This window comes from Lepidochelys kempii, chromosome 20 (genome assembly GCF_965140265.1).
Source record: "Lepidochelys kempii isolate rLepKem1 chromosome 20, rLepKem1.hap2, whole genome shotgun sequence".
NCBI classification, from domain to species: Eukaryota; Metazoa; Chordata; order Testudines; family Cheloniidae; genus Lepidochelys; species Lepidochelys kempii.
The window spans coordinates 1,692,279-1,814,335 of NC_133275.1; the positions used below are offsets into that span (position 1 = coordinate 1,692,279).

The 122,057-nt window shown below is 64.1% G+C and overlaps 5 protein-coding genes across 13 annotated transcripts; 1 reads left to right on the plus strand and 4 right to left on the minus strand.

Annotated features, from left to right (window-relative positions):
* The first annotated feature begins 2,293 nt into the window (after nucleotides 1–2,293).
* On the plus strand, nucleotides 2,294–8,849 carry WNT1 (Wnt family member 1). The gene is made up of 4 exons (XM_073318318.1): nucleotides 2,294–2,505; nucleotides 4,393–4,646; nucleotides 6,459–6,724; nucleotides 8,250–8,849. The coding sequence occupies exons 1-4, from the start codon at nucleotides 2,405–2,407 to the stop codon at nucleotides 8,736–8,738; spliced, it is 1,110 nt and encodes a 369-aa protein (XP_073174419.1). The 5' UTR covers nucleotides 2,294–2,404; the 3' UTR covers nucleotides 8,739–8,849.
* Nucleotides 8,850–24,752: 15,903 nt separating this feature from the next.
* DDN (dendrin) lies at nucleotides 24,753–29,657 on the minus strand. Of its 2 annotated transcripts, XM_073318314.1 has the most exons (3): nucleotides 28,888–29,657; nucleotides 28,132–28,218; nucleotides 24,753–27,546 (listed from the first exon to the last, which is right to left on the minus strand). In XM_073318314.1, exons 2-3 carry the CDS (start codon nucleotides 28,203–28,205, stop codon nucleotides 25,644–25,646), a joined length of 1,977 nt encoding a protein of 658 aa, XP_073174415.1. In that variant the 5' UTR covers nucleotides 28,206–28,218; nucleotides 28,888–29,657; the 3' UTR covers nucleotides 24,753–25,643. The 2 variants fall into 2 exon arrangements, with proteins under 2 accessions (XP_073174415.1, XP_073174414.1); XM_073318313.1 differs by lacking the exon at nucleotides 28,888–29,657 and having other exon boundaries at nucleotides 28,132–28,541.
* Nucleotides 29,658–38,985: 9,328 nt separating this feature from the next.
* On the minus strand, nucleotides 38,986–48,216 carry PRKAG1 (protein kinase AMP-activated non-catalytic subunit gamma 1). Of its 2 annotated transcripts, XM_073318316.1 has the most exons (12): nucleotides 48,103–48,216; nucleotides 45,307–45,355; nucleotides 43,891–43,997; nucleotides 43,457–43,538; nucleotides 43,288–43,346; nucleotides 42,935–42,980; nucleotides 42,538–42,592; nucleotides 42,087–42,213; nucleotides 41,593–41,760; nucleotides 40,820–40,855; nucleotides 40,361–40,507; nucleotides 38,986–39,959 (listed from the first exon to the last, which is right to left on the minus strand). In XM_073318316.1, exons 1-12 carry the CDS (start codon nucleotides 48,109–48,111, stop codon nucleotides 39,855–39,857), a joined length of 990 nt encoding a protein of 329 aa, XP_073174417.1. In that variant the 5' UTR covers nucleotides 48,112–48,216; the 3' UTR covers nucleotides 38,986–39,854. The 2 variants fall into 2 exon arrangements, with proteins under 2 accessions (XP_073174417.1, XP_073174418.1); XM_073318317.1 differs by lacking the exon at nucleotides 45,307–45,355.
* A 1,110-nt stretch (nucleotides 48,217–49,326) lies between these two features.
* Nucleotides 49,327–99,384, minus strand: KMT2D (lysine methyltransferase 2D). Of its 6 annotated transcripts, none has more exons than XR_012155750.1 (56): nucleotides 98,555–99,384; nucleotides 93,029–93,107; nucleotides 92,033–92,150; nucleotides 91,457–91,674; nucleotides 89,603–89,712; nucleotides 88,732–88,894; nucleotides 87,947–88,112; nucleotides 87,572–87,686; nucleotides 86,964–87,118; nucleotides 86,536–86,672; nucleotides 85,887–86,006; nucleotides 84,682–85,652; nucleotides 84,079–84,192; nucleotides 83,356–83,466; nucleotides 83,103–83,207; nucleotides 82,560–82,741; nucleotides 81,065–81,229; nucleotides 79,476–79,585; nucleotides 79,314–79,361; nucleotides 78,502–78,717; nucleotides 77,714–77,857; nucleotides 77,364–77,480; nucleotides 76,974–77,098; nucleotides 76,592–76,781; nucleotides 76,280–76,360; nucleotides 75,184–75,288; nucleotides 74,342–74,506; nucleotides 73,733–73,817; nucleotides 73,282–73,526; nucleotides 72,783–72,856; nucleotides 72,609–72,659; nucleotides 70,564–72,321; nucleotides 69,843–70,016; nucleotides 69,189–69,337; nucleotides 66,538–68,582; nucleotides 65,880–66,003; nucleotides 65,694–65,781; nucleotides 65,335–65,401; nucleotides 64,817–65,049; nucleotides 60,977–64,534; nucleotides 60,686–60,829; nucleotides 59,891–60,055; nucleotides 59,515–59,671; nucleotides 59,105–59,186; nucleotides 58,673–58,848; nucleotides 57,648–57,793; nucleotides 57,335–57,470; nucleotides 57,090–57,229; nucleotides 55,669–56,818; nucleotides 55,191–55,327; nucleotides 54,720–54,850; nucleotides 54,189–54,474; nucleotides 53,956–54,029; nucleotides 53,166–53,274; nucleotides 52,414–52,665; nucleotides 49,327–50,812 (listed from the first exon to the last, which is right to left on the minus strand). XR_012155750.1 is itself a non-coding variant. In XM_073318945.1 (56 exons), the coding sequence occupies exons 2-56, from the start codon at nucleotides 93,075–93,077 to the stop codon at nucleotides 52,573–52,575; spliced, it is 16,029 nt and encodes a 5,342-aa protein (XP_073175046.1). In that variant the 5' UTR covers nucleotides 93,078–93,107; nucleotides 98,555–99,384; the 3' UTR covers nucleotides 49,327–52,572. The 6 variants fall into 6 exon arrangements, 5 of the variants coding, with proteins under 5 accessions (XP_073175046.1, XP_073175044.1, XP_073175043.1 ...); XM_073318945.1 differs by having other exon boundaries at nucleotides 49,327–52,665; nucleotides 60,977–63,409; nucleotides 63,458–64,534; XM_073318943.1 differs by having other exon boundaries at nucleotides 49,327–52,665; nucleotides 54,189–54,456.
* Nucleotides 99,385–108,937: 9,553 nt separating this feature from the next.
* RHEBL1 (RHEB like 1) lies at nucleotides 108,938–115,157 on the minus strand. 2 transcript variants are annotated; one of them, XM_073318630.1, is made up of 8 exons: nucleotides 114,712–115,157; nucleotides 113,508–113,579; nucleotides 112,069–112,136; nucleotides 111,496–111,578; nucleotides 110,863–110,919; nucleotides 110,474–110,521; nucleotides 110,196–110,280; nucleotides 108,938–109,742 (listed from the first exon to the last, which is right to left on the minus strand). In XM_073318630.1, the coding sequence occupies exons 1-8, from the start codon at nucleotides 114,761–114,763 to the stop codon at nucleotides 109,653–109,655; spliced, it is 555 nt and encodes a 184-aa protein (XP_073174731.1). In that variant the 5' UTR covers nucleotides 114,764–115,157; the 3' UTR covers nucleotides 108,938–109,652. The 2 variants fall into 2 exon arrangements, with proteins under 2 accessions (XP_073174731.1, XP_073174733.1); XM_073318632.1 differs by lacking the exon at nucleotides 110,863–110,919.
* Between the last annotated feature and the right edge of the window lie 6,900 nt (nucleotides 115,158–122,057).

Consider the following 122,057-nt stretch of genomic DNA (forward strand, 5'->3'; position numbering starts at 1 on the left):
GCCCACACTGGATTAGCTGAGACCCACAAACCTGGGCAGAGGAGCCAGGGGTTGCGAGCTGGAGCCCGACCACAGGACAAGGCTAATGGCACCCAGGCTCACCCTGTTTTCTCTCCTCTCCTCAGCGCCTGCCCCTCCCGCTCACCACACCCCTTAGCCCTCTGGGGGAACCCACTGGGGTGGAGGTGTCCTGCCCTGCAGGGGTGAGGCTCATGACGTACAAACCCTATTGCTGACGGGACTCCGGCTGCTTGCACACGTCCCGCTTGCTCTGGGTTCGGGGCAGGGGGGCAGTGCTATAGGGTGCCCATCTGTGTGTGTGCTCATCGTAGCCCTGCTCCCAGCCGGCCCCTCCGGGGTGTCTAAGGGGTGGGGGTTCTGCTCTCCCCTCCTCTTCACCCCCCTGGGGCCAGCTTCATTTGAGACCAAACACATCCCTGGTTCAACACCGCGGACGACAAGAGAGTCACTTGGGAGGAGCGTGGCCCCGGCTGGGCGTCAGTCCCAGGGTGAGCGCGCGTCCACACACGGCACAGGTATCACCTACAACTTACACAGGGGAGACCATGGCCCTTCAGGCGGAGACCCGCGTCTACGGGCACCGCCAGACATGGAGGAGGGTCCAGACTATTCCAGCCGGGGTCTGATCCTCGGCGGGTGACGTGGAGCCACAGGGCGAGAGCGAGCGTTCGGGTGGTGCACAGTGCCAGCCAGAGAGAGACGGCTCTCCAGGAGAGGGGTGCAGGCCAAGAACAAAACCTTTGGCTGCACCTGGCTTTATCTGGCCCTTCCAGGCCCCGCTCTCCATTAGCTACCAGCGGTGGGCACCGTTCCCATGTGCCCTCTGGCCTCCTGTTTGAGGCAGGGCCACGCCCGGCCACAGGGATTGTCCCCAATGCCAAAGTTTGATTTATTTCTTTTCCCCTTAGGCAAACCCCCCAATGCTTCTCTCTCCAGCCCGGAACTCCCGTTCGGGGAGGTCTCGGAAGATGGGATGGAAAACCCCAGCTCCAGCCCATTAGCTGCTGTGTCGTTAATTTGCTACATCTGGTTGCCGGGGATGGGACTTGCTCAGTTTTTATCTCCCCGAGCTTCTGCCTCGACCGCCAGCCCCATGTGGTGAAAGGACACAGTAAATGCTGCCAAGCCAAGCACACACGCAGGATGACGTCTGGCAAAGAGCAGCCAAGAGGGGAGCGAAATCAGAGTGGGAACGAAGCTGCCGCAGAAGCCTCAGGAGCATTCGGAAGCCAAATGTGGCCACTGGAGCCCCAAGCGTTGCTCTGAGCGCAGCAGTCCCGGAGAGACGGGCAGCATGAAGCAGCAGGAGCCCATCAGCAGGCCATGGCACGGCTGATCCCCAGCCAGTCTCAGCAGGGGGACCTGGACCCAGCTTGGAGACCCCTTCTCCTGCTGGGGGATCTTAGCTCTGGCCCCCCTCCCTGGCACCCCTCACCTCTGGACTTGGATTTCCCTTGGGATAGTGTCAACCCCTTACTCCAAACTCTCCTGCTTCTAAGGTCATGGTCGCTTTGGGGGCCTCTGGGGAAAACGAGTTGGAAGAAACCTCCCGGACTCAGCCAGGAGCTGGCTAGGAGAGGGGCAGGGGGGTGGGGTGGGGTGAGGGGGGGGCGTGTGAGTGACAGACACAAACACTCGTCCCCCTGATCTGGATTTGCTCCCATGCAGAGAAGGGTTTTGGAGGAACCGATGGATTTACAGAGCCCGGACACTTGACAGAATTAATCTCAACCCGAGTGATGGACAGTCAGATGGCCAGATAGCCCCAGCGCGGGCTGCCCCGTAAGAAGTGATGCGTCTCTTCCACTTCCCATTGTTAGCGTGAGAACACAGCCTGGATCCTACACAGATGTACCGTTCCACAGAGACCCACCTCACTGCCTCTATAAGAAGGAAGGGGCTCTCCGAGGCATTGGAGATGGCTGGAGGATGCTAAGCACTCAACAGCAGCCGTAGACCATCAAACTTTTTCCCCTAGTGGTCTAATTCCTCTCTGGGGGAATCATCTCTAAGAGGCTGCCAGAAACCAGAAGATTGGAGCCTTTCCTCCAGCATTTTCATATTTCTGAGGATGCCAACACTGCTGCAAACTCAACTGTGACATGACTTTTTATTTAGATTCTATTTTTAGGGTTTGAGTTTCTATACATAGATTTCTAGATTTCTAGATTTATAGATTTCTATACAGCCATATCCACAGACACCCCGTCTTTCTTGCGCGCCGTGTGGATGTGGATATAGCTATCGAGAGAGAAACGATTAAGCCAAAGAATTTGTTGTAGGATTCTCCTTGCAACAAGACTTTCTAGAGCTATAATTTTTTGTGTCCAGACAAACTACTCTCGGGAAGTTTTATACGAGCCACTGCCCTGCTGCCAAAACAATGAGACCTGTGGCATTAATTTTAGGGTTTAAGACATTGTGGGTTTTGGCATTTTCGTCTCTTTCCAACACTCTGGCGGTGAATAACAGTGGGAGATGGTGGTAAGTCTCTGCTTTTGCCTTTATATCCATTTCAGGAATCCTAGCTCTGGTCATTCTCCTTTTGTGAATGGAACAACCGTGGAGGGAGAGAGAAATCCAGCAGACAAGTGCAGAGAGGGGGCTGCTCTCAGGGCAGGAGGGAACGCAGCTGCTCTCCACAGCATCTGGAGATGGCTGGGGAGAAATTTCAAGAACTCAGGTGTTTGCTTCTAAGGATGAAAGAATAATGATACTCTGTGTTGATGAGAAAAGGCACCATCCAAGGGGCTTGGACCCAGGGTGTTTCATCCAACCCCAGCACACCTGGCCCTCCTGTCTTTTTTCTTTTTCCTGTAGACAGATTTTTATATTTACAACCCAATTTGTTTGCCCTTCGCTGTGCTCCTCTGTCCATCGTGGGGTGGGGTGGGGTGGGGGGCAGTTGCTGATGGAACTTGCTGTAGCTTCCCCACAAACACCCCGCTAAGCTAGCCAGCGACCCGTTCGTCCCCACACACGGCTGTGGACGGTGCTGCACACAGACAGGCTCTGGCTGGTGTACACAGCGTCTTGGGCTAATTCTACAGAGCCAGTTTGGAGCAGGGACTGCCTTTACGTTGCGTGTGTACCGTGCCGGTGCGACAGACCCTGAGCCCGTGCTAGACACTCTCACAGGAATCGTCTGGCTACACACGCTCGCCGTATGGACACCTACACACCTCCCCACGCTCTCCAGCACAAACCGCACCTCGGCGTGCAGTCTCGCTCTGCCTCCCCCCTGCGAGCGTGGACGCCCACATTCACCGGCGATATTAACCCGTCCAGTGCAGCGTGAGCCTCACAGCTGCAAGCCCTGCACTGACATTTCACACGACGGGTACACGCCCACGCACGCACATCCGCCGGCGTCTATTGCTATGCAATAGCTTATGTATACACACAAAGAGACACATACCCACGTTTATGCCATATAACATGGGCCACAGGTGTGGGTTTGTCTGTCGTGGCTCGGTGCTTACGGTGCCATGCCAGCATGGGCTGGGATCGGCAGCTGCAGCGCGGGACGGGTGGGGACGGGTGGGGGGAGCGCATTCGGTTCTGTTCTACCCCCTGCACACACCGGCGGACGCACACTCGTGCTGGAGAGCAGTCCCCACAGGGTACTCCCAACCCTGCCGTTGCTGGGGGGCCGGGGGGGGCAGCTCCTTCCCCTCCCCAGCTGGCTCTGGGGGTGGCTTCTCTCTGCTCCTGTTTGAATTACTGCCTAGTCCAGGCCTGTCGGGCTGATTTAGGGCTGGAGCGGGCGGGTGCTGCAGCCCTTGACCATGAAACAGGCCTCTCCAGAGCGCAGCCGATCAGGACTTAGAGCCACCTGGAGCCGGCACTCTGCGCCCTGGCATCCCGGAGCTGGGAACCCAGGGCTCTGCCCATACCTGGAGCCTGCCTCTGGTGCCATGTCTGAGCTTTTCCCTCACCCATGCACTGGCTGAATGTCCTGGTTAGGGCAGGTGTTCTACCCCTTGGATCTGGGAGGGGAGTGAGGTTAAGTGGTCAGAGCAGCGGGCTGGGAGCCAGGACTCCGGGGTTCCATCCCCCGCGCTGGGAGGGGAGTGAGGTTAAGTGGTCAGAGCAGCGGGCTGGGAGCCAGGACTCCGGGGTTCCATCCCCCGCACTGGGAGGGGAGTGAGGTTAAGTGGTCAGAGCAGGGGGCTGGGAGCCAGGACTCCGGGGTTCCATCCCCCGCGCTGGGAGGGGAGTGAGGTTAAGTGGTCAGAGCAGCGGGCTGGGAGCCAGGACCCCAAGTGTCCCACTGACCTGAGTGTTGCTCTGGCCAGGGGCTGCGCTGCTCACTGCCGCTCGGTTGGGCTTGCGACGTGGCGCCTTATCCTCTGCCCCCACTGTCCACAGGGGCATCATCAACGTGGCCTCGTCCACCAACCTGCTGACGGACTCCAAGAACGTGCAGCTGGTGCTGGACCCCAGCCTGCAGCTGCTGAGCCGCAAGCAGCGCAAGCTGATCCGCCAGAACCCCGGGATCCTGCACAGCATCAGCAGCGGCCTGCAGAGCGCCATCAAGGAATGCAAGTGGCAATTCCGCAACCGCCGCTGGAATTGCCCCACCACCCAGGGGCCCCACATCTTCGGCAAGATCGTCAACCGGGGTGAGGCTGCAGGGGGCTCCCAGCGGGAGCAGGGGTCAGAGCGGGGGCTCCCAGCAGTGACCTTGGCCAAGATGAGGGGGAAACTGAGGCAGAGCAGGTGCTAGGCCCAGGCACACCCAGGAAGGGGCTCCGTGTACCACACAGCCCTCTCCCACCAGGTGCTGAGGGCCCCTCCCACTGCGTGCCAGGCCTCGTGGGTCACATGCCCCCCCATGCATTGTGTCCCCCCTCCCATCCCCCTGTGTCACACAATTGGCCAGATGAGTGATGTGTTTGTCACCTCTCCTTCCCTGATCCGGGGAGCTCCCCTGCCTAGACCTGCCCAGGGGATTCCCCACCCCATGGAGCTGGCTCTGGAATTCCATGGGAATTTCCCCGGCTGCCAGCCCCCGCAGGGCCTCAGGCCCTCACGCCCAGAGCAGCCCCTGGCCATCCAGCGGGGTGACTCCTCTGCTCGGGGGCTGCCAGCCTCAGCCCCGGTTACGCTTCGTTCAGCGCTTTTAAAAACGCCTTTCCAAACTACGGCCCCGTGGCCCAGTGGATGCGCCTGAACTGGGCCCCCGGGCTCCTGGGCTCCATCCCGGCTCTGCCACCTTCCCCTCCCGCCCCTCGCCTAGACTCGCCTGAGGAAGGCCAGTGTCTGTGCAGCGCCTGGCACGACGGGCCCAAGCCCACGATAACACTGTTGCCCCTCTGTGGTGTGTGGGGGAACTCGGTCGCACCCCCCACAAAGGGCAGAGCTCGTGTCACCTCTGCCAGGGTGAAAGAGCCACTGACCCCGGGGGGAAGAGGGGCTGTGGGGCTCCTTTCTAAGGCAGAAATCCCGCCCTGCAAGCCGGCTCCCCTGGCCCCTGCCTTTCCGGGTCGTTTTCTCTCCCTGTCACAAACACATGGGTCCCCGGGGACCTGGGACCCAGCCAGCTTCAGCAGGAGGAAAACAAACAAGCAAAGGCCGAGCTTGGCCTGGGGAAGCCGGGGTGACCCCGGAGTGCCTGAGGGGCCAGGCACAGCCCTCTGCCATCCCCAGCCCATCAGGTGCTCCCTGAACGCTGGATCTCCCCCGCAAGCCCAGCATGCTCCCCTGCCATTGCCTGCATGCCCCCTCCATCCTGCCTCTCCCCCACCCGCGCCTCCCCACCCAGCTCCCTGCTGCAATCCCCCATGATGGCTGCAGCCCCTCCCCCAAAGCCAAGCTCGTCATCACCCCCTCCTCACCTGCACAGGGACCCCTGCCCCGGCCCCCCTTCCTGTGGATCCACAGCAAAAGCTGCAACTTCCTGCCACCTGCCCCTTCCACCTGGCGGCCAGGAGGATCCCCCTCAGTTCCCCCTCACCACCACTAGGGGGAGCCAGGGAACTCGGTATGCGAACGAACCTGGCCGCAGGTGCCAACGCACCTTTCATTTCCCCCTTCACCTCTGGAGGGAGCTTCCCCAAGCTGGTACCAGGTGTGTTACCTGGGCTGCCCGGACACCGGGCGAGCCAGCCCCACGGTACTGTGGGGAGACAAAGTGACCCAGGCCTGGCCTGGCCCAGCCCCCACACTCCCCGCCCGCCTCTGGAGTGAGCCCCTGTCCTCTCTGCCCCCCCCACCGCCCCCGCAGCCGGGCTGCCTTTTGCAAAGTGCCTGCCGCTGCCTGGGTGGCCAGTGTCTTGGGTGCCCTGCCAGAGGCATCTGGGGCCCCTGCAGCTGCTTTCCAGCGCCCTGCTGGCTGCAGCCCCAGGGGGCCGGGACTGTGCCCCGGGGCGGTCCGCGTCAGCCCGCACGCCGTGCTGTGCGGTGCCCTGAATGCTTTGGTTCCCTGCCCCCAGGCTGTCGGGAGACAGCGTTCATCTTCGCCATCACCAGCGCCGGCGTCACCCACTCCGTGGCCCGGTCCTGCTCCGAGGGCTCCATCGAGTCCTGCACGTGTGACTATCGGCGCCGCGGCCCGGGGGGCCCCGACTGGCACTGGGGGGGCTGCAGCGACAACGTCGACTTCGGCCGGGTCTTTGGGCGCGAGTTCGTGGATTCCAACGAGAAGGGGCGGGACCTGCGCTTCCTGATGAACCTGCACAACAACGAGGCGGGACGGATGGTGAGGCGTGTGTGAGTGTGCACGTGGGGGTGCGCGGGCACGGGGGGGGAGACAGTGTGTGCAGGTCTGTGCACGTGCGTGTCCGTGCATGTCCATGTGTGTGCGTGCGTGCCCGCGTGCGTGTGCGCTTGTCCGTGCATGTGTGTGCGTGTGCATGTCTCTGTGTGTGCGTGCATGTGCGTGTGTGTGTGTCCATGTCCATGCGTGTGCGTACGTGTGCGTGTCCATGCGTGTATGTGCGTGTGCGTGTGTCCGTGCATGCGTGTGCGCGTACGCATCCATGAGTGTCCGTGCGTGCGTATGTGTCCGTGCACGTCTGCACTGTGGGAGGAGCGTCGTTTCTGGGGCTCTTGCGTGTGCGTGTGTGTGTGCATGTCTCTGCGTGTGCATGCATGTGCGTATGTGTGCGTGCGTGTCCATGTCCATGCATGTGCGTACGTGTGCGTGCGTGTGCATGTCCATGCATGTGCGTACGTGTGCATGTGTCCGTGTGTGTGTGCATGTCTCTGCGTGTGCATGCATGTCTATGTGTGTGTGTGTGCGTGCCCGCGTGCATATGTGTCCGTGCATGTCTGTGCATGCGTGTGCGTGTGCGCATGTCCGTGCGTGTCCGTGCGTGCGTATGTGTCCGTGCATGTCTGCGCTGTGGGAGGAGCGTCGTTTCTGGGGCTCTTTCCCAGCCCCTGTGGTCTCTGCTTTGGAGACAGGGAGCTGATGGGCTCCAGCATTCAGAGGGCGGCTACAGGAGTCTCTGGGCAGGGCAGGTTCCTGACCTGCAGCTTCTCTTCCTGGGGGCATCAGCAGAGGGACCACGGTTGCCGCAGCCTCTGAGCAGAGGGGCGGAGGGCAGGGGGTGTGCAGAGGACAGATGCGCCCTGCCCAGCATCCAAAGGGGACAGAGAGACCTGGAGGGACCCGTCCCGCCCTCCTTGCCCCCTGCGAACTCCCAGCTCGGGGGGGGGGGGATGCGGGACCGATCAGAGGGGAGGAGGGGGAGCGGGAGCCCGGTGAAGGGAGGGTGGAGACGCGATGGGTGGAGCAGGGTGGGGGCAGAGCCGGGACACGCCAGCTCTGCTGGGTGAAGCCAGGGCTCCTCGTCCAGGCGTCCTGCTGTGCGTGGCCCTGCCAGCATCCAGCACATGTGGGAGGAAATGATGCCAGGTCCTCTAATTGCAGTAAAACCCCACTGGAAAGGAGTCCTGGGAGCCTCCGCGGGCTGCCTCGGCATTCCAGCGCGGGGGCGGGCGGGGCGCGGCAGGGGCCGGTGCCTGCAGAGTGATCCCGGCAGAACGGCTCTGCTCAGAGCAAACCGCCGGAGCTGGCTGGCCTCCCGCGGCCGGCTAGACGCTGGCTATCGAGTGTTAGCGGGGAGGGCGCAGGCGTAACGGAGGCCCAGGTGGGCACCGCCGTGGGGATGCTCACGGCGCCGGGGTCCCACCTGGGCACTGCTCCAGGGCAGCGCCCGGCGCCGGGGCACTGCTCTGGGGCTGCTCGCAGCACTGACCATGCCCTGCCTGTCTTGCAGACGGTCTTCTCGGAGATGCGGCAGGAGTGCAAGTGCCACGGCATGTCGGGCTCCTGCACCGTCAAGACCTGCTGGATGCGGCTCCCCACCTTCCGCACGGTGGGCGACTTCCTCAAGGACCGGTTTGACGGCGCCTCCCGCGTCATCTACGGCAACAAGGGCAGCAACCGGGCCTCGCGGGTGGAGGGGCCCCACCTGGAGCCGGAGAACCCGGCCCACAAGCCTCCCTCCCCGCACGACCTCGTCTACTTCGAGAAGTCGCCCAACTTCTGCACCTACAGCGGCAAGACGGGCCCGGCGGGCACGGCCGGGCGCTTGTGCAACGGCTCCTCCCCAGCCCTGGGCGGCTGCGAGCTCCTGTGCTGCGGACGGGGCTACCGTACGCGGAGCCAGCGGGTCACCGAGCGCTGCAACTGCACCTTCCACTGGTGCTGCCACGTCAGCTGCTTGAACTGCACTAACACACAAGTCTTGCACGAGTGCTTGTGAGCCGGGGCCGGGCGGGAGGAGGGGCACAGAGGCAAAGACCTTCCCTGGGGAGGGATCAAAATCAGGGCCCTGCCCCCATCCCGCTGAGCAAGGGCACCGCACCCGAGCAGCTGCTGCCAGCCGGATTCTGCCCGCCGGAGCCGCCCTCTCGGTAGCAGACCCGGCCCCAGAGAATGGCGAGGGCCTGGCGGGGGTGGGGGGCATCCTCTCCAGACCCCTCCAAACTCTTCCAGGCCAGGACCACCTGCAGAGATCACCACCCGCCCAGTGGTGAACCGAGTGCCCTCCCTGCCACCCCTCAGGGTCTTGTCCCTGGGCGCATGTGGGCGAAAAGGGCTGGATCAGCAGCCTGGATCCCTCCCCGCTCCGCGTCCTCTGCCAACGCCCCTTGCGGGAGGTTGGGGTGGGTCTCCCCAGCCCAGCGCTGGCCTCTGTACTGAGCCCCAGCCTGGGACACCCAACCCCACCTTCACGCTGCTCAGTCACTCCCAGCCCCAGGCAGGATTCAGGTTAGCAGCCCAGAGACGGTGCCATCTGGTGTCCCAGCCTCCCCCCGGCTGCAGGGCTGGCCAGGTCAAAGGCAGCTCGGAAAGCGCCCGGCGCCCGCGATTACCCCTCGGACGTGTGTTTACAACGCTCACCAAATGCCGCTCATTTGCTTCTTGGACTCGGAGCATTGTGCCGGGAACAGGGTAGAAAACGCTGGTCAGTCACCGTTGGCTGGTCTGGCTCGCGCGGTCAGAGCAAGGCTGAGAATTTGGTACGTAACGTGCACTGAAGAAGTGGTCGGAATCGCCAGTTTTGTTTTGTAAATAAAATATTTATTGTGAATGGTTTCATATCCCTTAGCACCCGCCTGGCCTTGCCTTGCCAACCGGTGGGTCTCCTAGACGATCCCTCTCCTCTGCCTTCGACAAAGATTTTCTTCCCCTGGCCTTTTGGTTTCTAATTAAAATAAGAAGAACAATGCTTTGTTATGGATGTCATTAATAGCGGGCTAGAGGCAAATAAAGGATATATTTTTATCAATCCAACGGCGTTTAATTTTTGGGGGTGGGGGTGGGGGTGGGGGGGGTGCATGCCATGTCGCCATGAACCCCAGTGCAAAGGGCGCGGGAGACGCTGCCATGCTGCGCTGGTAGCACTTTCCACGGCCGTTGCACTAGTGTGAGTGACACCAGGTGCAGGGCATGAGGGACTCCAAGATCTTAGGGCTGGAGGGAACGGTTAGGATCCTGCCGTCCGGGCGTGTGTGTAACCCAGCCAAGGACCCTCCCCCAGCGCCACCTGCGTCCAGTCCCGAAGCTCCTGCCAGGAGACTCCACCCCAAGCCCAGGACAGCGGGTTCAAATGGTCAGTTCCCCTTGCTGGGTCTTATTTGCAGTTTGAGCTGATCTCGTTGTGCAAGGAGCCTGCTGCCCACATGGATCCTCAGACATCTTGTTGGAACGTACGTATTAACTGTACGTCAGTAGCTAACTACAGGAGCTTTGCTGAGCAGCTATGAACCAGCCGCCACACTCCACCCCAGAGATGGCTGCATTTCCCCTGCCCCAGTACTCCTCTCAGCCTCCTGCAGAGGGCGCTCACACTCCACTGCGTCGGGGGGCCAAGCTGGGCTTTATTTCGCTTCTGGGCGGCTCAGGCCAGACCCCTGGCTGGGTGCAAGCTGGGATGACTCTGGACTTGGTCCGGATCCTTGTCTCACGCCAGCGTCAGCCTGCAATCCTTGCCCCAGGCCCGTTGCCAGACCAGCCTGACTGTGAGTGAGCTCCGTCACTCAGAGCTCTGCCCGTCATGTGCCCCGTGGTTTGGTGCAGGACACGGAAGGTGCGGATCCCGGAGACCACAGCTCCTGGGACACGTGGTCCGCCCCATGCTGGGAGCTGGTCTGGGATCTGGCTGCACCACGGTCTGAGAGCGGGAGCAGGCCCGAGGCGGCAATTCCCCTGCTCTCGCCCTGGCACACTTTGCTCCCCACCTGGTTTGGGGTTTCAGGATCTTCAGCGTGTGTGTTGGGAGCCGGGAGCCTCAAACCCACAGCTTGCTTCTGAGGAGGAGAAAGCAAATCCCAAGCCCCTCCCCGCGCCGAGCGGGATCAGCTAGAGAACGAACCTCCCGCCAGAGCTGGTGCTAAGTGGAAGCAGGCGACGAGCTGGGGAACTGCCTGGCTTTCATGTTTGGGCGGGGTCTGGGGTGAGCCGCCGATCGCACCCCTTGCGGTTAAACAGGGAGGCCCAGCTGCTGGCGAAGGCCCCTGCACCGGCTCTCAATGCCCGGCGTGCAATGCCGGCGAAGGCCCCTGCACAGGCCTGTGTCACCTGGCATGCAATGATGGCGAAGGCCCCTGCACAGGCCTGTGTCACCTGGCATGCAATGATGGCGAAGGCCCCTGCACCGGCTCTCAATGCCCGGCGTGCAATGCCGGCGAAGGCCCCTGTACAGGCCTGTGTCACCCGGCGTGCAATGCCGGCGAAGGCCCCTGCACCGGCTCTCAATGCCCGGCGTGCAATGCCGGCGAAGGCCCCTGCACCAGCCTGTGTCACCTGGCGTGCAATGATGGCGAAGGCCCCTGCACCGGCCTGTGTCACCTGGCATGCAATGATGGCGAAGGCCCCTGCACTGGCTCTCAATGCCCGGCGTGCAATGCCGGCGAAGGCCCCTGCACCAGCCTGTGTCACCTGGCACGCGCTGTCAGCTAAGGCCCCTGCACCGGCTCTCAATGCCTGGCGGAGGAGCACTGGGGAAGGAGATGGGGAAGAGGCCAGGACGCTCTAGAGTAACACCCAGTTCCTCCCAACGTGCTACACTCAGGAATTACCATGCCTACCATTGAATGCAGCCACCTCTGGGGTGGAGTCTGGTAGCTGGTTAACAGCCACACAGTAACAATGTACCATAGTTTGGAAATCTAGAATAATGTGTCCAACTGAAAGGTCCAGGGGCTGCTTGTCTAATCTAATCCATCCATCTAATGTGTGGCCATCTCTCAGCTGGTCTCATGTGCCTGTCACCAGGACATCCAAGCTCTGATACAATGGGGCCTCTGGCCTCAGACATTTGCTTGGGACCGGGGGGCTGGTTCCCCTTAGTGCCAAGGAGTCTTTAGTGACCTCTGGCGGCGAATGATGACAAGACAGCGAATGAGCATCGTCCCGCACGGTCCCCTCCCGCTCCACTCGTGGGGAAGCAAAGCGAGGGAGCTGGAGTCTATCGTATGGTGCCCTGTTTGCACTGAGCCCGACCCCCCGAGGCATCCCAGGGCCTCGAGACACAGCGATTCCCCGGCTCCACGGAGCTGGCTAGTGGGGAGATGCTGGGCTGGGCTGGGTCTCAGCTGGGCCCTCAACACGGCACCTTTCCCCAGGGCTGAATTCACCCTTCGCTCTTTTGTCATGGGGCCTCTGTGCAGAAACACGCGGAGAAGGAGCACGGGGCCAGTGGGTGCGTCGCCAGGCTCACTGAACTGCCAAGCACCTGGTCGGCAGGTTCACCCCCAAGCCGTGTCCCAGCATTATCCCCAAAATGTCCTGCTGGCCTAGAGCCCCAGGAACACTGAGGTGCCCAACTCCCTTTGGGTTCAGTACCAGTCAGGATTCGTAGAAAGGCCCAGGACGGTGGGTGCTGAGCTCCTGGCGCTTGATCCAACACCGAGCGCAGCAGGAGGGCTTTCCCAAAGGGGCTGGGCTGGGGCAGAACAAGGCCTCATGGGTGGCAGTTAAACCAGACAGACGCTAGCGGCCTTTTCCCACCCAGGGTGCTGAGCCAGGGCAGCAAGCACCCGAAGGGAAGTGGACTCGCCGTGTCTCGACGGCTCCAGCTGCAGAGCGGAGGGTCTGGATGATGCGTTAGCCAGACACAGGTCACTAGCCTGGCTGCAGCATGCAGGGTGAGACAGGAGGTCCCATGAGCGGCTCTAATGGGGCCTGCTCACCTGCAGATCTCTGTAGTTGCTCAGAGGTTAACCCCCGGCCCCGGTGGGACACGGGCCATGAGCCAGCGACGCGGCACCTCGAGTGGGACAGTATCAAACGCTCAGGAGTGGCACTGGGGGCGTTTCCAGAAATACCTTCTCGTGGCGCTAGCGGAAAAGCTGATGCTTAGAAAGAAAGAAAGAAAGAAAGAAAGAAAGAAAGAAAGAAAGAAAGAAAGAAAGAAGAAGGAAAAAAAAAGATTGTCCCTTTTTCTTGCCAAGGTGAAAAACACTCCCGGGTGCGGTAAAATAAAGAAATGCACAGAAAAAAAAAAAAAGACTGGAAAGAAACACATCCCGAAATAACCCTCCGGCAGCATCACCCTTGTCTGCCGGGAGCTATCGCTCTGCTAAATTCTGCCATGCCCAGGGCATGAAAATAACCCTGTTTGCCTGCGGTGGAGAGTTAAGAATATAGATAATGACATTCTTATAAGTCACCTCTGTTACTCAGGCTTTCCAGAGGGCTTGCTGAGCCGTATCACACCTTCAGCAGACAAAGCCCCCCTGAGATAGAGTCACACACACACAACTGGCCTGCAGGGTGCAAATTATCTGGGCTTTTATAAATACACTGGGTGGCTTTAAATATAGCTCCCCGCCCCCTCCCCCTGCGCTGTTCTGGGCCTGAGCTGGGAAATGCACTCCCTGCCCTCCCCCAGCCCCGTGGAAAGCCCATCACAGCTGGGAAGCTGTGTGACATCTGGCACCTTCGCCACTGGCTGGACTTTCCAGAAGGGTTTTTGGTGGGTGTGTGTGGTGGGGGTGGGGGGGGGTTGGTAGCTGAGTGCTGAAGGAAATGCTCCAGCTTTTCAGTGCATTAAATCATGTGCGTTAGTGTCACACTCACACTCACCGTGTCACGCCTTCCCTGTGACCAGCAACGGGGGCTCCAGCGGTGGGGTCCAAGCACTGGAAAAGATGGGCCAGAAGCGTGGCCCGTGCCTCGCGCTGCCCATCTGCGGGGTGGGCCGGGGGGTGTCTCATCCAGCCTGCAGAGCAAGAGAGCTGGGGGCGGGTTAGCTGGGGAGGGGAGGATGGAGGCTGCAGCCCGGGCAGGGAGCCTTGGGATGCCACTGCTGCGAGCCGCCCCGGGAAAGGCTCAGGGGGAGATGGGTGACGTGCACACGACATCGGGGAGCGGGTGGGTGGCCAGGGTGAGAAGAGGAGACGTCCCCTTAGCTCGCCAGCACCCTGCCTGGCCCAGGGAATGTTCCCCTCAGGCTGATTGGGCACTTGGGGCGGGGGAGGGCCCATACTGGCACCATACTGGGGGGCATTCTGCCACCGCAGGCTCGGCCTGCCACATGGGACCAGCCAAGGTCGCCTGTGGCTTCCCTCACAGCATCCTGGCTAAAGTCCAGTGCAGGCAATTCCCCCTGGTCCCGCCACATCCCCTGTGGGCTCCAGCCTCTCCGTCTCTTCCTGCCCCAGCCAGGCATGGCACCGCTATGTAGTTAACAGCTGCCGCGTTCCATCTCAGAGGTGGCTGCCTCTCAGCAGTGGGGGAAGTGACAAGAGTTGCTGGCACCAGCCCAGCCTCTCTCTCCGGGGGAGGTGAAGGAGGTTTCCACCTCTGCAGCTACATTGGTGCAGACTTCCCCCATCTCCGCAAGCCAGATTGTGCCTGTTACCAAAGGGGCTCAAGCCAGGGAGTCCCCCCTCCTGGACTCCAGTGGGTGCTCGGGAGATGGTCAGGATCGGGACCATTCCTACCACAGCGGGGGAGGGGAGTCCAGATGTGGAGTTTGGTTCATGCGCCCCCAGCCACATCCTGGCGCAGGGGAGGGGGCTGTTGTGGGAACGCGGGAGCCGCTCCCCTGCACCGATTACTCAACGTCAGCTTTAGCTCAGCCCGGTTCATATTAATCCTCGGAAGTAATTTAGCCGTCTCCGCTCGCAGCCCCGTCATTGTGGCCTGACCAGCCCCTTGCCTGCCTTCTAATTAACTCCTTGTGCCTCCGGTTTTGTGTCCCGCGAATATCCCACCTGGTTGGGCCCGCCTCTCCGCTTCCCCCCTCCCCGGGAGCATTCCTGTCCCGTCGGGCTAAGGCACCGCAGCAACCGTGGCAGGGATCGCCCCTAATCCGCGGGCACGCCGGCATCTGCTGGAAAGGCAGCCCGCCACCCCCTGGCTGTTAGGTGACCAAGGCCTGAGAGAAACAATTAGGGACAAAGCTGAGAGCCCCAGGGGTCTAATACAAACCTTCACGGGACGGTTGTGTGGCATTTGGGGAGTTTAATGAATTGTCCATCATGCTTTTCAGGTCTGGACGGCGGGGCTGGATTAATCTGAGAAACCACAGTGGGTAGGAGCCACTAAGCCTGTATTTATTACTCTTCCATTGTAACTAATTGAGGTAATTATCTGTGACTCCAGCCCTGCTTAACAATGCCGCATTCACGCCGCAAGGCTGTGTCCTCCCCCCCCCCGCAGCCCCTCTCGCTGAGCCGAGGGGGCCGCACCGCAGAGCACCATGGGCCTGCCCACAAGGCCCTGCGCCTGCCAAGGACCAAATACACAGCCCCTGGCCCAGAGACGGGCATCTCCCAGCTCGCTGCTCAGCCCCACCAGTGACGGGGGTCTGGCCTGGCAGTACAGGCTGTGCGGGGCGAGGATGGAGGCCCTGGACCCACAGGCCTACTCCTTCTCCATGTGCATTTTGCACTGGCTTGCAGCCGGCCCTCTGGAGTACTGGGGGGCTGGTTTGGCCAGGCTACAGGGCCAGGGGTTCAAGCCAGGACACGGGCCATGCGTTGACTGTGAGGGCCCCAGCTCCAGCCCATCGAGGCGTGGGGAACACCTCGCCAGAGCAGGCATTGCAGCTAAAGGGCAGGTCTGCAGTCGGGCGGGGGGTGGGGTGTCAGAGCCAATCCTGCAGCAATCTGACCCCTGCGGTGCCTGGGGGCTGTTCTCCCCCCCCCGCCACCCCCCACTTCTGTCCCGTGCTCTTCTCTCCTGCAAGCGCCTTGCAAGGGGTGAGAATTCACCCCCACGAGGTTCCCAGGCAGGCCCCCCCCCACCGCACCCCTGCTCCCCCCCTCCGGCCAGGACGGTGGGGGTTGGCCTACTGCACAGCGACATCTTGTGGCCGCCTGTGGGAACCACACCGCAGGACGGCTCCAGCCCTCCCAGTCCGTGCCCAGGGCCCAGTGCAGCTGCCATGCTGGTGGCAGTGGAAATGTGGGGGCAGGGGAGCGTGAGGCCTCGCTCATCTACGTGCACCCTGAGCCCCCCCTTTACTTGCCCTCCCCCCCCAGCCCCTGCTGTCTTCCCCATTCCGGCCAGCAACCCGCCTCCCTCCTAGGCTGGCCCGCGTGGTGCTGAGCCTGTCCCCACTAGACAGCCACCCCCCAATTATCCCCACCCTGAGCTATAGCAATCAGCCCCACCCCCCACCCCCCAAAAAAAAAAAAAAAAAGCTGGGAGCTGCCAGGCTGAGCGCCGCCCCTGTGGGGGCAGGCTGGGGCCCAGAGCAGGGAGGAAGTGGAGGGCCAGGAGGGGCATCATTGCAGGCCAGCCCAGCGCCCGTCTTCCCCCAGCCCCATGAGCAGAGAGTGGCCCTCCCCGGCCTCCCAGCTCTCCCTGCCAGCCCAGTGGGTGGAGAAGGGATGCTGTGGGGCAGGGGCAGGGGCAGGGAAGGATGCTAGGAACAGATGAGCCAAGCACCAGGCCCAGCCTGCCAACCCCACGGCTCACGAGTCACTGCCTTGTTGGGCCCCCCAGCGGTGACAGAGAAGCTTCTGACTTGGGGCAGAGAGCTACAAGCACCCCACCTGCCCCTCCTGCCTCTGGCCCCCCCATCCCCAGGCACCCCAGCTGCCCTGCCCCCAGCCCCGGCTGCCCTGCGGCTGGGTGGGCTCGCTCTCCCAGGCCCAGCACAGCACACGACAGGGAGGTGGGCAGTGGCTGGGCGCTCGGGCCAGGTGCAAAGCGCTCGGCTCTGGGAGGGCCTGGCACATTCTCGTGGGCATGGCCAGGTGTACACTTGCACACTCACCCCCCACACATACACTCGTGCACCCTCACATACACCCGGCTGGAATCCCAACACAGCAGTGCCAGGAGGAAGCTCACAGCCCTGGGGCCTCAAGAGGGCACTGTTGTGAGGAAGTTCACACGGCCAAAACAGAGGCTCTCAGCTCCCCTTCCCCACCCGATGAGGCAGATATCATCGCTGTGGGGGGGGGGGGTTTGTCAGTGCTAGCCCCAGCAGGACACCCCATCCCCTGCCTTGAGGGGGGCAAAGGCAGCTTGGTGGTGGGGCCAGGGTGCTGTAGGGCAGGCTCCAAACAGGTGTCCCTGGGTGCCAGAGATGGGACAGCCCTGGGGTGCCCTCAGCTTTACCCAGCCTGGATTTAAATGGATGGGAAAGGGGCAACCTAGTTGGCTGCTCAGTCTATGGGGCGCGGGAACCACAGGGTCTGTCTGTGCCCAGAGAGCCCCCTTCGCATTCACCGTGGGCTGGGCCCTGGCGCGGCAGCCAGCTCCAGGCACAGCCCTGCTGCACCACAACAAACCCAGACATGCCGGCTGCCCCCCCTCGCTCAGCACCAGAGCTGCCCCCCGTTGCCAGGCCAGGACCAGCTGGGACCCCAAGGAACAGGAGCCGGCTGCTGCAACCGCATCGGATTGTCCTGGAGTCTCCTAGAGCGAACCCTTTCCTGAAGGTTTCAGAGTAGCAGCCGCGTTAGTCTGTATTCGCAAAAAGAACAGGAGACTTGGGACACCTTAGAGACTAACCAATTTATTTGAGCATCCGATGAAGAGAGCTGTAGCTCACGAAAGCTTATGCTCAGATAAATGGGTTAGTCTCTAAGGTGTCCCAAGTCCTCCTTTCCTGAAGGATTGTGTCCTGTGCTGAGACCTGCAGGGTACGAACCCGAACCAGCCCCCGCGTCACCATCGCCCCCAAGGGTTGGTCACCACCAGCCCCGGGGCCTCCCGGCCGGAGCCCTGGGTGTGTGCGGCTGGCAGGGCAGGAGCAGGGCAGGAGGTCCGGGGCCTGATCCTGCTCTCAGCTGCAGCACGTAAATCTGGGACTCCCCCTCCCAGGGAAGCAGCAGCAGAAGCCAGGCCAGCCCCGTCCACAGCAGCCCAGCTGCCTTTAATTTGGGCCCATCCCCGAGGGGAGAGGCCGTGGGTCAGGCCTGCCTGCGGCTCGCCTTGGCTTGCATGCTACCCAGCCCAGCCCCCGCCCGCTCTGCACCCCCTGCCCAGCACCAGCCTGCTCTGTCCCCCCCAGCCAGCCCCCACCCACTCTGTGCCCCCCAGCCAGCCCCCGCCGGCAGCTCTGTGCCCCCCAGCCAGCCCCCGCCGGCAGCTCTGCGCCCCCCAGCTCAGCCCCCACCCATTCTGCACCCCCTGCCCAGCCCCAGCCTGCTCTGCAACCCCCAGCCAGCCCCCGCTGGCAGCTCTATGCCCCCTTGCCCAGCCCCCGCCTGCTCTCCATCCCCCAGCCAGCCCCCGCCCGCTCTGTGCCCCCCCAGCCCAGCCCCCACCGGCAGCTCTGCGCCCCTCAGCCCAGCCCCCACCTGCTCTGTGCCCCCCCTAAATATCAGGCGTATGGAGTCTCCCCCCCCAGCGAGCCCCTCCCAAAGGTTTGTCGGACATTTGCGTTACACAAAGGCTCTGCTCTGCACTGTGCCCACAGCCCTGGCATCTCGGCACCAGCCTGCTGCCTTGGCCCAGCAGAGACAAGCTGGCTCCTCCCCCAGCCCCCTTCCCCCAGGGGCCAGGCCCTGCTGGTGCTGGCCCCCGGCTGGCTCCACGCCGTGTGGCCGAGGCCCCGTGGCTGGCAGGGGTGTGGCCAGGAGCGAGCCCCAGAGCTGCGCTCCGGAGCCAGGCCTGAGCGGGTGGCTGTGGTTGAGCGAGCAGCTGTTCCCGGCTGTGGTGAGTCGGGGCCCCGGGCGTGCCGCTCGCTCGCGGGAGCCCTTCCCCGGCGCTGGGCAGTTCAGCGAGAGGCCAAACCCGGCCCGGCCCTGCCCCCAGCGTGTGTGGCCAGCGGGGAGGGAGGTCGGGGCTCCCCAGAGCCAGGGGGAGCGGGGCGGAGGTCGGCACTGGGGAGCTGTTCCAGCCATGCAGTGTGGAGACACTGCCCAGGCCTGCTCCCCAGCCAGGCCCCGGGGCTACTGCTGGCTGAGACCCCGAGCCCCTGGCACTCACTTCACGCCAGAGACACGGTGCGGGGTCCACGGACACACAAGGGGGTGCAAGGCCTGGGTGTGCGCACGCACACACATGAGCCTGTACAGATGTGAACACACGAGCACACACACATGCATACACGGGTGCGCGCCCGCCCCCTCCTCCTGGGATCTGCTGGGACCCCCTGCTCCCCAGCTGGCGACCGGCACCCAGATTGCGGGCTGGGCCATGCCGGGAAGGAGCCATTCGGGACCGAAAGCTCCTTGCACAGCTCCAGGGTCGGGGAGGGCCAGGGGCTGTGGATGGGAGGGGATGGCGAGGAGGGTGGGGGGTCTCGATCATCTCCAGCCGCCAGAAGGCAGCTGAGACCTGGCCAAATTCATTGCCTTTCCGAGCGTCCTCTGCTCCCGCCCCGCCACCCACCAGGTGAGGGCAGATTTCTCGGGCCGGTCTGTCCTGCAGGGCCACGCCAGGCCAGACAAATTGGGAGCAGATTCCCCGGCCAGCCTTGGGCGTTACAGGAACGGGGTGGGCGGTGGCCGCTTGCCGTGACTCAGGCGCTCCCTCCTCTGCGGGCGGCGGGTTCACATCTGGATCCCCCTCATCGTGCCCCCCCCCAGCGCTGGCTACGGCCGGTCGCTGCGCTGGTTTCTGCAATGCACCGGGGCCCAGAGTCAAACACAGCTGAGCCAGAGAGCAGCAAGCACAATGCGGTGCCAGCAGGGGGCGCTGGGGGTGCAGGGCAGGGCGCTGGCTGGGCAGGGGGGAGCACCTGGCTACTCCAGCCCCAGCCTCTCCCAGTAGGGGGCGCTGTGGGTGCAGGGGGGGCACGATGAGGTGCGGGGGAGGAGAGCTGCCCCGTTCCGCTGCCCCTCCAATCCCATCTAAGGCTCATTTCCCCCTGCCCTGCCAGCCTGCTCCCGAGCAGGTATCCAAGCCCTCGCCCCAAGCCAGACATGCCGGGGACTCCTCCCAGCACCCCCTGGGCATGGGACCTTTCACCGTCGGGGGGCCCAGTACTTAGATCCTGCAGTGGGGCGGGGATACCAGGCTGGAGAGGCCAACGGGACAAAGAGGGTATGGAGGAGCCGGGGGCCCCTTCCTCTACCCAGTGGCAGCAGGTGCATCCTTATTGGGGCCCCCTCTTGCCCTGGCCGGGGTCTCCCAGCCGCCCTCAGGGAAGGGGGAGTTTTCCCAGCTGGAGGGGGGGTTGCAGTGGAAATGCTCCGGTGACGTTGCGCCACCCCGGGCATCCCAGACGAGAGGCCCCCGCTGGGAATTTGGGGCTTGTGGTCAAGCCGGGATCTGTCCTAATTGCAGGTCTGCTGGCGGGATCGGGCAGCTCCTGTGTCACCCGGACCAGTCAGAGGCTGCGTGGCCGGGGCCCTGGGCAGCTCGCCCAGCCCACCTGTGGGCACCGCTGCCCGCTCGCCCCCACCCGCCCTGGCCATGGCTGGGTCAAAGGTCAGGGGGAGTCCGCGGGAGAGAAGAGCAGAGACGGAGTCAGCCCCTCTCACAGCTGGTGTATCGTGCGCCCCTCATGGCTCCACACTCTGCGTGTCACACGTCACATACCCCCCCGGTGCATCACACGCTCACCCGCCAGCGTGTGCACACACGCACTCCAGACACAACACCCGGACACATGCACCTGGACGCCACCGGGTGTGTTCACAGGCCCCCAACCCGCACCCGCATGGCAGCCTGCGCTCAGTGTGAGGACACACGTCCCCGTGCAGGCTCTGAACGTGCACACGCACAGAGGGATGTGTGATAACACACCCACGTGCACACCTCCCCTCCCGGTGCATGGGGCTTGGGGGGACGGTACCGTGGGGAGTGCCCGGGGGAGGAGGATCCAATCCCCACCTTTGGCCAGTACTCAGACCCCCTGGGCCAGGGGCAGGGCCTCAGGGAGAGCTGGGTGAGTGATTTGCAGGGGAGCAGGGTTTGCGGGGGGCTCGGCCCATCCTCCCCGGAGTTCAGCCGGCAAGTGCTGGGTTTGGGGGCAGAGGGCAGCTGAGGTTCTGGCACCGGCCGGAGCTGGATTTAGACGGTCATTTTCTCAGCAGGGAGCTGGGAGGGGTTTGGGCAGCGCTCGGCTCATGGAAACCATCGTCCCGGTCTTCCCCCGCAGTCTGTGGTGCACCCACCGCGTCGGCTTCCACCCCCACGGAGCAGGGCAAGTGCCAGGGCAGGGGGTGCCCTCCCAGGGCCTGGGGGTCTGACAGCCCCGTTGCTCAGAGCGCCCGGGCCCCCTGCCCCCACACACCAGCTGGCTTCACCTAGGCTTTGGGGACGTTTCCATCCTGCAGCTCGGGGGGCGGATCAGAACTGAGCCCCCTGTGCTCCCTGAACCGGCTGAGTCCGGTCTTGCCACAAATCCATGGCTGCCTGGCTCAGCGCGGGTGCCCGAGACTATGGTGAGACGGCAGGAGAGGAGTCCGAACTTCCCAGCCCCCGCCACTCCCACCAGAGGAGAATCTCTGCTAGCCGTCAGCACTACAGGGCTCATGACCCACAGGCGAGAGGGGCTTAATCCAAACAGCAGGGGGCAGGGCTGCACCAATCACCTGGGCTCTGCAGCCCATTTTCAAACCCACCCACCCCCAGCCTGGGGGCAATGGGGGGCAGGGCTGATGGGGAAACACCCAGCGTGGGGCAGGCAGAGACCAGGGAACCACTGCCCCAGGGGGCATTGGTAAAGAGTGGGCTCAGCAGGCCCTGGGGAGCAGGCCAGGCTGGCTTGGGCGGGGTGGTAGGAGCCTCTCACCTGTGAGTGGCTGGGTCCAGTCTAGGCCCCTGTTAGCGGCTCTGGCAGGTTGTTCCCATCAGACAGTGCCGGGAGTTGAGTTTGGTGGGTCACAGGTCACTCCAGGTGTCATGGATGCTACATGCCGGATCCGCACTGTCTCAGCAGACGGGCCAAGGGATGAAGGAGCTGCAGCTTGAGCTTCCCATCTGCCCCTGGGCTCAACACGGCTGGAGCCCTGGGCAGTCCACCAAGGACCTGGGGGCCAAATACTTTCACTCTGCCCCCCTCCCTGCTCCCCTGCCAGCTGGGCTCCCATCAATTGAGGCCAGTTAGACCAAGTGGCCCTGGTTTTCAGGGAGGCTCAGCTCTGCTGAGTGCCAGGGCACCAGGCGGGGTCCATGGCTGTGTGGCACCCCCGGAAATCAGGCCCTAAAAGTACCGCAGCCTGGACCCCAAACGGACCCGCTCACCCCTGAGAGCAGCCAGCACTCAGCAGAGAATGTGTGCACTGCCCCCTGGGCCATGGGCCCCCTTTGTGCCCCTCCCCACCCGCAGACTAGTGTCCTGGACCCCCAGCACCCTGGGCAGTTCTTACCCCAGGGGGTGCAACATACCACCTCTGTGGTTTGCATTTTGCCCTGGGACAAGTGACCCCTGGGGAAAGAGGAGGTGACACAGTGGGGGTGCGATGCAGGAATCAGCCCTGTCTCTATCTACAGCCCCTTCAGCGATGGGGCCCTGGCCCTGCTGGGTACCCCCACAACACCCGGCACGATCCACAATGACCCCACCGTTCCTGCTCCGCGTCCGTCCCGGCTGGGTGCCCAGGGGGGCCAGCCTGAACGGGCAGTCGAGAGGAGATGCTCTGGGACGTGGGTCACATGACCAGCCAGGGGGGCACAGAGCCCTTCCCATGGTAAAGCCAGGTGCTGGGGCCCAGGGAAGGTGGGCCCATATGTGTGGGGCTGGCCCACAGGGGGGCACAGGGGCAGGTCTCGGCCGGTGTGAACATCAAGGGGGGATCTGATAGCACCTGTGGGTCTCCCTAGCTCTCAGCCAAGTAGCACACACAGGTTCTGGCTCAGCCAGCTGTGAGGGGCCAGAGGCCAGGGTGACGGGCTGGGATCCCTGGCCTGGAGAGACTGGGAACTGGCCCTTCTGGCCCGGGGCCCCCCAGCTCTCCCCGGGGCCCGGTGTCCACACGGGATCCCAGCAGTCGAGAGTGAGCAGAACTTGGTGCCTGTGGCCCCTGGCCGAGCCGCCTGGAGGGGAGTGCTCCAGCTGGGGGGCGAGAGTTGGTTTTTTTAACCTGCCGGGGTCTCTTTAAAAGGAAACAAGGCGAGAAAGTCATCGCAGTCCTGAAATAGGGCTCGGGCTGGCACCGCAGGGGGCGGGAGAGCGGCCAGCGCCAGGCCTTTGTGTTGGCGGGCAGAGTCCACCTCGAAAAGTCTCCTTAAAAAAGGAAAGTGTGAGTGGCTGACAGCAGGATCCTGCACTGGGGGTTATATTTACCCGCCTGACTCAGAGCCCGAGCTCACCCCTGCCCGGAATCCGGGACACTGCTCCGGCTGGGGGGGGGGGCAGCCGGAGTCCAGGGCGCCAGGAGAGACGGGGTTAGCTAAAGGACAGCAAAAGATGATTCCCCTGCAGCGAGCCCCGTGGGGAGCTGGAATCTTTGCCCCAAGGGCTGGGGCGGGGAGCCCCTTGGCGTGGGGTCTGAGGGCCAGTTTGGGGCTCCAGCCAACGGAGGGGAGGGGTCCGGGGCCTGGCACTCCCGGGGAAATACAAGGAAAGGGAGGAGCTAGACCAGGTGATGGGGGTGACTGGGATTAGGTCTGGGACATCTGGGTTCTATTTCCAATGACAGGAAGGGAGAGGGGTCTCCATGGGTTAGAGCAGGGGGGTCTGGGAGGCAGGACTCCTGGGTTCTCTCCCTGACTCAGAGTGGGGTCTAGTGGGTTGGAGCAGTGGGGCTGGGAGGCAGGACTCCTGGGTTCTCTCCCTGGCTCGGGGTGAGGAGCACGGTCTAGTGGGTTGGAGTAGGGGGGCCGGGAGGCAGGACTCCTGGGTTCCATTCCAAGCAGTGGGTGGGGAACGTTGCCTACTGGGGCAGAGCGGGAATCACTCAGGACTCCTGGGTCCCACACTCATTCCCCGGCGCATGGCACCTCCTGGCTGCCCTGGGCAGTGAGGTCCCAGCCGGCTGCTCAGACCTGTGTCAGGGAGATAATGACAGGGCCCGCGGGAGGTGGAGGAGCTGGTTTTAAATAAAGTGCAAATTGGACACATTAGTTGTGCGGTTTGTTTTCTTTCCAGCTGGGGGATCCTTCCCCCATGGGCAGCATGAGTAAGAGGTGGTGGCTGTCCCAGCATGGGGGGCGGGGGGGGCTTTTTGCCATCATCCCCCCCCTTCCCCCGGGTGACTCACCTGCTGGAGTCCCAGCAGCTCCCTAGGTGACCCATGAGGTCAGAGCCCTCAGCCACAGCCCAAACCAAAGGTTGGCAAGGGGGGGCCCTTCACTCATTCATTGCCCCCCCCCCTTGCCCACGGGGACCCAGTGAGGCTGCCAAGGGCCACGCCTCCCCCAGCACCGATATACCCCACCCAGGATTCATGCATCTGGAGGGATGGCGGGGGGGCAGGACTCCTGGTTTCTATTATGGGTGGGGAGTGGGGTCTAGTGGGGGTATGAGCGTGGGGGGCTGGGAGCCAGGACTCCTGGGTTCTCTCCCAGCCCCTGGCCTCCACAGACCCATGTTATGCAATGCAGCTTTGCTGCGGGGGCAGGCCGGCGGCTGCGATGGGGGTGGGGAGAAGCTCCCCCAAAGAGCCCCGGGACCGAGCCATGCCCCGGAGCCCCCGCCCCGCGTGCCAGGGGGCTGGGAGCTGCGCCCGCGGGCCGGCTGCGGGGGAAACTTGGGTGCGTCGCGCCCTCTAGTGGCGGTTCCGGGAACGGCCGCCTCCAGGCGCCTCCCAATTGTTTGGGGATGGGCGCGGGGGGGAGGGTCTCTTCTACCCTCCCTGCGTTTGGTTGTGAACCCTGGTGCCGGGGACGGGAATTCTCACCCCGCCCGCCCCCCACCAGGGAGTCAGCAACCCAGTGTTGAGACTCGCCTGTTTCTTGAAGGCCTTTCATCTCGAAGGAGCCCAAAGCCTCTTTCCCCAGCAATGGCTCCGCCCAGCGCGGAAATGCAGCCACCTCTGGGGTGGGGCGCAGCAGCTGTTTGGAGGCACAGGGAATCCCTCACCCAGCAATGGAATGCAGCCACCTCTGGGGCAGAGCCCTGCAGCTGTTTGTCAGCAAAGCTGCACAGGAGTCCAGGCGCGGGCAGCTGCAAGTAGCGAGGGGTTGGTCAGGGTATAAACTCACAGACACGGCAACAAGGCCGGAGCAGAGGGCCCCCCCAGGGGTTTATTTCTCTGTGGAACATTTTACAGCAGGCTTAATTCACACAGAAGAGTCTGGGGTACAGACCCAGAATCCTCCATTAACTGCCCCCCGGCAGGGCTGTATCCAGGGCAGGGTGAGCGGGGCAGCTGCCCAGGGTGCAAAGGCACGGGGGGGGGGGAATGGGGTGTAAAAATGGTGAAAAAACCCGATGGGAGTGTGAGCAAATATGCTTGCTCACTAGAGGTGCTAAAATGCCTTGTTACAGCTCTGCCAGGAACGGTGCCAGGCCGGCACTGACTACACAGATGGCGTGAGAGGGAGCCTGGCCTGGGGGGCCTAGCTGGGTCTGTCCCGGTGCGTCCCTTCCAGTCGGCTCCCTGCACCCCTCTGGGCTCCCAGCCCCACCCCTGGTGATGAGCCCTTCTGGGGGTCAGCCTTGTTCTCCCAAAACTAAGGGGTATTTGAGTTGCCCGGCTCAGCCATACCCCACTAAGCCACACCCTGTCAGGACACGCCCCTCATGGACACGCCCTGCCAGGCCCCGCCCCTCCTAAATATGTGAGAAGGAGAGAGGAGGGCAGGGGCAAGGGGAAAAAAGCGCAGGGTGCATGAGTGGGGCAGGGCCCCTCCATCGCCCTCACCCCCTTCTGGGCCCCGCTGCCCCGGCCCCGCTCAACTCCAACCCCCCTGGCTCCCCAGCCTCAGGGCTGGGTCCCGCCCTGGCCCCCGGGGGCTCCCCCTGGCCGGCCGGGAGGACAGTGGCGTCGGAGACGCTGCTCTCCAGGCTGCTGCTGCTGTAGGCCAGGGCATCGTGGCGTGGGCGCCCCCTCCAAGCCACGGGGCTGCGCGGGGCCGGGCCCTCGGGCTCCTCGTCCGTATCCGAGTCGGGCGCCGTGTGCCGGCGGATGCGGGACACGGCCTCGCGCAGGTCGCGGGTGCAGAGCGCCGGGCGCTTGGCGCAGGGCCGGGCTCGGGGGCGCAGGGCCTGCGGCTCGCGGCGACTGGCACCGTCCCCGGGAGCCTCCCTGCCCCAACCCAGCCCTGGCTGCACTGGTGGATTGGTGCCATCCCCAGGGGTCTCCCTGCTGCACGGGACCCCCGGCGGCTCTTCGGGGGAAGCAGCCGGGCTGGGCAGCCCATGCACTCTGGGGACCTCCACCAGCGGCTCCGGGCTGCCAGGAAGGGCTGCTCCTGCCTGCTGGCCCCAGCGCCCAGGGGTCTCTTGCTGGGCACAGGCCCCTTGCTGCTCCACCAGGCCCAGCTCGGCCGTGGGGAGCCCCAAGATCCGAGCCGCCCTCTCCCCCAGGGAGCCCTCACCGGGGGAAGGGGAAGGGGGTGGGGGCCCTGCCGCCCACTCGGAGGCCCCAAGGTGGGGTCGGCTGGCCAAGAGCAGCCTCTGGCATGGCGAGGCCGGGTCCCGGGGCGGGGGGGACCCCAGGAGCTGCACCTGCTTCCGCCGGGGGGGCGGGATGTACTCGGCACGGATCACCACGCAGGTGGCATCGATCACAAAGACACCCCCATGGCAGCTTCGGCCTTCGGCTGTGGGGGACTGGCCTGGTGCCTTCCCCGCGGGGCGGGGAGAGGGGGGTGCCCTGCGTTCTGGCCGGCCCCTCTGCTCCCAGCCCTCCCGCTGCCCACTCCTGGCGCTGCCCATGGAGCTGGGCGCGTAGCCAAAGCCCCAGCCGGAGGGGAGTCGCTGCCAGCCCGGGACAGAGCTGGGCCCCGCTGCATCCCAGCCCCCGGAGCCATGGGCCCTGCCAGCCTCTCTGGATGCCCGGGGCAGCGTGTGGCTGCCACCGTCTGGGCTGGACAGCGGGCGGAAGAGGGAGTCGGCCGAGCCACCCTGGGCCATGGGTCGCACCGTGCCCTCCAGCCCCAGGCAGAAGAGCCCTGACCCAGCGCGGCGCCCCAGGGAGCCCGACCCCGCATGGTAGCTCCAGCCACCCAGGACCTCCTGGGGGAGCCTGGCCAGCCGCAGCCGGGGGCGGCCTGAACAGGGGGTGGGCTCCGGGCTGCCCCCGGCGGGCCCCTTCCCATGGGGTGCTGCCCGGCCCCGCTTGGCGGCCAGCGGCTTGGGGGCGGCGCGGGGCCGCTTGGTGGGGAGGGTGCGGTGGGGTGCGTCGTAGGCGGGGGGCGAGACATAGGGCGGGGGCCGCGGCTCATTCGGCTTGCGGCTGCCCTGCCCCACCCGGAGCCGCCTCAGCATGTGGGTCTCATAGCTGGGGGGCCCGGCTGGGGGTGGCCCCCCGGCGCTCCCTGCCAGCCGCCTCCTGCCCAGAACGCTGTCCGCTGTCCCCTGCCCCCTCCTCTCTGGGGGGGCTGCCCAGCCCAGGCCCCTCCTGCCCTCCGAGCCGCCCCTTGGCTTCCTCTCGTTGGGGGCGTCCCAGTCCCCTGGCGCCCCCTTCCCCAGCCGGGGGTCGCCGCTGGAGGGCAGGTGCTGCAGAGGAATCGTCTTGCTCCACGTGGGGTCCTGGTGCTCACGGGCCCCCGGGTGCCGGGCCGGCCACAGCTCAGCCGCGAAGCGCTTCTCCAGACACCTGCAAGGCAGAGACCCGCTCAGGGCCCAGCCTGGCGGGAGGGGGCCCGGCTGGCCCACCCACTGCTAGGCCACTTGCGGGGGGTGGGGCTCAGAGACTGTGGGGGTGGGGAGGGTCCCACTAACTGGGGAGGGGTGCACAGCAGGGTGGAACATGGGGCGACCCTGCTCCTAGCACTGCCCCTCCCACCCTGGCAGACACCCCCTGGCTTTCCTGGCCCCGTGGAGAGGGCAGCAGTGCCCTGGGTGCCCACACATGGAGTGGGGGACAGGCAGGGGTTGCAAGGGGTTTGCCGTGTGCAGGAAGCGGGGGTGACTGATGGGAATCGGGGAGCCTTGGCCAGCAGTGCAGGGCGGGGGGGCCCTGTTGGGCTGATGCCAGGGAAAGGGGAGATGCGTCCCAGTGCTGACCCACAGCCCCCTTCTAGCCCAGCCCTGGGCTCCCCGCGTCACACAGCTCTGCCGGTGCCCCTCACGCCTGACCTGCAGCCCCCTGCTCAGGCAAGCGAGCCTAGGGAAAAGCTTTGCAAAGCGATGCCCTCCGCCCCCTGGGAGGAATGATCTAGTGAGACAGGCCCTGACTCACGCGTACTCCCCCGAGATGCTCCGGTAGATCCAGGGGGTGCCGGAGCCCCGTGCGGGCCAGCGCCCTGGGTCCATGGCGCTGCCGTGGCTGCAACAAGAGACCGTGTTAATCTCAACCACCAGCAGGTCCGTCCGCTTGCAGATCCGCAGGTGCCCAGTGCCCGGTGCCCCCCAAGGCCCATGGCCCCCCAGCACTGGGCAGCCCAGCATGGTCCCAGGGGACTTGCTTGTCCGGGCGTGGCGAGCCGGGCGAGCCCACGAGGGAGCGCTACGCGGAGAGGGAGGGATGGGGGCTGCCTGCGCCCACGGGCTGCTTGCGAGCTAGGGAGCTCTGCGCCAGGGCTGTGTCGGCAGCATGCACCGGGAGCAGCTCTTTGTGCGGGCGGGTGAGTACCAGCCTGCCAGCAGCCGGAACAGAGCGTGCACACGGGGACACCCCCCCCCCCCCCCGAGTGCTTGGACCGTGCACGCCCTGGAACACACGCAGCTCTCCAGCCGGGCCTGCAGCCTGGCCCCTGCCAGCATACCTGGCATGGCCCCTCTCCCGGTGCCCTGCAGACACCCCACTCCCCCCAGCCCCCACTGGCGCCTGGCTGGGCCCTGGGCGATGGCAGGACCTGCAGCTGAACCCCATGAATGCTGCCCGCTCCCGGACTGCTCTGCGGGACACCACGTGGTCATGGGGGGCGGGGGGCTTGTTGCTGGGGGACACCCCCTTCCCAAGCGATGCCCCAGACCCTGGGCTGCCCCCACGTACCTGCTGATGGGCACCTCCTGCAAGCCCAGCTGGGCGGAGCTCAGCTCAGCCTGGGGCCCATGTGTGTGGGGGGGTCATTGCTGGGGATCCCTCCACCCAGCAGCACCCTGCCCCCCACGACTGAAAGGGCCTCCCAGCTGCTATCCCCCCCACCAAAGCTCTGCTGGTGTCACAACAGCCCCCCCAGCCCTGCCGGGGGAGGGGGCAGCACCGAGCAAAGCTGCTTAGTGGTTAGAGCCAGGACGCCTGGGTTCTGTCCCCAGCTCTGGGAGGGGCGTGTGGGGCTGGGCGCCGGGATGCCTCGCCCGGCCAGGGCCACGGTGCCTCAGCCCTGAGCCTGCCACACAGGGCATGGAGGAATGAACCCACTGAAGGGGGGGGGGGGTCAGGGCTTAGCTACCCCAGGCTTTACACAGGGACCCCCCCCTTCCCCCCGAGAGATGCTGCAATCACAAAAATTACATGGTTTGGCACAACGTGCTGCAGCCCACGCCGGCTCCGAGCGAAACCTAGCAACCAGGCGCCGGCATGGCAACGGGCCCCGGCACGGCTGGCACCAGCTCTGCCGAGAGGGGCTGGGGGGCTCTGCCGAGGCGATATCGGGGGCCCCAACGAGTCGGGCTGGGGGCTTGTCCCTCTGGGTAGAGCAGCAGGTGGGGGGCTCTGCTCTGCTCTGTCCGGGGTGTTCACTGGGGACAAGGGTCCCTGCTCAGTACTGCTGACGGGAACCCAGGAGATCGGGACGGGGTCATGGCCCCCTTAGACTCAGGGCTCCCTGTCACGGAGTGTGGGGGAGTCCAGGCCCTGCACCCCTCTTCCTGGGATCCACTGAGACTCTCAGCCAGCCAGTAAAACAGAAGGTTTATTGGACAACAGGAACAGTCCCAAACAGAGCTTGTGGGTACAACCAGGACCCCTCAGTCAAGTCCTTCTGGGGGAGCAGGGAGCTTAGACCCCAGCCCTGGGGTTCCCTGTGTTTCTCCACCCAGCCCCAAACTGAAACTAAACCCACCCAGCAGGTTCCCTGCTGCAGCCTCTGTTCACATTCCTGGGCAGAGGTGTTACCTCCCCCTCCCCCTCCTGGCTCAGGTGACAGGCTCTCAGGTCTCCCATCCCCAGGGCACATTCCCAGGTCAACACTCCCCCCTCCCTGCTGAGTCACATCGTCACATCTCTCCCCCCTTCGAGACTGAACTGAGCGGGGTCACGCTGACCAGTGACCTGGGGAAGTTCGGGGCCCCCTCTCCGGGACAGCGCATCCGCTATCAGGTTGGCACTTCCCTTCACGTGGACCACGTCCATGTCGTAATCCTGCAGGAGCAGGCTCCATCTCAGGAGCTTGGCGTTGGCTCCTTTCATCTGGTGCAGCCAGGTCAGGGGAGAGTGGTCGGTGTAGACAGTGAAGTGTCGCCCGAAGAGATAGGGCTCTAGTTTCTTGAGGGCCCACACCATGGCCAGGCACTCCTTCTCGATGGCCGCGTAGTGTTGCTCCCGGGGTAGCAACTTCTTGCTCAGGTACACGATGGGGTGTCTCTCCCCCTTTTCATCCTCCTGCATTAACACCGCCCCCAGTCCCGTGTCTGAGGCGTCGGTGAACACCACAAAGGGCTTGTCAAAGTCTGGGTTTGCCAGAACTGGGCCACTGACCAGAGCCTCCTTCAGCGCCCGGAAAGCCTCCTGGCACTGCTCGGTCCAGACCACCTTGTCTGGCTTCCCCTTCTTGCATAGCTCCGTGATGGGGGTGGCGATGGCGCTAAAGTGGGGCACAAATCTTCGGTAGTATCCTGCCATCCCAATAAAGGCTTGGACCTGCTTTTTGGTGTGGGGAGCGGGCCAGTCTCTGATCACCTCCACCTTGTCTGGTTCCGGCTTTAGGCGGCCGCTCCCCACCCGATGGCCCAGGTAAGATACTTCCGCCATCCCCACCTTGCACTTCTCCGCTTTTACAGTCAGCCCAGCCCCCTGGAGTCGGTCCAGCACTTGTCTAACCTGGGACACGTGGTCCTCCCAGGTCTGGCTAAAGACACAGATGTCATCAATATACGCCACGGCAAAACTCTCCATCCCCCTCAGGAGCTGGTCCACTAGGCGCTGGAAGGTGGCCGGCGCTCCCTTGAGGCCGAAAGGCAGGGTCAGGAACTCATAGAGCCCCAGAGGGGTGATAAAGGCCGATTTCAGTCGGGCATCTGCATCCAGCGGCACTTGCCAGTAGCCCTTTGTAAGGTCCATGGTGGTGAGGTACCGAGCTCCTCCCAGCTTGTCTAGGAGCTCGTCCGGCCTGGGCATGGGGTAGGCATCAGATACAGTGATGGCATTGAGCTTCCGATAGTCCACACAGAACCGGACCGACCCGTCCTTTTTGGGGACCAGCACCACCGGCGAGGCCCAAGGGCTGGCAGATGGCTGGATCACCCCCAAAGCCAGCACGTCCCGGACCTCTCTTTCCAGGTCCTGAGCAGTTTTCCCTGTGACTCGGAAGGGGGAGCATCTTATCGGCGGGTGTGACCCTGTCTGCACCCGGTGGACAGTCAGATTAGTGCGTCCAGGCTGGTTGGAAAACAGCTGTCGGTACGGATGCAGCACCTCCCTGACCTCAGCTTGCTGGGCAGGGGTTAGCTGATCCGAGAGGGGAATTGTTTCCAGGGGGAAACCAGCTCTGGTCCCAGGGAATAGATCTACTAAAGGGTCATCTCCCTGCTCTTCCCACTGTCCACACACGGCCAACACCACATTCCCCCTGGCATAATATGGCTTCATCATATTCACATGGTACACCCGGTGGTGGTGCGCCCGGTTCGACAGCTCCACCACATAGTTTACCTCATTGAGCTGCTTGACGACCTTGAAAGGGCCCTCCCAGGCGGCCTGTAGTTTGTTCTTTCTCACTGGGATGAGAACCATCACCTGATCCCCGGTGGCATAGGCACGGGCCCGTGCCGTGCGGTCATACCAGACCTTCTGCTTCCTCTGGGCTCTGGCCAGATTCTCCCTGGCCAGGCCCATGAGTTCAGCCAGTCTCTCTCGGAAGATCAGGACATACTCCACCACTGACTCTCCATCGGGAGTGGCCTTCCCCTCCCACTCGTCTCTCATCAGGTCCAGGGGGCCCCTCACCCTCCTTCCATATAACAGTTCGAAAGGCGAAAATCCGGTAGACTCCTGGGGCACCTCCCTGTACGCGAACAGCAGGTGAGGTAAGTACTTGTCCCAGTCCTGCGGGTGCTGGTTCATAAAGGTTCTCAGCATCATCTTTAGCGTCCCGTTAAACCTCTCCACCAGCCCATTGGACTGGGGGTGATACGCTGAGGCCCAGTCGTGCCGGACCCCACATTTCTCCCACAAGCACCGGAGCAGGGCCGACATGAAGTTGGAGCCTTGGTCTGTCAAGACTTCCTTGGGGAACCCCACTCGGCTGAAAATGGTCAGGAGCGCATCGGCCACGGTGTCTGCTTCAATGGAAGCTAAGGGCACTGCCTCGGGGTAGCGGGTGGCAAAATCTACCACCACCAGAATGTATTTCTTCCCCGACCGGGTCGTCTTGCTGAGAGGCCCCACGATGTCCATGGCCACCTTCTGGAAAGGCTCCTCTATGATGGGCAAAGGTCTCAAAGCCGCTTTCCCCTTGTCCCGGGCCTTCCCCACCCTCTGACAGGGGTCACAGGATCGGCAATACTGCCGGACCGTGGTAAAGACCCCGGGCCAGTAAAAGTTCTGTAGCAACCTCTGCCGGGTGCGCCGGATTCCCTGGTGCCCTGCGAGGGGGATGTCATGGGCCAGGTACAGGAGCCTGCGGCGATACTTCTGGGGGACCACCAGCTGCCTCCTGATCCCACAGGACTCTACTTCCCTTGTGGGAGCCCATTCTCGGTACAGGAACCCCTTCTCCCACAGGAACCTCTCCTGGCAGCCTCTCCTCATGGTCCGTACCACCCTGAGGTCGGCCAGGTCCCTGAGCTTCCGCAAGGAGGGGTCTTTCCTCAACTCGGCCTGGAACTCAGCAGCTGGGGCAGGGACGGGGCCCGGTTCCCTCTCGCTGGCCAGGTCTGAGGCCTCCGCCTCTCTAAGCCGTGCCCCTCGGCCCTCCCTCCCCACCAGGGTAGGGTCCTGCGCCTCCGGTGTGATACCCTCCCCGAGGTCAGGGCGCAGTGCCCCTCGCCGGCTCTGGCTACGCGTCACAACCAGGGCGGCCTGGGGCTTGCTTGGCCAGTCCTCTAGGTCTCCCCCCATCAAAACTTCAGTGGGCAAATGGTGGTGTACCCCCACATCCTTGGGGCCCTCCTTGGCCCCCCATTTCAGGTGTACCCTTGCCACGGGCACCTTAAATGGGGTCCCGCCCACCCCTGTCAGGGTCAGATAGGTGTTGGGCACCACCCGATCTGGGGCCACCACCTCGGGCCGGGCCAGCGTCACCTCCGCGCCCGTATCCCAGTATCCATTGACCTTCCTCCCATCCACCTCCAGGGGAACAAGGCACTCTCTCCGGAGGGACAGCCCCGCGCCCACCCTGTAAACTGAGCACCCTGAGTCCAGAGCCTCCAGCCCTCTGGTGGAGCTGGCCTGGGGTACTCTTCCCTCCTGAGCAGGTGGTAAACTGGCAGCCCCCCTTTCCTGGGTCGTCTGCCCCTCGTCCAGCTGGGTCCCTACCCAGTTAACCCTGGGTAGGTTGGGTCTGCTCAGTCTGTCCCTGAGCCCGGGGCACTGGGACCGTACGTGGCCTCTCTGGCCACAGTGATAGCAGCTCAGGTCACGTTGGTCCCCTCGAGCAGGTCGGAGGGGCCCGACGCCAGGCGTTCCCCTTGGGAGGGGGTTCTCCCTATTTCCCCGCTGGGAGGCCCCCTGGTGACTCTCTCTCTGCATCGGGGGGGGCCTGTTCTTTTGGGGCTCCTCCCGGCTACCCCCTGACCGACTGTTCACGAACTCGTCGGCCAGCTGCCCTGCGTGCTGGGGGTTCTCGAGCTTTTTGTCCACCAACCACAGCCTCAGGTCGGAAGGGCACTGTTCATACAGCTGCTCCAGTACGATTAGGTCCAGCAGGTCCTCTTTAGCTCGGGCCCCAGCTGTCCACTTGCGGGCATACCCCTGCATCCGGTTGGCCAGTTGTAGGTAGGTGACCTCAGGCGTTTTACGCTGACTCCGGAACCTTCTCCGGTACATCTCGGGGGTCAGCCCAAACTCACGGAGCAGGGCCTGCTTGAACAGTTCATAGTCCCCTGCCTCCGGCCCTGTCATTCGGCTGTACACCTCCACGGCTTTGGGGTCCAGTAAGGGGGTGAGAAACTGGAGCCTGTCTGCAGGGTCAACCCTGTGCAGCTCACAGGCATTCTCAAAGGCCGTCAGGAAGCTATCCATGTCCTCCCCCTCCTTCCGCTGGGCCAGGAAGCACTTATCAAAGTTCCTTGCCGTCTTGGGTCCCCCCACACTCACCGCAGCCGCAGCCGGGGCCCCACTGCTCCTCAGCCTGGCCAGCTCCAGTTCATGCTGTCTTTGTTTCTCCTTCTCCTGACGCTCCCTCTCCTTCTCCTGACGCTCCCTCTCCTTCTCCTGACGCTCCCTCTCCTTCTCCTCCTGCTCATGTTGACGTTGTTTCTCCTTCTCCTGACGCTCATGTTGACGTTGTTTCTCCTTCTCCTCCTGCTCATGTTGACGTTGTTTTTCATGATCCTCCAGCTCCCTCATTTTCATCTCCCTCTCCCATTCCAGCCGCCTCCGCTCCAGGGATGGGGAGCTCCGCCGGGAGGATCCCCTGCTGGGTGCCGGGGTCAGGGTGCCCTCGGTATTCGCTGGGCTTCCCCCAACCCCTCCCCCGGACATAGGTAGGAAGGGTCTCGGGATGTCCTCAGCAGCAGTCTGACCCCTCCCAGCCCGGTCAGGCCCCAGGGCCCACGCTGCGTCCCCCGGGCAGCTTCCCTCAGGGACAGGGATCGGGTCATCCAAGCGATCCCTCTCCTCCAGCTGGGCAATCAGCTGTTTCTTGGTGGACCCCCCCGATGCGCAGCCCCCTCTGCCTGCACAGCTCCACCAGGTCGCTCTTCAGGCGTTTAGCGTACATCTCCCTGCTGGCCCCTCGCAGGCCGGGCAGCTTCCCACGGTTTCCAGGAAAAGCCCCTCGTGTGCCCGTCCTTCTTGAGGTCACCGACTCTTTGCCAGGGTCGAGCTGCAGACTCCTCCGCCCCTGGGACCGCTCGCTGCAATCCCTCGGGGGACCCTGTTACTGCAAAAGTCTTTCTCTCTGGTCACACATTCCCAGGGGTTAACCGCCCCCCGAAACCGTCTCTCTCTGAATCTTCAGCACGCCTGGTCCCCGTCAATTCCCCTTCGTTTTACTGCTCCCCAGTCACTTACTGCAGGAAGCGCCGTTCACGGGGTGCAGTACATCCCACCGCTGCCACCAGTTGTCACGGAGTGTGGGGGAGTCCAGGCCCTGCACCCCTCTTCCTGGGATCCACTGAGACTCTCAGCCAGCCAGTAAAACAGAAGGTTTATTGGACAACAGGAACAGTCCCAAACAGAGCTTGTGGGTACAACCAGGACCCCTCAGTCAAGTCCTTCTGGGGGAGCAGGGAGCTTAGACCCCAGCCCTGGGGTTCCCTGTGTTTCTCCACCCAGCCCCAAACTGAAACTAAACCCACCCAGCAGGTTCCCTGCTGCAGCCTCTGTTCACATTCCTGGGCAGAGGTGTTACCTCCCCCTCCCCCTCCTGGCTCAGGTGACAGGCTCTCAGGTCTCCCATCCCCAGGGCACATTCCCAGGTCAACACTCCCCCCTCCCTGCTGAGTCACATCGTCACACTCCCACCCGGGCCAGAGCAGGATCCGGCCCCCAGGACAGGAAGGTACCAGGCCGCGCCCAGTGCGGGAGACAAGCCTGGGCGGACGCACCCTGTGCCCACCTCTCAGCCCTGCCCCAGCAGCGCCCCCCATGACCTGGCTGCCTGTTTCCGTCGCTCGCTGGGCTCTGGGCTGGGCTGGATCGGCGCCTTCGCCCCCTCCGAGCCGCGGCCTTCGGACACCGACCCCGGCTGGATTGCAGGGCCCTGGAGCCGGGACGGCAGCACTGACTGGAGCAGGCGGCTCCAGGGCCGTGTTATTCCTCAGCCCCCCGGGCCCTCGCAGCCTCCCACCCGGCAGGGAATGTGCCTTGCTCAGCACCGCCCGGGGGGCGCCAGGGCTGGCGAAGCCTCGCCATGCAGGGGAGCTGGGGCACTGAGATGGGCGAGGACTGGGGGGGGGGGGGGAGATGAAAGTCCCCCACCATGTCGCTTGCCTCGAGACCCCCGTTCCCAAGAGGCCCGTTGATGACACTGCTGGGCTTGGAGCTCACTGAAGCCTGTCGACCCCACACCAGCCCCAGCCACTGGTGGGTCACAACCCCCCCCCCCGGCACCTGTCACCCCCTCCCCGCCTTCCCTGCAGCCTGCACCTGGCACCCCCAGGCCTCCCATCCTGCAGCCTGCACCTGACACCCCCCAGCCCCCTCCCACCCTGCACCCCCCAGTTCCCCCGCTGCTGATCCTGATCCTCCCCAAGACAAGTGGCTGCTAGTTAAGTTCATGGGAGCTAGTTTAAGCTCCCAGCCTTGCCCATGTCCCCACTCTCCCCCCCGCCCCAGGTCAGAGGCAGCTGCAGGCCAAGTCTTGGGACCGTGGTGGGGGCTGCTTAGGGGGGTGGGGCAAGGCCCAGGTAGTGACAGGCCAACGCCTTCAGTGAGGTGGAGGGTGTCCATGATGTGACAAAGTGGGACTGTTCTTAATGTTTCCTCTGAATAGTGTGGGGGTGCCTCAGTTTCCCCTAGGCAGTTCTTAAGTCTCTAGGGGGTGGGGTAAGGGGGTATGATCATTGCAGAGCCCTAGAGGGCAGGTGTGGGCAGGGGTCTGGACACACAGAATGGCCGACACCCTGTTTCCTGGCAACTGATGGCCTGGCCCTTCCCCCCCTGCAAGGTGAGAGCTAAAGGGTTGGAGAACAAAGGAATCAGGTGACCTCCTGGCCCGGGACAGCAGCTGGGCTACCCAGCCTGTGCTAGCAAGGCCCTGGGGCCACGCGCAGAGCCAGGCCGGGGTCCCGGGCACTGAGGAGGCTCCTGTGAACAGAGGAACCCAGGAGTCCTGACTCCAAGAGCCATGCACTTACCTCTGGCTCAGGCTCAGAACCCAGGCGTCCTGGTGCCCAGCTCTGACCACTAGCCCATGCTCCCTTCCTCCTTACCCCTCCCCCAGCTGGCCCCTCCCTGCAGACGCCCCCAGACCGGCTGCTGTCCTGGGCTGCCTGGCCACCCCTCCCGGCCCAGCGGCTCCCCGGCCCGTCTCTGAGCCAGGGGAACCAGGGAGCTACCAGAGGCTGGCGCCTGGAGGAGGGGTCCTTCAGCCCCCCCTCGCCCCCGGCTCTTTCCAGCCCTTTTAGAAAACCCACGGGTGGAACAAACAGGGATTTACGGCTGGACAACGACGCAGGCTCAGCGGATTCCCGGCCACCCCGCCCCAGGGATGGTCACACTGTGGGGCGGGCAGGGAAGCAACCCCCTCTGCACGACCCGTTGAACCGAAAGCACCCAGTGACCCACTGGGTCGGGGGGTACGAATCCCCGTGCTGGGGCGGGGGAGGGTAGGAGGGAGACACCCCAGCACCGAACACGCCCCCTATGGCCGCTGTTTCTGGCCCCCGTGAGGCTCTTACAGGGCCCAGCTCAGGAGCTGGCAGAGCCCAGGCCCCAGGGGAGTGTGAGCAGTGCTGCCCCCTGCTGGCAACCCACAGGGCTGGGGTAGCGGGATTGACGGGGTGGGGAGCCCAGGGCTGAGGTAGTAGGGGGAACGGGTCAGGAGTGAGGGGCACTAGCAGGGCTGGGGTGGGGGGGAGCCCTGGCTGGGCTAGCAGGGGCTGCAGGTCAGGGGTGAGGGGCAATGGGAGGGCTGGGAGCCCTGGCTGGGCTAGCAGGGGCTGTGGGTCGGGAGTGAGGGGCACTAGCAGGGCTGGGGTGGGGGGAGCCCTGGCTGGGCTAGCAGGGGCTGCGGGTGAGGGGCAATGGGAGGGCTGGGAGCCCTGGCTGGGCTAGCAGGGGCTGTGGGTTGGGATTCTATTCTGCTCCCTACAGGTTCTCATCCCACTCATGGCATCCTGGTACCGAGGCACCTTTCAGCCGGGCACTGGGCGACTTGGCAAACATCTGGTCTGCGTGGCTGGATCTCGTGCCCTGCCCAGCGGGAGGGGGTGCCTACGTGCACCCCCTGGGGTTGCTTTGTTTATAGGCACAGAGAGTGGGATTGGATGGGCCCTCCCGAGGCATCTAGTCCAGGCCCTTGTGCTGAGGTAGGGCCCAGTACCCCCAGCCCTGACGGGCATGTCCCACCTAGCCTGAAAACCTTCCAGAGTCAGGGATTCCACCCCCCTTGGACCTTGTATCCACCTGGCAGCCCAGTGCTGGTCCTGCCTCTCACTTGATTCCCATCAGACCCAACGGATCTGCAGAGTTCGCAGGGCCCCCGGCTCTCCCTCGCCCCAGACTCCCGGGGCCCAGCGTGAACCGTTCCTCCCAGGCCGGGGGTTCGAACCCTTGACTTGTTCCTGCTGCTCTGCTCTGGCCTGTCTCGCGCTGACCCTCCGCAGCGATGACCCAGCACCGAGCAGCAGGACAACGCCCGCCCGTGCCCGCTGTATGCTGCTCCCCCTAACTCCCCAGAACGATACTCCCCTTTTCCCAGCTCCACCACCTTATTGGCTCATGGGGTTTGTGGTTCACGCTGAGCCCGGCTCCTTTCCGGGCATGGGACCCTGGCGCCAGTTTGCCCGTGTGCAGCTGCACTTTCGATTTTTCCTTCCCCAGGGACGTACTTTGCACTTGTCTTCACTGAATTTCATCGTGTGGAAGGTCATTTTGGATTCAAATCCTGCCCTCCGAAATGCTTGCAACCCTGCCCAGCTTGGGGCCAGCGGCAGATGTTCTAAGCATCCTCTGCCCCATCACCCACGTCATTAATGAAAACACTGACGAGCAGCAGCCCCAGGAGCGAGCCCCGTGGGACCCTGCGAGAGACGCCCTCAAGTTTCACAGCAGCCCCTTGCTAACGACGCAGAGTCTGATCCATCAACCACTTACGCAGCCACCTAAGAGTAGCGTCATCTAGACGCACAGCCGGGTTTTTATTACAGACTTATAATAACCGAGCAGTGATGGGTGCAGATACTGTGGGGGCAGGGTCCCAGGCACAAATCTCTGGGAGTCTCCTCACCCCCACATCCCAACGGCCACCAGCCCAGACTCCGACTAAAGACGAGTTCCCACCCTGGGCCAGCGAGAGGACGAGTGAGCGAGGCCCCTGCCCCAGGCCAGGGCTCCAGCAACAGGATATAAAAACAGTGCTCAGTAAAAACAGAGTTTGGACTTTCTTAAGGGAAGGGGGGAAATCACTGGGGTATGGGGGGAGGGTAGTTTCAGATGCCCGGGGGCAGGGCCGTGCGGCGTTGCAGGGCAGGAGCTGGTTGAGATCTGACCCCCGGGGGGAGAGGGGGATGAAATAAGGAAACTGTTCCAGCCCCCGGGGGGGAGGGGCGCAGAAATGGGAACAGGTCCAGCACCGTGGGGCAGCTGATCACACAGGGCTTCCCTGGCCATTTCAGGAGGGGCTGGCAGCACCAGTGCAGGGTGCCAAGCTAGGATCTCCCCAGCCAAGTGATGCCCAACACATGGTGTTGATGCATGGGTAGGGCCTGGGGGCTCAGCCCTGCTCCACTCCCTGTGGACGGAGCAGCCCAGCCTGCCTGGGAGAACTGGGTGGGTTTATTGCTGGCTTTTGGCTGGCGTGCAGCCCCCCTATCCCGCCTGCTTGGGGGGCTGCGGCTCGGGAGGCGCGATGCTGGTGGAGCAGGGCAGGGCCAGCGGGTGATGGGTGGCCAGGGGGGCCTGGCATCCATGGTCCCTGTCCCTCAGAGCCCCACCGCAGCGACAGTCTCAGAACAGGAAGCGGGGTGCCCCCCTCAGGGCTGTGGCCCGCCTGGGAGCACCAGCGCCTGCAGGATGTCAGAGAGGGAGACGATGCCCTTCACCACTTCGTTCTCATCCACCACCACCAGCCTGTGGACCTGCGGCAGACAGACAGACAGACCACGGTCAGCCAGGGGCCCTGCAGCCCAAGGGAGCTCGGAGCCCCCAGCACGGACACTGGGGTTTGGGCCAGGAAATGGGGGGAGGCGGAGCCGTGGGCAGGGTGGGGTGGGATTGGCTAGGACAGGGGGGCTAATGCCAGTGCCCAGGGGGGCCAGGCTGACTGGGAGGGAAGAGTTGTCCCCACCCCTGGTCTCCCATCCAAGTCCCTGGGTTGGGTTGTGTCCCTCCCCAGGGGTCTACAGGAAGGGTCACGTAGGGCATGGGGGGGACCATGGTAAGCTCCGGAGGGGCACGGGGGCTAGGAGGGGCCCCGCAGGGCATGGGGGGATCCTGGAGTGGGCCCAGGGGTAGGAAGGGCCGCACAGGGGGAGATTACCTCGGCCTCCACCAGGCGGTTGATGATGGTCTCCAGGGTCTCGTGTTTGTAGCACGTGAGCACCCCCTCGAAGTACTGTGAGCGATGCTGCAGGGCCTGCGTCACCGTCACGTCCAGGTTGTTGTACATCTTCTCGGCCGCCAGGTTCTGGGGACGGGGGGCGAACGGGGGAGCTGCACTCGCTGGCCCCAGAGCAAACCCGGCCTGCGGCTCTCACTCTGCCCCACAGCAATCTGCCCCCCCGTGGGGGCTAAACTCGGCCATGCCCGGCAGCGACAGCCACCCACGGGCAACAACTCAGGGGGTGTCTGTGCGTGACACCCATCTGCCAAGTGGGGGGAGCACCAAGTCCCACCAGCCAATACAGGCACCCCCCATCCCACCAGCCCCACGCCCAATCCCACCCGCTGGCGTAGGTACACCCCGCACCCCAAGCTCTGCACTGGGGATGGTACTTACAATGACGTCAAACTTGGAGTAAATGTCCACGACCCGACCGGAGACAGAGGAGGGGAGGGGCTGGTGAGACGGGGACAGGGCTTGGCCCCCTCCCTCCCCGCAGCTGGCTGACGCGGAGGTTCCAGCCCTGCAGGGCCCTCTGGGGCCTGGCCTCGTCGTGGGAGCTCAGAACTGGCGGGATACGGGGCCAGGGGAGGACGGGGGGGCTGGTATTGGTTCCATCCAGGGGGGTGACGGACAATGCAGGGGTCAATACCCGTGTTTTACCTCCCCCATGCTGCCTGGCAGCTTCCGGGACCCGGGGGATTCTCAGGGGTCCCAGACTGCGCTCCATGAACTTGAGGGTCCATCAATTCGCTTCCTGACAGGGCTACGGAGGGGCTGGCAGGAGAGGGAGAGCCGAGCGTGGGAGAGGGATGCAGGGAGCGCGGGAAATAGGCGGCCCCCGGCCCAGCGTGGTGTCTGGGTAAGCTGGGGACATGTATGGAGCTTAGCTGGGAGCCCTGGTTTGCAGCTGCGGCTTGGGATTGGCGTATTTCTATCCAGTGCACTGCCCCGGGGTGGGGGGTCCGGCTCTGCATGGGGGGGGTCTCAGCTTGGCATGGCCCCCCGGGGGAGGGGAGCTCGCAGGCAGTCCAGTCCAGACCAGTGTGCCGAGGAATGAGCCGCCTCCAGAGTGGGGGGCCAGCAGGGGGGAGATACAGAGACCGCGGGCTCAAGGGGGCAGCTGGCCCTGAGCTGGGACATGCCATGTTCTCCCCCCGCCCCTCCTCACCTGACTCGTCCACCACGGGCAGGGCAGAGACACGGCGCTGCACGAAGATGCCCAGGGCCACGTACAGCGGCGTGTTGGCACGCACCAGGGCGATGTTGGCATAGGTGCCGATCTTCAGCTGCTCCAGGGTTTTGCCCATGAATTCCGGCCTTGGGACCTCCGCTATCTACAGGGAATACGGGAGCGGGGGAGTCATGTGCCACCAGCCCGGCCTGTTGGGGGTCGGGGGGAGCCCCTGCAGCCAGAGGAGAGCGGAGCGAACCACCTTCTCAGCCCGACGGCAGGGGCTGGGTGGCGCGACCACGGTCTGAGCAGGGGACACGCAGCTGTTCCTTGGCGCCAGGTGGGGGCATCCGGCTGGCGTCCACGTGGCAGCCTGGGCGAGGCATGTTCCCGCCGGGGGCCAGCTGGACGGGACACCGCCCCCGCCCCGAGTCCCTGCAGGGGGCAGCGGGCAGAGCGTCGGCAAGGGCCTGGGTGGGCAGGACTTACGAAGAGCTTGAGGAACTTGAGGATGCGTTTGTGCGTGAGGATGTAGAGCGTATTCCCGGAGTCCGGGTCGATGACGGGCAGCCGGTGGATCTTGTTCCGGATCAGCGAGGAGACGGCGTCAAAGAGGCTGCGAGGCAGAAGGGGGCAGGGTAGACAGGTGCCCTGAGTATGGGTAGAGCCCCCCGGACTCCTGAGTTCTCCTCCCAGCGAGCACAGGGAAGGCCAGTGGCTAGTGCAGGGCTCCTGGGCTTGCTCAGCCAGCAGTGGATGGCAGCCGGTAGCCCCAGAGCCTGTGACCATCGTATGGGGACCAGCCCTCCATGGGGTCTTAGGCCAGGCCTGGGCTGTCAGGCGCTAGGGCAATGCACATAAATAATCCCCCACCACCCCCTTTCCCAGAGGGCACGGGGAGCCCTCAGCCCCCCAGCGGGGCCAGCAGCCAAGATCTTACCTGGCACTGGGGGAGATGCAGACCAGTGGCTTGAAGGAGTCTTGCAGATAGACCTCTGTGGGGGAGAGGAGACGCGCTCAGCGAGACACTGAGCGGGGGCCGCAGTGCAGGTGGGGTCCCAGCCAAGGGCAGGGGGGCACGTGGGGAGGAGCCATGAGAGGTGGGGCAGGTACGTGGGCCTGAGGCAGCTTTCAGCTCTGGTTGGAAACAGACCAGCTCTGTCCTTGGCACAGGGGGTTCTGCAGCGCCCAGGGGATCCCAGCCCCCTACCCATGGGGCAGTACCCCTCAGCTCCCCCTTCGGTTCTCCCCCCACCCCGGCACCACTGCACCTCCCTACACAGTGCTCCCCTCCTTCTCCTTCATCCTCACCCCCGAAACACCCCGCCCCCCCTTACCTCGCCACGTTTCGATTTTATGCTCCTCCAGCTCGTAGATTTGAACCTAGACACAGGGGGGAGGGGAGTTAGCCTTAGTCATCTCGGCCGTCGGCCCGAGTGCGGCTTGGGGACTGTGTCCGGGGCGGGGGGTGGGAGGCGCAGTCCCCAGCGCTAACAGCCCCGCCCAGGAACGAGGGGCGTGACCCTGTTGCTGGTGGGGCCGTTGCTGGGGGCTTGGTTATAACCCTCAGCCCCACAGGAACAAAGCTGGCAGGGGCAGGGGCCGGGGCCGGGGCCCGTGCCCGCGCAGCCCCACAGAGCTGGGGCGGGTACCCATCCCTGGCACCAGGGCAGGAGGGGCCCATCCTTACCATGGCCGACTTGTAGTAGCGATGGAGGATGTTGATGAAGTCAGTGATGGTCAGCATCCCTGGAGGGAAGAGAGCAAGTGAGTGGGGCAAGAAGCCTCCGGGCAGCCTGGTCCCCAGGGCCCTTCTGGCCCCCAGAGCACCCCCACCCCGAGCTGCAGCCCAGACTTACCCACAAAGCTTTGCTTCTTGCTGTCCCAGAGCGGGGCAGCCCGCACGCCATTGGTGACCAGCGCGAAGAAGGCTTTCTTCACCTGCAGCCCAACACAGACGCACGTCAGACTGGGGGGGATGGGTGGGCAGTGCCTGTCACAGTTCCCGGGAGGTGGGAGAGGGCTGGAGGGGGCTCCTGCGGGGGTCAGAGGCAGGATGGCCTGTCAGAGGTCGTGGGGCAATCTGTTCAGCCAGGGGGCTGGAGCAGCCAGCACTGGGGGCCGAGCCCAGGGAAGCTTGTCTCAGGGCCTCCTGCCCACCGGGGTGAGCCCACCTGTGCCGAGGGGGACCCACCCGGGGTGTGGGCACACACGTAGCCACCGCCAGTCTTCCCACCGTCTAGGGTGCGCACCCAGCGCCCCGCCCTGCCCGCTGCCCCCGCAGAGCACCCACCTGCAGGGAGGTGTCGAAGACGACCAACTTGGAGCTGGTGGGGATCAGGTCATAGCAGCGATGGGACCTCATGAAGCAGGAGTACACCCCGCTGCCAGGCTCCGCGTCTGCGGGAAGAAGGTGCAGTTAGGGGGCTGGGGGAGGGGACCGGCAGTGAGACTGGGCAGGAAGTGGGCATGCTGTGCCCCCTGAGCGGTGCTGACCTGGGAATGTGGCAGGGGGGTTTCACTGGGGATGGGAGACCTGACAGCCTGTCACCTGAGCCAGGGAGGGGGAGGTAACACCTCTGCCCCGGAAACTGGACAAAGGCCAGAGGAGAGAGCCTGTTGGGGGGTGGGTGGGGGGGTTGGTTGGTTTCAGTTTGGTGCTGGAAAGCAGGGAACCCCAAGGCTGGGGTCTAAGCTCCCTGTCCCCCAGAAGGACTTGACTGAGGGGTCCTGGTGTCATGGAGTGTGGGGGAGTCCAGGCCCTGCACCCCTCTTCCTGGGATTCACTGAAACTCTCAGCCAGCCAGTAAAACAGAAGGTTTATTGGACAACAGGAACACAGTCTAAACCAGAGCTTGTGGGTACCACCAGGACCCCTCAGTCAAGTTCTTCTGGGGAGCAGGGAGCTTAGACCCCAGGCTTGGGGTTCCCTGCGTTCCTCCACCCAGCCCCAAACTGAAACTAACCCCCTCCCCCCCCAGCAGGCTCCCTCCTGCAGCCGCTGTCCACATTCCCTGGCAGAGGTGTCACCTTCCCCTCCCGGCTCAGGTTACAGGCTCTCAGGTCTCTCATCCCCAGTGAAACCCCCCTGCCACATTCCCAGGGCAACACTCCCCCCCTCCCCGGGTCACATCTGGTTGTACCCGCAACCTCTCATTTAGACTGTGTTCCTATTGTCCAATAAACCTCCCATTTTACTGGCTGGCAGAGAGTCACGGTGAATCCCAGGAAGAGGGGTGCAGGGCCCGGACTCCCCCACCCGCCGTGACAGAAGAGCTGTCAGTGCAGAGGGGACGGTCTGGGGGGTCAAAGGGGTCCTGCTCCGAGGAGCAGCTCTTGCTCCCAATCTGGGAGCATGCCCCCATCCCCTGCATCCCGTGCCTAGCCCAGGCTCCCCCAGCCTGCCTGAGCGCCCTGTGTGCAGGGGGATGGGCCCAACAGGAGACAGTCCTGCAGAGAGAGACAGACCCGCCCCAGGAGCTGGGAGGACAGGCTGAAAACCCAGGGGAAGAGGAGCCTGGGGGGCTGAGAACGGTTTCAGGGCTGGCAGAGGAGGGTGATAGATCATTCTCCATCCCCAGAGGACGGACAAACCCCTGCCAGGTCTAGCTGGTCTAGCGAACACAGTGCAGGGGACTGGGCCAGACACGCCCGTCTGGTCTGAGCCCCCGTATGGCCAGATGCCCCTTGCCCTGACCCAGCCCCTCACCTTCGGGTGCCAAGGGGCACTTCTCGGCAATGCTCTCAGGAACTGGGCCCTGCAGACAGACAGAAATCAGAGACTCCCCAGCAACCCACAGTGCTGTGCCCCCCACCCTGAGATGAGACCCTCCCCTAGAGCCGGGCAGAGCAGCTGCTGGGAAGAGGAGAAGCAACGGGGGACACTGGAAGTAAGATGGGTCGCACTCCTGTCCCATAACACGGACTCATCGCTTTGGGAAAGGAACATGGCAGCCCTGCTGCTGCAGGCAGCCCGCCCCCCGCCCCCCCCCACACACATAGAGGGCACCCCCCCCCCACGCAGCACTGCTCCTGCAGCACCTTAAAAAACCTCTTTAACAAATCATTTTTAAAGTCCCCCCCGCCCCACACACAGCTGCACTGTGCCCCTCTCTCTGCACTGTGCCCGGGGCTACCCGCCCCGCTCAGGGCACGGCGTGTACGAGGCATGGCAGCGGGTTTCCTTCCCCTACCCATTCCCAAGGGAAATCCCACTCCACCCAGCCAGTGCCCCTTTAACCTCCTGCCGGCCCAAGCAGCGATTCCTGGGCCCAGCTGAGTAGGGAAGTGAGTGAGAAAAGAACCCAGGAGTCCCAGCTCCCAGCCTCTGCTCTAACCTGCTCTTTCCCTTGGGCAAATCCTTTGCTCCCGGAGCTGAGCAGTGCTGGGTTTCAAGGTGGGTGAGCTGGGGGGTGGGTCAGGCTGCAAGGTGCCTGAGCCAGGGAGCTGCCGGGAGGAAGTGAAAGCCAAGACTCACTTTTCACTTTCCTTTTCAGAGAGGGAACCTGGCTCCGGCCCAGGGCTGGCCGGGCTCTCGAGGAAGCGGCCGCTACAAGGGAGCGACCTCTTCTCCTTCATGTCAACTGATCTCAGGGTGCTTTGCAAACTGCACCCAGGAACCGCTTCTCATGCCTCCGACAGGCAGCCACCTCTGCGGCAGAGCCCGGCCGCCGCTTACCGCGTGCAGCAACGTGGCCCCAGGGCTGGGGACAGGGAGGCAGAATCCTGCCCCCAATTCAGAAAGAGAAGGGACGTTGGAGGGGGCAGGAGCCCCCAGGTGGGATGCGCCCAGCACACAAGCCTAGCACCTTGACAGCCCCCGGTGGCCACGCCCTGGCAGCGATGCCCCATCAGATGAACCATCACTGCGGAGGGAGCCCAAGAGCCGGCCGGCCAAGGCCTGGGGCCAGTCCCGGATCCAGCCGCATCTCAGCACGCAGACCACCGAGGCTTTAGGCACATGGACATTTCTCCAGCAGGAACCAGACTGAGTCCCCCAGCTCAACCCACCATGGCCCCTGCCACGCGGAGAGGACTTAGACCAGACTTGGCACCCCAACCACAATCTCGCTAAACCCCCTAGGGACGATTGCCTGGCTGGGGATCAGCCATCAGTTCAGGCCGGCCGCAGACTCCCTGACAGCCCCAATCCAAGGGCTCTGTCCCTTTAAGCCGGGCCCTGCACCAGCCTGCCTGAAACACGGACAGCACTGGCCCGTGGGCACTGCCCCAGCACCCAGATTCAGCAACACGCCCCCGGCCACTCTGCTGCAGGGGCGCGTGGCCTCGGGGCGCATGGGGGAGCCTTGCCTGGCCAGTTACAAGGTGCTCCCCCAGCACGTCCCGGGGCACAGGACTGCCCCATGCAGCCAGGTCCATGCCTGGAGCCAAGCAGCAGGGCTGGGATGTGCACTAAGGAACGGGAAGCAAATCCCACTCGGCCCTCTGGCCTCCAACCTCCTCGGGTTGCCCTGGGCGGGTATTTTAACCCCTAGGGCGCGCACACAGTGGGTGGGCAGGGACCTCAGCCCGGCCGAGCCCTGAACGCTATTTCCAGGCCAGGAGCCCCCCAGAGCCTGGCAGACCCCCTCCCCGGGCTGCAGGCATGCATCAGTGTCTCAGCCGGGGCACCGAGGGAGCTGGCCGGGGACACACCGGAGTACCCAGCCCGGGGCTCAGCACAGCAAAGGCCCAGGAGGAGGAAATGAGGGATCTGGGCGCAGGCGGGGCTGGGCACGGAGCTCACAACCCCGGGGCGCGGGGCACCCTCCGGAAGAGCAGCTCCCGGCCTGCGCACAGCCCCACGGCGCCACTGGCCCGGCCGCCCAGAGGAATCCGTGCCCGGCCGTGGGTCGGGCCCGTAGCCCCAGAGGGGGCCCCCCAGCCCCTTGGCGGGGCCACGCACCGGCGGGGGACGCAGGCAGGCAGGGCTGGAGGCGGGCGAGAGCTCCCAGGACAGACACAAGAAAAGGGCTTTGGGCTCACGGCTCAGGCGCCAGGGAGAGGAGGCGGCAAGGCCAGGCCAGCGGGGCACAGACGAGGCCCTCAGGGGACCGGGCCCCTGGCTCGCCCGGGGGTTGCCGAGGCGGGAAGTGCCGTAGCCCCAGGGCCCCTGCGCCAGGTGGGGGGGCCGGGCGGGGGGGGCTGGGCTCAGGCCAGGCAGGACGCGGGGCCCTTGGGGGCCGGGCAGGGACTCAGAACGGGGGGGGGTCACCGGGGGCCCGGGTCTGCCCCCCCAGGGGCCGCGGGGAGGGCACGTGCTGGGGGGTCGGGGGGGTCTCTGCTCCGGGGCCCCTCCCAGGATAGGGGACCCCGCAGCCCCCCCCCACTGCAGGGGGACTCCAAGGGGGGTGACGCAACCCCGGGGGGGCCATTCTCGGGGGGTCCCGCGGGGGGGTCCGATGCGGGGGGCCCGATCCGGGTGCCGGGACGGGGCCCGATCCGGGGGGCTCCCCCACGCGGACCGACCGGGGCCCCCCCGTCCCGGGGCCGGCCGGGCTCTTACCGCCTCCATGGCCGCGGCTCGTCTCGCTCCCGCCGAGCACCCGGGGGCAGCAGCGGGCGGGGCCGGGGCCGGGGCCGGAGCCGCTTCACTTCCGCCCGGATCTACTTCAGCCGCTTCCGCCAGCAGAGGTCATGTGACCGGAAGGAGACGCGGGAAGAAACCGGCAGATAAAATGACCCCTGAACCCAGTGACCTTTGACCCCCACGGAGCCGGGACCTCCCTGCTCTTAATTATAAGGGGGCGGGGGCCCAGAGTAGGCCCTGGGGGGGGCACAGGGGTGGGGGGGCTCAGACTAGGCCCTGGGGGGGCACAAGCTGGGCACTGGGGGGTTGGGGGGGCACAGACTAGGCCCTGGGGGCACAAGCTGGGCACTGGAGGGCACGGGGTGGGGGGGCTCAGACTAGGCCCTGGGGGGGCACAAGCTGGGCACTGGGGGGTGGGGGGGCACAGACTAGGCCCTGGGGGGCATAGGGGAGGGGGGGCACAGACTAGGCCCTGGGGGCACAAGCTGGGCACTGGAGGGCACGGGGTGGCTCTTCCAGGCAGGAGCCAGCCATGAGCTCGAGGGCACCGCCCTGGGGCAAAGTTATCCCCTAATTGCCCAGGGGGGTGTTTCTTGCACCGTCCTTTGAAGCAGCTGGTGCTGATATGCGGTAGAGATAGGGCTGGGACCTGTCCAAGTTTTCCACCCATAGTCCTGTTTTTTAGGTAACTGGCCCGAGAACTCAGGGTACTCAATGCACGTGGGAAGCTGTCCCATTTTATGGGCTCAGGATCATCCCTGATCTCGCAGTTTTCATACCTCAGAAGGGGCAACCCCAGGTAGAGGACAGAGCCTGGGCTGTAAGGAGGCACTGATCCAATCCCCTACAATGATGCTTGTAGAGGGGAGCCTCAGCAGCCTTCTGTCACCGATTGGGAAATGTGTGCGCGGCCGCCTTTCAATCATAGCAGCAGGGAAGGGGCAACCTCACACCACCCAGCTCTGGTCAAAGTGCTCCTCTTTAAAACCTGGGGGGAGTAATGGCCCTTTGGCCCCAGCTCTGGCACCCATGCACCACTAGAGCACAGCGACTCTCCTACAAAAGATTTTCCCAGAGGAGGCTGGTAGGAGCCTGAGCTGGGAACTTGAGCTGCATTTAAATTTGGGGGAGGGAGGGGAGGGAAGAGAGAATATGGAACAACAACAACAAAAAAACCACAGGCGGAAGTCCAAGATCACCCAGTATTTAAAATGCACTTTTATTTTTTTCCTTTAAAAACAAACTCAGAGAAGCAAAATTTGAAACTCACTCTTTGCCTCTTTAAACATAAATTATATACATTTCAAAATTATATCCAATACAAAACATGCCACATACAAGTTCATTTTTTTGTTTTTCTTAAAAAAGGAATAATTTTATTTTTTTTTCCATTCTTTTCTTTGTTACGAAGGACCACCTCGCTGTACAGGGTACACACAAAAAATAAAACCCCAAAACACACAGGAAGATTCCTCACAGAGTCCACGCTTGCCATAGTTTTATTTTAAACTTTATTTTTTTAAAAAAACCCAACAAAATAATAAATGGTTATTTCAGGGTCATAAAAGGTAAAACTTAGAAGATAATATCTGCAACTGTAAACAAACAGAAGTATTGGACAAGGTTTTGAATGCAATTTTACAAGCAGAGAACTTTAAAAAAAAATCAAATGTCAGCTCTGGGGCTGGATTATAGTTTATATAAAAATTAAAAACTGTATAGGGTTCCCCCCTCCCCAGCTAAAATCTACAGGACTATTTTATACTCTAACCATAGTCTAAAAAGTCTTACATCCTGCTATATTCTGGTATTTTCTTTCCTCTTTCCCAGCTTTAATTGTTTTTTTGTAGTAATTTTTTAAATTTTTATTTTATACACTTTACAGCCTTCCAAGTTAATGGAAAAAAACAAAAAAGTTATACTGGCTTTTTCTCTCTCACACATCTTTATTTTAAAATAACATCCAGTGGTTTTATTATTGGTAAAAACAGTTTTTTCTCTACACAGCTCCCATTTTATTTACAGGGTTAAATTTAAATTTTGTGTATAGTTTTTATTTTATTATTCCCTGCCCTCACCCCGAGTTCCAACATTTCATTTTAAACCTTTTGCAGCTTTGAATAGTTGCAGAAGCAGCTTTTTAAAAACGCGACACTTCTTCTCTCTCACTCAAAATCTTTTGATTTAAAAACATAAAATGCCCTGGGGCCCCCTCCCCCAGATTTCACTCCCCCCAAAATAATCTCACTTCATTTCATTCCCTCTCCTGCCCCCGGAGGGGAAGGAAGTTTAATACAAAAGAGACCCCTCCTCAGCTGAGCCAGGCAGCTGTGGCATGGGGGGGCACTGCAGGAGTTCATTCTGCTTCTTTCCTCACACCTGTGCTATTCCCTATGCCACCCCCGGGGGGGTGGGGGTGTCAGGCCTTTGTGCGTTAAGAGATGTCAAACGATACAGTTTACTGGAAAGGGGCAGCGAGAGCGGGACCTCCTGCCCCATCTGGTTTACAGCAGTCTTAGAAGGTCCCTCCTGGATGAGCATTCAACCGTCAGCAAGAGGGCGCTGTGGCAGGGGGAGGCTGGAGGGCGAGACGTGGTGCCCGGTTTGTAATGTCACCAATCCTCTCCCTTCCCTGGGGAGCCCACGCCTGGCAGGAGGCTCCTGGACCCCGTCACATACAGGGTTTCTATTTAACAATGAAGACAAGAGCAGGGAGTGGGGAGGATGTTTGCTCCCCTTGGTTGAGTTATGGAACATGCCCCCCCTTTCCCCCCCAAGATCTCCCCTCCCGCACAGTCCAAAATCTCAGCCAAACAGAGCACAGAAGAGAGCCCCCCAAGATTCTAATATATACAAGCTAAGGTATAAATAGATAAATACCCCCCATACCACGCCGACATTACAGACCCAGACAGCCTCCTCAGGCCAGCCTGGAGCAGCAGTTCTGCTAGTGAAAGGGGAGCTGGTTAGTGGGGGAGCGGAGTGGCTGAGGCAGGGCCCAGAGCAGAGCTCGGCCCCCTACCCCACCCCCAGACTTAGGAGTATGGCAGCAGCAGTCAACTCTCAGCCTGAAACCAGGCTCCCCATGGAGCTCAGCTCCTCCAGCCCCAGGGGCTTGAACGGACACCTGGTCTCCCCGACACGCTGGGCTCAGTGTCCAGCAGCGGTGCTCGGGGGCTGCTTGCGCCGGGCTGGGAAGGTGGGTGGAAGCAGGGCCAGGGTCTTGGCATGTTCTAATTCAAGCCCCGAACCCCCACCTCTCCTGGGCTCTGCCTCTGGGCTGGCAGCAGAGTGCCCAGCTTTGTGCACGGTGTGGGAGTCGCCAGGAACACACCTGTGCACCTAACCGGGCGGGCCCCACAGGTGGGGGGAGGGGATCCTGGGATATTTTATGGTCTCTCTCCTTCCAGGCAGAACCAGGTCAGAGCTCAAGGCAACAATCTCCCTCTGCTCCAGGCTCCCCCCACGGCCACTAGTTCTCATTCAGAACGAGGAAGGTTGCGTGTGGTCAGTCTCGGAGGGAGGGTCACATTGAAAACAGCAGAATCTAACACTTAAAATGAGGTAGGTTTGGGTGCAGAGGCTCCTTGCGTCCGTGGGGGTGGGGAGCCCTTTTCTGCACGCGGCTCTCCCCAGCTCTGCTCCAGCAGCGGGTGCCTCCTTCACATGCTCACGGTGCTTTTGTTGACGGAACAAGAAATAAACCAAAGCCCAAGCGAGCTCTGTCCGTCTTCAGAGAGCCGGGCTGGGAGGTTTGGGATTGTCAAGCTCAAGGAGTCTCTTTGTTACCTTGGTAAGTTAGCGAGCAAATATTATTAGTTTCTTTTTTTTTTTTTAAACAGACTGACTGGATCTGAGCTCCCCGTGGGTCCGATACCTCGGCCGCCCCGCCCCGGACTCCAAGCTGGAGCACCCCGATCACCCCGCATCCATCCAGTTATTTACAGTGAGCAAGGCGGACAGGGCAGGTTTTGTTGGTGCCACAGGCCCCACCCTCCTCACAAAACAAAACAAAGAAAACCCTGAGTTGCCAGTTCATCGGTTCCACTCATGGCGCTGCGGCCACCCACCCGGGGAGAGCAGCGCCCTGCCAGCAGAGGCCCAGGGCCGAGGCGCGCAGGGCTGGAGTGGCTAGGGAGAGCACCGAGGTCCCTGGTCTTTTCGATACGCCCTCCCTGTGGAGGTGAGGCGGGCAGCATCCGATGGGTGTGAGCAAGGACGGGCGCCCCCTGGAGCCACCTCGCCTTTGGAACCGAAGGTGGCCCCGGCTGACCCACCTGCACCAACCTCGCTTCCTGGGTTCCAGATGGGGACGTTTCCCCTGCGCCGTCTCTGCGTCCCCCGCCCCCAGCATGGCAAAGGGGGAGGAGAACCCGCAACAGAGGCCTCCTTCAGCAGGCTCTGCTGTGCCCCTGGGGCTGCCTGTGACTGGTGGCCCCGTGGTGGCTAGTTCATCCATTTCCTGCAGTTCCAGGCTCCGCAGTGGCAGGGGATCTTATGCTGATCGTCTTCAAAGTCAAACTGGTAGTCGTAGGTCAGCTGGGGGCGAGAGGGGCAGAGAGTGAGAGCCAGCAACGCCCTGGCAGATCGGCAGCACTCACGCCATCAGCTGCCGAGCCGCACCATGCCTGCCCCCTCCTGGCCCCGTGCAGCCCCGCCCTGTCCTGGCCCAACTTGTGGGGGGAGGAGGGGGGCCCTGGAGCACCCCACCCCCTCCTCGCCTGTCTCCAGGGGGCCAGCCACAGCCCTGCCCCCTCCTGGCCCACCCAGACTCTGCTTTGATTGGTTCCTCTTGTGGGGCCGGAGCTCCCCCTAGTGGCTGATCTCTCCCCAATGCTCTGAACAGCTTGGGATGCGCCTATGGGAAGGCTGGCGTGTGCGTGCGTGCTGGGTGACCTGCTGGGCAGATGCTGCTAAGGGGGGCCCCGCCCGCTGCGCCAAGCTCCCTGAGCCAGGAGGCAGCACGAACCGCATGCCAGAAGCCCCAAGGCCAGGCTGGGACCCCCGCCCCCCCTCCCTTCGTGGACCCAGTTCCCTACCTCCTCCCCTTTGGGAATCCGGCGGCTGGAAATGATAATGATCTTATCTTCCTTGTCGAAGGTCACGACCTCAGCCACACAGTTTGGGGCGCAGGAGTGGTTAATGTACCTGGCAGGAAGGGCAGAGAGGAGGCGTCAGAGTGGGGATCTGGGGACAAGAGGCGAGCCCAGGTGAGGGGTCAGGCCCTGCATCCCCCTGTCCCCCAGCAGGAATGCTCAGGCACAGCTTGGGGGGCGAAATATGAGACTTGATATGTCGAGTCAATGCCAGAGACCCCTTGCGCAGCTTGGGAGGGGAGACAGGGTGCCTGACATACAGGCCAGAGGGTGGGGGGGCTAGAGCCAGGACTCCTGGGTTCTCTTCCCAGCTCTGCCACTTCCAAATCCCTTCCTCACTCTGCCTCGGTTTCCAAGTTCCCCACAACCCCCAGCTCATGGGGCTGACGTGGGCTAGGCCCTCCAGGTTTACAGGGAGCAACGTGACTGCGCTCATCCAACGGGGCAGGTACCCCCACGTGCAGCTGGCCTTTCAACCGGAGATCGCGTCAGACTTGAACCCAGCACCTTTCGGATTGTAGTCGAGTGCCATAAGTTCTCAGCCACTGCCCTCCGCACGGGGCGGGAGGGTGTCAGTGACTGCAGGGCACCCAGCTGAAGAAAGCTAGAGGGGGCAAGCGGCTCCCACAGGGGCATTTCCCCCAAACTCCAGCACTGCCTCTCCCAGGGGCCATTTGCCCCAAACCCCAGCACCGCCGCCATCCCCCCCCAGCCATGTGCCCCACCCCCTCACCTGGCTGGGCCCCCCGTCAGCGTGGCGTCGATGACGTGCTCATTGTTGATGCGGAACATGTAGATTCCTCTGTTCTGGGAGCCAGAAGAGCAGAGAAAGCCAGTTATGCAGCCGCAGGGCCAAGGGTGTCCCTGGGACAACCCTGGGTCTGAGCCCACAGGGTGCTCCAGGCCCCACCCAGTCCCTGTGGTGTCTCCCCCGCCCTCCCCCCCAGACCCACCCCTCACACACACCTGCTCCTCGTAGATCTTCTCGCGCCGGTTGGCCACCTCGTTGCGGATGATGGTGCCGATGTACTCGATGACCATGGTGTGCTTCTCCAGGTCCTTGGCGGCATAGAGCCCCAGCCCCTGGATGCGGGAGCGCGCCAGGTACACGTTGTTCTTCCACTCGGTCTTGAGGCGGCGGTACTGCGAGGACTTGGAGTGCACAAACTGCTTGCTGTAGGGCGTGTTGGTCTCCCCCGTGAAGGTGCTCTGGTAGGCCTTGGACATGCTGGTGCTGTTCAGGGTGTGGGGCCTGCAGCAGGCGGACAGCATGGGCACGGCGGCAGGGGGGAGAGGGACCAGCACTGACCTCCCCCAGCCCCGAGCACATGGGGCCCCAAGGGAGTGGCTGGGAGAGCCCAGCCCGTTGAGGCTCAGTTTGCAATTCCCTCCCGCCCAGCCCCAGGCCTGGGGAACCCCAGCTCCAACCCAGGCCAGGGCCCCTCCCCCACAGGTGGCCCCCAAGGGGCATGGCCCCCCTCCCTTTCCCCCGCTAACCGTTTGTAGTGGGTGAGGATCTTGGGCTCGGAGCGGGCACAGCCGGTGGGGTTGATCATGAGCGGCAGCTCCATCAGGGGGTGGCGCCCGTAGCGGAACAGGTAATTCTGGCAGCTCTCCACGCCAGGCAGCTGGGAGGGAGCAAGCAGAACCCACCGTGGGTTGGCTGACAGCACCCCAGTCCCGGTGCCTGGAGGGGCTCCACTGAAAAGGACGAGCCCTGTTCCGCACCCCCATCCCCTCGGGGCCCTGGGCAGGGGGGCCACCCCTCGGGGTGCGAGTGCTTCCCTGAATGTGCCCAACTGGCACCAGCCCCTGTGCTGGGCCACAGTCCCCGGGGGGTCCCGGCCGATGTGGTTCCAAGCATATCGCCGGGTGCTGTGTCCCTCCCGCCCCTCGCTGTCGGGAGACCCCCCCCAGCCTGCCCCTCCCGTCGGGTGAGGGGTTCAGGGCTCCCCCCCGGGTACATACGGACTCGGCAATGCGCAGCACGGCGTGCACCGTGAGACCAAAGAGCTCCTCGCCCTTCAGGTACTCGGGGAAGAGCCGCAGCATGTCGGCCTCCTTCCTCATGGCCGCCACTGGCTCGATGATGCGGTTCCAAACGGCTGGCGGGGGGAGGGAAAAAGATGAGACTTGGCTTCCGGACCTGCTCCCCACCAGCCCCCCTCACCCCCAGCAGCGACTCCCTGTGGCCTGGCAAACAAGCCCAAGGCATCAACTCCCTCACCACGGTGAAAGGCAGCCACCTCTGCGGCGGGCTGCAGCAGCTGGTTAACAGCCACAGAGTTATGCTGCCAGAGACGGGCCACCCAGTGCGCCAATGCAGCCACCTCTGGGTGGGACACAGCAGCTGTTTACAGAGGGATCCCCCACCCCATGCTGAGCTGCGGCTGACTCTGGGATGGGGAGCAGCGGCAGGCTAACGGAGAGCCGGGCCCAGCCTCACCCTGTGGCGAGGCGTCGGTGAAGACCAGGTCCTCCAGGCCCTGCTCGATGGCCTGCACCACGAACTCGGGGCGCCCGTTGTTCTCGCAGACGGTGCATCGGTAGCAGCAGCGGCGGTTGTTGGTACGCAGGCTCCAGTAGATGCGGGTGGCCTCGAAGCCCACGGGGTAGAGGGCCGTGACGCTGTGGAAGTCGCCCATCTGGTGGGGCAGCAGCTGGCCGATGGCGTGGAAGAGCAGGCCGCCCACGCGGAACATGTGCAGACGCTCGCCGCGCTGGATGATGCTGGCGATCTGCTTCACCTCGTCCCGCTCGATGTAGACACGCCGGAAGACGGTGAAGGTGCTGAGCTCCTGCTCGCAGGGGCCCTTGAGCTTGTGCAGCGGGCACAGCATGGTCTTGTCCTTGAAGAACATGCACTTGGCCCGGATGGCGCAGGCGAAGTGGTAGACGCTGGGGCAGCGGATGCGGTTGCAGCTGTTGGTGGCGCCCGTCTTCTGGCACAGGGAGCACTTGGTGAGCAGCCCTCGGTGCAGCGCCCCCTCCACGTTGATCAGCGCCCCGCCCTGCGTCTCGTACACCTCGGTGGACCACAGGGCGCAGTTCAGGTGCACCCAGAGGTCCAGGTCAAGGTTGAGGAGGCGGGCGGGCCCGTCAGTGGCACCGTCCCCCTCCTCGTGGCAGAAACAGCATTTGCGCAGGTCCCGGGGCACCTTCTCGGGCCGCAGGGTGGTGCCCAGCTTCTCGATGAACTCGGAGATCTCCTTCTCGCCGTCCTGCTTGGCGCCGCCCTTCTGGATGGTGATGAGGAAGCGCAGCCGCTTCCACCGCACCCCCTTCCACTTCTTGAGCCGGGGCCGGGGCTCCTCTCCCTCCTCCGGGGGCCGCGAGCGCTGCTTGAGCTTGGGCGGCGAATGGGCCGCCTCCTCCTTGGAGGGCGGGGAGAGGGCGGGCGGGGAGGGGGGCGCGGGGGCCACCTCAGGGGGCGCCTCGGGGATCCTGTCCCCAGGGGCGGGGCTGGCAGGGGAGGGGACGAGGGGGGACAGGGGTGGGGATGGCTCCTGGGGCAGGACGGAGAGCTGACGCACGTCCAGGTTGGAAACATTGTTCACGTAGCAGTGCTGCACGGCCTTCTCCAGCGCTGGGCTCTCCTGGGGGCACAGAGCAGGGCGGCTCAGAGCGCGGGCGCAGTGGGCCGGGCATGAGGGCGCTGGGCCCAGGGCTTCCCAGCACCTTCCCTCCCACACGGAGCCAGACAGCCCTGCTGGGGAGACCGGGGGCTCGCCCAGGATATCAGCCCAGCCAGAGGCTGCCAAGCCAGGGTGCAGCTGGCCCTGGGATTTGTCCTTCAGAGCTGCCCCACATCCCCATTCTGGCCCCAGGCCAAGAAACACCTCCGCCCCCCCGCCATGGGTCACTGACCTGTTTGAGCAGCGTCAGGATGTCCAGCTCATTCTTGAGGCTGTACCCCGGCAGCATGGCGTCAAACTGCTTCAGCCATTCCGTGCCAGCGTCGGGGGATTTCCCTGCCAGCGCCGCCTTGGCCTTGCCGCCGAGCCCCCCTACAAGAGAGACGGGACCCCATGGCTCCGCTGCTGGCTCCCAGCGGGGAATGGAGAAACCCTCTGCCCACAGGGCTCCTCCCGCCGGGGCTGCCCGATACTCACCAGCCCCGTCCGTCTCCACCTTCTTGGCCTCAGGCCCGGAGCCCCGCACTGGGCTCTCGGGGAACAGCACCTCGTAGGAGCTGGGGATCCTCATGCGCAGCAGCTCGGCCACGGCCACCATGACGCCGTTCAGGTTCTGGGGGGCGAGAGGCAGGGCTGGGTCAGAGACGCTGCTGCGGCCCCAGCCAGGGCAGGACCCTGCTCCTGAGCTCCCCAGGGGCAGGGCCCAGCGAGACGATGCCGGGGGCTCTCCACATGGGCTGAAGGGAGCCCCGGCCCTCCCCGCTCCCCCTGCACACGGCGCCTCCCCCACCTTAGCAGCCGCGGCCGAGACGGTCAGCATGACAGAGACTTCGCTGCCCTTCCCCTTCTCCCAGGCGATGCCCTGCGCCAGGGCCACTTTCCCGCCGTGCTCCCCGAAGGGCTCCCGTGCCTCGGGGGGCCTCGGGTCAGGGAACACTGAGAGCAGGAGAAAAGACAGGTTAGGTGCGTGCCACGCCCGCCCCCAGCCCCGTGAAGGGACCCCGCCCCCAGGGACCCCTCTGCACATGGCCCCCAGCCCCACCCAGCCCACCCTCCAGGGCATCCCCATACACCCTTCACCCAGGCCGACCCAGCCCCACCCACCAGGGCCTCCCCATACACACTTCACCCACCACCCTCCAGGCTGACCCAGCCCCACCCAGCCCCCGCTCCAGGCCGACCCAGCCCCACCCACCAGGGCCTCCCCATACACACGGCACCCAGCCCCCAGGCCGACCCAGCCCCCCCTCTAGGCCGACCCAGCCCCACCCACCAGGGCCTCCCCATACACACTTCACCCAGCCCCCAGGCCGACCCAGCCCCACCCACCAGGGCCTCCCCATACACACTTCACCCACCACCCTCCAGGCCGACCCAGCCCACCCAGCCTCCCCCCCAGGCCAACCCAGCCCCACCCACCAGGGCCTCCCCATACACACGGCACCCAGCCCCCAGGCCGACCAAGCCCACCCTCCAGGGCCTCCCCATACACACTGCACCCAGCCCCCAGGCCGACCCAGCCCCACCCACCAGGGCCTCCCCATACACACGGCACCCAGCCCCCAGGCCGACCCAGCCCCACCCACCAGGGCCTCCCCATACACACGGCACCCAGCCCCCAGGCCGACCCAGCCCACCCTCCAGGCCAACCCACCAGGGCCTCCCCATACACACTGCACCCAGCTCCCCCCCCCCCCGACCCAGGCCAACCCAGCCCTTAAAGGGGCACTCACCCACCAGGATATCCCAGCCCACCTTCTTCCCCCAGGTACCCAGCCCACCCTACTGGGACCCTCACCCCCCGCCTGTGCCCACCTGGGATGCTGGCTCTGGGGATGATGGGGATGACTGGTGACAGCACCCGCTCCTGCAGCTCCGGCTTCGCCTCGGCCAGCAGGGGGAAGCGGGGCGGCTCCTCGCCCAGGACGCTCTCTGGGGACGAGGCGGGGACGATGCTGTCGGGGGAGTCGCTCTCCTCGTCGCTCTCCATCCTGAGGGGAGACGCTGGTGAGACCCCGCAGACCAGAGACCCCTTGGCCCCTCCTGCCATCACTGGCGAGAGCCGGGGGGGGCCCTCGCCCTTCCCACACTGCACCCAGGAGACTCCCCACAGCCCCAGCCCACCCCCCCCCCACCCCAGCACGGTGTTTGGCACAGCCAGAGGACACCCCCACCCTCCCCAAGGGAGCTGGGGAGGGGCAAAGCAACGGCACAGCCCAGGGCGGGAGCCCTCCCCCGGCCCCTCACCTCACGTCCTCTGTCTGGTTGTGCGGGGGCGTAGGCAGGGCTGCCAGAAGGTCCAGGCTCTTCACTTCCACGGCGGGCGCGTCTGGGCGAGGGAAGGAGGGCGAGGGTCAGCAAGCACCAAGGCCTGGCGCGCGGAGCCAGACGCTACCTGCCATGGGCATGCCGCCCAGCACAGCAGCCCCGCCCACCTCCCCCTCAGCCCCGCCCACCTCCCCCTCAGCCCCACTCGCCCTGGCAGAAGCTCCTCCCACATCCCATCAGTGCTGCTCCCGGGTTGGCCAGCAGGGGGCACCGGGGTACCCACACAACCCCCCACCAGAGCTCTCTGCTCCCCTGGGGAAGGGGTAGGTCGGCAGCTCCCCCCTGGGCCCCAGCTGTGGGGCTGGGTGCGCAGCCCTCGCGCGCCTTACCCTTCCGGCCTTCGGCTTCCCGGGCCTGGTCCGGCTCCTTGGGCTGCTCGGCCAGCTCCTCCGAGGAGGTGACGCCATTCACCATCTTCTGCTGCACGGAGGGGGGCGGAGTGGGGGGCAGCGAGGAGGGTGGGGTGGGCGGGTTGCTCAGGTTGTTCTGCCGGGAGAGGATCCATCATGGATGGTCACTGTCAGACAGCATCCCGCCCCCACCCTGCACCCAATCCCTGCTCTCCCCGCCCCCTCCTCACCCCCCAATCCCAATCCCTGCTCTTCCTGCCTCCCCTCCCCAAAGCGGGTGGCTCAGCTCTGTTAGTTCACCCACAGATAGGGAGACTGAGGCACGGGGCCCTGCCCAGGCTGGGGCAGGCAGTACCTTGGTGAGCAGCTGGGTGTAGTAGTCGGGGACGCTGTCCAGCACGGCACTGCCGAATGCCCCTTTCAGCTGGCTCTTGCCGTTGATGGGGCTGCTGCCGAAGGGCGCAAAGAGGCTGAAGTTGGCTGTGATGGTGGGTTCCACCAGGGGCAGCAGGGAGAGCTCCTGTCGAGAGAGGGAGGCAGTCAGGAGGGGAAACCCCCAAAACTGCCCGAGGCATGAACGCGTGGGCAGCTTAACCCCTCTGGGCTGGTACAGGCGATAGGGTACCCCCCAGCGTTCCCTCTCGGTTTTTACATCCATGTGCGGAATGAATTTTGTTATGTGTACCCATATGGAGGTGATGTGTGGTGGGGCCGAGGGGTTTGAAATGTGGGAGGGGGCTCAGGGCTGGGGGGGGGAGAAGCGGGCTCTGGGGTGGGGCTGAGGGATGCGGGAGGAGGCTCAGGGCTGAGGCAGAGGGTTGGGGTGGGGGTGAGGGCTCTGGGGTGCAGTCTGCCCAGGGGCTGCAGTGGGGAGAGAGGACTCCCACCAGCCCTCCCCAGCTGCAGCAGGTCCATGCAGGGGCTGGCGGGGAGAGCCCCCCCCCACTGCAGCCCTGAGCCCCTGCGGGAGCACCCAGCTTAGAGGGAACTTGGCCCCCACCCCCGGATTGGGGCCCCCCGGTGTGCAACCTGACCAGACCAGGAAGCCTTGAGAGACCCACAGTCCCAGCCCCTGGAAATGGCAGGGCCAGGTTGGGCTGTGCAAGGTGCCGGGGGGCACGTGACGGTGGGGCGGGGCGACGGCGGTTACCTGCTTCAGCTGCTTCATTAGGGCCTCGCTGGATTTGAGCCCATCCTCCTTGCGCAGCTTCTTGCGGGAGGCGGCCACTCGCTCCCCGCTCTTCTGGGCCCGTTTGGGCTTCGGGGCCGGGGGCTTCTTGCTGGCGGAGGGATCCTGTGGGGAGAGGGTGAGTCACGGGGCTGCCTGCGGCCCCACCCCACCCACACTGCAGGGCAGGGGACGGGTGCGTGCTCTGCACACCATTGTATTTACCGCCCCCGCCGTACCCCGCCCCACACCCCCGGCATGGCCCCTGCTCACCTCTCTGCCTGGGGGTGCTGCCAGCAGCCTCTGCTCCAGCCCCGAGAGCTTGCCGTCACTGTGCCCGTTGAGCTCGGACCGCAGCCCCTCGGCGGAGCGCTGCGACGCCAGCTGCACGTTCTTGGCCCGCAGCAGCTTCTGCAGCAGCAGGTGCCCAGCCTCAGACCTGGCGCCCGCCAGCAGCTGGCTACCCATCAGGAGCTTGTTGGCTGGGGTGGGCGCCGGCTCCCCGTTGGCCTCGCGTTTCACAGCCTGGCCCCCGCCCAGCACGCACGGCGCCGTCTCCTCCTTGGGCTCCTGCTTGATGCAGACCCCAGGGGCCTCGGTTGGCAGGGCCCCCCCTTCCAGAGGAGAGGCCTGTGGGCCCGGCCTTTCTACCACCTGCCCGTTGACTTGACTCCCGGCCAGGCTGCGGTCCAGTGGCTTTCTCGATCCATCCATGGGCTCCATGCTGGGAGAGGAGTTGGGACCCTGCACTGCTGGCTCCCAGTGGCCAGGGGTCCCAGCAAAGGACTCCTCCCCTGTTTGGCTGGGGGGTGGCTTTGGGACAGCGGGCACTGGCTCCACCAGGAAGCTATTCTGGGTGGGCGTCAGCCTGTGCTCGGGCTGCGCCCCAGGGCTCTGTGCCACACTGGGCGGCCTGGCCAGGGTGGGCGGGGAGGCTTCCTTTGGCTCTTGGGGGCTCTGTTCCCGGCTGGGTGGGGGGTGCTGATGCACAGAGCCCAGGCTGACCATGCTCATGGGCGCCTGGACCGGGGTGGCCGCCGGTGGGGCCGAGAGTCTGAGCACCCCCTGCTGGGGACTACGCCCCACCAGTGCCGTGTGCACCAGTTCCGCCAGCGGCTGCTGGGGGGCGCTCAGCGGCACTCTCTGCTGGCCGGTGGTCGCCTGCTCCATGGCAAACCCTGGCTGCATCTGCTCTGCAGCAGCGGAGGGGCCAGCTGGCCGGACGTGGAACACCGTCCCCGGCTGCCTCGGTTGCTGGCGCACCACGGAGGCCTGCAGGGCCGAGGGAGGGTGCGGCCCCTGCTCCAGCGATGCCTGGCCCTGCCCCGGGAAGGGGCCGGCCTGCCTCAGTGCCTGGCTCTGCTGCAGCAGGCTCTGCTGGTGGCGCTGCACCAGGATGGCCTGCAGCTGCTGCTGCTGCTGCGGGGTGAGATGCCGCAGCTGCGGGCTTTTGGAGATGACGCCTTGCAGCTGAGCTCGGAATTGGCCCATCACTGGAGCGGACACCTGGCTCAGGATATTCTGTGCATGGGATGCCTGCGGGACTAGCAGGCTCTGCTGCGGCTGCCCCATCGGCCCAGCCTTGTGCTGCCCTGCTGGGCTGGGAAGCCGCTGGCCCACCGGCCCTTTCGGCTGCTGTTCTTGGCTTTGTGTCGGCGGCTGGCCTGCAATCCTTTGTGCCTGGCTCGTCATGCTCCCGGGCTGCTGTTGCTGTTCTGCCACCGAGCCCTGCGGGGCCAGCAAGTGAGGCCCCTGGGCAGGGTCCGAGTGCGGCTGCTCTTGCCTCATGGCGCCCCCCAGCTGCGCCAGCCCCCCGCTGTTCTGCAGCGGCGGATGAAGCAGGCTGCTTTGCTGCTGGCCCCCCTGCATTCGCTGCGGCTGCTGGAGCTGCAGGGAGCTCGCCATGGCCGGCTGCTGCCCCAGCTCAGGCTGGTGTTTCTGCAGCTGCTGCTCCTGGCTGGCCAGCGCCAGGGGACTGAGGTTCTGAATGCCCGGCTGCTCCTGAGGGCCCATGTGCGGCTGCCCCCCGAGGTCCTGGCTGCCCGGCCCACCCACGGCGGCGGTCAGCTGAACCTGATGCTGCCCCCTGCCCTCGGCACCCTCTGGGGGCAGCACAGTGCTCTCTGCCCCTCCCTGCTGCTCCTTGGCGGCCGCGCCCTGCGGGGCTGGCTGACCTCCCTGACTCAAGTGTGGCATGGAGGGGGACTGACCCAGGGCCCCATGCTGTGGAAAGTGCGGTAGCTGCTGCTTGGGGGCCTGCCCCTGCCCCACGAGGCCCGGCTGGGCGGCCTGCCCCTGCCCCAGCAGGGCCTGATGCTGGGCGCGAGAGCTCTGCTGCTGTTGCATCAGCAAGGGCCGTGACTGGCCCAGAAGTCCGGCCTGCTGCTGCTGCGCCGGCGATAAAATCAGCCGGTGGCCCACAAGGCCCTGAGTTTGCTGCACCAGCTGAGGCGAGCCCAGCACCCTCTGCTGGTGGGGCGCTAACAGCACCTGCCTCGGGGGGTTCTGGCGGCCCACCACGCCCTGATGCTGCAGCATGGACGCCTGGGAGTGCCCCATCATCCCTGGCTGCGGCGAGAGCTGCTGGACCAGGATGCCCTGCTGCTTCGGAACCATGGGCTGCCCCCCACCGCCCTGCTGGGGAGCAGGGGGCTGCTGCTGCTGCTGCACCTGTCCCAGCATGCTCTGCTGCTGCGGCTGCGACACCTGTCCCAGCATGCTTTGCTGCTGCTGCTGCTGCTGCGATGACGACACCTGTCCCAGCATGCTTTGCTGCTGCTGCTGCGATGACGACACCTGTCCCAGCATGCTTTGCTGCTGCTGCTGCGATGACGACACCTGTCCCAGCATGCTTTGCTGCTGCTGCTGCGGCTGCAACACCTGTCCCAGCATGTTTTGCTGCTGCTGCTGCGGCTGCAACACCTGTCCCAGCATGCTTTGCTGCTGCTGCTGCGGCGACGACACCTGTCCCAGCATGCTTTGCTGCGGCTGCTGCGGCGACGACACCTGTCCCAGCATGCTTTGCTGCTGCGGCTGCTGCGGCGACGACACCTGTCCCAGCATGCTTTGCTGCTGCGGCTGCTGCACCTGTCCCAGCATGCTTTGCTGCTGCGGCTGCTGCACCTGTCCCAGCATGCTTTGCTGCTGCGGCTGCTGCAGCGACACCTGTCCCAGCATGCTTTGCTGCTGCGGCTGCTGCAGCGACACCTGTCCCAGCATGCTTTGCTGCTGCGGCTGCTGCAGCGACACCTGTCCCAGCATGCTTTGCTGCTGCGGCTGCTGCAGCGACACCTGTCCCAGCATGCTTTGCTGCTGCGGCTGCTGCAGCGACACCTGTCCCAGCATGCTTTGCTGCTGCTGCAGCGACACCTGTCCCAGCATGCTTTGCTGCTGCTGCAGTTTCTGAGCCAGCTGCATCCTCTGCAACTGCCTCTCCTGCATCAGCCGGGTGTCGGCGGCCAGCCCCCGGAGCGCGGGACTCCCAGGGAAGAAGCTGCTGGACGTGCTGGGGACGGCGGCGTTGCCCAGGAAGGACAGGCCCTGCTGGACCGCCATGGAGACGCCGCCCTGGGGCAAGCGCACGCCACCTGCTTGCCCTGCCAGCTGGTTGGGCTGCTGGCCCAGGCCTTGCGCCCCCACCATGGCCCCCGTTTGCTGGGGGAGCTGTGGCTGGACACCGTGGGCGGCGAGCAGCTGCCCTGGGAGCTTGGCCAGGAGCCGGGGGCTCTGCGAGGGGCTGAGGGCCAGAGCGGCGGCACTCTGCTGGTGCTGCTGCTGCTTGTTGCGGTACTCGGCCATCAGGTTGGTGTGCTCCTTCTGCTGCTTCCGGACCTGCCAGGGAGAGCGCTGTCAGCCCGCCGGCCGGCTGGGGGGGGGGGGGGGGGCGGCGGCAGCGCCGCCGCCCGGCCCCCGCCCGCCACAGCCGAGCCCAGGGCGCCCCCCACCCCTCACACACCAGCCCGGCCAACCTCTAACCACAAACTCGCCCCACCTGCAGGTGAAGACTGCCCCCCGTGCACTGCCATTGTCTCCTCCAGCTGCTCTATCCCCAGGCTTTTCCTCCAGCACCCCCACCCCCTTGGCACGCTTGCTCCACCTCCCCCAGTCCCCCACCTGGTCCAGCTGCTTCTGGATCTTGCTCTGCTGCTCCGTCACCAGCTTGAGCTTCTCAGCGTCGGCCTCGGGGAACTCACGGCCGGCCTTCTTGGCGGTGCGCTGCTTGGCGCACAGGGCCTTGCGGGACTTGCGGTGCACGCCGATCTGCTCCTCCAGCACCTTCAGCTGCATCTGCAGGAGCTGCTGGGTGTGGAAGAGCCACTCCTCGTACTGCCGCTGGTCGGCCTCGTCTGCAGAGAGGGGCACTGCGGTGAGACAGAGCCGTGGAGACGCTCCTCTCCCGCACTGCCCCTGGCCCCCCAGGGAAGATGGTCCCCCCGAGCTCGGTCACTGAGGCTCAGAGAAAACCCAGCATTTCCATTCACAGCCAAGCCCCACAGAGCACCAAGAAGGTGGGCGGCAGCCCAATGCCCAGGACCAGCCCATACAACCCTCCAAGTGACCCCCCCTCCTGGCAGGGGGCTCCCCCAGGCAGGGGGTTCCCCCAAACTTGCCCCCCAACACCAGCTACTTACTGATGACGCCCTGAGCGAAGGTGGGTGGGTTGGGGCGGGTCTGAGACGGGTCGTTGCCACTTCGCTCCTAGGAGAGATGGAGAATGTTTATGATCATGTGCACGCCCCCCACCCCAGCCCCCAGTACCACACACTGCCCCCTGTCCCTGCCCCCCCCAGTGCTGCCCCTCACACTGACCCCCCCCCCCCTTGCAGCCTCCACACACTCGGCCCGTCTGCAAGGGCGATTCCCAGTGCAGATGCCCGTGACCCACCCAACTCATCTCACACACGAGCCCCAGAATGGTGGCGGAGACACCCCGGTGCTGGGTATTTGCTGGGCAAGGCAGCACGGGGGGTCCAGACAGCCACATGCTCACCTGTCCGCTCCCAGCTGGGACGTGGTTCTGCATTTCGGCCGTGGCCGTGGCCCCCGAGAGCCGCTGAGCCAGCAGGGACACCTGTTGCCTTTGGAACCAAATCAAGAGAGAAGAATGAACCAGGAACTGCTCCTGCCCTCAGCCGCCTGCCTGCCTGCCCCCCTCCCACACATGCCCCCCTCTTACCTGTTCATCCCAGGGGCCACCCCAATGCTTCCCTGAGCCATCACCTTCTTGATGCCCTTCAGTGCTACCATCTTGGCCTTGGCAATGGGGTCCATGATGTCCTCAGCCGCAAACTTATCCAGGTCTGCGTGGAGAAGGAGCGTCAGCCAGAGCCCGCTGCAGGGTTCCCACCCCTGGCAGACCCAGCTGCTTCCCCCGGCTAACGCCCACCAGGCTCCGAGACCACAGGAGGAACCGCCACCCCCTATGTGGGAGTCTCAGTGCCCCCAACCCAGAGAGGAGGGGCAGCTGACAACAGACGTGGCTAAAGGGTGCCAATTTCCAGAATCCATGTTTGGCGGGCCCAAGCGGGGATGGAGCTGCTCTCCACGGCCTGAGCAGGCAGTTGGCACAGGCCCCATCCACGCTCCTGGGGGGGGCAGGAAACAGGACGACTCCCCAGCATGCCCCACCCAGGTCGGACAGGGTCACCCCTCAGCTTCCCACTCTCGTTCAGTCCTTGGCTGGTCAGCTGTGGTCGCCCAGTGCCAAGGGAATGCTCCTCCACTGAGACCCCCCCAGCTCCCTTCAAATGGGGAGGGGTTTCCCCAGATGTGGGGCCAGATCTGAACTTGGGACCTCAAAAGTCTGCCATCCCTTTGCCCCCGCTGGCTCCTACCTGTGTCAGGGAAGAAGCTGTTGGCCAGCTGGTGCTGCTGCATGACAAGCTGCTGGGGTTTCATGCCCATGGGGGTCGGCTGCACCCCAGGTATCTGCTTCTGCACCAGCACCTGCTGCTGGTTTGGCTGCGGGGTCAGCGCCGGCTGGACGCCGTGCTGGGCGGCGAGGACGTGGGGCTGGGGCTGCGCCATGTGTGGGGCCAGCACCTGGCCCTGCTGGGATCCCACCACCCGCTGCTGCTGCGTCATCAGCTGTTGGGTGGGCACCAGGTTCTGCTGCCTGGCGATGAGGCCCAGCTGCAGCTGTTGCTGGGGCCCCACCAGGCGGGGAGCCTGCCCGTCCGGGGGCTGGGCTGGCCCCGCAGGGTGAGCCAGAATGGAGTGCTGCTGCACAGTCTGGAGGTGCTGGGCGCCTCCCGGCAGGTGGGCCGACATCTGCTGCTTCTTCTGCAGCTCCTTCTTCTCGTGCTCCAGCAGGTCCTCGATGAGCAGGGGCAGCTCGCTGGCCACCAGGGAGCTCTCCATCTTCTCTAGGTCATCAGCCGGCGAGTGCTGGGCGTTGGCCAGGCCCAAGGCCCCTCCATCCAGCTCCAGCAGGGAACTGCTCTGGCTGGCTGCCAGCCCGCGGCCCGGAGCAGCATAGGAGCCCTTGTCTGAGCCAGAGGTGGCAGGTTGGCTGTTGTTTGGGAAGGGGGCTGTGCCGAGCCGCACGGGCCCTGCTCCGGGATTCAACAGGTTCTGGCCAGGCTTGAGCGTCAGGCCTAGGGAGGCAGCCATTTTCTCGGCCCCCTGGAGGGCCTCCGACTTGATGGGGACCGGGAGGCGGTCAGAGGCGCCAGCGTTGAACTGGCAGGGGGATGTCTTCAGGCAGCCATCCTCCAGCTTGGGCTGGACGCTGGCCGGCAGGGAGGCCGGCTTGGCTTCCAGGATGCTGGCCTGGGCCTTGAAGGTCGGGTGGGGAGCCGGTGCCGTGCTGGAGGGGCAGGGGGCAGGCGCCAGCCCTTCCCTGGGGGGTGCCAGCTCCTTGGGCTCCCCGGGGCCCTTGGGGCAGGGCCCAGCTGGCTCCCTCTTGAGCAGGGCCTCACGCTCAGCCTTCTCGTTGGCCGACTCCACCAGGCGCAGGTGCTCGTTGAAGATGTCCTTCTTGTCGCCCGTGTCCAGCTCGGGGTCGGTGTAGGCCAGCAGGTCGAACTCGTCGCCATTCAGCAGGTCGTCCAGGTGGGGGTCGTTGGTCTCCAGGTTGTCCAGGTTGCCCAGGTCGTCGTCCCCCTTGGCCACGTCCGGGTCCAGGCTCAGGTTGGCCAGGTCGTCGTCCTCCAGGTCCTTGTGGGAGTCAAAGTCGTCGTCCAGGTCGGGCTCCCCCGGCACCTCGCATGGGAGCCGCCCGCCCTCCAGCGCCAGGTGGCTCTTGCTGGGAGCTGGAGCCGGGGCCGGAGCCAGTGGGGGCTCCATGGCAGGGCTGTCCTTGGGGCCCTCGGGGCGCAGGCTGGTGGACGACAGCGGGCGGGGCGGCCCGTGCTGCAGCTCCAGGCCGCTGGCAGGCGGGGGCAGCGGAGGGCCACTTTTGTGGGGAGGCTGGTGGCTCCGCTGAGCCCCCTGCGGGGAAGAAGCAGAGGGCAGCAGAGGGGCCGGCAGCTTCGGGGGCTGCAGGACCGGGGCTGCCAGAGGCATGACAGAGGCACGCAGGGCCTGGCTGGAGCTCTCGTCGCCGGGCAGGAAGAAGCGTGGCCTGGCCGGGGGGCCCTGCTGGACGAAGGGGGAGCCCATGCCCCCGGCTGCCCCCTTCTGGGAGTTGTGCCGCAGCTCAATGAACTGGGCCCCCATGGCGCCGGGCGAGGATGGGATCTGCTCGGCAGGGCCCGGCACGCGCCCAGCCAGGCCCCCCAGCGCCGGCCGGCCGAGCTCGTGGCCAGGCGGCTGCTGGAAGCGGGCCGGGCTGGGGAGCCGCACGGCTGCCTGCTGCTGCCACATCTGCTGCTGCTGCGGCGAGGGCCCCTGGAACATGCCGCGTGGGAAGAAGGTCTGGGGGGCTCCCACCGCCGGCCTGCAACACAGACAGGGAGGGTCAGGGAGCGGCCCCTGCCTCGGGCGCCCCAGGAGGTGCAGCTCCTGGCCCGCACAGGGTGCCTGTGCCACCATCCGCCCAAGGGCAGAGCCACAGCCAAGGAGCTCCCTCGCTCGCCCACCCCAGGGGCAGGTCAGCAGCAGCTGGGGCTTCTGGAAGCGGACACGGGCTGGCCACGCCCCAGCACGGCATCGCCCCGCTGAGGGGCTCCTGTCGGACAGGCTGAATCCCCAGCAGACCTGCCAACGGCTTTCCCCACCCACGTCTGATGTCAGGGGATGGGGGCTCAGTGACGGCACCCTGTCAACGGGGGCCGCCCCAGAAATCCCAGCCCCCCACTCCCCCAGTGGATTCCAGAGAGGGGAGCGAGGCTCTCTGACTAGCTGGGCCTGGGAGCAAGGTCTCCTCAGTTCTATTCCCAGCTCTGCCACAAACTCGCTGAGTACTCGTGGGCCTCAGTTTCCCCACGTGTAGATGAGGGCAGGGTCTGATGGGTAAGTGAAGTGCCATGCCCTGCTCTCTCCCTGCTGTGAGTGCAGCAAGGCCAGAGCACTGCTCGCCTCCAGCACCTGTGGGGACACGCACCTGCCGTTGAGGTCCATGGAGGAGGGCGTGGCGGCAGGCGGCGGGCGAGAAAGCCGTTCGTCCGGTGCGAAGGCCACGGGCACCATAACTGGCCCAGAGAGTTTGCTGCTACCAGGGGCTGCGGGCAGATTCCCAAGGGTGCTCTTGTCCTGGGAAGGAAGGAAGAGCGATTCCACCTGTACCCCGACTCCTACAGATCACTCCCTTGCCTGCACCCTTCCCCTCCAGCTGTGAGGGATCCTGACTTCCCTCCTGACCCCAGCCTAGGCTCAAGCTTCTCTGCTGCAGGCAACGGGCAGCTCTAACTAGTGCACCTTGCTGCCCTTGTTCGGGACTAGCCCCAGCCCCATCCGAGTCTCCCCATGCGCTTTGTCTGGTGACACCCTGCAGCAGGGAGCTCCCCAGGTGACAGGCACTTCCAGATCTGTGCCCTCAGCCCCCGGCCCTCTGTCCCATTAAGAGGGGCCCTTGTGGGAGCGCGGGGCTTGTCGAAGCGCTGTGTTCATCAACGTGCAGAACCAAATCCACAGTGGCCGGCTCCGACTGCCCCTGGGGCGGGGCTGGGCGAGGCCAGGCCAGCGGCCCTGGGGCCAGTACGACGTGGCTCATACGGCTACGGAGATGTTCATGTGGCCCCAGCCACGCCTGCCCTACCTGCGCTGGCTGGTAGGGTGCCAGGCCCCTGAGCTGCTCGAAGGCCGGACTGCTGGCTTCGGCACTCCACGCTGCCTGGGAGGAGCTGGTGGCGGCGGCCGCACTCTCCTTCTCCTGCCGCAGGTTGTTCCTCTGGATCTGCTGGCGGATGAGGAGCTCGCGGAGTCTCTGGCGCTGGGAGATGAGGGATGCACCGTTACAGCAGGGCCTAGACTGCACCCTGGGAACTCACCTCCCTACCCCTGAGCATCTGGGGGACGGAGCGGCGACAGGACATCCAGGGCAGCTTGGAGACTCTCTGCCTAAGTTGACTAGACTGACACAGGTGGGAGGGTAAACTGAGGCACGGAGAGGGAGAGGGCCTTGCCCAAGTCACCCAGCAAGTTAACGGCAGAGCCGGAAACAGCACCCAAGCCCCAGTCCATGCAAGTAAAAGAGACTAGAGGGCAAAGAGCCATTCCCTGGGCTCCAGCTCTCCCTTGTATCCTCTAGGCGACGTCACGGTGTCCCTGGGCTCAGCCCCCACCAGCACCCACACATCCTGTGCCTGGCGCTGGGAGGGAAGCGGGGTGCAGTGGTTAGAGCAGGGGGGATTGGGAGCCAGCAGTCCCAGCTCGACCTCTGATTCGCCGTGCACCTGGTCTGTGCTCAAGGATGCCCCGAGCCAGTGCCCCCAAAGCCAAGTCACCCCCAAGGGTTAAGGAGAAAGCGGAGTGCTCACCTGCCTCTGCTTCTCCAGCTCCGACTGGCTGACGCTGCCGAGGGTGCCCTCCTGGCTGACGGGCAGCTCAGGCAGCTCCCGGCTGGGGAGAGCAGAGATCCCCGACACCACCTCGTCCCGCTTGTCAGCTGGCAGCACCATCCCGGCTCGGGGCAAGTAGGTCAGGGAGCTGTCCTGCTGCTGCTGGGGGTGGGGGGGTTGCTGTGGCAGCACCGAGGGGGGACGCAGGGGAGAGAGGCTGTAGGTTTCAGCAGGGCAGTTGCCAGGCCCCAGGGGGCTACCGGCCTGGTGGAAGCCGGGCGAGGAGGCATAGTTGGTGCTTTGGGGCTTGCCCACGGGCTGGCTAGAGGCGAAATGGCTGTTCATCCCGTGGGGTTGGTGGGAGGGGGAACCCTTGAGGGTCTCCGAGACAGCTGGGGGGAAGGTGAACCGCATCTGTGCCGGGGCGCCAGGGAAAACGCTGGCTCCGGGGGAGCGGGCAAAGGGGGGCTGCTGGCTTCCCGGCCCCTTGGAGTGAGGGTCACTGGGCTGGGCTGGAGGGAAGCCCCCGCCAGCTGGGGGATTGTGGGAGACTGGGATTGATTTGAAGCCGGAGTCAGGCATTTGGGGCCGCGGGGGCTTGTGCAGGGGGGCAAAGGGGTCCCGGGACTGGGGGCGCGAGGGGGGTCTGGAGTAGGGGTCGGGGGACTGGAAGCGAGGGGTGACGGGTGACTGACAGCAAGCCTCATTGGAGAGTGGCCGGGGGGTGAGGGGGGACTGGGAGCTGGACTGGGACTGTGGGCTGGCGGGGACGCGGGAGAAGGGGTCGGAAGGCAAGGACCTGGGGGGCAGGGCACAGCAGCTCTCGGGGGGCTGTGGCCGGGGCGTCAGGGGGGGCTGGGCATAGGGGTCCGAGTAGCAGGACACGGAGGGCGACTGCCTGTAGAGGTCAGGGTGGCTGGGAGGTGAGGGGGCCAGAGCCTGGGGATGCGGATGCGCGAGCCCTGGGCTCTGTGGCTCTACCTGAGAGACCCGTGGGGTCAGGGGGGCTTTGAACACGTCGGCCGCCTTCAGCTCGGCGGAGGAGAGGTGGGACGGGGAATCGGCGTAGCCCATGGCAGCCACGTAGCCAGGAGAACACACTCCCGGGCCCCCTTCCTCCTTCTTCACCTGCAGCCCCCCAGCTTCCAGGCTCCGCTTCTGCTCCCCGAACGGAGGGGGTGAGAGCAGCGGCTCGGGGGGCCTGGCCCCAGGGCTCCCTGGCACCGACAGGTTGTCCAGAGAGCCACTGAGGCAGCGAGGTTTCAGGAAGGGGTCTGGGGTGGAGGGCTGGTGCCGGGGGGGTCCAGGGGAGGTGGGGTGGAACTCCGGAGGCTGGGGGCCCAGGGCCGGCCGGGGAGTGGGCAGGAGCTGCTGCTGCTGTTGTGTGGGGAAGGGCTGAAAGGCAGCTCCGGCAGTGGGACTCTGGCCCAGGGGCGAGGGGAAGCGGGGCTCTAGCGGGTAGGTGGGGGCCATGCTGTAGGGGTCGTGCGAAGGCACTTGGGAAGGAAGCTTGAGGGAGAGCTCGCTGGACTCGGCCCCCGGTTCGGCGCCAGCAGGGGACTTCAGGAACCCGTCCGTGGAGCCAGGCAGGGCCAGCGGGCTGTTGATGTAGACAGGCTGCCCCGCAGCACCAGGCAGCGCCCCCTGCTGGGGCGGGATCCTCAGGTGCAGCGCGGGTCTCTCAGGCTTGCGCAGCACCTCCCCTTTGGTCTGCTTGTTGATCTGGCTCTCGGCCTGCTGCAGACAGAGCGCAGGATGGGGGTCAGCTTGCCAGGGGATCCTCTCTGCACTGCAGAGAGCCTGAGACGGCATCAGGTCAGATTCCCCCCCCCTCACACCCACCCACCACCTTGGGCTGTGAAACGGGGATGGGGCAGGGAAGGGAGGATCCGGCAGAGTCAGAGGAGGGGCCAGTTGCTCCAGTTCCTCCCTGGCCCAGTCTGGGTCCCCGAGAGGAAGAAAGGACAGAGAGGAGCCCCACAAGGCTCCTGCCTGCATCCGGAACGCTCTCCCCCGGCACGTACCTTCTGCACCTTGTTGATGCGATGAGCCGCCCGGTTATCTTTGGCCTTTTGCTGCACAAAAAAACAATCAGTTCTCAGAGCTGGGCTGTGAGACTCCCTGTCGATCCCCCGCGAGCAGGTCACGCTCCCCGGCCACAGCCCGCAGTGGGGAGCGGGCCCACGCAGGAAACTCACCAAGTAGGGGGCTTTGTCCGGGGCAGGGACCTTTCTCCAGAGCTTCATGATCTGTTTGCAGCGGCTGGACCAGTCTGGGTGGGGGACAGAGACAGAGGTTACGATCGCCCCAAATCACTAGCCATGGCAGCCTCCGGCTGGAGTCTCTGGAGCATCCGGGGTTTATGTCCCAAGCCCCAGCCGGGTCAGGGCAGGTGTGGGGACATCCCTCCAGCCTGGGCTCCCCAAGATGCATGGCCAGGGGCTTCGTGAAGCCAATGGAGGCTCACGCCAGAGAGCTCTCTGGGTAAGGAGCTTCTTAGCCAACACAGAAGTTTCATGCCAAGAGGACTATGCGCAAGGAACTCTTCCCGCAATAGGAGAAAGGGCTCAGTGCCCTCATACCAGAGAGGATTATGGGTAAGAGCCTTCACTCGGCCACTGAGATCCAGAGAGGCTGGTTACTGAGCATCCCTCCTTCCCGAAGGGGGCAGCCAGAGGGGCGAGAGCAGTTGCCTACCTGGGTAATCCTGCTTGAGGCTGGGGAAGTTCATGTTGGCATAGAGTACGGGCGAGATGGTGGACAGCTCGCCCAGCTCCTCATCCTTCTCCCAGCGCTGTAGGCTCCGCTGGTTGTAGGAGAGCCCATCCCCCTCACCCTCCGTGGTGGGGGTGGTGGGTGTGGAGGGGGTGGTGGCAGCCGAGCTGCTGGCCCAGGGGCTCTCGGGCTCGCAGTGGTCTGGGCTGAAGAAGCCACTTCTCTCCCTACACCGGGGAAAAAGCACATGGCCTGAGTCACCAGGGCTGCGGGCAAAGCCCAGGGCACATGCCAGCTGGGACAGATTCCAGCCCCTGGATTGAAGCAGCCCCCAGCGCCTTAGGGACCCGCATTCACCCCATCTCCTGAAGAACCCCGTGCCCTGCCTCTCCCAAGGGCACCAGCACTGCCCGCCTGGCACGCACCAACATACCTGTTATCGAGGAATGGGGACTGGCAGACTCCTGAGTAGGACTCCATGGGGACAGTGGAGGAGAGAGAGCCCAGAGAAACACTCCCTGTGAGGGAAGGCAAACCACGTGGCAGAGAGCTGGCAATGCGAGTCAGAGCCAGCCTCCCCATCCCCAACTCCCCCTCCCACCTGCCCCAAGAGGGCTCCTAGAGCCAAGCCAGGTGAATGCCTAGCTCCTAAAGAGTCCTAACACCACTCTCTCCTCCCCCAGGAATCACCCTCTGTTTCACCATGTGCAATAAATGCACAAGAGGGGTGACCTTCCCACAGATCACACAACACATCGATGCAGGAAACAGAACCCAGGAGTCCGGTCCCGCAATGCTGTCCTCCAGCCCCTAGATGGTGCTGCCTCTGCTCAAACCAGGCTGCACAGCAAGGGGCTGGAAATGGGGCACGCCGAACACGCCCAGGTTTGCTCTCCTGTGTCCTGCCTGGCGTAACAGACAGCACCCCCTGATGGCCCTCCCTCTCACAACCGGTCCCGAGAGCAGCCCTTTCACACCAGGAGTTTTTGGAAGGGTGTTGTAATTTATCAGCCACACTCGCCACACGGGACAGACAGGTCACCTTGCAGGAAGGGCCTCTGGGAGAGCTGTGCCCGGTTGGCGTCTCGCCCTCCCATGCTGGCCTCCATCCCTGCCGCCACGCAGCTCAGCTGCTGCTCCCGCTCGGCAGAGCCCAGCACGTCCTTGAAGAGCTGCTGGATGTCCTTGCTCTCCATCTTGGGCAATTCTGGGGGAAGAGGGATGATCAGAATGAGCACAGGGCTGGGGAGCTGCATGGCCTCATGCCCCGTGTGCGGATCCACCCCGTTCCAAACTCACCATCTTCCAGGGCGAAACTGAGGGACAAGACGTCCCCTCACACAGCACGCCAGTTGCCCAGCTGGAAAAGGAACCCAGGAGTCCTGACTCTTGGGTCCCTTCTACTCTACTAGACCCCACCTCCTCTCAGAGCCTTTTTGAACCAGATAAAATGGCACCTGGTTCAGGCTGAGAAAACAGGGTCACCACCATCCTCTGCTTGATTGGCAGCTGTACTATGCAACAAGCTGCGGGAACTGGTCTCCTCGGACCACCAGGGGCTTCAGCAAAGGGGAGCAAAGGGATCCCGCACAGGACTGAGCCACTAGCCTGGGAAGCTGGTCTTGGCAAGTCCCTTGCTTTGGGAATAGCCCATGTCACCCTCTGGGGGAGCTGGCACCAGGCTGTCGAGACCCATTGTGGGCTCCAGCACATGTTTGCTATTTCCCAGCACATGTTTCCCATTTCACCCTAGTGACAGGCATTTGGGAGGCCCCCTCAGCTTGGGGCCCTGGTTTAACTCTCCCGCTTCTGCCCTTCTTGCCAGCCCCGGCTGGCACCAGCACGGAACCGAGGGAGGTGTGAGGGGACGTCCGGCAGCCTGACCTTCTGTGGGGATCTTGTCAAGGTCGGAGCTGAGAGCACCCTCGCCGGGCGTCGCCGGCTTCTCGCTGTCCCCAGGATCCGGAGAACCTTTCGGCTCCTCTGCCCCTGGGAGACAAACGCACACGCCACCCACATCACCCCAGCTCAGCACCCGAGGCCAGGGGGTGTGCCGCTGCAGATATCTTCCTGCCCCACCCCACACACAATGGGGGCAGACATGCCATGGGGATGCTGGGTCGTGACCCCCACCCCCACCCCATCGGGGGCGGGCGTGCCAGGGTCGTGACCCCCACCCCCACCCCATCGGGGGCGGGCGTGCCAGGGTCGTGACCCCCACCCCCACCCCCACGGGGGCGGGCGTGCCAGGGTCGTGACCCCCACCCCCACCCCCACGGGGGCGGGCGTGCCAGGGTCGTGACGCCCACCCCCACCCCATCGGGGGTGGGCGTGCCAGGGTCATGACCCCCACCCCCACCCCATCGGGGGCGGGCGTGCCAGGGTCGTGACCCCCACCCCCACCCCATCGGGGGCGGGCGTGCCAGGGTCGTGACCTGGGAGCTTGGAAGTCCGTCCCCCCCTTTCAGCACCCTCCTTCCCTGAAAAGAGTAGGAACTGAGGGTGATGTTCTAGGCTACATCTCTATGGTTCTGAAGGTGGGGGAATCACTCTAGGACTCCAAACCATAGAGACTCCGGAGTCCTCCAGGACTGACCATAGATGCAGCCTGCCTAGATAATAGCCCACAGCCATAGAGCTGTAGCTAGAGTGCTTAGCCATGATGGATAGAGTGGCACAGCTCTATGGCCACGGGCCGGTTGGAGAGTACACTCTAGACAGGATCTCTATGGTCAGGGGAGTTGGTCAACAAGATGGGGAGCTCCAGCCATGGTGGAGGTTATACAAATGGAGTCCTGCATATTCAGATATTCAAATGAGAGGGTCACTCTATTTGCATAACCCCCCAGCACTCTGTACCAGCCTGCCATAGTGCTGAGTCCCGTCCCCACAGGGAACACCCCCCAGCCACGGGCCGGACACCAGCCCCCGCCCAGCCCCCGCTCCCCACCCGCGGGCCAGCCCGGTGGGAGGTGCTCACCTGGGTCCTCGGCCTTCGCTTCCGCCCCTTTCGGGTCCTCCTCTTGGGCCACCAGGGTGCTGCTGTCCATGCTGCTGTCCCCTGGGGGGGGTGTCACAGGAGGGGGACGCTGAGCCAGCAGACGGCCCCTCCCTCCCGTGACGCCAGCCCCTTGGCAAGGGTGATCTCCGGCTCCTGGCACTACCCGCCCCCAGTCCAGGTGACCATGCCCAGCCCCTCAGATCCCTCCCCACCAAGCCAAGTCCCACCGGCCAGCCCTGCACCCTGCCAACCTCCGCTCAGAAGCCAAGGGCATCTCTGCAGCCCCCTTACCTTTCAGATGGGCAGGGGTCTCCTTCCCATCTCCAGGCACCTTTTGGAGTGTGCCGGGCACCCCAGGGTCCACCCTTGGTCTGGGAGCACCCTGGCCAAAGGGGGGGCAGGCAGCTCCATCCCCTACACCCCCCGCAGCCAGCAGGGCCTTCCGGCTCAGGTCCATGAGCGCCTTCCCGAAGAACGCTTCCTGCCGAAGGAGTGGGGAAGGGGACGGGAGGGGGTGGGAGGAAGCCAGGGGACACGTACCAGAGTTAACAGAGGAGCCAGACCCCATCCCCACCTCTCTGCCCAATGAAGCTCCCCCACCCTCCCCTCCCCCTCCCCTCTGCCCACAGCAGCAGGGGCTGACATGGCCCTGTCCCGCCACAGCCTGGCTTACCTGGAGGTAGGCAGGGAACATATCCTCCAACTTGCTCTTCTTCCTGCCTCTGCGTTTCTTCTTCTCGTCCACCTCCGTGGCACCCTGCTCCGCAGCGCCCTCCGCTGGGATCTCCGCCGGCGCCCCTGTGGACAGCAGCTTCTGTTACTTCCGCCCTCCCCAGGAGGGAGTAAAGAACCCCGGAGACCTGGGGCCCTCCTGGAAGGAGCCCTGCCTTGGGCAGGGATTTCCCCATCGCCTCCCCGCACAAGCTGTGGTGCAGCCCCACCTCCCTCCATGAGATCCCAGAACTCAGGGTTGGGGCGGGGGCTGTTCTGTCCCAGCTACACCCCACGACACAGAGGTTAATGCAAGAGGGCCAGGCACTGCCTGGGCGCACGCGGCTCCTACCGTCCTCCGGGTGCCCCTCGGCGCTCAGCACCTCGCGACATGCCTCCACCAGTGCCGCTGAGCCCTTCTTCAGCCGGGTGTGGGACTTCCGCTGCCGCACCATGAACCCGCCGATCCCTGTGGGGGAAGATGAGCGTTGGGGGGTTACAGAGGGAGGCCTCAGCCCTGCTTAGCCGGTGGGTTTCACTGCACAGAGCCCAGGGCACAAGATGCTGGAACCGACACCCTCCAGCCCCAGCTCTGATGGGCTGGATTCGGCGGGACGCCTCCGTCAGTCACCATGGACAAGGCCCGGAAGAGCCCAGCTGATTAGCCGTCCCCTTGTCACGGATTGGTGCAGGAGTACTCACCGGGGCGGTACGGCTTCCGCTTCCTCTTCTTGCACTCCTCCGAATCCTCCAGCCCCTTCCCCGAGTCCACATCGGCGCCCCCGTCCCGGTCGGGGCTGGCAGCAGCTTCCAGCTTGATCTCACACTCCATGTGCTCCACACCCCCTGCGCGCGGGAGGGGGAGAGACGTTAGAGCGGGACTCCCTCATGCCCCCCAGTCCCACTATGGCAGAGGGAAAGTCAACTGACAATCCAGACCCCGTGTATCCCCCACTCCCACACCCAGCCCCACACATTGCTCGCCAAGCTGCGCCCCTTCTCCCCACGACACTGACCCTGGAGGAGCCAGTTCAGCCCATCAGCGACAGAGGGGTACCCCTCTCTCTGGTGCATCCTCCCACACCAGCCATGGGCCCCTGAAAGCCAACAGCCACCCAGCTGGGCCCAGCAACATTCTCCCCACCCCACCCCACCCCACGCAGTTCTGCCAACGTGCCAACCCCTCCCTGAGCGCGTCCCTCTCTCTCACCTGCACCCCCCCGCGCACACGCCCCTCCCTGCACATGTATACGTCCCCCTTGCGCCCCAGTGCGGAGGATCCCAGCTGCAGCCACCTCCCACCCACCCACCACAGTGCCAACGCCCTCAGGCACCGAGCCGAGGCCTGCCCTCCCGGGCACGGCAAGAGCCCTCGGTTCGGTGGGCTCGAGGGGCTGACCAGGCCTGGCAGCCCAAGCAGCAGGCAGCAGCATGCGTGCGTCCCGCGCCAGCCGGCAGTGGGGAGCAGGGGCCACACGAGGGGAGCGCACCTTCACCCTTCAGCAGGTCGTCCGCATCCAGATCCCCATCCTTCTTCTCGTCCGCACCCAGGGGGTCACCGCCCTCCAGGCCCCCCTCCCCATTCAGGGGGCCCAGCCGGGTCTTGCGTTGCCTGCGTTTGTGCAGAGGGGACATGGACAGGTTCCGCAGCACGGCCATGCCCGTCTCCGTCAGCCAGACGCCCTCGAAGCGGAAATACTGGGGCTCTGTGGGGGGAAGGAGGCAGGGCCAGACAACAGAGTTACGGATCACACGCTCTCCACTTGCAGGCTGGCCCAGAAGTCAGGATGCCTGGGTTCTATTCCGGGCTCTGCACTGACCCACTAGGAGACCTTGGGCCAGCCCCTGAGCCTCTCTGTGCCCTTCGTCTAGCCCGTTCAGACTGTGAGCTCTTCAAGGCAAGACAGACTCCTTGACCCCCTGCTCCAACTACTGGATTCCACAACCCTCCCCACCCCCCACGAGCCAGGAACAGAACCCAGGAGTCCGGGCTCCCAGCCCTAACCGCGAGACCCCACTCTTCTCCCTGAGCCGGGAATGAACCCAGGAGCCTTGGCCTCTGCAGCACACCCCTCCCTGGGAAAAAAGTGATACAACCCTAGCGAGACCGACTCGTCCCAAGCTCTGGGAGGGCTCAGAGCCCCCATGGCAGCTTCTTCCTTCCAGCTGGGAGAGCTGGGAGCCCGGTGCAGCCAGAGGCCCTTCGGGGGGATGGGGCACACACTGGAACCCCCCAAGTGGGGCGGCGAGTGCAGCTCGGTCACACGGAGTGGAGAGCGTGTCCCCTTCCCCACATACTTACCCGGCTCCTTGATCTTCACCGGGATGATCTCTGGGGGGGCGACGGGAACTGGGGAGGGAAACAGACAGCGGTGAGTCCACCTGAGTCCCCGGCCCACTCCCCCCGCCCAGTCCCTGCTGCCCCAAGCACCTGCCTCCCGGCGCAGGGGAGGCATGGACGCACCGACTGGCTTGACCACGTAGGGCTGGCAGGAGCTGCAGTCGAAGCCCTCGTCTGCTGCCTGTTCCACCTCCTCCTCCGTGAAGAGATTGCTGCACACTGCGTGGATCCACCTGGGGGACAGGGACGGGTAAGGGACGGGGCGCAGCATGGGGCCCGGGGCCTCCCCAGGGGAAAGGCGCTTGGCTCAGGAACTCCCTTTGATTCTGCTCCCGGAGGCAGCCCCCGAGCGCTCCAGGGAACCCTCCCAAGCTGCCTGTCCTGGGGACGCCAAGGAACAAGCTGATCTCCACCAGGGGAACCCAGCCCCAAACAGGGAGCTGTGCAGGGACCCGTTCAATAAAATCAAGTCTGGTCTCTCGCTTAGACCCTCTTGCGGCAGGGGCAGGGCCCCGAGCACAGCCCCGTGTGCATCCCCCGAGGCAGAACCCTGCTCCAGATCGGTTACATCTTTCTGGCCCTTATATTTTCAGAAACCTTTCAAAAAAATAAAAAAAAATTAAAAAAAATATGAGCCATCCAACAGCCTGCAGAGAGCCTGAAACAGTAACTCTTGGAGGCATGAACTGACCTGACTCCTCACCAAGGCTGTTGACTCTGAACCCTAATGGTGCCATATCGAGCTGAGAAGATGTGTGCCAGTGTGGATAAGATCCTGTCTCTAACCCAATAGCCCAAGGAGCAAGGATTAGGAGAGCTGTGTTGGCCATTTGCATGTTTCACTGGAAGCTGTCCCAGAATTCCCAGAGGCTGTTCCCAGGTCCAGGGACCAGCCGCAGATTGCATGAAGCAAGGGCTCCAGGGGGCAAACACCAGCTGGGGTGTCGGACCCCCTAGGACAGAGGTGGGCAAACTACAGCCCGCGGGACTGTTCTGTGCTCCCGGCCGGGGAGGCCGGCCCCCAGCCCCTCCCGCGCAGTGACACCGCTGCGCTCTGGCTCCAGCCGGGCAGCGAGCTCCTGCTGCTCTGAGCAGCATGGTAAGGGGGCGGGGGGTCCCGCAGGGCAGTCAGGGAGCAGAGGGAGGTTGGATGGAGCAGAGGATCTGTGGGGGCAGTCAGGGGACGGGGAACAGGGAGGAGTGGGAGTCCCGGGGGGCCTGTCAGGAGGTGGGGGTGTGGATAGGGGTCGGGGGGGCAGTCAAGGGACAGGGATGGTTGGATGATGGGATCCCAAGGGGCAGTTAAGGGTGGGGGGTCCCGGGAGAGGGCAGTCAGGGGATGAGGAGCAGAGGGTGGTTGAATAGGGGGTGCGAGTCCCGGGGGGTCTGTCAGGGGGCAGGTGTGTGGATAGGGGTTGGGGCAATCTGGAGACAGGGAGTGGAGTCCCAGGGGGCAGTCAGGGGCAGGGGACAAGGAATGGGGGGGTTAGATGGGTTGGAGGTTCTGAGGGGGGCAGTCAGGGGGTGGGGGGCAGTCAGGGGGCGGGGGCCAGGCTGTTTGGGGAGGCACAGCCTTCCCTACCCAACTCTCCGTACAGTTTTGCAACCCCGATGTGGGCTGCGGGCCAAAACGTTTGCCCCCCGTTTGTGTGCAGCCGCGTGGCTAGCCCCCCCACCGACCTCCGCCAGGCGGAAAGGGGGCTGGGCCTCACCGGTCGCAATGCCTGCACTGGATGAGCAGGTCGTCTTCCACGTACTTCGCCCGGCAGAGGGGGCAGGTCACGAGGCTGGCGCAGGGGGCGCAGTGCGTGGAGTTGTTCTGCCACTCACAGTGAAATCCAGGGGAGCCCGCCCCGCACTGCACGCAGCACACGCACCTACCGGAGAGAGGGGTCAGCACCAGCCCCCGCTGCACCCCCTGGCGCCCCGAGAGCCCCCCACGCACTGCCCGTCTCACGCCGCACTGCACCCCTACCCGCCTGTCCCGTCCCCACCGAGAGCCCCCCACGCACTGCCCGTCTCACGCCGCACTGCACCCCTACCCGCCTCTCCCGTCCCCCCCATAGCCCCCCACGCACTGCCCGTCTCACGCCGCACTGCACCCCTACCCGCCTGTCCCGTCCCCACCGAGAGCCCCCCACGCACTGCCCGTCTCACGCCGCACTGCACCCCTACCCGCCTGTCCCGTCCCCACCGAGAGCCCCCCACGCACTGCCCGTCTCACGCCGCACTGCACCCCTACCCGCCTGTCCCGTCCCCACCGAGAGCCCCCCACGCACTGCCCGTCTCACGCCGTACTGCACCCCTACCCGCCTCTCCCGTCCCCACCGAGAGTCCCCACACACTGCCTGTCTCACGCCGCACTGCACCCCTACCCGCCTGTCCCGCCCCACCGAGAGCCCCCCACGCACTGCCCGTCTCACACCGCACTGCACCCCTACCCGCCTCTCCCGTCCCCCCCATAACCCCCCACGCACTGCCCGTCTCACGCCGCACTGCACCCCTACCGGCCTCTCCCGTCCCACCGAGAGCCCCCCACGCACTGCCCGTCTCACGCCGCACTGCACCCCTACCGGCCTGTCCCGTCCCCGCAATAGCCCCCCATGCACTGCCCGTCTCACGCCGCACTGCACCCCTACCGGCCTGTCCCGTCCCCCCAATAGCCCCCCACGCACTGCCCGTCTCACGCCGCACTGCACCCCTACCGCCTGTCCCGTCTCCCCAATAGCCCCCCACGCACTGCCCGTCTCACGACGCACTGCACCCCTACTGGCCTGCTCCACCCCACCGAGAGCCCCCCATGCACTGCCCGTCTCACGCCGCACTGCACCCCTACTGGCCTGCTCCACCCCACCGAGAGCCCCCCACGCACTGCCCGTCTCACGACGCACTGCACCCCTACTGGCCTGCTCCACCCCACCGAGAGCCCCCCACGCACTGCCCGTCTCACGACGCACTGCACCCCTACTGGCCTGTACCACCCCACCGAGAGCCCCCCACACACTGCCCGTCTCATGCCGCACTGCACCCCACCCCAGGCCCAGGCCCCATTGCACACAGAGAGAGATGGATCAAGTCGGGGGTCAGAACAGGCTCCCCCCGCCCTCGGCAAGCCCCACGGCTGCCCTGGCTCCAGCCCAGAATCGCTGCTGCCCAGGAGGCTCCCCCGTGGCGCGGCTGGGTCGGGGCCCCGGCTCTGGCGCTCACCACTTGCACTTCCAGCCGCCCTTGGGCACGGTGTGCAGCGGCGGGTCCAGGCAGTAGGTGTGGTAGCTGATGTCGCAGTCGTCGCAAAGCAGCAGGCGCGAGGGGTCCGAGGCCTTGCCACACACCTCGCAGACGATGCACTCCACGCAGCGCCAGCCCTTCAGCAGCATCACCTTGGTGATCTGGGGAGCAGAGCGGGGCTGCACTGTGAGGGGGCAGGGAGGGGAGCCCCGCCCCCCGCAGGGCTGGCGCAGGGACGGGGAGGATCAATAGGCACAGAGGTCACACCCTTGCCCGTGGCACCGGACCCAGCTCAGAGCACTTCTGCTGGGGCAGAGAGGAAAGTGTCCAAGGGCCAGGCACGCAGCCTGTGGGACCAGCCGTAGGGACCCAGACCCATGCTGGAAGGGGCCCAGTGGCACTGGGGCCCATGTGCAATGGCAGCTGACGGGAGAACCCGGGTGCAGGAGGAGAGCTGCTCCCAAAGGTGCACCAGGGCCAGACTAGGGCTTGGGGGATCCAGCTCCTCCCACGCCACCTTACCTTGCTGTTGACGCAGTAGGGATGGTAGCACTGGGAGCACTGGGAGCAGGCCAGGAGGTGCCCCTCCGCCCCGCGCCCGAAGCTGCCGCACACCACGCACATGTCCTGCCGGGGAGAGACAGACGTCGGGGGGCTGGGCAGACACACACAGAGCCCCCCGGCCGAGCCCGGGACCCGGCTCCTCCCCCCGGAACCTGGCTCCTCCCCTCACCGGAACCCCCTCCTTCCCTGGGGGGCCCATCTGCTCCCCTACCTGCATGAGAACGAACTTGTCCGTGTTGGAGAAAAGCACCACAGTGTTCTGCATGGTGTCGTCCTCCTCCTCGTCATCCTCCTTGCTGGGGGAGCTGTCGATATCCGCCAGCTGGGGAGCAGGCGAGACAGGGTGAGAACACGTCACCGCTGGAGCAGGCACGGACCCACCCCCGGACCGAGCCAGGCACCCCAAGGGCGCCGGTCAGGGCCAATCCGGCCAGCTGAGCCGGAGACGGAAGCACCAGGTTCCCCCTGCAAGGCTGGAGTGGGGCCTGGCTTAGACACTGGGGGAGAAAGAGCAGAACAGCACAATGTGCCGAAACCTGCGCTGCAGCCCCCCACAGCCCACGAGGGGAAAGGCCCTGTCCCCACTCCTACCCTGGATCTCATCAGACCCAGAGCCCCCTGGAGGCATGTCCCCCCCAGCCAGCCAGTCTTCCCGGCCTGGGATCTGAGCCAGCCCCCGCACACCCAACCAATCCCACCGACTGCCCGATGGAGAGGCTACCAGCTCTGGTTTAAGACACGGGGAGGGGGAATCAGAGCCCACCAGCACAACGCTCCTAGGGGTCACTCGCCAAGCACAATGCTCCAGACATCGGGAGTGGCCTGGGCCCCCCACAGATCCCACCCTGGGGAGCGAGGGGCTCCACAGCAGCCACTTCCGAGGGCCGGGGGGGCAACGCAGGGATGCAGAACCACCTCCCCAGCCCAGCCTTACCGCGAGGGTCTCAATGGACGAGGTGGTCGACTTCAGCCGAGCTCGGCCCCGGCCCCGGCCCCCCTGGGTCCCGCCTCGGGGCCGCCTCCTCCCTGGGAAGCTGCTGCTGCGACCCTAGGGCCAAGGGGAGGGGGGGTTACAGCAACACCCAGGCTTCCCAGAGCCAGGGACCTGCTCCAGCTGGCATGGCCCCCCGCCCGCTCCAGGGGGCACCAGGAGATGGCACAGCCCCTGGGACTCACGTGGGGGGGGGCACGCGGGACCCATGGGGGCTGCCCCATTCCCACTTGTCCCCCACCCTGCACCCCAGCAAAACGGCCAGCGGGGGATGGCGCTGACAGCGGAAGGGTGGGGTGCAGGGGCCAGCCTGACTCGGGATGGAGACAGTGCTCCCCTCCCTGCCCCACAGCTTGGCAGTGGGGTGTCAGACCAGGGTGGGGTGGCGCACAACGGGGGGCTGGAGGGAGCATGTGGTGAAGGGGTGCCCAGAGCCAGGCCCGATCCCAGCAGGGACAGTGAGAAAGCCCCCCATCCTGGTGCCCCTGCCACACCCTGTGCCCACATGTCCCCCCTTACCTGCCCGTGCCCCGGTCCCCCCGTTACCTGCTTGACGCGGGAGCGCCCCGGGGAGCTGCGCCGACGCCCCTTCTCCCCCTCGCCCTTGGCCCCAGTGCCGGGCTCAAAGAGCAGCGAGTCGTCCGTCTCAGCCAGCGAGTCGGTGCAGTGGGGCAGGGAGCCGGCGTCGTCCTTCTGCAGGCTGATGTCGGTGGAGGTCATGCCCAGCTCCATGGAGAGAGAGCCCCCGCCCTCAGGGTCCGGAGAGCCCAGCAGGGGCTCCGAGCCAGGAAAGCTGCTTCTGGTGTCGCCCTGGCTCAGGTTGGAGATCTCGTTGACGATGTCCGACTTGATGAGGGTGGGACGGGGCCGCAGGACGGGGGGCTCGGGGCCCCCCTCTTCCCCACGCTCCAGCAGCTTCCCGCCCGTCCCATACACCTCCATCGGGGTGGCCGGGCCCAGCTCCTCAGGCTCCAGCAGCATGGGGGACCCCTTAGGCTCGCTGGTGAAGCTGACCGGGGTCTGGCTGGACTCAGGGTCCCCCCCACCCCGGCTCTCCTCTAGCCCGTCCTCACTCAGTGGGGGAGAGCACCTCCCCCCGGCCCCCGCCTGCTCTGGCCCAGCGGCTCCCTCCTCCTCTTCCTGCTGTGCCAAGCCTGGGAACGGCCCCAGGGCCACAGCTGGGGTGGACTGGGCACCATCCCCGGCGGGGCTGGCCAGGGACCCCGCCTCGCCCCCTGCTGTGTCCATCCCCTCCTCCTCCCCACACTCCATCGTTTCCCTGGGCTGTGGGGGGCCCAGCTGGGGAGCAGGGGAGCCTGGCAGAGGGACTGTGGGGGGTGTCTCTGTCCGGGGTGGGGAGGCAGGCTCCTTGTCCATGGGGGGCTGGGGGCTGCCTGCAGGCTCCAGCGGGACCGCGGTGATGGCAGGGGGTCCCGCTGGCTGCTTGGGGGCCGGTTCCTCTTTGGCATCCGGTGGCGGCTCCTCGGAGCGGGCGGGCGATGCAGCAACAGCGGGGTCTGGGGAGAGAATCAAGGGGGACAGTCACTCTCACGGGGGCGCAGAACACTCTGCCCCCAGCACCCGGAGGGTTAAAGGCGCCTCACTTCATTCGGCAGTTCGGAGCCTTCCAAGCAAAGGGCCCGACTCCCAGAATGCTCTGGGGCGGCCTCGGCCCGCATTCCCCCTCCCCACGGACGACGGCAGAGCTGGCAGACCCGCCCCCAGGGGTGTTCGTGGGGCACCCCCCTCACCTGGAGGGGCCGGGGGCAGGGCTGGCGGTTCAGGGGCCATCTCGGGGGGTGTCGGCTCCGTCGCCTCGTCCTTAGCAGGTGCTGCCGGGCCTGGCGCCTCCTCCGGCTCCGGAGCAGGACCTGGGGGACAGGATGGCTGGTTGGGGGGGTTGGAGGGGGAGCCCCCGAGCCCCTGCCTCACCCACCCCCCTGGGTCAGCAGCAGCGCCCAGCAACCAGAGGCCAAGCAGCGCCACCTAGCAGGCAGCACAGGGCCACTGGGCTCTGCCTGGGCTCGCCCCGGGGACGGGGGCCCAGCCTGGGGACACTCAACACAACACCCAACCTGTCCACGTTCCCTGGGCTCTCCCAAGCTCCAGCCTCTCGGCAGGGCCACCCAGACAGAGGCAAATACGACCGCTGGCTTAAAGAGGGGGAGAAACTGAGGCATGGGGTGGAGGGACTGGCTCAAAGTCACGCAGCAGGTCAGCGTTGGAGCTGGGAATAGACGTCAGGACTGTTGTCTCTCACCAGAGGGATCCTTCCTCCCAGCCAGTGGTGAGGAGGCAGGTGGAAACTCCTGGCACCAAGGGGTAATTCTCACAGGCCCACGCTGGGGCCAGGGCATCCCCAATGCTGTGGGGCCGGCGTGGGGCAGGGCATGCGCTCACCTAGTGGTTTGGCTTCACACCCCGAGGGCATCTCTTCCTGGGGCACGGCCCCATCCAGCTGCGGGTGTTTCTGCTGCCCTTGACACGCCGGGCAGGCAGAACCCCCTGCCGCATCACTGCTATCCGGGGGCAAGGGCCTGGGGGGGGATGAGCCACGTGAGGAGCGTCTGAGAGCCCCTGACCCATCCGGCCGGCCAGAGGTGCTGGAGGAGGAGGGATCCTGCCCTCTCCCCTGGCCCCAACACACCCTGGACCCCCGAACACCCACCCGGTGGTGCCCACGGCCCCTCCCCCGGTACCCGCAGCACTGGGCTCAGCAGCTTATAACGGGAGGGAGAGCGCTATCTGGCACGGCCAGGCCCAGACCCTCCTGCCCCCCCGGCAGGGACCCCCATGCAGGTGCCAGGGGGGACCCCTTTGCGACTCACTTCTGGCAGCTCTGGCAGCACCGGGCGGCATCGGTGCCTCCTGCTGCGCTCCGGTGCCGCTGGCATCCTTCACACACCGAGTAGCTCTCATACCAGTGGCACCCGGGGTCGAGCGCTGCTGGCCGCGACCCACAGTCGGAGCACACCCGGCAGTTCTGCAGGGAGACAGACAGTCAGCGGGGCTGGCTGGCACAGGGGCCAGAGAATGGGGCATGGGGCCTTCCCCCTCTAGGAACGCTGGCTCTGATCTGGCCCCAGGAGAGAGGACTGGCTGGCTCAGTGGAGGGGGGAATGGGGCATTTCCCCTGTGGGTGGCCCCAGCTCTGACCTGGCCCCAGGGCTGGAGGTGGGGACTGGCTGGCTCAGAGTTGGTGCTGTGCAGAGATCTCTTCCCCTTGGGTTATGGGGGCTGTGGGCCTGGGAAAGCCTGGGGTCCCTGTCCTTCCCGCTGGGGACTCCAGCTGGGGGTGCTGGCATCAGGTGAAGCAAAGCAGGGCTTGCTCCGTGGGACGAGCTGCCAGGGCCCCAGAGCAGATGCCGCCCTGGCAGTCGGCCGGGCCCGGCCTCCCTGGGGCGCTCCCTGCAGGCGATGTAGGTGTGGAGCCCACCTTGCACTTCCAGGAGTCCGTGGGAAGGCTCTCAATGGCCGGCTTCAGGCAGAACGTGTGGTAACCCTTATCACAGGCCTCGCACACCAGCATCATGGAGTCCGCGCCAGGCTGTCTGCAGGGAAGACGCTGCCCTCAGACAAGCCCCAGGCCCCTCATGGACCAAGCGCCACCACCCCGGCCTCCCCACAGAGAGGAGCGCCGCTCAGGACAGAACCCAGGAGTCCGGACTCCCAGCTCCCCCGCCACTCTAACCCACTCCCCTCCCAGAGCTGGAGATAGAACCCAGGAGTCCTGGCTCCCAGCCCCCACTCCCCAGACCAGGAAGGCTGGTGCGGTTCACACAGTGCCCATGCCCAGGGTTTTGCCACCTACCTGCACGTTTGGCAGACTTTGCACTCGGGGCACTGCCAGCCAGAGCGTTTGTGTGGCGTGACGGGGATGTCCAGGCAGGTGCCATGGTAGTGCAGGCCGCAGCTGGTGCAGAAGAGCAGGTCGCGCAGGTCCCCCGGCCCGTCGCACACCATGCATCGCGAGTCCTCTGGGTGTGGGGAGCAGGGAGTCAGGGAAACGAGCCCTCCTGCACCCACACTGCCCGATGCCCAGCCTCTTCCCCCCACCTCAAAGCCCTGTCCCACAGCCTCTGCCCCCAACCCCTGCGCGTGCTCTGCCCACCCCCTAGGGCACCCCCGGCCAGCAGCATCCTCAGCCCCCGCCCCAAGGATCTCACAGCACCTCACCAACATCCACTTGGAACCCCCAGCTCCACCATCACAGCAGTGACAGGTCCAGGAAGAGAACCCAGGAGTCCTGGCTCCCAGCCCCTTCCCACGCACTCTAACCAGTAGACCCCATTCCCCTACCTGAGTAGTGGCCCCCAGCCCCTGCTCTAACCACTAGACCCCATTCCCCTGCCTGAGTCCTGGCCCCCAGCCCCCGCTCTTACCACTAGACCCCATTCCCCTACCTGAGTCCTGGCCCCCAGCCCCTGCTCTTACCACTAGACCCTGCTCCCCCCTAGCCCCTTAAGGTTCCCAGGAGTCCCTAGCCCCTCCAAAACTCCACCAACCAAGCGGCAGAGGTGTGCCCAAGCAGCCCCTGTCCGTGCCCTTCTTCACGTCCCGCAGCACCCGCTGCCCAGGGGCCCTTGCGGCACCTACCCATCTGCACCGCCTCGGCCACGTGCTCCGGGCACAGGAGCTGGAGGGTTTTCATGGACTGGAAGGCGCCGCTGGCCGCCGCGCACGGGAAGTGGTACTGCCGCGGACACCCCTCTGAGTGGCACTGAATGGTAGCACCCATCCTCCGACAGTGTTCACATTTCTGAAAGCAGCAGGGACCCCAGCGCGGGTTAGAGATGCGGCTGGATGGACGCTGTCGCGGCTCGGCTCCTCCGGGGCGATCCCCGAGAGCCCCCAGCCCCCATACGCAGCCCCGGGGTGGGGTGCAGCACCTGCTTAACAGCTACGAAGCAACATGAGGCAAGGATCCCTCAGCTGGGACTGGGATGCAGCCACCCCGGGGTGGGGCACGGCAGCTGCTCGCACAGGGAGCTCTCACTCAGCACAGATACGCAGACACCCCCCCCAAGGGGAGCAGGGCAGCTGATTCACAGCCTGGCAGTTTAGGACAGGAAGTGAAGGAGAAGCCCGTAGCCAGGCGCAGCCTGTGAGTGGGAAATCAGGGAGGTGAATGCAAACACCCCTTGGGTGTTTGTCCAGGAGGCCAGGGTTTGTGCCAAGAGCCCCAGGGGCAGGGCCTCGCTTGAACACCTCTTCTGGAGGGCGGTGCCCGTGGCAGCACTGGGACCCCAGGGCTGGCAGGGGGGAATGTCCCCCACCCCCTGCTTCGAGCCCCAGACCTTCCTCAGAGGTCTCCCCTCCCAGGGGAGGCACTGGGTCGAGTCGGCTTAGGCAGACATCCCACAGCAGCGCAGCCCAAGGGGTCGCCTACCCGACCACAGCCGCCCCAATGCCAGGGGGCCTGCAGGCCCTCCCTCTCCCTCCCATTTGCTCACCCCCTTCCCCTCACCTGCGAGATCCCTGAGAAAACAGCTTTGCCCACGTCGCTCAGCCCGGCTCCGGCCTGCAGCTGCACCCCCACCGACCAGGCCGCACACCAGTGGTGGGCCCAGCAGTGCCCTGCGAGGGGAGGCAAGGGGTTAATGGGAGGACAGGGTCAGGATAGGAGCCCCCCCCCCCCCCCCGGCTCTCCTTCTCCAGAACTCTGCCCAGCGGGTGGGGAGCCCTCCCCCGAGCCATCTCAGGGGCCCCACAGGTCGGACAAAGCACCTGAAAAGGAAGGAGATGCCCGAGGTCCACAGCAGCCTTTGCACTTGTGTCCCTGGGCCGGGGGAGCATGGGCAGAACGAGGGGGTGAGAGAGCCTAGGGCTGGGGGCGGACAGCCCAGTGCTGGGGGCACCGGCGGAGCTGGGGACGGGCAGCCTAGGGCTGGGGGGGGGGTAGCAGGGGCACCAGCAGAGCTGGGGGGGCAGGAGGCAGCCTAGGGCTGGGGGGGGGGGGGGGTAGCAGGGGCACCAGCAGAGCTGGGGGGGCAGGAGGCAGCCTAGGGCTGGGGGGGCAGGGGTAGCAGGGGCACCAGCAGAGCTGGGGGGGCAGGAGGCAGCCTAAGGCTGGGGGGGGGTAGCAGGGGCACCAGCAGAGCTGGGGGGGCAGGAGGCAGCCTAGGGCTGGGGGGGCAGGGGTAGCAGGGGCACCAGCAGAGCTGGGGGGGCAGGAGGCAGCCTAGGGCTGGGGGGGGCGGCAGGGGCACCAGCGGCACCAGCAGAGCTGGGGGGGCAGGAGGCAGCCTAGGGCTGGGGGGGGGCGGCAGGGGCACCAGCAGAGCTGGGGGGACAGGAGGCAGCCTAGGGCTGGGGGGGGGGGTAGCAGGGGCACCAGCAGAGCTGGGGGGGGCAGGAGGCAGCCTAGGGCTGGGGGGGGTAGCAGGGGCACCAGCAGAGCTGGGGGGGCAGGAGGCAGCCTAGGGCTGGGGGGGGGCGGCAGGGGCACCAGCAGAGCTGGGGGGGCAGAAGGCAGCCTAGGGCTGGGGGGGCAGGGGTAGCAGGGGCACCAGCAGAGCTGGGGGGGGCAGGAGGCAGCCTAGGGCTGGGGGGGCAGGGGTAGCAGGGGCACCAGCAGAGCTGGGGGGGCAGGAGGCAGCCTAGGGCTGGGGGGGGCGGCAGGGGCACCAGCAGAGCTGGGGGGGCAGGAGGCAGCCTAAGGCTGGGGGGGGGGGTAGCAGGGGCACCAGCAGAGCTGGGGGGGGCAGGAGGCAGCCTAGGGCTGGGGGGGCAGGGGTAGCAGGGGCACCAGCAGAGCTGGGGGGGCAGGAGGCAGCCTAGGGCTGGGGGGGGGCGGCAGGGGCACCAGCAGAGCTGGGGGGGCAGGAGGCAGCCTAGGGCTGGGGGGGGGTAGCAGGGGCACCAGCAGAGCTGGGGGGGGCAGGAGGCAGCCTAGGGCTGGGGGGGCAGGGGTAGCAGGGGCACCAGCAGAGCTGGGGGGCAGGAGGCAGCCAAGGGCTGGGGGGGGGGCGGCAGGGGCACCAGCAGAGCTGGGGGGGCAGGAGGCAGCCTAGGGCTGGGGGGGGGGCGGCAGGGGCACCAGCAGAGCTGGGGGGGCAGGAGGCAGCCTAGGGCTGGGGGGGCAGGGGTAGCAGGGGCACCAGCAGAGCTGGGGGGGGCAGGAGGCAGCCTAGGGCTGGGGGGGGGGGTAGCAGGGGCACCAGCAGAGCTGGGGGGGCAGGAGGCAGCCTAGGGCTGGGGGGGGGTAGCAGGGGCACCAGCAGAGCAGGGGGGCCGGAGGCAGCCTAGGGCTGGGGGGGGGGGGGTAGCAGGGCCACCCTTCTGCGCGGCCTGCTGAAGACGCTCGCCCCGCGCTGCTCACCCGTTGGCTCGAAGAGCTCTCCTGGCGACACCCCCTCCGCGAAGCCGATCAGGGACAGGGCGTCCCCAGGGGCTCGAGGCTCGCCAGGGCCCCTGCTGTCCGGCAGCTCGGAGAGACGCTGGTTCCAGTCAGGCGCTGGCTCGAAGCGCTGGAGCTCCCGCTGCCCGTGCAAGCTCCACCCGCCACAGTTGCAGAGGGCGCAGCGCCTGGGCAGGGCACTGGGGGCAGGGACCAGAGCAGAGTCAGTGGGGGCAGGGCGGGGGGGCTCCCAGAAGCACGTTCCCCTCCCCTCCAGTCACTTCCCCTCTCAACCCCTCCACTGTCCCCCTGCACCCTCCTTCCCGCGCCTGGGGGGCAGAGAGCATCCCCTGGGCTTTTGGGTCCCAGCACCAACCAGGCAGCTCCATTTGGCTTCCCTACAAGACAGGGGATCGGGGGCCTGAGCTCCGGGCTGGGCCCCTCGGGGGCATCACTTGAGTGGGGCGGACCCACTCCCCTCGTCTGCTCCCTGCCCTATATCACAGCACCCAACTCCTGGCTCTCAGTGTTGCAGGTGTCCCACCCCACAGCACTCACCCACAGGCCTGGGGAGGCTCCTTGGCTTCCGGTTCCGGGGCAGCGGGGGCCCCTTCCGGCGGCTTCAGGGGGTCTCCTTCCGCGCCACCCCGCTCTTCTGAAGACGCGCCCCCGTCGGCTGCAACAGGGGAGCTGCCCCATCAGGATCCCAGCAGCGGAGGTGCCCAACCCCCGGGACACAGATTCCCCACCCCCACCGGCACAACTCCTGCCACAAACTGGGCCATGGCTCAGCGTGGCCCCTCTGTTTTCAGGGCACCGAGTGCATCCCCCTCACCCAGCAGAGGCCATTCCACTGGGGGATCCCTGTAACCGCACCCCATAGGACTCTGCACCAGGCGGCTGCCTGTCGTCCCCCCTTCAGCCACGGCAGCTGCCCGGGATGCACCACGGGGCCCCTAACAGGACTGTATAATGCCTAGTGAGACACCTGCTTCACCAGCCACATCCCCTACACGTCGTGGATCATTCATCCATCGGCCCCCTCCAGGCCCTTCGCCCACGGCTCACCGCTGCCCCCTGGTTACTGCACTGGGCCAGTTTCAGACCCATTGCTCTGATGGGGAAACTGAGGCACTGGCCCAAGATCAAACAAGACAGCTGGGGATAGAACCCAGAAGTCCTGGCTCCCAGCCCACCCAGCTCTAACCTTTCGACCCCACTCTTTAGGGGAAGGAGTTTCAGGTAAGCCGGAGCCACATCGGAGCTGGCAATTCCCATGTAACAATGCCCCAAAACTCCAGGTAAAATGCAGCCAATTTGGCTGTTTCTGTGGGATGGAGGGGGGGGACGTGTGGCCCCGAAACTCAACACCCCAGAGGGGTGTGACTCCGTCTGGCCAGGCATGGGCCGTACTCCTGTGCCATGCCACACTGCAGCCCTTGGCAATGGCCTGAGGCAGCCAACAGCCTCCAGGCCAGGCGGCTCCTGCAGGGAGCTGCAATGGGTGCCCCCAGCAAGGCCCCATCTGGCTCCACCCCCATGCCCCGGACTCACCTGGCACCTCACAGTCTTTGGCCTGGCTGGGCGGTTTCCGATCATCCATCCCGTCTCCTGCCGTCCCTCCCTGAGAGACCTGCAGCCAGGGAGGAGGGGACATGTCAGCTCATTAACACCGGCCGGGGCCTCACCCACCGTGCCCTTCGTTTGCCCCCAGCTCTGACCTAACCCCAGCCCCCCTCCCATTGGCACGCCAGACCCTCGGCTGCTGGCACAGACCCTGCGCCGTGAGATAGAGCCACTTGCCCCAGCCCTGAAGAGCAGCCGCAGGCATCGCTCCCACCGGACAGCCGCTCGAGTGGGGTAGGTCTCAGCCCAGCTCCCTGCAGGAAAGGGCCCACGTCACAGAAACCAGCCCCACAGCCTCCAGCAGGCCAGGAACCTCTAGCCAAGCCCCCTCCCTGCTCCCACCCCACAGGGGTCAGCTCACAACCACCTGCAAACCCCAAGGCCTGCCTGGGGCAGTGCCACCCCACAAGCCTGGAGTCTGCAGTTCTCTGCTTAGCTAGAGGGAGCACAGCCAGGGCAGAGACATGACAGGCTTCCCAGCCACAAACATGGCCCCAACCCCTTCACTCGCCTGCCAAGAGCCAGCGGGGCTGTCCCCACCCCCGCTGGGGCATCGTCAGCGCCAGACAAGGCCCAGAGAGACGCCCGTATGTGTACTGAGCCCTGGCAAACTCATGGTGCCCACTGGGCTCATCACATAACACCCACCCCCCATCAGAACCGACCCCGCGCATCAGCAGTCGGGCCATGGAGAGCAAGCTCCTCTCCCACCCCAGTGGGGGCTCTGCAGGGCCAGGCTGGCGGGGCAACTGGAGGCAGGACTCCGTCACCAGGGCGATCAGACAGGCCCCCTGCCAGCACCACAAGAACGACCAGCGTGCGCCCTACGGAGGGTCTGTTCTGGGGAGGTCTGGCTTGTGCTAAAGTAAGCAGGACTAGACAAACTGGGGGGCGGGGGGGATCCCAGCATGCTTTGCTCCAAGCACACATTTCACAGGAACCTCGTTCCAACCGGACAGGCCTCCCACACTCGGAACCCCCTGCCTGCTCCCACAACCCCAGCTGCCCACTTCTCCTACAATGCTACCCAAGGACAAACTGAACCGGGCCAGCTGCGGCCTGCACCCAGGTGCATGGTGGGAGATGTAGTTCTGCCAGTTTGCCATGGACGTGGGCCCAGGAACAGGAAGGGGTCGGCGCAGATTATCTGGGGCAGGGTGTTTGCAGGCAAGGCCGGTGGCATCTGTATGGACAGACCTCAATTAGAGCCACCGCAGGTGGTAGCAGCCAGTTTCCTTCCCAGCACAGCCTGCAAGAGTGGGCACCCCCAGCCGCCTCATGGGTTCAGGGGGCCAGGCATTGCTGAGAAGCAGCTGGGGACACCAGGCGATGCCACCTTACCCAGCACGCAACCGCTGGGTGAAGCCCAAAGCCCAGGGTGTGGGGACATGCTCAGGGCTCCTGGGCTCCACCCCTTGCCACTGTGGGATCTTGGACAAGCTTCCGCCACTCCGTGCCTCAGTTTCCCCATCAGTGTCGCAGGCTGATGCTGCTCTCCCCGGCACAGTCACTAATGAGCTCGTCAGATCAGAGGGCAGCGTTTGTTTGACCTTGCTCCGGGCGCACAGACTCTTGTAAAATTGAAAGGGGATTGTTCCCTGCGAGCAGCCAGGGTTGAAGTGTTGGCCTGAAGACAGAGCTTCCTGGGGCAAGGTCCCCCGGGCACAATGGCAGAAGGGGAAGAGCACGCCCCCAAAAACATGTCAAGCTGCTCTGCACTGGTCTCTCGTCTGGGCAGTGATCAGCCCTGACCATGCTTAGCTTCTGAGATCCACTGAGCCCTCAGCTGGTGCTGGCTGCATGGACAGATCACCTGGGAGCTCCAGGGGATGGGGGGAGACATCACCCACCCCATGGCCCAGACAGGTCTTCTTGTCCCTGGCCCTGGAGCAGCTGGCCCAGGCACAGTCAGAGACGGGGCACTGGGCTAGATTGCTCCAATCTGCTGGAGCCGCCCCTCTCACGACCCTGAGGGATGCTCTGTGAAACCTCCCCAGCCCAGCGCTCTTGGGAGGGGCACCTGCAGGTGGAGTGGGCCACGAGCCCTCTGACCCCCACATGGCCTTTGCCCCCGGACTCCTGGCAAGCCAAGCGCAGCTTTACCCAACCCACGCTGGGCATCGCCACCCATGATGGTGGAAGAGGATGAGAACTAGGTCAAAGTATGGGGCTGGAGGGCTCCCCCCACCCACCCAGAGACAGCAGCTCCCACGTTAGCACGCTCCAGCTGCCACGTCTGTGTCTTGTGGGAAGCAGTATGGTCTAGTGTTCAGAGTAGGAGATTTGTCTGGGGTCTCTCCCTGGTTCTGGGAGGGGAACGGGGTCTGGTGGGTTAGAGATAGGTGGGCTGGGAGCCAGGACTCCTGGGTTCTCTCCCCGGCTCTGGGAGGGGTCTTGTGGCTGGATCAGGGGGGCTGGGAGCTGGAACACCTGGATTCTGTTTTGACTCCCTTTGTGACCTTGGACCAGTCACTTCTCAGCACCTCAGTCTCCTCCTCACTGCAGAAAGTGGGTAGATAGGGCATGACCCGGCGATCTGCCAAGCCACCTCCGCTCCCCACTGAGCCCAGCAGGACCCAAGGAGCACTCAGCCCCCCAGGGCCAAGCCAGGCATTCACCAGTTGCTTTGAGGTGCCCTAAAAGAGAGTCACTGGAGAAAACGCCAGGTGGGACGGAACTGATGGCACTAGAGGTGGGACAAGGACGAGGGAGCCGTACTCCAGACTGGCAGGGCCCAGGTACACCCCTGCCAGCATCACCAACCTCTCGCTGGTGTGGACCTTCCCAGAAAACCGGGGCTGAGAACGAGACCTCTTGGCGCCATGGGGGGAGGGGAGAAAACGGACCGAACCATCACCGGCCGTTTCTCTGTCAGATGCAAAAGACCTCGAGGTCTCAGCGAGCAAAATCAGTGCAGACAAACACCTTGGGCCCCGATCCCACAGGCAGATCCCTGTGGGCAGATCCCAGCATCCACAGCGGCTCGGCAGGGGGGCAAGGGCTCAGCCCGCATGGAGCCAATTGCGGAAGGAGGGCCATATAGACAACCCTACACTGAAGGGCCTACTAGCCAAAAACCCAAACCCTCCAGATTCCCAGAGACAGGTTCCATTCCCGAGCAGCAGGACTTGCCACAGCAACAAAGTTCTAGATTAAGAGGCAATTTGGGCAGCTCCGAGCTGGCACCAAAACTGAAATGTTTTCAAGGGATTGTGTCAGGGGCGGATTTCCTGTGACCCCCTCAGAGCACCACCCGCCCCCCCAGGGTCCTTCTCCCACAGGGGTAGCATTCTAGTGCACGCTCCATAGGCCGGGGCCGGGGGCTGTAATTTCATTGCATCACTGGGCCTCACCCCAAGGGGGGTTTCCTGTGTTTTGTTTTTAATTAGGCCCTGCAACACCTCACCCTAAAAAGGCCCCTCGCAACACAGAAAAATGGCCCCTGGGAGATGCATAGCCACACAGCCACACAGGGTGAAGGCCCTGGATGGAGCCAGGACTCCTGTGTACTGGTGGCAGCTCCGGGGGAGTGCTGCCAAGTGGTTGGAGCAAGGGCCTGGGCATCTGGTCAGCAAAACAGAGGCATGAGGAGCCTGCCCACAAGAACAGGGTGTTGGTAAAGACGGACCCAATAACAGGCTGTAGGTGGCTTGTGACAGCAGGGACACAAAACACTGCAGCCTGACCAGACCCAACACACGATCCCTGCCCTCCGACCCCTGCTCTGCCGGCGTAAACGCGGAGTAACAATGCCAGCAGAGCTGCTCCCGCTTTCCACTAGCGGGATGCAGATCAGAACCTGGTCTGCTGCAGTTTTAACCTGGTATTAATTTAAGCCACACATGGTGTCTTTTTATATTGATTGATTGAGTGGGCAGGTCCGGGGGATTGCCCGGCCCCGGCCTCTGGAGGTGAAATGTGCAGTGAATTCATCTCATTAAATCTGAGCAAGCCTGGCCTTATTAAGCAGAACGCACGGCCCAGCTCCAGCCCTGACACCGCAGCCCTTGGGACTCCTGGCTGTTGTGTCTGTTTATAGGGGGGCAGATCCAGCATTACTCCCGCTGCGTGCCCTGCCCGCCCAACCCCCACCCCGCTATCCTCTCTTCCCCATGTGACAGGCGAGGCCGCAGGAGGCTGGAGGTGGCACCCACGGGGAACAGCTAGACCGCCAGCACAGACAGGGAGCGCAACAGGTGCAGCCCAGCCTGTCCTGAGAGCAGAGACAGAGAAAGTGTTTGTGGATTTGCTGGGGAAGAGGGTCCCCCCCGCCCCCATCTCCCCACTCACACACACTCTCATTCACGATTCCACCACACCAGGGAAGCTCAGACAGGAGCCGGATTTAACTGGGGGGAGAGGCGCAGAATCTGGGCCCCACGGTCTTCGGGGTTTGATGCCGGTGATGGGGGAGGGGTGGGAACTGCCTACCCAGGGCTGCTGGTTCTGTTCCCCTGAAGCTCAGGGATCAGAGACGCTGCTGGGGAACAAAAGCCTGGAAAGCCACATTTCTGCCTGGGAAAGGGGGAAAAAATAAGCAAGAGCTCTCCCCCGCCCCCCCCAAATCCCACCACTTTCTGTTTGAGTAAATCTCCTAGGGCTCCCTGCTAATCCGCTGGAGATTACACTCAGCCCAGGATAGCTGAAGGCCGCTAGGCCGCACTGAGGGTCGCTCTGTTTCTGGGGGGAACCACCCCGCAGCGTACACTTCCTAGTAAAGGGGCAGTGTGAGGAATTTAGGGGGGAGCAGCTGGAGGGGGGGAGCCCCGTTCCCTCACCCCCAGTATGTTTACAGGAAGCAGTAGGGAGAACACAGCCAACAGCCTCGGAAAGGCAGGAGGGAAGGGGAAGGGAGTGAGCAGAGTTAGCCCCCACACACACCAAATACCCCCCTGCACCCCCCTTCAGGCCAGGGGTCAGCCCCTCTTCACAGGCTCCAAATGCAGCAGAATTTGGGGGTGATACAGACAGGCCCTGCCCCATGGAGAGAAAGCTCAAGCTAGGCCTATGATCAGGAATTGTACATAACAAAAAGCACCCCCCAGGCCCCCCTGCAAAAAACAAACTCACCCCCCATGCCCCCTCACCCCCCTCCTACCCTCACCACACCCCAATTTCCCCCCTTTTCCCCCCCAGGCTCCTCCGCCAAGATTCACCGCTGTGCAAAGGGATCCCCAACTTAATCAGGGCCCTGGGTGGGGGGTGAGCCACGGAACCCCACACCGCCCCCCCCCGCCTGCCCCCCAACTCCTCCGGAAGCCGCAGGGGGGGCTGCGCCCCGCGGGGGGGCGGCGCTCGAACCGCTCCCGGCGCGGCGCAGAGGCCTAGGAGCAGAAGCTATTTCCAGTTTACTCCGCTCGCTTCCTCTCCGCCCCCCCCCCGCCCCGGCCCCAGCCCCGGCCCCCCCCCGCGCCCCGGGGAGAGGGGGCGCCAGGCCAAGGGGGTCCCACTTACCGCGTTACAAGGCCGTCCAGAAACCCGCACCCAGCGCCAGCCGCCGGCGGGCGGCCGCGGAGAACATTGTCCACGAAATAATTAAAACACCCCCCCAAAAAAGGGGGGGTCTGATTTTCCTTCCCCCCCCCAAAAAAAAAAATAAAGCGTCACCCGCAGCGGAATTCGGTGGTGTGGAAACGCGGCTAGCTCCAAATCCGGGGTCACCCCGCGGGGAGTGGGGGGGGGCAAGGGCCCAGCCCTCCTCGGCCCTGGCTGGGGGGGGGGCTGCACGGCCGCGGCCCCCTCGGGCGCCCCCCAGCCCGCGCGAGCGGGGCGCCGGATCCCGGGGCAGACACAAAGGGAGCTGCTCCGGCGTCGCCTTTGATCCGCATCCGACGGAGCCGGGCCTGGCCGCTCCCTCCGGGGGGGGGAAGGGTGTCGGGGGGGGGCGGACCGAGCCCGGCCCGGGGGGGGGGGGGAGGAGGCGGCGGCGCGGGGGGGGCCGGGAAGTTTCTCGCCCCGGGGGAAGCGAGCGCCCGCCGCGGGCCTGGCTACATTGTAACCGCCCCGGAAGCGGACACGCAGCAGCCGCCGACCCCCCGCGCCGGCCCGGGGCGGCAGCAGGGGGGCAGGACTGGGGGGGGGGAGTGTGGGGGGGGTGAAGTGCCCTCCCCCCCTCTCGTGGCCGGCCCCCCCGGCTCCTGCAGAGAGAGGGGGGGCTCAAAGGGGGCAAGGCGGGCGGCCCCCCCCCCCCGCTGACGCCCCCGCCGCCGCCGCCCGGGCTTCAGGGAGCGGAGCGGAAAGTGCCCGCCGAGGCCGCCATTTTCGGAGAGGAAAGTAGTCCTGCTGGGCCCCCCCCCCGGCCAGGGGAGGGGGGATCCCGCGCGGGGCCCGGCCCCTGCCGCTGCCCCGGGGGCGACCCCGCGCGGGCGGGGGGGCGGGCTCGGGGCTGGGGGGGGCGCTCCACACCGGCCCCCTTCGCGGGGGGTGAGGGGGGGGGGCGAGGCTCTATTTTTTGTGTTGGGCCCGGGCGGAGGGACACGCTCACGCAGCCCTCGGCAGCGAGGAAGTGGGGCTGTGACGGTACGGAACCGCAGCGCACGCTCGCCGGGATCCCTCCGCGCGGGTTAACCCTGCCCTGCCCGGGCCGGCTGGTGGCGAGCACGTGGGCCGAGCTCTGAGCGCTGCTTCCCCCCCCCACCGTGGAGCTGGGGGGGGGCGCTTTGGGGCTGCGCCCCCGCCCTACGCGGAGCATGGGGGCCAGGAGCGCCTCGCCCCCCGAGGCCCCGCAGCGTGCACAGATGGGTCCCGGGGGGGGGGCTGGTGAGCGCCCCCCCGCCCAGCGGTGCCGGTGCAATACCCCTGCACGGCCCAGGGGGGCGCCCTGCCCCCGGCACATGGCTCCGGACGCGGCAGACCCACAGCGCCCCCTGCGGTGGGAGCCCGCCCCCTTGTCAGCTCTGCCCGCCGGGTGCCGCTTTCCCCTGCCCCCCCCGCCGGGGTAATCCCCTGCCCCCCCGCCGGGGTAATCCCCTGCCCCCTGGGGCCCCTCTGCCCGCCTTGGTGCTGTTCAGGGCCCGGCCTCGCGCCCCCACGCACGCGCTGGCACGGGAGCCTTTGGAACAGGCGTGCCCCATAGGACGGAGACTGGGGTCAAGCCCGAGTGGGGGGGGCAGGAGATTTGTCCGTCCGGGCACGTCTCACTGTCTGTGAGCTGGGTTCTGTTCCCAGCTTGCTGTGCGAGCTCAGGAGAGCCGCTGTGCCGATCCGTGCCTCAGTTTCCCCACTTGTAAAACAGGGGACAGGGCCCCTGCAGAAGGGTGACGTGGCTTTTTTGGTGAATGTCTGTACTTCACAAACAAGGTGGGTGAGGTAATATCTTTTATTGGACCAGCTTCTGTGGGTGAAAGAGGCCAACTTTCGAGCTGCAGGGAGCTCTCCTTCAGATCCGGAGCAGGACAGAGTTTCCGCTGTGCCAAAAGCCCCAGCCCCTACCACTCCAGATGAAGGGGAATCCCCATCAAGCGTTAGCAGCATAGACCCTAAGATGCATGGTTGAGCAGTTCTGATTCCATCCCGTAGAGGGCAGGGCTGCTCAGGAACCAGCATGTTTTGGATTTTTTTAAGTCTTTTTTTTATTATTATTTTCTGTTATCCTGTCTTCTGCAAGGCTGTAGCCTTATCTGTAGAAAATTTTAACTAAACTTTTTAAAGATTATATTGCTATGCACACCTGAAACCTGATTCCAGGGTAGGGGGGAAATACCTGATCCTCAACACATGGCTGAGCTTATGGCAGGGAACAAACCCCTTTGGGACTGCAGCAAGCCCCAGCTGTGTGGGTGGTGAGCACATTACCCCATCCCCACGGGGCACAGTGACACCGCTGAAAGGCAGGAGTGGGGCTGGAACTGGGATCTACCAGCTCCCAGGCCCCACCCCTCCAGCTCAGGGATCTTCATTTGCTGTGACCGGTGTAGGGCAGTGCATGGAATTGGCCAGTTCTGATTCCCTCCAGGAGAGGGCGGCGGTGCCCAGTCGATTAGTGAGATCTACGCTCCCAGATGTTGGGGGGGTCTCTCCAAGCTCACACCTGTCTGTAATAGCATGGGGGGGGCGTCAATAGCAGGTTGCTCTGCCTGTGGGAAGCAACGGTTCCTTCCCCAGCTTCCCAGGGCAGAGCAAACGCAATGCAATGGCTGGGAGACCCTGCCTCCACTTTGCAGAGAAGCAGGCAAGCCTCAGCCTTGTTCAAGAGGGGAGAGGGGCCTTGGGTCTCAGACCTCTCCCCCCCACCCCGTCCTGGGCCTCTCTGCTCAGCTGAGGGGGCCAGTTGGGGCCAAGATATTGGCGCTTATGGGAGGCTGTGAGCGCATTTCACTGAACAGCCATCACATGGGAGCAGCATTTAGCAGCTCCTGCTGCGGCCCCCGGCTGCGCTTTGCCCTGGCAATCCACCGGGGAAGAGCTGCGTGCCCCATGCAGACCCCCAGAGCACCCTCTGGCTGCAGAGGAGCAGAGCCCCAAGCCCACCTGAAGCTTTTGGCCAGATCCCCCACTCCCAGCCAAGCCTTCACCTGGTCACTTTGGCTCTCTCCTGCTGCTGGGTGGTGCAGCCCCCCTGGCCTGCTCAATCCCCCCAACTCCAGCCAACGGTCCCCTGGACAATCAAGTCCCAGCTCAGACCCCAGCTGGAGGGTCATGGAGAGCAAGCGGGAGGCTGGAGAGCGCTGCCCTACTGGGGGTGGAGCCGATGCTGGGTTGAGGCTGATCCGCTCCCCCAGCCCAGGGGAATAACCATGATCAAAACTACCCAATGAACGGACATATCAAAGGGAGCCGAGGCTGGAGCCTGAGCCTTGATCCCGACACTGCTCTGGGAGGAGGGGGAAGAGGGCCACACCCTGGGGCTGGAAGGGAGAAGGCAGCCCCGGCACACTCACCTGAGGCTACTGCCCCTTCTAGCCAGGCATTCCTTGGAGACCTGCAACCAGGGAGACATTAAACCCCAACTCTCCCAGCCAAGAGCAGTGACGGCCAAGGGAGTTTTATAATAGCGTGTAATAGTCCAGCTGGTTCTGTGCCCTCCTCAAGCAGCTTCTCAGTCACAGAGCTCAGAGCATGTCCCAAGGGAAGTAAACACCATGACCCCCATTTTACAGAGGGGGAAACTGAGGCACAGAGCAGAGATTTGCCTACACTCCCCCGATGAGTTGGGAATAGAAGCCAGAGTCCTGGCACCCAGTCCCCTGCACTAACCACTAGACCCCACTCCCTCCTAGGGACAGGAATCGAGCCACCGAGTCCTGACTCCAAATACTGGGACTCTAATCACTAACGCAGGCTGCTGCCCTACATTACAATGTGCTCTACGAACTTTCTCTTACAACCAATTTCCACAACAGTCGGATGCCTAACCTCATGCCCCGGGGCTTTGCTTGACACTGGGTCAGGGCACCACTAGTCGCATCTGTCCTTAAACAGAGAGTGGGGGAGAAAAGGAAAAGCCAATAGGAAGGAAATTCCTAAACCCAGTCTGGTGCTGTACATAGGAATTGCTCCACCAACCACTGAAATGCAGCCACCTCTGGGGTGGAACGGGCAGCTGCTGGACAGCCACACTATGCAATGGTTTAAAACAGGAAGTGATGTATCATCCTGTATCCCACTGAAACGACAGAGGGAGTAGAGAGATCAGAGCCCAGGGGATGGGCACCAGGAGAGATTAGATAGGGTGTGTGGGACAGACAAATTAGATGGTGTGGATGTAGGAGTTGAACCGGGGAAACAACAGTAAATACTTTTCCAAGCCCCACCCACTAAACAACTTCGCCTAGTTAAGATGCCAGACAAGGGCCCAAGTAGATTGTGCAGATGTTCCAAGTACAATTCGATCTCGCCAGCTTGGGCTCCTTGTGTTTAGCACCATAGCGGGAGCTCAGATGCCCAAGGCTCCTGCTTGACTGGAGGGAAAACATAAGAGTTTGGTGGTATCCAAAGCCCCTCCCCTTCCCCGAGGTTGAGCAGTTACCCAAACTAGACTGTGCAGTTCCTCATAGTCTGATCCTGCTCGTAATCACTCACCAGAGGCTTAGAGGGGCGGTGGGCTAGATAACAGTCATACTGAAAGGATCATCTTTGACATTGGAGTGAGCAGGGACTGGGTTGAACAGGGCAGTTCACAGCTAGGGTTTCAGGCTCTCTGCAAACTCAAGCAGCCATTGCTGCCCCACTACACCTGAGTCACGGTTCCCAGGGGAGCCACGACGGCTAGAAATCTCATAAACGGAAGCTGAGATTGTGGAGAACAACGGCAGTTTGGGAAAGGCGCTGATCCACGGTGCAGGCATGCACTGGCCCAGTTCGAGCCCTGACTGGACAGACAGACAGTGGCTGAAATGATGAGGGACAATCCAACCAGTCAGAGAATCACTACCAATAAGACGCAGTGTAAATCGCTCCCGGGAGCAGAAGCCCAGCTTAAGGACTCAGCCTGGGACTTTCCACTTGGCTGCAGCACAGTGCCACAGACGGATGGACAGAGCCGTGGATTTCAGCGAGAGACCCAGGGAAAAGCAAACACAGAGCATGGGGCTCAGGGGCCAGGGAGAGCCGCAGGCCTGGGGCTGAGCAGGGAGCTGCCCTGAGCCACAGCCAGAGCCTGCATTAGCGCCTGCAGCCAGCTCCCCTCTCCCCACCAGCCTCCTGGGCTCTGCAGAGTGGGATTAGCATAGCCTCCATCTGCCGATCCTGTGGCACTGAGATTTCCAGCCCCAGGAGTGGATCCCAGCGGGCCTGGCGCCCTGCTCCTGTTGGGGATGAGACCCTGGCTCCCACAGTCCATGGCTGCCTGCCCTGTTGCTGCCCCATTGGAGTGTCTGATCCGCCCCCCAGCTCCCCCGTTCTACTGCAGGCAGGCTCCCGTGTGATCATCTGCCACCCACGGGCTCTGGCTCTCCTCCCCACAGCCCCACTGGGACAGCTTCTGCTGGGAGGCCCCCAGCTGTGCCCAGGGAGGGGGCTGTTAATACACAGCTCCCCACTTTCCTGACCAGGGGGGTCAGAGTGGGAACCAGGACCTCTGGGTTCTAGTCCCAGCTTGAGCAGGTGAGCGGAGTCCAGCTGCCAGAGAGGGAGGCCTGGGAAGCAGGACCCCGGCCTTCCATTTCCAGCTTGGGGGAGGGGTTACAGCAGCAGACTGGCCAGGACTCCTGGGTTCCATCCCTGGCTTTGCCATTGACTCACTGCATCACCTTGGGTGAGCCTCTGCCCCCCTCTGTGCCTCCATTTTTGCATCTGCAAAACAGGGGTGATGCCCCCCCCACCCTCAAACAATGTCAGCTATTAACAAGGCTGCATAGTGCCCAACACCTTCCTCCCTCCTTCCAACCTCCTACAAATTTCTCCTCCCCTGGCTGCCTCACCTGGGGAAGTAAAACAACCCCCTCCCCCGTTAGACCCCCTTCTGCCCTAGAGGAGGGGTCTGAGGCGACTAAACGTGGGCCGGTTCATTTCCATGACAATTTTGCATGGCCAAGAAAGCCAGCAGCTCTGGTGCAGAAACTCTGTGTGGTGAGTTGCTCCAGGGGTCCTATCTCCGAGAAGGAACGGGCCTGCATTATTAGTTAACACCATGAAACCTCCAGGGGTACAAAAAAGCCCTTCCTAGCTAGCCTAACTGTAACTGTTCCTATTATCCCTCTACATGCCCAAGACGGATTTTGAATCCAGCTAAGTGCCTGGCCTTGGGATCCTGTGGCAGTGAGTTCCACAGGTTGTTTTTGCACTGAATAATCTTTTATGACTTGTCAGTGTGTTACCCTTTATGTTTTTTTCATCCTAGGTAGTTCCCTTATACTGATCTCACAACACTTGATGACCAGATTCTCCCACCTGCCCCAGCAAGCAGCTTGGCGTGAGCCCTGTTTTCCAGCCCAGTCGTGCTGCAATGCACAGAGAGGGGGTGTTTCCATAGGGAATAGAGGCGGGAAGGCACCAAGCTCCCCGGGGGGAAAAGCCTCCTCCCCACTCTACAGCTCAGGATTTGCAGAGGCCTGTGGCACTGAGGAGCGGCTGGATGCTGGGACGTGGAGCTGGCCCTGCAACAAAGGTGGGCTGTACCCATAGCCGAGGGGAGCAGTGCACAGCGCAACAAGCTGTTGGCTGCACTTCCATTGCAGCAGCACCCGGAGGCCCTGCCCAGCATCAGGACCCCGTCCTGCCCCAGCCTGGGCAGCTGCTTCCAAGACCTTGTCTAGACTGGCGGAAAATCAAACTTGCACCAGGGTGAGCCGCACTAGTGCAAAGCCCGTCTCTTACTCGTGCTGCGTTCGCGGCCGAATCCACACAGCCCCCTGGGGCTCGAGTCCAGGGCTCCCGCTTTGCAGAGCAAATTGCCCAGGCACCCTGGTCAGTGTCAACCTAGGCGGGGCTGCTGATGCCCCAGCACTGCCCGCGCCCCGGCTCTCGGGCTGAGCCACGTCCCATCTTACCCCTGCCCTCTTGTAGCATGTTAACTCTGCTGCTTTAACAGAGCGCCGAGCACAGGCCTGAAAGCCTCACGTGAACCCCTGCCCCACGCCACCCCTCGAGACTCACCCCAGGCCAGAGCTCTAGCAGGCGAGATGGCGTGTGGGCTGGGGATCATAGAATCTCAGGGTTGGAAGGGACCTCAGGAGGTATCTAGTCCAACCCCCTGCTCAAAGCAGGACCAATCCCCAATTTTTTTTGCCCCAGATCCCTGCCTAAATGGCCCCCTCAAGGACTGAACTCACAACCCTGGGTTTAGCAGGCCAATGCTCAAACCACTGAGCTATCCATCCCCGGTGTCCAGGGTCAGGCCACCTGGGTTCAAAAAGCCCTACCCAAGACCCCTGTTCCCTCTAAGCTGGGTGCACACAGATCCTCAACCCCGCGCACACGGCGAAACCCTGCACACACAACAATTTGCACAGAAGAAATTTTTTGTGCACAAAGCCTGTCAAAAATCAGAAGGAACATTGACCCAGACTTCTTGTTCGATGCCTCAGTGCTTCTCTCTGTGCCCAGTTCCCCCTCTGTGGTGAGTTTTTCCTTTCTCCCCTCTTGCCGCTGGCGACTGTGGGGCTCAGCAGCGTAACACAAACCGGATCAGCCCCTAACACAGCCCAGATACGAGGGTGAACAGCTACAGGTCAGCCACGAGAGGGCAGTTTCCATGCCGAATTCCCTCGCTCAGCCGTTTGAGAGGCCTGCGCCCCACGTCCCTTTAGCTAAGTGCTCACTCTCCGGGGGGATCCAGGTCCCAGCCCCCAGGAATCGAGGAGGGAGAGCCTTCCAACATGTGACCTGCTCACGGTGCAGCTGGTTCTGGAAGCCAGCTCCGAACACAGACAACAGCCCTGGGGGAATGGGCACAGCCAGTGGGCTGTTCCTAACAGAGATGATCCACCACCCCCGCTTCACCCACCTCTGGGTGCAGCACAATAGAATCATAGACTCTCAGGGTTGGAAGGGACCTCAGGAGGTCATCTAGTCCAACCCCTGCTCAAAGCAGGACCAATCCCCAACTAACGGGACCAATTCCCCAGAGACCACCCACCCACCCCTGAGATGCAGCCACAGCTGGGGTGGAGTGCAGCAGCTGTTTAACACCTGTACAGCAACGTTTAGGAGGAAGATCCCTCTTCTGAGGAATTTTAAAGGGAACGGGACCGTGGCCACTCCAGCGGGAATTTGGCCAGGTCAGCGGAAAGCTGTTTCACATTTTAAAATACAGACATGTTCACCACAGCTCAGAAGGGCAGAGCTCTTCCCAGGCAGGAATTAGTTACACCTCCCTGTGCTGTGGGAGACGGGGACTCGCCCGCTCCAACAAGAAAGGAAACTGAGGCACGCAGTGTGGGAGTGACGCCCGCAGGAGCCAGGCATAGAACCCTGCTGCCGCCATCAGCTCCCAGTGCCCTGGGACATTCACCAGGGGGAGCCTGCTGACGCTGATTCACAGAGGGCCCCTTGCTCACAGCAGCCAAACCCTATCACGGCCATCAGCCATGAAGCAGCAGTTTAGTTCCAGCCAGAACAGAGACAGCAGCTCTGGGGGGCAGGAAAGGCTTCACCCCTGTCCCCCCAACACCAGTCCAGCATCTGCTCCTATTGCCCTAGGCTGGTCCCTCTCCCTGTAGAGGGCAGCCACGCACTGGCTGTAGGCCTCTTTGCTTCCAATAATCTCACAGCAGGTTGAGACGTTTCGGTCCATATTCTTTATGAAAATATGCTTAGACGATGGATCTGACGTAAGTGAGATGTACTCTAGGCCAGATAGCCCGTGGGAGGTATCGGGGCAAGGTTCTGATTTACTGCAGGCCATTATCCAGTGTGCGTGCCTGGATCCTTTCTGGAGCTGAAGTTAGGAACGTTAACTATGTACCTGGGTTACTTTGGGCATCACCCCCACCTAGCCCTTCCGTACAACAATGGAGAAGCCAGACAGGGCTAATGGGCCATTAGCAGAGACAAGGGAGGGTGAAAGAGCTCAGCCTTCCTGTGGCCCCTCAGGCAGCCTCTGTGCCACGGCTGCCACAACCCTGCAGAGACATGGGCGTGAGGCACTTGGGACTGGACCCACCCCTCGCACTGCCAATGTACACCAATAGCCTGGCTCAGCAAGACAGGTAAAAAGGGGGCCCAGGCTGGCAGGACAGGCAGGCTGAGTGGTATCTCAGCACATCAGGTGGCATCCTAAGGGGGGCAGATTTCCCAGGCAGGGGGGGCCCCGTTACTGCCTCTTGGTAACAACGGGATGGGTGTAATTAGCTATGGAGATGTGCAGTGCTTGGAACACCAAGGGATTGTCCCCTCCACAGGAACTGTCTGCCCCCCCTCCCCGCTCCTCCTCTGCGCCCCCTTCAACACCTCTCAGTTCCTGGCACTGGGATCCACCCCCATGCACCCTGCGCAGAGCCTGGCCCTCTCTGGGTTGGGGCAGGCCCCTCCCCACACATTTATGGGGCTAGTTAACCTAGAAACAGTCCAGGCAATTGCTTTCACCTTTTGAACCTTTATTTCCTAGTTCCTGTTCCCCTTCCCCCACTGCCTTCGCCAGACCCCCCAGCGCACCACACAAGAAGGGGGGAGGTTCCTGTGCAGCCAGCAGGGCACCGTCTACACCAGCAGCCGCAATCCACGGAGCCGGAGACCCTCCAGCCCCGCTCACAAGGAGTCGCAGCAAAAAGCCGCCAGGCCGAACGGGGCCAATCCTGTGAGACCCAGAGATGGTGTCGCTGCCCAGCCCCTCTTTAGCAGGGCAGAGACGAGGTGCCCCCCACAGCAAAGGCTCTGCCTGCTCCTTTGCGGCTTGTCCCAGCCCTGGGGGCTCAGGAACTCAACAGCGTGAATCAGGGAGAACCAAGCCTTCCTTCCCTTCATTCTTCAGACAAGCTGAGGCAGAGCAGGGGCACCAGGACACCTGGGTTCCAATCTAGGCAGCGTGTTCCCAAGCAGGTCACTTACTCCTTCTAACTCATTTTCCCCAAAACTAGAAATAATTCTGACCTACCCCTCCAAGGGCTGGCTCAGTTCTTCCAAAGCACTGTAAGATCTGCTGACAGGACTATGTGCATGCAGAGTGTTAATCCAGGCCCAGTGAACGTTGACTCGGAAACCTAATGATAACACCATTTCGTTGCTGATCTTTTTTGCAGCTGCTCTGAGATGGTGGGTGACGCACACCACCAATTATTCCCCCTCCCCCGACTACCCTAAGGTTTTAATATACAGTACCCTGGTCTCAGAGTGCTGCCCTGCTTCGGCGGATGCTCCCCGTGCCCCCCATTCTCTCTCAGACCTTGAGCACAAAGACTCCAGGAAATTCATTTTGCATACAAAACAAAGTTTAATTGATCCAGCCACCCCCACCCCCAGCTCCCACCCATGAGTGCTGCCCTTCCAACAGGGCTTGGGGAAAAAACTCCCCCCCAGAAAAGAATCCACATTAACATCCCCTTTGTGGCTTGAAATTCACAACAGTTTCTTGGTTTTAAGGAGAACTAAGGCAACAGATGGCGAGGCAGGAGGGTGGGTGGAACCCTGGCCAGATCAGAATTCGGCTGTGGCCCGTGGCATCCGAACCGAGACCAGACCAGGTCTTGGAAGGGCTGGAAAACTGATTCCAGTTCCAGCAGCGGTAGAAAAAAAAGGGAGTCCCAGTCTGCCCCAGAGGCCCAGCCAAGGGGAACTGAGCCCATGCTGGGGACAGGGACAGAGACTGCCGTAAACATATGGGTGCAGGCTTAGACATTGGCTATAAATATCCAAAGCCCCCCACCCCACAAAACATAAATACATTCGGTAAGAAGAGCCCCTTCTATAAACGCAGAGTGCCCGATACACACAGATTGCTTCCAGCCTGGGAATGTGCAAACGCAGGCCCTGCCCCCCGGGGAGCCCCCGAGGGGCCAGGCAGTGAGGTACAGTGTGGTTGTGGGTTACCCGTAACAATGCCAGGCCAGGTGCCTCTGGTGGTGTCTAGCCCTCGATTCCACCAGTCCCGGGGCTGCAAGGAAACTTCTAGGTAGAGGCGGGGAGGTGGCCACCCTCCCCGCCCCACCTCCGGCGAGGAAGCTCGAGGCAACAGCGCTCACATCAGGAGGCAGCTGCGCTCGGTGCCGTAGGAGTTGTCCACCCGGTCGATCTCCTCTATGATCTTGGTGAAGATTCCCCGGGTCATCTGCGGGGACGGAGCCAGGGAGGGGTGCTTGAGTGACAGCCGGGAGGGCTGGGATGGGATAACTGGGGCGCCCCCTTGGGGGAGGTCCTGAAGGAATCCACCCGCCCAGTGCTTCAGGCATGGGGCTCTTGATCCCCAGCATCTGCGGCCCCCCCGTCCCCCCCGGAGCGCCTCTCTTTCGGCGGCAGCTGCAGAGCTGCACCAGGCTGTGCTCTCGGGGAATCCAGTCACTCCTGTCTCCGCAGTGCATGGACCTTACCCCTCTGTGCAGCCCCCTGCCCTCCCCACAACCCCTCAGCTCTGCTGGAAAGGGCAGATTCTCCCCCCCACCCCCCAAGCCTGCAGGTACCAGGAGATGCTGCAGAGACGGGATGTAGGCTCCCAGGGCAATTCAGCATCTCACTCCCCCTGGTGCCCCCGAGAGTCAGGACCAAGAGGGGAAATATACCAGACCTGGTTCTCTTTGGCCGACGACTCCAGGAACACGGCCCCCCAGGTATCCGCCAGCTTCTTGCCCTCGTCGGTCTTCACCTCCCGGCTAGAGACACGACAGGGGGTTGAATGGGAGCTGGATGAGGAGCGAAGACCCCTTAGACCAGAGCTGCCCACCCCCCAGGAACGCGAGGGAGGGGCAGCGGGCTGGAGCTCAGCAGGGAGCTCTAGAGAGGTGGGGTACAGGGAGGAATGGGTGACAGACCACCGGGCCTCGCCACCCCAGAGCCACTTCTTACCTCTCCAAGGAGAGATCGGCCTTGTTCCCGACCAGCACCACCGGCATCCTGCGGAGGGGGGAAGAGTCAGAAGAGCAGAGTGAGCTGGTGGCATCCAGCCACCTCCAGCCCCTGCCTCCCCAACTCCAGTGGGCCATGGCCCATTCACACCCAGCAGGCCAGGTGTCCAGCCCTGCCTGGGGAGGCCCACCAAGGCCACGGCCCATTCAGTCAAGAGGCCCAGTTAGCACCCACAGCCTCGGTGGGTTGAGATGCAGGCACACGCCCCATTGGAGTCCGACGGCCGGGGATGGAGTAGATCCACCCAGTGCAGCTGCAGACCCAGCCTCTCCCCGAGAGCCCCCTTGTTGGGACAGACCGGGCCCCGGACAGGGGAGGGGAACTCTTACCGGGTTTTCCCTCTGCTTTCGTACAGCCTGTTGTGAAGGGTCTTAACCACCTGGAAGCTGCAGAGGGGAGACGGGGAGCGGTCTCTAAGGAGAAGCCAGGGAGCTGCAGCCGCGCTGCTCCACCGCCAGGCGTGGCCCAGAATGGCCCAGCAACCCTGATGACGGGATCCAGGGCCAACACCAGGGCTGGGCAGGTTCTGCTCCAACCTGGCCCCTCTGGACTCTGCCTATCCCCGGGTGGAGCCAGGGTGGGCCCGATCGCCCTCAGAGCCGGCTGGATCCCAGCCTGGAGCTGGCTGAGCCGGGTCTAGGGTCACCGTCATCGATTAGCCTGGCCAGCAGCTCCACCACAACTGGGGGGCACAACCCTGGGGGGGGCCCCAGCCGCTGTACTGCTGGTGACAACACATGAGCCTGGAAGGGCCCCTCCAGACTTGCTACCCCAGGGGCAGTTTGCTGGGACAGTTGGGAGAACAGCCCCCACTCTGATCCGGAGTCACGGCCCAGGACACGGGGCTGGTTGCAGCGTGGGGGCTCACCGAGCTCCCAGCCCCACTGCAGGGCACATCCCCTCCCCGGTGCTGGAGCCAAACCCCTGCCCCGCACCCCCCAGGGGAGGGGGGGGACCCTCACCTTCTGAGCGAGGTGACCGAATAGACCAGCAGGTATCCGTGGATCCCGATGCTGAAGGAGGGGGGCAGGATGGTGTACTCGTCCTGGTGAACCCGGGCACAGCGTCGGGTGAGAAAAAGATAGAAAAGATCGCCCCCCCTTCATTACGGGACCCCACCCCACTGAGACACAGGTGCCCAGCCCAGGGGCAGCAGAATCCAGTCAGGCCAGCAGGCGGATGGGAGACCCCCAGCAGATGTTTCACGAATGCCCCCTCCTGCCCCAGCACCATGCTAAGGGACAGCGTTGCTGCTGGAGATTCATTCCTTTGGAAACACCAAACCTTTCACAATGGGTTATTTTGGGAGGGGGAAGGGCCTGACCAAATCCCTCCCCCTCCCTAAACTCCCTCTGGTCATCAGACATGATTTCCCCCTTGCTGACCTAAACTGCTGCCTTGATAGGTGATGGGTTCTGCCCCAGAGATGGCTGCATCACATATCAGTTTTGGGGGTGGAAAGGGAAGACCCATCAGGACAAGGTACCAAGGGGAAAAGCTACAGCTAGTCCCTCCTGGCTGCCCCAAGGCCTTACCTGCCCTGCAGTATCCACTAGCTGGAGGTGAAATTCATCCTTTCCCACCATCAGCATTTTGTTGTAGGCTGGAGGGAATCAACGGCGCACGAGTCAATTACAGGGTGTGGCCCTCTGCACACAGCCCCACGGCTCCCTGCTGCCCTCTGGTGGCTGGTTTATGAGTCCGCTACTGACCCATAGCGAACGGGCCTGGTCCTTTGGCCTTGGATGTCCCCTCCCGCCCCCAGGTTCCGGGTGCTGAAGGAGACGAGGCCCCTGGAGCCGCAGGGAAGACGTTGGAAGCTTCTGGAGCTCAGCTGAAATCAGCTCCCGTTGGCCACGGCTTCCCGTCCTGCCCAGCCAGCTCCACACAACAGAACCAGAGCCGAGCCTGGAGACATTTGAGCTGGAGGGACCCCAGTGGCTCTCGCAGCCCTCCCCCATCCCCATGGATGTTCAGTCGATAATGGATTTGAGCCCAAAGCCTGATGCAGCCCGGGGCGGGCCAGAGTGGCTCCGTGGTGAGCTAAGGACCGGAGCAGGGCTGAGCATTTTACCCCCCCTGCGACTGGAGCATGTCCAGCAGGTCTCCTGCGATTGCACACACAGGACTAGCTGCTCCGGACACACTTAGCCCGAGGAATTGCTACGTTTCCTGACAGGCAGGCCTGAGTAAAGGGCCACCCAACCGCCTCGCTATTGGCAGGGCTGAGGTCTTCTGAAAAGCAGGAAGGGGCTGGAAACAGCCCAGGGCAGGAAGGAGGGAGGGGTCACGACAAAAGCAAAAGGAAACATCCCCATCCCCCCCCCCCCCCCCCCCCCGCACAGCACGTGGCCTTTCAGCTTAAAGGCCCCTTGTCTTTTTATGCTGAGCCGGATTCTCGCCCTGGGTTGAGATCTATTCGAGTGAAACCCCAAGCAGAGCTCAAGTGGTTTCCATTCATACTAGGCAAAAGAAACTAACCGATCGCTTTAGCGAGCCGGGGACAGAGCCCTGATGGATACCTCACCCCAGGCCCCTCCCTGCCCCCTGCAGAAGGCTCTGGATTCCAGGCAGGGAAGCCACCTTCTCCCCACATTCCCTTCCCAATGGCTGGCATCCTCGTTGGTGTTTGTTTTATCACATGTGCGAGTTGTAGCATGGACACCGCACATTCCTAGTCCCATCCAAGAACAGCAACGTGTGGATCCTGTAGCCTGGTCGAGCGGGTCGGTTCTGTCCCTGACTCTGCCACTTCACTTTGCCAAATCTTCTCCCCTCCCGTCCTTCTTCGGTGCCCCCCTACCCCACCTTTAAACAATGGGGCGGGGGAACTCCATAGCACCTCCAGTGGAGACTGGTTTTGGTGAGGCCTCTAGACACTAGGGGGGTAAATAATGTGCGAAGACAACTACAATCCCCAAGGTAGAGATGTCCGCTATGGATTTAATCAGGCCTCCAAGGGCCCTGCACTCACTGCTTTCCACTGTAGGGTCGTAGCACTCCAGGAATTCCCCGTCAACGAACTGATGAGCCAGGGAAGTTTTACCTAGAGGGAAGAGATTTGAAAGTTCGTTTTTGTGGATGCCGCAAGTCTCTTAGCGTACGTCTACACTGCAGTCAGACACCCGGAGATGGCCCATGCTGGCTGACTAGGGCCAAGAGGCTATCTAATTGCGGTGGGAACCAGGGGCTAGAGCCTAGGGCTCCAGCCTGAGCCCAAACAGCTGCACCACAACTAAACAAACCCCTTCGCCCGAGCCAGCCCGGCACGGGCCAGCCGCGGGTGTCTGACTGCAGCGTGGACGTAACCCTTAAAGCCTGCTTTGTCCGCTGCTACGAGCCACCCACAGAGACAACCGGGCGAGGCCTGCCAAGTTCACAACCGTGTCCAGGTTCGCGGGGGACGTCCAAATGCGCACCCGGGCCAAGGGCGGCCTTTCTGCTGTGGCGCGGGGGATCAGCCCCCATGGGTGGGTGTTTTTAGGCAACAGCTGATCAGAGGGATTCGAACCCACTCTCCCAGACCCCATTCTGCCATGGCCCCTGGGGGGGGGGGGGAAGGAAACGTCAGATACACACACACACACACACCCCCTGCGCGGGCAGGCCCCCTGGCTGGACACCCCCACACACAAACACCTGAAAGTGATAAACGAGATCTAAGGAAACGAGTCTGACTCCAGGTCATTTCCTCCCTCCCCTCGCCTGCCATGTGGCTCAATAGCAAACTGACCCCGCATGACCTCTTCCCCCCAGCCCCTCTGGGGTCGGAGCTGGGGGGGGGTGTCCAGCAGAGACACACGGAGCTGCACACCCCAGAACGTGGCCATAACCCCGGCCCCCGCCCTGGGGCGCGCCTGGGGGTGGGTGGGAAGGACCCCTTTCTCCCAGCCCCCCAACCCCCCCGCAGATGCGGCGGGGCAGCTCGAAGCGTGCGGGAGCTGGGCCGGGAAGCAGCAGGAAACCCGCAGCGCAGCCGGGCCCGTCCCCTCCTCACAGGAGCAGCAGCCCCCACCGCCTCTGCAGCCCCTCGCCCCCCCAGCAGACCCCCCACCTGCTCCGTGCAGAGCCCCCCGTGCCCCCACGCCCCAGACCCCGCATGCACCCTGCGCCCCGCCGGCGCCGTGCACCCTCCCCCCGCTCCTGCAGGGAGCCCCGCCCCGCCCCGCCGGACTCACCCACGGAGCGGTACCCCAGGATCACCACCTTCCGGTAGCGCACCAGCGGCATGGCCCGCGCGGACAGCACCCGCGCCGCTGAGCCCGGGGGCGGCAGGACGGGGGAGAGCGACGCGGGCGGGCCCGGCAACCTGAGCGATAAGAGCCCGCCCGGGCGGGGCCGCCACCGCAACCACAACACCCGGCCTCCCACGTGCCCACAACACTGCGAAAGCCGCCGCTGCTATTGGCCGGCCACCCGGCCGGAGGGGCGGAGCCTCCCCCGAGGAGGGCGGGGAGGGGGGAGGGCGCATGCGCGCTGATAGGGCAGGCTCCATTCATGAAAACGGAGGCTCGGAAACTGGACCACGTGGTTTTACACACACACAGGCACAGAGCATGTGGGGGGAGGGCTGTTTGCACAGCCTGACTCCCCCCCCCGGAATTGACCCCCCCACTTCCAGAGCTGCTTCCACACACTAACTGCCCCCCCACGCCCGTGCTGTGCATCTGCCCCCTTCTGCTCCCCCCCCCGGGCTCTGGCCCCCCTCTCTGCCCCACAGGGACCAACCTCCTCCTTGCAGTCCTGTCGCCTTGTCGCCCCCCCCCGCTATTCCACCTCTGCCCCCCCGCCCGACTTCTGCACCCGGAACCTTGGCACGGCCAGGCTGGCTCAGACCAATGGTCCATCGACCCAGCGTCCTGTCTGCCCCCAGCGGTGCCAGGGGCCCCAGAGGGAATGAACAGGACAGGGCAATTACGGAGTGATCCACCCCGTGTTGCCCATTCCCAGCTCTTGCAGTCAGAGGTTTAGGGACACTCGGAGCATCGGGCAAGGTTCCCTGCCCAGCTGGCTGATAGTCCTTGATGGCCCCGTCCTCCAGGAACTGATCTGTCTTTTTGTACTTTTGGCCCTCACCCCATCCCCTGGCAACCAGTTCCACTGGTGACTGAGCGCTGTGTGAAGCCGAAATTCCTTTTGTTTGTTTTAAACCTGCTGCCCGTTAATTTCACCGGGTGGCCCCTGCTTCGTGTGTTAGGTGGAGGGGTAAATAACACGTCCTGAGTCACCGTTTCCAAACCTGTCATGATTTTACAGGCCTCCCTCATCTCCCCCCTCAGTCATCACGTTTCCAGGCTGGACGGTCCCAGTCCTTTTCATCTCGCCTGAGATGGAAACTGTTCCATTCCCCTAAGCATTTTTGTTGCCCTTCTCAGTACTTCCGTCACTTCTAATATATCTTCTTTGAGATGGGGCAGCCAGCACTGCAGGCAGTGTTCAAGCTGTGGGCGTACGAGGGATTTATATAGTGTCATTATGATGTTTCCTGTCTTGTTATCTATCGCTCTCCTAACGGTTCCTAACATTCTATTCACCTTTCTGACGGCCGCTGCACACTGAGAGATGCTTTCAGAGAACTATCCACAGCAACTCCAAGATCTTGTTCCTGAATGCTAACAGCCAGTTTAGACCCCATCACTTCATATGGATAATTGTGACTGTGTTTTCCAGTGTGCATTACTTCGCATTTATCTACATCAAATTTCATCTGGCATTTTCTTGCCTAGTCACCCAGTTTTTGTGAGATCCCCTTTGCGGTCTGCTTTGGGCATAACTAATTATGTATCTGCAAACTTTGCCATTTCACTGTTCACCCCTTTCTCCAGCTCATTTATGAATCTGTCGAACAGCACTGATCCCAGTACTGCTCCATGGGAGACCCGGCTATCTCTCTCTGCTGTGAAAACTGGCCATTTATTCCTACCCTTTGTTTCCTATCTTTTAACCAGTTACTGAACCATGAGAGGACCTTCCCTCTTATCCCTTGACTGCTTACTTTGCTTAAGAGCCTTTGATGAGGGACCTTATCCACCTTGTCCACATGTTTGTTGACCACTTCTCTTCCCAGAGAATTCTAATAGATTGGTGAGGCATGATTTCCCTTTACAAAAGCCATGTTGACTCTTCCCCAACAAATCATGTTAATCTGTGTGGCTGATAACTCTGTTCTTTACCACAGTTTCAAACAATTTGACTGGTCCTGGTACCCTGCCAGCTCAATACCCTCCCCCCTTTCTGTAGGTCCTCTGGTCTCCATGCTAATAGGATGGGCATGGCTGGCCACAGAGACCATGAACAGCCCTCGCAGATATTCTAGGGAGAGGGTGGATTGCCATCTCAATGGGGAGAGACAGCCCCAGTATTCAGGGATTCCCAGCCCAGAGTGGAGTTGGGACTTGCCCATGTTGGGATGGAAACATCCCAAGCTGTTCTGTTACAGTTAGCTGCCCTGAGCCTGGCCTGGGTGGGGGTGTAATAAATTAACTTCCCCTGTAAATAAACCGCAAGCCAGATAAGACTGGGGCAGGTGGGAGTCTGTTTTGCTCTTTCCAAAGCAGGCAGTTGGGGGGGGGGGCACAGGGAGGGGAAAATAGGTGGAGGTGGTGGAAGAATTTTGCTTGTAAACAAGTGTAAAGGTCCTGGCTGGAGCCTGCCGCCTGGGGCTGGGTCCTTCCTCGGGGAAGTGTCTGAGCACATCAGCGCCTGCTGGGCCTGTCTGCCGCAATCAGCCTTGTTTACTGCAAACCCAGCGGGAAGCTTCAGGGCCTGTCTACACTGCAGTTGTCAGCGGGCTTGGGCTGGGGAGGGCTTGGGACAAGGGGCTGTTTAACCCTCTCCCCCCCCCCCCGCGCGCACAGGATCCCAGAGCCCAGGCTCCAGCCTGAATGTCTTCACCTCAGTTAAACAGCTCCTTAACCCAAGCTCCACGAGCTTGAGTCAGCTGGCCCGGGCCAGCCGCGGGGGTGTGACTGCAGTGTAGACAGACCCATGGAACAGTGTTCGGCTGTCCCATCGTCAGGGCGGGTTGGGACAGGGAGGAAAGCAGCTGTGGTGGGCTCAGGGTGGGGAAGGGGGTGTCCTTATCCGGTGTCCCCTTTTAGACTGTATCAGACTGAAACATGCCTCTCACCTGGGACAGCCACAGCCCCCCCACGACCTAGGGGCCAGGGCTGGGGGAGCTCTTGGTCTTGCCCTGTTGTGTAACCAGAGGGGCCCAGGCAGGAAACCAGGGTCTCTCTGCAGCAGGGCAGGGATCCCTGAGGTCTGTGGCACCGGTGTCAGGAGCCTTGAGTGGGCCCCGCAGCTCCCAGCCCCAGGGCCCCGCTCTGCCTTTCCCTCGGTGACATGCGCTCAGCAGAGGGCCATGCATGCACTACAGGGCAGCAATCCTGGGCTAGTTCCCTGCCTGTGTGCTGGTCCCTCGTGGCCTCCTGGGCACCCTGACAGCAGGGTGGGGGTGGGGCCTGGAGGGGAGAATCCTGCCCCACCGTGCCGGGCCTGGCTCTGTGTGGGGATCCCAGCCACGGAGATTGAACCCGTCTTGCTTCTGCCCCCTTTGCCCAGGACAAAGGAGGGGTGAGGTCCCAGGGCCCTTCCTGGGCTCAGCTCCGGGCCAGGGCCATGCAGGGGCCCACTGCCTCCAGCTGCCGGCCAGTCTCCTGCACGGTTCTGCTGGGACACTAGGGGGCAGCCCACACCAGCTCAGCCATATCTGTGTCTCAAAATACCTGTATGCCCCCCCAGCCCCCCCCACCCCCAGGGAACCGGGTGACAGATGGGAGCTGGCCAAACCTGGGAGATGCTGGGGGGAGAATGGACCCTTCCACCTCTGGGCCGCCTGTTCGAACCCAGCGCCTGGCCGTAGCGCTGGTGTGCGGCCGCTCACACGGGAGATGAGTCTGGGGAGTTCTCAGCCCAGCTCCCACGGGGCAGCCCCGTCACAGAGACATGAAGGAAGGTCTGGGTTGTGCCAGGCTGACAGCATGGGGGAGGGGCTGAAATGGGCAGGCTAGGGTGGGGGGGTGATATGAGGAGGGATGAGACTGCAGCGGTGCAGGGGGCTTGGGCAGAACCAGGTGAATGGGGGGTGCTGGGAAAAGGGGAAGATGGGGCAGTGGGGGCAGGGGAGGTTCTGCCTGTCTTATCCCAATTCCTGCACAACTTAGCCTCCCCACCCTCCCCCCTTACCAGCCCTGCCCGTCTCCCGGGGGATGGCGCTGGGGACAGAGGCTGGAGGGGCTGCTCGCCAGAGGAACCATTCCTCTCATGAGTAAGGCCTTGCTTGGTTTTGGTTGGGGCAGGGGTCAGACAGCAAATGGTGGGGAAGGGGGTTGATTATGCAAAGGTGCCCACAGTGATCATGGGGGGGGGTCCCAGTGTGGGGGGGGTGGGATCTGCTAATTCCTGCTGGGCTCCTGCCACCTGGGAGGGGTGTGGGTTGAGATTAGACCTGAATCTGGGTCAGTTCCCCCCCCCCCAATATTTTCCTGCATCATTTCCTCAAAGGGGCTCAGTGCAAAAGATTCTGGTGTTTGGGGTTGAGGAGGGGGCATTTCCCCTCTGCACACAGTCCCTGGCCCTCCAAATTCAACCCCCCAGGCAGCTCCCTTCTCTCCGGGCCTAGAATCCCCCCCCCCCCCGCCCCAACCTGCCTTGCTCCCAAGAGTCTCCACACTTCATTTTGGCTCAGAAGCCAAAAAGCTCCGGGCTTGGTCCTTTCCGGGTCTCCCAGCAGGAGTCACCCCCTTCCCCCTGCCGATGGGTTGTGCTGGGGGCTCAGGAGGGGGCTGCAGGGCCCATCTCCCCCAGTGCTGGGGGGGGGTCAATGCAAGAGAGAAAAAGGCCCATGTTCTTGTGCCTGGGGCAGAATGGGAGCTGCTGGATGCCAGCTGGGGAGGGCTGGGGGAGGAGCTGTTCCTCCAATGATGCCTCCTCCCCCCCGCCAAAAGCAAGCTGGGAGGCAGGTCTGCTGGCAGTAGGTCCCTGGGGTGCTGAGCCATGTGCTCGCCCCAGGAGAGGAGCCAGAAGGGAGCAGGCCTGCCCGGGGGGCCCAGCCTGCCTCCCTCTGAGCAAACACTGGCTGTTCTCACAGCCCTGCGCCCACTTGACCTTCGCTATGCAAACGTGAAGCAAGGAATGTGCAGTGGGATTGGGGTGGCGCGGAGTGGGAGAGCGGGGCTGGGGGTGGCGATGTGGGGCCCAGCCATCCCACGGGAGACGTGGAGAAAGGGGCTTGCTGCTAAGCATGGGGCGTGTCCTGCCTGTGGCTAGGCACCTGGTGCTTCCCCTAAGCAGCACTGGGCCTGACCAAGGGTGGGATGGGAGACCTGGGGATGCAGATGGTGTTAGAGCTGGGGGGGTCACCTGTGCTGAGCCTCAGGAGCCAGGCACCAGGTGAGACATGGAAAACCAAGGCCTGAGGTGCCCCTAGGGCTATCCCCAGCCATGGCGGGAGGGGGCAATTTGGGCAATTCCAGCTTCCCCCACCCCCCACCCCCCTTGGGCTGGAGAGGAGAAAGAGGGACTAGCCATATGGAGGGGATCTAAGCAGCTGTGGGGGTAGGACACAGGTACAGCCCGTTAGCAGCCTCTCTCCAGCACCAGACGACACAATCTCTTAATTAACAAAAATTAAATATTATTTTTTAAAAACCCAAACAGTTAAAACAGCTTTAACCCTCCCCTGCACCCTGCCACCCCCCGTGTGCAGCAGAGGTAGCCCGGGGAGAGAGGAACAGCATATACCATTATATTACCCTTTCTAAATATAAAAATAAAACTTTTAAGCCAGGGGTGGGGGGCAAGGTTAGGGGGTTAGAGTGACAGGGCCCAGCAGTGCAGAGTTAACCGGTTACCAAGATACACATCCCCCCACTCGCCTCCCCTGCATGAGACAGAGCGGGGGAGTAGCCCCCCGCACCGATTAGCACCCCCCCCCGAGTTCAGTGGAACGACTTGCCCCTGTACGCGGGTCCTGCCCCTGCTGCTGACTGGCCTTGCGGCTAGGAGAGAGAATCCCATCCCCCGACGTGGCACTGCCTGCATGGTCCAGCACAAGTCAGCCTAGAACAGGCTGGCAAGGAAGCCGGGCACTTACCCTTGCCGGGCAGGACACACTAACACGTGAGCGTCACTGTGCCGCCCTCACAGAGCCAAGAAAAGCACCCAGGAGTCATGCACCCCCCGCCCCAGTGTGAACGCTAGCCCGGACTCCCCTCCTGGAGCCTGCAATAGAAGCCAGGGGTCCTGATGCCCACCCCCCTCCTCCAGCCACTAGCCCACACTAGCGCTTGGCTCCCACAGTTTCCAAGAGAGCATGGCCAGGGTCTGGCTTTTCAAGCCAATGAGTGACCCCCACACAAGGGAACCCCTCTGACTTCAAAGCTCAGGGGCCCTCTGCCACCCTATTCCTGCCCCAGTTGTGGGGTGGCTGGGCCAGAGAGCCTACCCGGACCCCCCCCCTTCCCGGGGAGCTCATTCCCTCTGAGCCCTGCTTTGGAGGAATGCGGGGGAGGCCCACCCAGCCCAGAGCCCGGCAGAGCATGGCTTCCCGCGTGGCCAAGAACCGCAGCTGGGCAGAGGGTCTTGGGGTGATGATGCAGCCTCGGAGCCTCCTGCGGGAGCGTGACTGTGTGCACGGCACCCCACCATCCCCAGTGGGATCTGGGCTCAGGGGCCCTGCCTCCGTTCCTCCTTCCAAGGACCCCGAGGCAGCCACTGTGCAACCCCTCCCCTGCACGAACTCCTTGGCGGGGCCCGAACTGGGCCCAGCGCCGCCAATCCCTCCTCCCAAGGGTGCAAAGGGGGCGGCCGTGCCAGCTGGCTGCTGGCGATGACCATTCCGAGGATCTCCCAGGCACTGTGGGCCGGGGCAGAATCTCTCGATGAACACTTCAGGGGGACACGAGGAGGGCGGGCAGGTGGGTGCCGTGCCCAAGGAGAAGCGTGGGGGGGGGTCATGCCAGGATGGGGGGGTGGCTGCAGGGTGAGGGCAGGGGGGCAGGGGCCTGGCAGGAGCATTAGTAACAGGAGGGAGGGATGGCCCAGGTCTGAGCTGCTGCATTCGGTGGAATCACAGCTGGGGAGCACAGCAGAGAACCCAGCCTGGGGCTGGCACATGCCCAAAGCCATGGGCTGGGCTGGGCTTGCAAACCCTCCAGGCCCGATTCTGCCCCTGGGTCAGCCCTGGTGGGCACCACCCCAAAACCAGCCTTGGGATTTCATCTCGAGCAGGGAAAGCAGCAAGCCAAGGCCCAGTCATGCTGGTTAAGTGAAGCAATAAACACAGGGACTGGGGAGAGGTGCCCCAACAGGAGTGTGGTTTGGGGCTCACCCACCCCCTCCGGACAGGGTCACCCCGGGAGTGCCACGAAGCATGAACAGATACCGAGGGGCGGCGTCGGCTCCAGGCGGCAGGGGCCAGACGCCCTGCAGGGGCGTGGTTACGGAGCCAGTGACACTGGCTGGAGCACCAGGAGCAGGTGCCAGAGTGCACCCACCCACACGGGGCTGGCCCCCCTCATCA

Excerpts from the sequence above, each read along its gene's own strand:
- WNT1 (XM_073318318.1), top strand. The coding sequence starts at position 2,405 with ATGAGACCTGTGGCATTAATTTTAGGGTTTAAGACATTGTGGGTTTTG. Across the intron at positions 4,647-6,458 it reads CGGCAAGATCGTCAACCGGG|GCTGTCGGGAGACAGCGTTC; the intron begins GTGAGGCTGCAG and ends CCCTGCCCCCAG. Across the intron at positions 6,725-8,249 it reads ACAACGAGGCGGGACGGATG|ACGGTCTTCTCGGAGATGCG; the intron begins GTGAGGCGTGTG and ends CCTGTCTTGCAG.
- DDN (XM_073318313.1), bottom strand. The coding sequence starts at position 28,340 with ATGCTGGGCTGCCCAGTGCTGGGGGGCCATGGGCCTTGGGGGGCACCG. Across the intron at positions 27,547-28,131 it reads AGCATCTCGGGGGAGTACGC|GTGTCTGGAGAAGCGCTTCG; the intron begins GTGAGTCAGGGC and ends TCTGCCTTGCAG.
- PRKAG1 (XM_073318316.1), bottom strand. Across the intron at positions 43,998-45,306 it reads GTGCCCCTTGGCACCCGAAG|ACGCGGAGCCTGGCAGCGGG; the intron begins GTGAGGGGCTGG and ends TTCTTCCCGCAG. Across the intron at positions 42,981-43,287 it reads GCTACTACAAGTCGGCCATG|GTTCAAATCTACGAGCTGGA; the intron begins GTAAGGATGGGC and ends CCCTGTGTCTAG.
- KMT2D (XM_073318942.1), bottom strand. The coding sequence starts at position 93,077 with ATGGATGATCGGAAACCGCCCAGCCAGGCCAAAGACTGTGAGGTGCCA. Across the intron at positions 79,362-79,475 it reads CTACGTGGTCAAGCCAGTCG|TTCCCGTCGCCCCCCCAGAG; the intron begins GTGCGTCCATGC and ends TTCCCTCCCCAG. Across the intron at positions 74,507-75,183 it reads TGACAAGATCCCCACAGAAG|AATTGCCCAAGATGGAGAGC; the intron begins GTCAGGCTGCCG and ends CTCTTCCCCCAG.
- RHEBL1 (XM_073318630.1), bottom strand. The coding sequence starts at position 114,763 with ATGCCGCTGGTGCGCTACCGGAAGGTGGTGATCCTGGGGTACCGCTCC. Across the intron at positions 111,579-112,068 it reads TAGTGGATACTGCAGGGCAG|GACGAGTACACCATCCTGCC; the intron begins GTAAGGCCTTGG and ends CGGGTTCACCAG. Across the intron at positions 110,281-110,473 it reads GCCGATCTCTCCTTGGAGAG|CCGGGAGGTGAAGACCGACG; the intron begins GTAAGAAGTGGC and ends TCGTGTCTCTAG.